General features: G+C 37.6%; 2 protein-coding genes across 4 annotated transcripts; both read right to left on the reverse strand.

The window, feature by feature from the left end:
* Nucleotides 1-11276: 11276 nt before the first annotated feature.
* On the reverse strand, nucleotides 11277-24184 carry gad2 (glutamate decarboxylase 2). Its single transcript, XM_059524343.1, has 16 exons — nucleotides 23542-24184; nucleotides 23206-23268; nucleotides 22801-22944; nucleotides 22004-22237; nucleotides 21280-21370; nucleotides 20554-20666; nucleotides 20137-20252; nucleotides 19450-19529; nucleotides 19283-19337; nucleotides 19043-19159; nucleotides 17411-17475; nucleotides 16716-16794; nucleotides 16379-16528; nucleotides 15801-15908; nucleotides 14175-14264; nucleotides 11277-12180 (listed from the first exon to the last, which is right to left on the reverse strand). The coding sequence occupies exons 1-16, from the start codon at nucleotides 23612-23614 to the stop codon at nucleotides 12007-12009; spliced, it is 1752 nt and encodes a 583-aa protein (XP_059380326.1). The 5' UTR covers nucleotides 23615-24184; the 3' UTR covers nucleotides 11277-12006.
* Nucleotides 24185-25226: 1042 nt separating this feature from the next.
* myo3a (myosin IIIA) lies at nucleotides 25227-110010 on the reverse strand. Of its 3 annotated transcripts, XM_059524342.1 has the most exons (38): nucleotides 107139-107344; nucleotides 103493-103676; nucleotides 92961-93095; nucleotides 71750-71854; nucleotides 71547-71646; nucleotides 64108-64184; nucleotides 61170-61315; nucleotides 56469-56534; nucleotides 55965-56120; nucleotides 55183-55221; nucleotides 54041-54140; nucleotides 53230-53346; nucleotides 52808-52912; nucleotides 52018-52101; nucleotides 51669-51871; nucleotides 50218-50316; nucleotides 50003-50117; nucleotides 47221-47347; nucleotides 45207-45423; nucleotides 44828-44975; nucleotides 42227-42380; nucleotides 41502-41590; nucleotides 40977-41106; nucleotides 39660-39745; nucleotides 37676-37717; nucleotides 36548-36619; nucleotides 36289-36369; nucleotides 35994-36199; nucleotides 35459-35570; nucleotides 35221-35383; nucleotides 35048-35134; nucleotides 34828-34951; nucleotides 32221-33373; nucleotides 31850-31994; nucleotides 28555-28646; nucleotides 28441-28481; nucleotides 26175-26360; nucleotides 25227-25964 (listed from the first exon to the last, which is right to left on the reverse strand). In XM_059524342.1, exons 1-38 carry the CDS (start codon nucleotides 107153-107155, stop codon nucleotides 25850-25852), a joined length of 5418 nt encoding a protein of 1805 aa, XP_059380325.1. In that variant the 5' UTR covers nucleotides 107156-107344; the 3' UTR covers nucleotides 25227-25849. The 3 variants fall into 3 exon arrangements, with proteins under 3 accessions (XP_059380325.1, XP_059380323.1, XP_059380324.1); XM_059524340.1 differs by lacking the exons at nucleotides 36548-36619; nucleotides 107139-107344 and adding an exon at nucleotides 109884-110010; XM_059524341.1 differs by lacking the exons at nucleotides 36548-36619; nucleotides 37676-37717; nucleotides 55183-55221.
* Nucleotides 110011-121896: the final 11886 nt, after the last annotated feature.

The raw sequence follows: 121896 nt of genomic DNA on the forward strand, positions 1-121896 counted from the left end.
TTGGATAAAAGCGTCTGCTAAATGACTAAATGTAAATTTAATGTAGCACAGCAAAGGTTTTCTTCAGAAAAAGCTAAATTCAATTTGGATTCCAAAGCTGTTTTGGTCACAGGAACTGAGTGGCATTGACTGATTTTGTTCAATTAGAACTGAGAATGAGCCAAGAATATAGAACAACAAAATCAAGTGAAAGAACAGGAATGTGTTAGAACTGTTCCAAAACATGTCAGAAAGAATTCCCTTTTTACTGAAACAATCGAGAGCTCAGGCTCTGACAGGACGTAAGATGTACTTGGTGTAGTTTTTAAGAGCTGAGATCAAATCCATTCCCCTGTGAGTGCTGAGGTTAATTGCCTTCTGGAGCAGCCACTGAGAGATTAAATGTTTTGTAAACAAATTACCTTCAATATACAGTCACAAGCTGAGTACTCTGAGCACAGTTTGCACTGCGGTGTCAGCACAGCTTATGTCACTGTGAGTCTGTAGCCTATAGATAATATATAGGATTGTGGTCTGCAAGATTTTTTAACACTTTTGAAAGAAGTGTCTTGTGCTCACTAAGGCTGCATTATGTGAAAAACAGCAATATTGCAGCAATATTGTGCAATTTAATATATTTTGAAAGTATTTAAATTAAAAATTAGGGCTGCCCACTGCGGGTGTGTGTTCAAGGTGTGTGTGTTCACAACTGCGTGGACTTGTATGGGTTAAATGCAAAGCACAAATTCCGAGTATGGGTCGCCACACTTCACTTCATAAAACCTTACACCAACATTTAAAATGGTAGTTCAGTATATAGCTAATATTTCAAAGAAATTTTTTAACTTTACACACTGCTCATAATTAACACAGGGTAAAAATGAATCCTGGTTATCTATAAACTGACAATTTGAAAAAGTATACGTTCCTAGACCCTGGGTTAACATTTTTATTTGCATATTAAATCCTTGCAATGATAAAACAGGCTTACAGGACTGCCTTTTGGAAATTTCTAAGATCTTACTGCTGAAGATTCCTCTGAAATCTGACCTCTCGAACCCATGGCTGGAATTTTTGCATGTCAGGGGATACCCTAGGATGTTCAGGGGTGACCCCGCATCAGATATACTGCTGCCACACTGGGCTGTTGGGCTGAATATTGTCCTGTGAAGGCCCTGCAGCACACATCTGGTTTGGATTAATTGTCCAGTAAAGCAATACAGGCAAAACAATGTATGACAGTACTGCCTAAAAAACATCTGAAGCCTAGTATTGTCAGCAGAGGGGACAGTCTGTTTAGAGGTTTTTTTGTACATCTTTATTTATCTGAAATAAATGTATTAATGTAAATTAATCTATCAAAGCCAACAGTTTGTAATGCCGCACTTTTTGTGCTTTAGCACCCCAATATAGATGCGTCTATGTTTCCTTAGGAAATAGTTTCCATCTGCTTTTCTTGTTACAGGTTATTGTAAAAAGGAAAATATACTTAAGGCAACCATTTATGTTTCCTCAGACTGTCACAGTGGCACCATTTCAAAAAGGTGGAATCCATAAGTTCCTTCAAGAACACAAAACATCAGTGTGAATATTTTGAACAAATGTATTAAAAAACTGTTGATCCACGACATTACAGGGGTCATGACATGAGAAATCAAATTTTGCCCAGATCATGTCGGAGAATTATGTTTTGTTATTTTTTATTTTGCGGCATTCAGATTTGTAAGTGAGGCAACGTGTAATGGAGAGTTTGCAAAGAAACATTTGTTGAAGGATAAAGCTGTACTAGATCTGACTGCAGTTGCATCACAAACTGTAAGTAAATAATTTCATGATTTGGCTGATTTGGCTGATTACTGACAAGTTTTAAAAGTCCTGCTCCTAAAACCAGAACATTTTTAGACATAGGAACAGAATGAGGGTTGAAAATAAGAATTTTTCCACATATATATTAAAAAAAAACAATTGTGCAAAAAAAAAAAAAAAAAAAAAAAGTTCTTATAAGTGAACCTCATTACATATTAAAGGGTTGACTGCGATTTCACTTTTTTATCATTAGTGTGTGATTTGCTGTTTGAGCATAAACAATATCTGCAAAATTATGATACTGAAAGTAAAATGCAAATAAAGATTCTGGCAGTTTAATGCCTTCAAAAATGACTCGTTTAGACGCGCGTATAAGGCATTTTAGCCAACCACAACACACTGGACCGGCTAACCAATCTGAGCCCATTGCGTATTTCTGTGGGAGGAGCTTCATAAAAGCAGGTAATGATCAGCGCTTTTATAGGAGAAGGGACAGAGTGGTGGGGAATAAAATAAATTATGTGAAAAATCATGTTTTTTTTTTATGAAGCATTAACACATGTTAGACTGCTCCACATAAACACAATCAAACCTTAAGGAAAAAAAACTAAACAAACAAAAAAAACAAAAACAAAACAATCCATGTCACGGCTCCTTTAAAACTACCCGCCTAATATAGTGTTGGTCCCCCTCGTGCTGCAGCTCTGATGTGTTCAGGCATGGACTCCTCGGAATGTGTCCTGTAGTATCTAGCACTGTCTGAAATATTAACAGAAGGTCCTCAAGTTGTGAAGTGGGGCCTCCATGTATTGTATGTTGGTCCAGCAAACCCCATAGATGTTCAACTGGATTGAGACCTGGCGAGTTTGGAAGCCAAGGCAACACCTTGAAATCTTTGTCATATTCCCCAAACCATTCTTTAACAATTTTTGCAGTCTGGCAGTGTGCATTATCCTGCTGTTAAAGAGTCTACTGCAACAATCTTTAGGTATATGGTACAGTAACATTTACATGAAGGCCAGGATCCACGGTTTCCCAGGGGAACATTACCCAGAGCATAAAACTGCCTCTGCTGGTCTGCCTTCTTCCCATCATGCTGCCATCTTCCCCTTGCACCAATTTTGGCAGGTACTAACCACTGCATACTGGAGCACCCCACAAGACTTGCCGTTTTAGAGATGCTCTGACCCAGTCATCCAACCGTCAGTATTTGGCCCTTGTCAAATTAATCTATTAATTTGCCATTTTTCCCCCTGCTTCCAACACATAAAATACAAAAACTGACGGCTTAATATATTCTACCCATCCACTGGTGCCATTATAATATAATCAGTGTTATTCACTTCAACTGTCATTGTTTTTAATGTTGTGGCTGATCAGTGTATATCAGGCATTGGAGGGTTGAAATGTAATTAAAATATACCATACAAACTTTCAGAACACAGGGCATGCATTTAATCATTCTACATACATTGAAGGCCATAAGCAGAAAGTAAACTATAGATTTAAAGCCCTTTTGGCCTTAAATTAGGATTCCCAAAGTAAGTAAATGTGAGACTCTAAAGTCAAGACCTCAGCAGAATTGCTCTTGGTGGTGATGTTTCTGATCACATCACAGAAATAGCTGATGCGGTTTATCTGCAGTGAAGTGAGAAGAAACAGGGCTAAAATGATAACAGCGAAACTGATGGGTTTCTATGTATAGCTGAGACAGATCTCATGACTATATAGGGAGAAAAATAGTCTTTTTAAGCAGCAACAGAAGAAAGCAACTAAAAAAATTGAGAAAACCAAAGAGGAAAACTGAGAACACTGGATGATTGCATGTAAACACTGTGACTGACTGTCAAGAACAATTCAGAACAAAAAATAAAAGAACAAAGGGCAGCTTGGAAAATGTATGTCATGTATGCAGAGAGAAAGAAAACAGGCAGAAATATTTGGCTTTTTCATCTCTGAAAAGTGACAACAGAGTTTGCTCTCTGGTGTTGCCATGCATGAGCAAACCTCAGTAAAGCTGAGTCTGCAGCCGCACATCTCTGTGCAATGAGTGCCAGAAGTGTCTCAGATAGTGGGTTTGGTATTTATAAGGCTATCTGTGAATAGCACACGTGCTTTTCTTCTTTCATAGCATGATTGCATAAGATGAGGGTAAGACACCCTCCTTTAAGAACAATGTGTATTTACTTTAAAACTGTAAAATATTTAAATACAGTTTGGCATGTGCAGGATGATAATGCATCAGCCAGTGTGTTATTAAGGAAGATAAATATTAGCTAATTTAGTTACAGCATAAAAAGTAAAATTACTCAAAGAGACACTACTGGGACAAGAACCCTCCCTTTTACCAATTTCGTAAATGGCCTTTGATAACATTTTTATTAATAGCTATTTATATGTTTTTAACATTTCATTAATGTAAAATATTAAATCAACTTTTCTATTTAAAATAATATTTTGACAATTCAGTTGAATAACTGAATTATGCATGGACAAACAGAGCAGTATCGGAGTAAAATGTGTTATTTTACACAGGTATTGTGAATATTTATATATTTAATTGCCCATATTTTAATTCAAGATACTGTATGTCATAATAGCAACACTATGCATAAAAATGAATATGGTATAATAATAACAACATTGTTGTATCTTTTTACCTAAAAATAAAAATTATAATTTGTACTCCACAAATTTAAAAGCAATGATGTGTCCACAAAGCTTTGATATTTAACATAATACCATTGCCAACTAATGTCATGGATCACTGTTTGCTCAGTATTATATATTATGTTTAAATATATTTTAAAGAACCTACACAAATACAAACATATTCATATAAACATATACAAATATTCACTGTGCTGGGATATGACTTTTGGATGTAAAAAACAAACAAACAAAAAAAAAACCACTTATTTTAAACTATTATTCTGGTGATGTGTTATTTACAAAAGATAAGGAAAGGAACATTTTATGCTGAACTTTTTTGTAAACTTCACAGTGGCACAGCAGTGCCCCCTGTAGGCTGATATCAGTTAATGATTCAACACTCAAAGCAATTCATTATTCCTGTCACATCCTCTGGGAGCCCTACTACTTCACAACACATCTTAAGCACCCTGATGAAATGTGAAATTACATCCCCATTGACTCAAATAATCATAGCAATCTAGTTTTCACTTTCTAGTTTATTAATAATCTACCACTACAAATCACTATCAGTCACAACAGAATTAAGTAGAATAGGGACAGAGAGACAGACCAACTGATAGATAGATATATAGATAGATAGATAGAGAGAGAGAGAGAGAGAGAGAGAGAGAGTTGCAGTTTGTGCTAGTTTATTACTACCATTTGACTCAGAATCAAGTAAAAATACACTGAAGATGACAGCACACTGAGCACTACAAATGCTGAATATATACCCCTCAACAGCACAAAAGCGTTTCTGTGGAGGCATTTATGAAATGCTGTTAATACTGACAGTACTGAAGGTCAAGTGCTCTGCCATTTGTAATGTGGTACAGATCCAGGCGATGTGTGAGTGTTTAATATTCATGAGAGGCATGACTGTAGGCCTGTAAAACACCAGATCTCCCTGTGCTCTGAAATATTTACTGAACACCCTCTTCACATGCTACTTCACTTTATATGGCTTTATGTAACTTTTGTGTAAAAATGCCTTATAATTTTCAGCAGGCTGTAATCCAGAAAAAATATCGGAAAATATCATGTACACTTCTGAAAAAAGTGCACTGGCAAAAAGTCTACTTAATGTAAACATATTGAATTTAAAGATTTCAATTATGTTTCTAACCTTCTGCCTTTTTCTGCCTTCTTTATGTTTATTATTTTTTGTCATGCTTTAAATAAGTAGGCTACACTTATTTTAATGTGCTGACTAACATACTAAAGCACATGTAACATACTTGATCATAATATTAACTGTAGTGTGTTATTTGATATTAGCCTACATTAGAATTATTTAGAAGGGGTGTCACGATTCCAATTCAATTAGAGTACTCAATTAAATTTTTTAAATAATTAAAACCCTTGATTGCATTTTGCCCATGTCAAGTAACCAGCAAAATACTGGATGTGGTGCATTCCATGGACAAGTATCCATGAAACGCAATATTAGACAATTTTCCAAGGCTACATGATATATTAAACCCATTTAAAAATCATAATAAAGCATAATGCTATTATGAATTGACAAACGCTACGATTCAATTAAATTCATATATTTGATGCAGGTTTAGTATATGTGCTCTAATTATCTTTTATTTTTTAGTGTGTCTCAGCGCGACTCCGTTCACAGTAAATGCTGCTCCACACAAACTCTTATCATTTAACCATTACAAACTCCATACATATTTTAATGAGTTTGGGTTTATTATAACATTCATCTGGAACCGCAACATACACCATTTCATCAGATTTGTAAGGTAAATCATTTATAAACCTATGCAAATACAGAAGAATACATCAATAACTTTCTCAATATGCTATCTGTTCATCTCAAATTCAAAATAAAAAATAAAACTTACTCTGAGTTTATACGTTTTGATGTCCACATATTCAAGAAATTAGTGTCTGTAGTATTTCTATCAAATAAATAAATATAACATAATAATTAATTGAATTCCTGTGGCTCAGTGGTAGAGTATTGTGTTAGCAGTGCAAAAGGTTGTGGGTTTGATTCCGAGGGAAACACAGGGTCCTGAATGCACTGTAAGTTGCTTTGGATAAAAGCGTCTGCTAAATGCATTAATTTATTTTAAATGTAATAAATTGCAACTTCATTACAAATGTGTAATTATAAATTAAAAAACATTTTGCCTGTGTCAAGTAACCAGCAAAATATCAGAAGTGGTGCATTCCAAAGGCAAGAATCCATGAAACGGACTATTAGCCCGTTTTTCCTAGGCTGCATGATATATTAAACCCATTTAAAAATCGTAATAAAGCATAATAATGCTATTGCAAATTGACAAACACTAAGATTCAATTAACAAATGTTATGCAGGTTTAATATATGCATTCTAATTATTTACTTGCATGTAGTTTACGTACTTGTGTCTTAGAGCGACGCTGTTCACAGTAAATGCTGCTCCACACAAACGGTTATCATTTAAGCATCTCAAACTCCATCTGTGCATATTGTTGTCAGTTTGGGTTAATTATAATGTTCATCTGGAACCGCAATGTGCACCATTTCATTAGATTTGTAAGGTCAAAAAAAAATTTTTTTTATAAACCTACACAAGTATACAGTAGAAGAATACATCAATAACTTTCTCAATATGCTATCTGTTCAAAATAGTTTCAAAATAAAAAATAAAACTTGCTCTGAGTTTACATTTGATTGTCCACTTTAATCTAGCTTGCTCTCACTGTTATAAATGAAGCAGTTCCGGGGGAATGGCGTATAGGGTCACCTTTGTGCACACGCCGCTCAGAAGTGACGTACGCGGAAATGCAGCAAAGAGATCAAAACAAAACAACGTCACTATTTAGAAGTACAAAATGAGTATTTGTGAAGAAGAATGTCGGAGGATTTCGATATAAGCCAAGAGGAGACCGGTTTCTCTTTGCTAAAGTAAGTAAACTTTGCTTCCTTTCCTCCTGTTAACAAATGTTAGTTTTTGCGAGACTCACCGGCGTATGCGCAATGCTGACCTCATACGTTATTCCCCAGGATCTGCTTCCATTTTAGCGCAAGCTAGATTAAAGTGATTATTACGTTTTGAATCTGGATATTTTTCTTACAAAAACACATAGATTCGCTAAAGAAGGCCTTTGTTCACCCCCCAGAGCAGTGTGAGACAATTCTTTTGTATTTTTATGGATGTGCTATTTATTAAACTTCTCATGGACCGATGCACTCCAACACCCACTGAGTGGCATCAAACAGCCTGAAAGATCTAAGACAATTTTAAAATAACTCTGACTGAATCCGTAGAAAGAAAGTCATATACACCTAGGATTACTTCGGGGTAATTTATGGGCTAATTTTCATTTTTGGGTGAACTAACCCTTTACATGTTGTTTAGTCCAATAATAAACAAGGATTTGATTGCACAGTTAAGTATCAAAAACAATTGTCACACCATTGGCATCATTCTTAAGGCTATTGTTTGCTTAGGTCTATTTCTATTACTAAAAAAAGAATTAATTATAATAATCGTATTATCGACCGATTACTCAATTACCAAAATAATCATTAGTGACAGCTCTAATATTTAGTAGACTATATTTTAAAGTTAGTATATTTTAAATGTACAAAACTGCAACTTTATTACAAATGTGTAATTATAAATATATTCAAATACATGACATACAAGTTTCAATAGAAATGGCATTAAAGTATATTTCAGTTTAGCATAAATACTTCTGGGAGGGTACTTAGTCATAAGAGCCCATTGTCTTTCAAATCAAGTGATGAGGATAACTAAAAATCCAGACAGACTTGTTCGGCAGTAACATTTATTGGCGTTTCCCATGAAAGTAAAACACATTTCAAGAGGGTCTATTATCTGCCTCGCTCTATATAATTCCAACACACTAGTTGTTTGTTATTTTCTTCTGAACATCAGATCCTCAGACAATCACTTTACTTTCAAGCAATGTTGAGTGAGAAAAAAAAAATGAATTCACTCAGTCACATGGTGTTACCCTGTTCGGTCAGGTTCATGACAGCACATGAGTTCCTCATATGACAAACTGATGGACATGATGGGTAGCCGTGAAACAGCAGGGAATACACTGCTCTTAAAGGTCTGAGAGCTGCTACAGGGCAAAGCAAGAGAAAGAGAGACACAGGAAGAAGAGAGTGCGATAGAGACACATCGAGACTTTGAATAAGCTTATATAGAGGCATGCCAAGGAACTACACACGCTAATATTAAAGCTGCAGAAAACATCCAAGCGAAAGACAGAGAGAAAGATAGAGATACAGTATACGGTCGCGAAAGCATACAACTTCTAGCCACGCAGAACATGCTTGCTTAGCAGATAAATACATCGGATAATGCTAACACAGAGTGAGCAAGCTAGCAACAGTGTACTATATATTTGAAGCTAAGCTATCCATATTGCCACTAAAACTAACACCAGGTTGCACTAAATATACATATATATGTGGATATCTGGGATTGTATTTCACAAGCTCGGAAGGCAAGGCATTCATGCACGTGCAAAGAGAGCAGGTTTGTAGCAGCAGCGGGGAAAGACAGCACAGTGGGTGTTCCAAGACTACCACGGTGAGGATGTCGATGCATTTGTCATGAATACGAGAGCTTAAAATACATAAACTATGTGACACAGCTTGTTGATCCTGAAAAGTGACAGAAAGAACACTCATATCTCGAAAATTAGCAACTTAGCATTCCTTTCATGCTGAAAAGCAGCTTTACCCTTATGAAAATTAACTATGGTTTTGCTACAAATAAAAACAAAAAACACAGTTAATACAGTAAAACGTTGGTAACCACAAATTAACCATGGGTTTGCAACACTAACCATGGTTTAACCACGGTATTTGATACGCAGTTCAGTCTCCCAAAAAACATGGTTACTACACTTTTACTATAATAAAACCATGGTTAATTTTTGAAACTAGCCGGATTAGCTGGTTTAAGTTGGTCTTCCTTCCTGAGCAGGAGTGCGTTTCCTTTACAATGACATTACTCACTGCTTAACCACCTTAGTATGATGCATCTTTCTAGAAAGTAGCAAGCGATTAGTTTTCCAAAACAGAAAGGAACTTTGTTGCGCATTCGTTTTTTGAATCACATTGGTTAGAACTGTTGTAAATGACGTCAAACAGGTAACAAATTAAAGTCATTATTGCCTGTAAATAAATGCACATGGCATCTGAGGACTGCTTAAGTACTTGTGTTCTTCATTCTTTCCTTCGTGATACTAGAGAAAGTATGCAAAAAAAAAGTCATAGAATGAAATTTATAAATGTATAGAATGATAGCTACAGATTGTACTATGTGTTAGCATACTTATTTTGCTCCATAAGTCTTTATGTCATAATAACAAGAAACTATGCTTCTAACCACATGTTAAGAGCTGTAGCTTTGATCACAAAATTTTGCGTTGCCGTTTGCGAATGTTTGTTGGAACTATGGATTCAGGAAATGCCAAACTGTTGGTACCAACGAATTATATTCAAGCTAAGATACTTTTAGGAAATGCCCTGTAATACCAATATTAAACCAGATTCGGCTGGGTTCAGCTGTGTTTTTCAGCAGGGCTGAATATTACAGGATACAGGCAGTAATGTAGCATTAGCAAATGTACAAAGGATTTCAGCTATAAGCAACTTTCATCTCGAATGGACGTCCAAGCTGGGGCACATTCAGACAACGCTCAGTTTCATAAAACATCAAACTAAGAACATCCATTGGACAGATCATCATACATATAAGCTAAAGTGCACAAGCTCCTCTTTAGGAGAACTAGACAATACTGGCAATTAATACTAAGGCAATACAGTTACAAACACACAAAAATACAAATTGGCACAGGATGTCAAGTTTATCACTTGGGCACAAATACAACCAGCACTGGTTCAGAAATGGCTCTCATAACCACCGAAACGTGCTATAATAATCATTTCGAGTTAACATGTTAAAATGCAGAGGCTTCAAGTGGATTTAAAGCCAGATCCTTCATCTTTGCAGTTACACAAGTCATCATATTCAACACATCTGACACACACACACACACACACACACAAGCAGAATGTATCTACCATTTATGATTAAATATCTGTTGAATAGAGAAAATATTATTTACCACACAAATAGACTCTGCCTTATATACAATACAGTGATGTATTCACATAGATATGTACTTGATCAAGAACATCTTAAAAGATTATTTACATACTATCATAGGGGTGAACCCTTATTATGCTTCTGTGTTATTTTCTTTTTGGAGGTTATATATAACATTAAATTTAGCTCTGTTAATATACCCTGAAATATTTATAATTTTGTATAAGAAAGCTAAATAAGTACATGAATGGGTCGGTAAATTAAGAAATCTATTGCTATTATGTAGGAAAGTCTTTTACTCCATATATAGACTCAATTTGTCATTTAATTCCATGTTTTAATACAGTACTTGATATGCATGTGCTATTGTTGCATTCCAGGGGACATTGTCGAAAAAATTAATATGCCTATTTGATTTCTTTTTTTCATTTCGTTTGCTTAAAAAGTGAACATCTACCTAGAAGTTTCCAAGACCGACTGCCTTCCAAATGCCACTCTATTGCACTTTTCCAAGTATTACGTTGGAAATTCTTAATTTCCGAGTTAAGAAATAAAGAATATTATTAGATAATTGCACATTATTAGGGGGAGGGAAGCATTTTAAAGAATTTATCCTGCAAACAGGATTATATTGTTTTTATAGTAAGATAATAATAATAATAATAATAAAATAATAATAAATTCTCTTTTATTATTATCATTTTAATTTGGTCAAATTTTAGAATTTTAAATTTTTACAGTAGCATGTAATATGCGACTGTATAGACAAGTTTATATAACATTGCTGTTCACTAAAGACACTGGCAGCCTCCTGTAAATATAATTTTAGAGCGCAACATTATATTTTGGCTCGTTTTTTGAGAATACGTTAATTAATTTAAACTATATATGAACTTCATGTCCACACTCAATACAGTTGGTCGAAACTCTTTCAAAACTCTTCCTATGGTTATGTATCTTGAGAAATTGATCAAACATAAGTCAAACATTGTCTCAGAATACAAAAACTTTAGGTACGATGAAGTGATTTAGATAATACGTCTCTATTATAATATAGTCTGTAATCTGGCACTTTGAAGAACTGTTCAAATAGAAACTTAGGACCTGCACTGAATAAGAAGCAAGTAACTCTTCATATTCTCAATAAACACATGTAAACAAACATAGTCATGTCAGAGACACTAAGACAGACAGTAAAAGCAGACGGTAACACTTTTACAGGGCTTTGGACCACGAAGCCCACAACAACGCTACAATACTAAAGTCTAGATATTTTCATATTGTCTTTTTTTATTATTATTTTCTTAAATCATACTATCTTTATATGACTTTGGAGAAGAGGAATCAAAGATTTACCGTTACATTCACAACAAATATTCGATCCATCCAGGGACACTAGAATAACAGGTTTTGGCGCCTTAGGTTTTTAAAGATCCTGTCCCAGTCGCTCAATCTCTTCAATGAGGAAGTCAATGTCTTCAAAGGTGGCGGCTGGGTTGGAGATGACCATACGGAAGAAGTTGACCTTGTCTCCCTGCGGTTGATAGCTCACCATGGTCGTTCCGTACTCCATCATTCTGGCTTTGATTACAGGGGCAACCTGTGAGAGAATACTTTATTAGCTTTGCGAAATGTTTTTACAATTTTCTCGAAACGTAATTGTTGCATTTATTTGGATGTGCATTTAATAATACAGGTTACATCAATGGACGAGACTCAAAATATCTTAAAAACATGAACCCTTCCTAGCTAAATTCATTGCAGAATTGTAATACTTTAGACTAAAGCCTGACCAGAATCTCGACCAGTAATATCAATCCAGTGTTTCCTAATGAGCATGGTGTACTGTCCTTGATTTAACCTGAGCAGAACTCACTTGATTAGAGCAGTAGCTTTGGACAGTATGTGGAACTGTAATCTGAATAAAAGACACACAGCCGCTCATCACCACATAATTACACTCACTTCCCCTCAAATCTTTTGCAGGTGTCCAGCTATTATCAGCAGCGGCCTGTATCCAGCTCTTAAAACCATGTCCATCTCTATGAACTGAGCCTTGATATACTGGAACCTGTCCAGTTTCTTTTCATATACGTCTTAAAGATTGCATTGTCCCTGCACCATAAATACTCAAACCTATGTGGCTATCCTGCTACTCAAGAGTCTCCAGAAACCAAGTTTATCCTTTGAAAAGGACAAAGAATAAGTGTTCTAATTTCAGGTAGATGAGGAGGGGTTTGTGGGCAGGGTTAGATAGCGATAGCACCATCTGTTCAGACTAATAGCCGATTAGAGCTTTTTGCTGGCATGGGAGTGACTGTAGAGCAGCCAGCCAATAAAAGGACACCTGATGAGCGGCCCCTCCCCCTACAATGACATCACTGCAGGGATGTCATGTTCGATATTTTTCTGGTTTGAAGCGTCTAGATGTAACAAACAGACATATTAACCATTATGTGGTGTTCTTTTTGTGTCCCTGAGACCCCAATGCAATAATAAAATCTTACAAAATCACTGTTATTCACTGTGCTTATTATGGAACACACTTAAGTTTTAACTGAATGTGGTGTTTTAAGGCACTTAACTGCATGTTAACTGAAATTAAATGACAATGTTTTATAGTTTAAATTTATAGTAAATGCAATTATCTAAACTTTAGAGTGTTTTTGTCCAATTTAAACAGGACTGGGTACTATACCTATATAATTTCATAACTTAAGCTAAAATAAGCTTAACTTAAACTAAAACTTGTATGTTAAATATTTCTAATTACATATTTATAATGATGTTGCAATTGAGTACATTTATAAAATATTAACTTCTTATATCAAATAATGCACTACAGCTTAACATTAAAAAAATTTTGATGTAGGATTTAATTTGGATTGCTAGTGCATTTCAAAAATAATTACAAAATAAGAGCAGCACATAGAATTCAAAGTGAAATTTTGAAGTAGAAAGAATGAAATTTGAATTAAAGAATTTAAAGTTGATATTATCACAAAGTGCATTAAAGTAAGCTTAAAACACAGAAATGAACGTACAATTATTGGCTTTATATTTAATATTACATACAGTTAATATTTAAGTAGTACACTATAAGAGCACCTTTAATACAATTAAGCAAACCTTTTTTTCATTATGGATGTTTGTCTGGCCTAAACCAAATCAAAATAGATAATAGGTAAATAAAATAGATACATATTATTCAAACTGTAACCTTTTTGTATCACAGCACTCATATATAACCGTTAAGAGTTTCGTAGCATATGGAAATTCTGCATAAGTGAATAAATAAACGTATTTAGTTTTATGTCTGGTATCTTATGAATAGGCTAATAGAGGACTGTTTGCTTTTTTGCTTATAATTAATTCTCATAAGACAGTATCATGAAATATACAAAAAATTTGTTATTTCAATGTTAAATATGCTTTTGGCTTATTAAAATGCCCCTAGGGTCTTTCCAGCCCACAAAACAGAGCAATAAGATTAATTTACATTTTTTGTTACTCTTTCATTGTACCTCTCCTGCAAAAGCAATATGTCATCTTCTGAAACGTCAAAGCTCAGTTCACATCACCAATTGTTCTCACCTTGTGCAGACGCTTCATTTTCTCCACTTTGTCCTCCAGGTAGCGGACGCCGGGTGGAAGGTACCAGAAACACACATTGGTATGCTGAGGCTGCAAGGACACACGGCCAGGAGATAGCATCAGGGTACGTTCACCCAATACACACACCTATCACTCAATTTAACGTACAACACACGCTTTGCATAAATAGAGCACTCTGGAGAGTCCATTAAAGATCCGTGACGGAATATGTGATTAGGGGCCGTCTGGGGCCATAATGGGAATTTTTGTCGCTGTCAGTTTGGAAGCAGCCATGTAATCTATTCAATCAAAAGGCTTTGCTATGAGGGCTTTGAGCGCTTGAGCAGGTAGCTCATAGACAGACATTACAGTCCATTAGAGGCCCTCGTCCTCATTGTGAGGCTCCAGGGGCCACACTACAGAAGAATGCCTCCATGCACCAGTGAAAGGGATTCATTAGCCATTCAAATGGTGGGACATACAGACAAAACACAGATTTGAGTCATACCTCGGCATGCTAAAACCAAAAAAGAGCTTGCGAAACATGAAATTGAGAGCTGAAATGTTTTGTTAAATGGGTTTCTATCATACTGCAACACGGCAACCCTCCACGCCCCGCACTACACTGACTTCAGCAAGGAGCCTCCAGCCAAATCATTTTATCAAATTGGCACCAGACACAATTTACATTTAAATGAGCCTCGAACGACTGCTCAGTCATTTCAAGGGTGAAACATTTCATGTTAGATGAATTAGCACACACAATCAGCTTTGCATTTGACAAAATTACTTAGAAATGCAGGCCCTACGTTTAAATTCAGAGAGGATTTTTAATTTTTAAAACACATCAGATAGGATTTAGAAAAACTGTGCATTTTGTATTTTTTATGCAGATGAACGATTTCCTGGGAAATTATTTAGGAATACATTTCATAAATGAAACAAACTGATTTAATTTGAATATATGTATATATTTTTACATTCAGAATATATTTCAATAATTCTGAAAAAAAAAAACTTTTACGTTAAAAATAAATAAATACAATATATGAAATAGTATTTAAGCAGGTTCTCTTAATTAATTATTATTATACATACTGTTCAAATTTGGGGGTTAGTAAGATTTGATCGATTTATTAATTTTCATGTTCACTTCAACATATTCAGACTTTTGACTATTAACAAAAAGCGTAATCAACACTGAAGCTTATTTATACAGGAAAAGCTCACACATTAACTCAAGCCATATAGGGGTGGGTTATTTAATATTATGATTATATCACAATAGTAGACTGCCACAGAAAATCAATTCAATTTGTGGTAAGGTAACCTCACTCTAAAAAAGAGAAAATGTCAGAACTACTGTGGCTATATTTTGACATTATTATTGGCACTATTGAGGATAATATGCTGAGGGCGGTCAATGCACAGACTGTCTGTGGTCCGTTTATGTGCCGTCTGATATAAGAAGTTCTGTTTGCTCAGAAAAGACCATGTATTTACTCCTTTGAACATTCTTCCTAATTCCTTTCCTTTCTAATTCCTCAATTCTCTTCCAAATAAAAAGCACTGGTGATAAGATGCAGCAGTTGGCCAAAAGAAATAGATGCATTTAATCAGACTTACCTTTCCATCAAACACCATGTCATATCCTTCCCTGTCTTTGATCTTGTTGTAGAGATACTCTGAAAGCTCCAGACATTTGTCAATCTGAGCCTCAAAACCAACAGTGCCCTTCAGAGGAGAAATGAGAGGACAAACAATGTAATAACACAATAAACCTCAATAAACCTCACTACACAACCGACCAATTTGAATGAATGACCGTCCCAAATGTCTTTACAGCAGTCATTGAAGGCAGGTCAGCTGCCCAGTAAACGTGCTAGTGTCCACTTTTCATGGGAATACAGTACTACTAGATTAAATGTTTTAAGATTTGAAAATCAGCCGCTCATTCATTACACATGAAACTGTCAAGTTGGGATCATAGTGTTGTATACTACATATCTGGAAATTCCATTCATAGAAAAAAATCATATACTGTGCACAGTGCACATCCTTTCATAATAATAAAAAAAATGTTCATAATAGCATACTACTAAATAAAGCAGTACAATATCATATTGCACACTCTTGGAAATGCAAAATAACTTAACATTTTGAAAGGTTATTTTTAAGAATACAAAACATAAAGCTCTTAATACCTTAGCTCTCCACATTAGCCATAGTTTGAAGATGTCCACATGGCGGCCGCACTGCAGGGCCTTGTCCCCTGTGTCATAGGACAGGTCATAGTGCTTGTCCTGCTGGAACAGATAACAGGCCTGCATCTGATTGCAGCTCTGCATCAGACCCTGGAACAGATAACATGAAGAGAAGGGCAAAAAATGTCAAATAAATAATTACTTTTAGTTGTATTGACTGGCAGATGTCGCCTGATCACAATTTTGTAGGCATGACTTAGTGGTTTAATACTGGTCTCTGTAATAATATGATGTGATAATATGTTTTGGGGTTGATGAAGACAGCAGACAGCCTCACCTCCTCTCGAACCAGCAGAGCCGAGCACTGCAAGGGCACAGCCATCATTTTATGAGGGTTCCAGGTCATAGAATTAGCCCTAAAATTGTCAGTTTATACAGAAAAGAATTATAATACCAAGTCATTGTCCTTGAAATGAATGAATAGCTATATAATCATTTATTTTGATTCAGACAAGATTTCCATCTCCCTGAGGCTCTGTGCTATGCAGTGAAACATCGACTCAAAAGAAAAATGATCAAACCCATTTAATTTCACAAGGATAAACTTTTCAGACTTTTCAAAGTGTGTGGACGTCTCAATCATATTTCAGTCATGCCGACTCTCTAAAAGAATTTAACAAGCATTTATTGATAATAATAAGGTGTATGGTAAGTTTCTTCTTGGCTGACTAGATGCGCGACACAGCGGAGCGAGTATGAAGACTTGATAAACCTGCTCAGACATAAAGATTTTAGGAAATATGCTGCTGCAAAAGATAAAGAAGAACCCCTCATAGCAGATCTAGACAGGTGGTGCTGGGGAGGAGGAGGGCTAAACATCAGAATTCTCATAGCTTTTGCTGAGATTGTGAACTGGCTAGCTTAGTCAGGATATAGAAGAGATGAAGAAGTGCAGCTGATAGAAGCAGATGGATAGATTTCCTTGACTGAACAAGACATTTAATCTAAAAAGAACCTGCAGATTATACTGACCTCTCGACTCCATTCAGCTTCCACCGGTGTTTCCGGGACATTAGCAAACTTCCGCCCCATGCTCCCTGTGTGAATACAGAAACAAAAGTAGTTTTAAAAGTAAACTAAAATTTACCATGTGTTAACAGAAACATGCTTTGTCTTTCACGTTTTAAAAAAGGATGTTTCATCTTGGCATATACAGATGTTTGAGCTCTGACAAAAAAACGTAATACTGATTTTTATTATCTAAAATATGTAAGCAGATATTGTATTTCTTCTGCAGAACATTCATCAAATTATATGTATATTATATTGACAGCCCATTTGAGACTATATAGCTGCTGCCTTTAGGTCAGATGAATGAAGTTGAGAGGATTCAAACGCAGTGCACGTGTATGAGCTTCAACATGCTGCCACAATGAAATGCCAGAGGTGACAGCAACACCAGAGAAAAATGAATAATAATGAAAATAAAATACCACTATTAATCTTATCAGCCCCGTGAGAGTGAATACACACATGTACACACTCACACAGACTGACTGAAGGTAATTCCTCTAATAGGAAACAGTCTACAGTTCTAAAAGATGACATTTATTACATGCTTGCTAAATTATCCCTATGCAACACTTCAAACGCAGCTGGTTCAACAGCAACAAATCATTTGTACATGTTCTGGAGATTACTTTTGTGCAAAATATGCTGCAACCAAAAATTCTGGGTGGTGGCAGGGTGTTACTAGGTGCTTCCTTGATAGGTGAGGTGTTCTGAGTGTTTTTTAATGAATCACTTGGTGGTCATTTGGAGCATTTCTATTGGTTGCAAGGCTGTTGCAATGCAGTTTCTAAGGTGTTTGGATAGTTTTTTTTTGCTGTGCAGTGCTATGGTGTGCTATGTTGCAGTTGTTCTGGGTGCTAGGGTGTTCTTTGTGGTTGGTGGTTGTTAGCATTTTTAGATTTCTTGATAGGGAATTGCAATACAGGTTTTAAGATGTTCTAGTTGTTTTTTTTTTTTTTTGCACTTTTCCGACTCAATCTCACTTAGTCTTATTGTGTAATCTTGCTGTTTAAGCATGAAATGATCTGCAATGTTACAAAGCTCAAAGTCCACTCTAAAAGGAGATATTCTCTTTAACAGAAAACACTCTTCAAGAACTACAAAAAATGTATTATTAGGGGTATCCTAAAAACCTATTCTAGTACACCCCAAAAAACAAATCAAGACTTTGTCAACGTGCATGATAGCACACTTTTAAAGTGATAGTTCACCCAAAAATGAAAATCCTGTCATTATGTACTCATTCTCAAGTAGTTTTTTTTCCCATTATACTCCATAATATTCCAATATCGTCTTTTGAGTTCACCAGAAAAAAAAGAAAAAAAAACTCCCTCAGGTTTTGAATAAACTCAGGATTTGAATAGCTTGAGGGTGAGAGTGACATAATTTTCTTTTTTAAGTGAACTATCCCTTTGAGATCTGTAATGCAGTGCAATTGAAAAAGTCCTCAGTTCTGCATCCAGAGAACAATTCTTCAGATGTGCCAACACTGAGATCACTCTTGGATCCCAGTCCACTGTCGGTATTGCACAGGTGAAACTTTCAGAAAGTTCACGTGAGTTCATGCAAGTTCAGGAAAGCAGATCTACTCACATCCACATGCATCCAGACATCATGCTTCTTACAGATGTCCGCTATAGCCATGAGAGGATCAAAGGCACCATAAACCGTGGTGCCGGCCGTGGCGCTGACAAAGAACGGCACGTATCCCTGTGAGAAAGAAATCAATGTGTTATTCAAGGGCCCAATTTTGCCCAAGAACCACACAAATTATTTGAACAGACCCAACAGAGACACACGAGATGGTCATGGAGACACGGTCATTGAAATTACCTTCTGCTTGGCTTCAATAATCCTCCTTTCAAGGTCGGAAGGAATCATCTTACCCCTGGAAGAAATGAGAGCAGTAAAGAAGTCATATGGTTTAGTGATTATAAGACGTGCATTTCTCAAGTGTGCGGTCATGAAGTAATGCATCAGTAGTGATAATCCAGACTAACCTTTCATCTGCTTTAATACAGATGACACTTTCTGTACCGATTCCAAGTGCAGCTGCTCCTTTCTTGATTGAAAAATGGCTCTGAAAATCATAATCAGTCATTGATGCACTAAATTGCATATACAATTTGAAATGTCCTTAGAAAAAAACAAATATAATAGTGATTAATGTCTTTATTTGCTATAATAATAATGTTATTATTTAATAACAGTTACTGTTACAAGCATATATGAAAATGTTCTATATTCAAGCTATTTTTTTTTAAATCATATATAAATTGACAAGACATGCAATTTTGCTGTCTTGAAAGAAAAACGTTCCTTCTTTTCTTTTTTTTTCCTCCATATCTTTTTACTCTTAAAAATTAATTTCACTGGGCAACACAGAAAACACATTTTTAAGTAAAATGTGGGAATTATACTCTGACTGCTTTCTCTCTCTCTCTCTCTCTCTCTCTCTCTCTCTCTCACACGCACACTTTTTTAATAACTTAAATACAACATTTTCAAAATGTGGACATAAATACAGTTTGGTGTAATGTATGTATTAGCGTTATGTATCTGGGGAGCGTTTTCAACAAATGACTTTCACGATTAACATTCTGACTTAAAATAAAATGACTATTTATATGTTTACAGTATATTATTATTTCTCTCTTTTGATACTGAAAGTAAATGAACAGACATACATGTTCAGATGTGAAGGCCACCAGTCTCGGTGCGGATGACATTCCTTTCTCCTTCACCTCGGGGAACATTTTATAGCGAGCCAGTAGCATGGCATACATGTTGGAAATGGCGCCACCTAGAGGACAATAAAGCAAGCCTTTCATTCCATAACTCAGTTTTTACTCTGAATGTCATGAATGTCAACGTTACTTTTTTGCTGAAAGTAATACACACACACACACACACATACACACACACACACACACACATATATATATATATATATATATATATATATAGATATATATATACTTCAAAGAATAATGGAGGCATCCTCTTCTGACAACTTTACACTTTTGGCCAATTCCCGTACTTGCTCATTTCGCACTCATTTCACAACATCTTAAGGCAGGTCACGCAGACTGACAGCTGCTTACCCGGAGAGAATATTCCATCACCGCGGCCATCCTGCCAGCCAATGATCTCCCTCATCTTCTTCAGCGTGACGTATTCCAACAGCACGAAGACTGGAGCCACCTCATAGGTGAACCTGTTTGCACAGAGATCACATGACCCAGTTACACAAGCCAGAAAAAAGAGTCACGACAAGCAAACATCCCGACAACCTGTTTCGCAACTGATGCTTGAGAGGATTTTGCAACAGTCTACAGGTTCTCCAGCAGTGTGTCACTGCAGTAAGCTTAAGACAATGATGAAAATACTTTTTTTTTTTAAGAATAAATTCTCAAATGTTTAACATTTAACAACCAAATAAACAAAAATGTATTTTGCCTACACAAAAAAAATTACATTGTTATTACATTGTAATTGCATCGCTATTACAGTGTTATTACATAGTTATTTTTATTAAGCATCTGTTAAATTAAAACTTTAATTTCCAACATAAAATGATTGTTCTTATTAGCCTGAATGTCATTTTAATTTCCATCTCATTTTCTCTCTGAGAAAAGCACAATATGAGAGAGTGGAGGTTATTTTTGCTTTTCTGAATTCAGCAGCTTTTCACTTTATTCCTTTCAACAGATATCTGTAGGGTTAAGCCAGCCACCACAAAGACCAGTCCAAAATAATGTTTATGAAGGCAGAGAAAATGGAAATGATCTCAACCTGCTTTGTATTTTACTGGAAGGAGACCCACTCACATATTGGTGTTGGCAGTGGACGTAAGCCAATCGGCAGCCAAGCCAACCATGTCTAACCCAGTGGAGAGCTGATTGAAATATCTGGGGTGTGCTGAAGATAGAGATAACATAGAGGGAGAATACAAAATTAATCATTTAAATGTACAAAATCATTCAGGTTCCACTAATCTATAATCTATTTATGGCCCTCTATTAATAGTCGCTCTCTTCAGATGGAGCTCAAACGAATCTCTGACCGGCGCAGACAGCAAGGAATTCAATCAATCTTTATGATCATTCATAATTATTCCCAAAACGACAATCACTTTTCGATATAATACCAGTCAGTTCAAATGCCACCAGAGAAAATAAAATCGTCTCTAGACGCATTCATTTAATTTCACGTCATGTTCTGATCTGATTCGTTTCGCCTTCAGGCACAAGCACACACTGATGCTTGCGGTTCTGTCAGCTAAACAAAGGTTTTACAAGCGAGACAATCAATAGCAGAATGTATGTTAGATTATATATAGATATAATGATTATTAATACTAGAAAACCCAATAAAATATATCCTATAAGTATATATAAAAAATTTATAGGCTACATTGAAAAAAAAATTAAAGTAAAGAATGCCTGTTTATACCAACAAAACGAATTTTATTGGGTTAGATCAAATAGAAGTAACCCTTTTAAGGCACCAATTGCAGGCTATAATTTACAGTTTACAAATGAAAACGCTTACCCGTTTTTATGGCGTATTTCAGCGTGGCGCGACAGCTGATCAGAATATCATCTAGAGTCTCGGGTTCGTCCGAGAGCTCCCAATTATTCCTTTGGAGCAATTCGTTTGGATAGTGAAAATCGATCACTTTCGTTGACCTGTCAAAAGATTCCACTATATAAGCCAGCATTATATCCACAACCTCCTGCAGGAAATTCATAGTCTTCGCGTCCCCATCCAGTGCAGGTAAAAGATCTGTAAAAAATAATAATAATAAAATAATAATAATACAAATGAATAAATAACACGAGTGCGTTGAAATAAAAAAAATGACTGCATGTAGTGCATGAATCAAGAGTAAAATAGCTTCATTTAACCTTGAAAAAGAAACAAAGGACAAGATCTCCGACATGCATTTTTTTCATTTAATACAATAATTTACACAACAATGTTATTTTTATTAATGTTATTTTAGTTATTTTTACACACATAATATATATATATATATATATATATATATATATATATATATATATATATATATATATATATATATATATATATATATATATATATATATATAAATGTTTCAGAAATGACATTTAATTAAATTAGTCTTATACAGACGACGTGAAAACTCAAGATATATATATAACGCAGTCTGGGTGAACATACAACATACAAAAATAAATGTAAATAAAATATATTTAAATCGAATAAAACCACGTCATGTAATCAATATAACCCATCATGAAAACAGATTATCCGAGTAATTTGGACTGTTTTTCAGTTGCGATAGCGATGTGATTGTGGTTTACCTGTTGAATAGAGATCAGAGAAGCACAAGGCGGCTTTGGGGCAGTTACAGGGTTTATTACAGCCGCAGCTCTCGGCTGTAGACTCATCTTCTGCTTTAACTGGAGCTTGAGCTGCTTTCTCAGCCTCCCCGACATTTAACAGAGCTACAGAAGACACGATTACTCTGTTAATTGAATAACACAACAGCATCTCACACTGTAGGAAAGAGTAACTTTTTTTAAGAGCACCCAATTCGTTTCAGTGTTTAGAATCTGAAGAAGAAAATAAATGTTCTCAATAACATTGAACAGTTCGGTAGGAAAACATGAAATCGATAATGTAATCTCGCGCTTTTCGTAACCATATCACATTTTACGTAAGTATATGAGATACAAATTTAAACCTCATGTTAAAAAGAAACGTACCACATAATTTGGAGCCGATTCCTCCGGAGAATTTCTGGGCCGCTGCCTGACACCATGCTCTGGCTGAAACGATCAAGCGCGTGGGATTTGAACACCATATCCGTCATAAAACTTCCATTAACAACATCAATAATCCATGGCGTGGAACTGGGCTTAAAATAACAAACTAAAATCTGCTGTTTATTATCATACGACACAGCTGACATAACATTTCAATGTTTTAAATTAACCTTGACACAACAAATGTCGCATTTCTTTGTCTCACAGCCTCACTAATACATATACACAATCATGCAGCATTTTTTCAATCTTTTTTTTGAACGCCATGCCACTTACGAGTGTTCGGGCTTTGACTGCCGTTTCCAGGCGCGTTTTCAGCACCCAGAAACCAAAACCCGTGAGATGCCATCGCAAACGGAGCGGATCAGAGCAGCGACAGAGAAACGCGAGCAGCAGCCATCCAGACGCGCGTCACGGGGAAACAGGAGCTGTCCGCGGCCGTGGTGCTGAATCGAAACTCAGCTGCGTGCGCGATGTATTTACAATCACACCTGTCCAAACGAGTCAAATCAAGTGCTTTAATTACTATGGTGCTCATAAAATATGTTCAAAGCCCTCAGATGGAGAACAGCCGAGACTGAGCGTCTAGATTCAGTTGGTGCGCCGTGCGCAATGATTTGGAGCAGCTGGAGACCGTCACTGAACTCATGGAGAAACGCTGGCACTGATGGAGACGCAGGCATCCAATAGCTCTCATTCTCTTTCACATGCCTCAGTTGCAAATGCAAGTTAAGAGTGCATAGCAGATTTTTAAAAAGCACTTCTTGCAGTCCGTTTCCCCGGCTCTCCAACGTGCAAACTTGCAAGTTTAGTGGTAATAAAAGCTTCTTGTGGCGTAAAGATAATCTGCTTCACGTCACCAGAGAAATTCCGACGCGAATCGGGTCATGACGAACTATTTTGCATCGTTAATCGTGACCACACACACACTAGTTTATGCCCCTCCTGGAGCACCACCCGCATCTGTGCTGAAGGCACAAGGTTTTTTTTTTTTTAGGTTCTGTAATTGCTTTACTCTAGGAGTGAGCAGACTTCATCAGAAGGAGGAGGAGCAGCCCGGCTGCTACATGGACAACGACATATCTATATCTATGCCCCCTTTTTATCATTAAAACATTTCTTATTAATAAGGAAACTTGGAGATCATGTTTCAAACATGAACAGGAAAAACTAGAAGTAATAAAAACATTACTGTGAATTTAATTATTTTCAGTACCATTCTCAATTGTGTGCAGCGATCGTACGCAATGGCACACAGCAGGCCATTTATTCCGCATAAAATGAAACACTAAATAAAACGGAAATCAATTATAATTATAATATAGGATGTAGAAAATAACAGGTTAAGCAAAAATAACAACAACGACGAAATTAAGCGTTTGCATGATTCTGGAAAAGCCAAGAGAGTTACATTGGGGGAAAAAAAGGTATTGTTTAACTGCAATCCACGTTACTCAAAAAATAAAAAAATAAAAAGCATCGCACTAAAATAGATTGATTTATTTCATCGGTTATGAAATTAAATTTGGAGTTTGTGTTAGAAGAATGGTAGTAACCTGCGTTTAATATTTTTATATAATCTGTATCCCTAAACCATATCTTTATTTCTTCACTGTTATGTTAACATGAAATCCAGAATGTTTTAATAGCATATCATGTATTTTACATAAAAAAGGACGCATAAACGAATTGAGCTGATTTAGTATTTATTATATTTATAGTATCTTTAGTCTGCTCAGGGTTTAACATCAGCCATTATGTACATTATTTATCATTTAATTAGGCTAATAACAAATTTAATTAAATATTTAGAAAAAAAAAAATATATATACAAAAAAATTACATTCCAGGAGTACACATATCCAGATGTATGTTTTATTCAAACAAGTATATATTTGGACAACAGTGCATCTGGGGAATTATTATAATGCATATTTTTATGTTTATGAATAGACAGTAATTCAAATATAACCTAACTTGTGCAAATATAAAGGTCAATTTTAAGAGAACAAATCTTTATTCACAGAGAGGCTTACCCCCTGCTAAACCGGGGTTTAAAATCAAGCAAGAGCAACACAAATGCTCAGTCCATAAAAAAAATAAACATAAAAATAAAAAAAAGTCTCTGATTAGTCAAGTAGCATTACATTCTGTACAGCAAAACGCATTAAGTAGTCATTATTTGTGTAACTACTTAAACTAAAGCCAGTGTTTTCATGGAAAACCATACCATGTTACAATAAATGGACTGAAAATATAGCGTTTTACTTAAAGAAACAGGTCACCCAAAAAAAGACAGTCTTCCCCTCCAGTGAGCAGTGAGTCCTACAGGGTCAGTCGGATTTGTGAATGAATCCTCTCAAATGATTCAGACCTGACTCATGGAAACTGGAAAAGAGCAGGTGGTACATTATTCAAAAATTCTCCTTTTGTGTTTCACACAAGAAAGAAAATAATATGGGTTTGGAATGACATAACAGTGAGTAAATGATGCCAGAAATTTCATCCCTTTTAGGACAACCAGCATTTTCTGTTGACTTCATCAGTCACTGACAGTATTTACAGAAGTTCTGAAGCTTGATGGTCAGAGCTGTGTTATTAGCTTTCGTCTCTGGGAGGTCTTCCTCAGTATCTTTCTGTAGTCATAAGGGTTGTCCTCTCTTTGACTCTCTGTAGAGGGCATTCTAGAGAACGAGTGCCTGTGGACAGAGATGGTTCAGATAAAGCGTGACTTCACACGGAAATGAAGACGCAAACGAGAAAGGGGAAAGAAAGCGGAGAGGTTTTTACATTTTCATACCTGCATCTTCTGCTCAAACACATTTATCATGTGCAGTGCTGTGTGCTGCACGGAGGTCAACGTATTTGTTAAATCGACAGAAGAAAGCAAATGTTTAATGTTCTTTCACCTTTTCTCCGTCGGGTCCTCAGGGAGATCAGATTTGGGCACATCAGACAGAGTTCTCTCAGAAGAGCGTCTTCTTTCAGTGGAAGATCTCCGCTTGCTCGAGCGCCGTCTGTCACTGGGCAGGCTTGTGGACTTTGTGCTGGACAAACCCTGGTAGTACTGGTCATCATTGTCCAGCCTTTTGGGGCTGGTGAAAATAGATGGATTTGGAACTATTAGCTTCGTGTGAGGAACAGGCCAAAGTCTTTGATCTGTTCCTTCAGAAGACTCAGAATAATCATGAACTACTTTTATTTCAGTAGAACTCACATTCATCCACTGACATTATTTTTAGTGAATTCTTTATTACGGAACACCCCCCCCCCCCCCCCCCCTTGCATTCAGACAAAGTTTATTGCTCCAGATCATAAATAACATCTATTTTGTCATAGCAGGCTGCTATAAATGGGTAGCCATTATGCCGTATTGAGAGTATGTCATGCCTTCAGGACAGGCTCTGATTTATGGCTGGCTTTTCGGCGGTGATGGACTCAAATGGAAATATTCTTTCAGTGGACTTTACTCATTGTCTCAGGGTTTATCAGCAGCGTTATGTAATGAAAATAGAGATCTATGAAACCATTGAAGCCAAGAGCCGACGGCCTGCCAGCCAGACCACTGATGCAATTATATCAGTGAGCCCCAATAGCCTAGTGATGCACTTCCTGTCTGTCAAAAACAATTATTGTTTTAATATCATTTATTATTATTATTTATAATATTATACTTGAAATAGTAAAACATTAATAAAAAATATATGAAATATATGAAAATGATTATATATTGCATAGTTATAGAACGTTTATTGTAATAAATAATAATAATACAGAGTTTTTTATTTTAGTAATAGTTGGAGTTTTGCTGAATGAATTGTATTAATTATATAATTAATATATTATATTGCAAATTTGTTTGAAAAACCTCATCAAATGAATGTCAAAATGCCAAAAATAAAACATTAATATAAAACATTAATATAAAAATGTAATACTTTATATTTAGCATTTTTTTTTTGTATTACCATGAAAGCGTTTTAAAGATAATTAAAGTGATCATATGCAATAGTTTTATGAAAATACTTAAAATAATAAAGTTTCTTAACTTATATATGGGTTTCCACATGTTCTCCATATAATTAATGTTAGTTATATAATAAATAGAATTAATTCAGCATAAAGTCAGATCACCAAATATTACTACAATTAAAAAACAAGCAAATAATTTTTAATGATGATGTTGTTGATGATGATGATGATGATGATGACGACATTCATTTCATGAGATTTCCTAAGTTTAGAGCAACATATACATGTCATGAAATGAATGTCAAAAAGAAAATAGAAAATATCCATATAAAGATTATTTATGACCATAAAAATAAAATAATCATCACCGTCATCATCATCATTAAAACAAAGTATTTGCTTGTTTGGTGTTTTGACTTTATGCTGAATTAATTATATTATATAACTAACATATGAATTATATGGAGAAGGTGTGGAAACTGATCAAATTAATCAAAATGCGACAAAGACAAAACATTAATACAAAACATGTTCATATAAAAATGACAAAATGTTTGTGTTAACATAAAACGATCGTGCATGATGAACATCATGAAACGAATGCCAAGAATAGCAAAAATGCAAAAATCCCAATGGTCAAAAATATGCTTCTTTTCTTCAAGCAGAATAGGATTTCCTTATCTTTAGATTTTGAGGTAATATGGGACTTGGGTGCGGTTTTTAAGGCTTTATTCGAGTGGCAGCTACACACTGCAGGAAAACAGAGTGTTCTGTTACATCTGTTTGCTCTGTCTCTCTAGTTCTGCACATTTGTACTGCAGTACACCTTCATTACCTGCATGTCCTCAGCTTGTCCTTTTTCTCCCCAGATACCTTATTGGTCCCCTGTCTCTCTCGCTCTGCTTTCTTTCTTTCCACTGCCAATCTCTTCTTCTATTTCTCTCTGACAGAACATGGGCCGGTTATCAGAGCCCCAGAGATTTGTCTGTCCTACTGACCTTCTCACTCTTAAAGTCAACATGAAATGCTCAAGCCTCAACTGATATATAGCATTTACAAGTAAAACAGGATATTCAGCGAGTATGCGGTACACTAGTATGTACAGTACACCATTCCATAGCATTTGTCACTGTCTGCAAAGAAGCAGCTTCTAAGGAGAGAGCACGTTATTGTTTCGTATAACACTTCTTCTAATTGATTTACCTTTGTTTTCTTGGCCTCCTTTTATCATCCTGGACAGACCTCTGGAAAAGAGCAGAAAAAGTGTGGGAAAGATCATTAAAGCTGAAGCTGAGGCATTGTGGGAAGCTGACTCACATGAATGAGTGTGTAGTATGTGGAGTCCTCTGGTGTGTTCAGGGTCTTTGGTTGCTGTGTGCGCCGAGACGTTCGTGACTGCTTTGTGTCAGCTGTAGATGAGAAAAATAAAGGCTGAAAACCAATAGGAAATGCAATATTTGACCTTGAAGTTAATACTTTTAAACCGGTTCAAGATTTGATCTTATGTGTAGTGTTCTAGGTCTCCTGTGTGAATAAGGAGCAAAGAGAACAACTAATTCCCTGGTGGTGAGCCCCACTGCAACACAGAAGAACAGGATCAGCACACAACATCCAGCTGACCTTTGACCCCTTTGTTCTTATCGAACAAACCGTACGGCATTGTTTAACCCCTGAGCCTTGCTATCAATCAGAAATGCAGTCCAGGCACAACATGTTCCAACACTGACACAGACAAGTAAAAGAAAGAATGAGAATAAGAATTAAGCTTTCTTCTAAACCCTAGTCAGCTTTCTTGCTGTCTACTGTCTACATAGGCTCTCTTCTACGGAATGCAGAATCCTAGCTGATACTGAACCTCATAAATTCCTGATATGAAATGCTCAGCATGGTCTTCACTTGAACTGTGCAGGAGGCTCAAACTGACTTTGATGTTAGCAAGTTGCTAAGCTAACAATGCAACTTGTACTGAGCATAAAAATACATATTGCAAAAGCTTTATGGCTTAAATAGTGAACCTTTAGTTACACTGATTATTATTATTATTATTATTTATTACAATGATTAATTTTATTATTAGCTTTCATTACTGAAGGAAGTGCATTTATACATTCTCTTCCTTCGTCAATCATCAACTCAAAAAATATTTAGTATGAATATATATTTGAATTGCATATAAAAATCCCATTCATTTGATTACACAGTTTTAACATAAACTGAGTAATAAACTTAATGATATGCATCTTTTTACATAAATGAAATGGGTAAAATTTCTATACATAAAAAATGCCACAGTTTATGAACTATTAGCATCTTTTTGATTTTATTTAAAATACAAATGATATTTTCAGAATGCATTTCTTCAAATTACTTCAAATCAGCACAGATACTTTCAATTACATCTGTTCAGTTAATAAGTATGATTTAAACTATGGATAAGCTCCTTCATAAAATATTACATTTGGTTCCACTTTATAAGTACATTATAAAGTGCCCTTGACTACTGTGTACTTAAATCAAATTGTACTCACTGTATTCATATTTTATTGCAAAACACGGTTATACTTTATTTTAAGGTTTCCTTGTTACAGTGTAATTATATATTTCAGTACTCAGTAATATTAATTAACTACATGTACTTACTATATGGGTTGGTTAAGGATTAGGGTTTGTCTTAGGGTTCATTCATAAGTCTAAGGCCACTTAATATAAAGCAGCCTTACATTTAAATATAAATAAAACATTTTTTAATGTAGTTTAATATATTATAGTACTTACAATAACTAGGTAATAATAATTAAGTTGGTACTAACCCTGAACCTGCCACTGAAAATAACATTAATACATGTAGCTACCCTATGTTACCATAACATAACATAAGTAGACTGTAAGTACAAGTACTGTCAAAAATTGCAATGTCAAAGAAGTGTGTTTTGATACAGAATGCTTTCTTATCAAATATGATTTTTCTTTGCAATCAACACCAAAATTTACAAAAATGACCTTTGGTGTATTTGAATAGCGTCTGCTAACTCAGGCTCTGTTTATCATGTAGAAAGGTCCGGCATAAAGAAAATTAATCAATGCCCACCAGGACCAGCGGGCACAGGCTGGAGAGTTTGTCATATTTATTAAATGTGTCACTTGAAAGGTCATCAGCAATTCTTGATTGCTCAGAGGTATAAAGCCAATTTGCGGCTCTTATATTAATGCTTGCTGTAATTGCTGGGGCACTTTTGCATGCAATGCGATTAGCATTTAAAGACCTTTCATGTACATGGAAATGTGACTGCCATTCAAAAGGGCACTTCTATGTGGAAACAATAATATTTGTACAATAATAATTGTTTCCACACAGAAAGACTCTCGTTAAGATTATTTAATTAGACTGTGGAGCTTCCAAAGACATTTTTACAGTCACAATAAATCATTAATAATAAACATGGGCCAGAGGACCACAGTATTTATAAAGCAAATGCAATCCCTTAAACGAGATTTTTGTAGAAGTTCAGCTTTCACAGATGAGATTAAGAGGAAAACAGTTCAGGAGGTCATATCTGTCAACACAGAAACCATAATCACTGTTGACAGAATAATCTTATTTCATTTAGAGACAAGGTGCATATCAGAAATAATAGAATCTGCAAGAATTATCCTCCCAAAAGTAATTAGACATATCGCAGCAGAAATCAAATGAACAGTAGATTTGCTCAGCTGGGGGAAAATTTCTGATGACATATCTTGTTGAGCCCAATTTGCATGTTGCGGCACTAGACATCCAATTTCTGATAAGATCAGTCTCCGTTAGAGAAAAGGAAACTTCATGTTCTTATAAAAAAAAAGACAGCAACAAGTATACTGCAGGAGTTTAATTAATGTAGAGTTTTTGGTAACACTTTATTTTAAGGTGTCCTTGTTACACATTACATGTACTTACTATTATAATAATAATTAATTATGCATAATTACATGCAAGTAACCTTAAGACAAACCCTAACCGTATAGTAAGCACATGTAGTTAATTTATATCACTCAGTACTTAAATGTATAAACGTAACACCTTAAAATAAAGTGTAACCAAATTTTCTTTCTTTAAGCTATTTTAATTAAAAAAAATCACCACATTTGTTTTCTGTTAAAATAATCAAAGCTACTCTTGAAGTACAATATATATATATATATATATAAGTACATCATTATTTTCCATATTTTATTCTATTGTCTTTTTTAATTTGAGTGTACTTCCCCATGTACTGACAAGCATACATTTATGCCGTTTCTATTGAATCATGTATTTCATGTATTTAAATATATTGTAAACACACATTTGTTGATTAGAACATTTAAAAAAAATTGAATGTTAAACTAAATAACACACAGTTATAATGGAAATCAAGTACTTATCATGTGCTTCAAAATAAGTGTACTTCTTAAAAACATGACATAAGATCATTAAAACAATGATTTAAAATTTACCCTAAAGTAAAACTTTTAATTTGACATTATTACAAAGTGTACTTTTTAAAAGTATACGTAACAGTCAACAAACATGAGAATGATTACAATTACTAAGATGTCAGACATGACTGGACCAAAATTTATGAAGGACATTTACCTGGTGGTTGGTAGCAGCTCAAGTAGCCATTGATGGGTTGTCCTTTCACAAACATCCCATTTTCGCTGGGGTTGAGCTGATGGGCAAGTATGATTTCATTTAACTTCTTCTGCAGTGATAAGAAATCTTCAGAGACCTTGGTTACCTGAGCAGGTTACAAAGAATGTTATCAACTGAATCTTGAGCAAAGCCTGAAAATTCATGAGGCAAAGAATGTATATTTTAGATCAAGTCTCATATTTAGGATGCTACTCTTTGAAAGATTAGTCCAGGTTTGGATTGATAATCAGGGTGATTAAATGATGACACATTTGTCCTTTGTGGGTAAAATAACTAAAAACTAAACAAAAACAACAACAACAAAAAATCACCTGTTTGAAGAGTGACTCCACTTCCTCATCCTGTTTATGTGACGTGGCTTTCAGTTTCTTTCTGTCTTTGTAACCTCTAAAATTGCTCTGGATTTTAATGGCTGCCTGCTCCTCATCATACTGGGCTTCCTCAGCCTGAGAATCCTCCTCTTCTTCAACCCCCTTCCGTTCCAGCTGAACATCTGTGATGTACAGAGCTTCCCCATCCTCCTGTTCCTCCATCTCTTCAACCTCTTTTCCACAGGCTCCTTCTCTCTCTGCTCTCAATCGCTTTCTCTCCTGGTGGCCTCTGAAATTGCTCTGTAAAACAGTTGCAGCATGTTCTTCATCTGCCCCTGGAGAGTGACTGGAATCTAGCTCTTGCTCGAATTCTAATGGAGGTGGTGGGAGTTCCTCAAGAGAAATGTCTGGTTCAGAAGTGTCTGGATTAGCCATATCTTCTTTTGGCTTTTTCTTGGGGATTTTGCCTTCCTCCTGGAGCCTTTTACGCTCTTTTTGGCCACGGAAATTGCTCTGAAGAACCACAGCAGCTTTGGCCTCTTCATCTTCTGCTGGTGGTTCAGCTGAAGCCTCATTCTCCTGTTCCATGTCCTCAGTGAATTCCATCAGTTCTTCTGGAGGTGGTGGATCTGGAATAGGAAGCTCATCTTCAACTGGAGGACTCCTTGTCTCCTTCTTCCCTCTAATTGGCATCTTCCCCTCCTCTTGGAGTCTTTTACAATCTTTATGACCTCTGAAGTTGCTCTGGATAACAGTGGCTGCCTTGGTTTCCTCTTTATTGTTCTCATCTCCTCCACTTGCAGCTTCTTCCTCTTCCTCAGCCTCCTTCCCTTCTCCCTCCATATTCTCCTGTACTTCCTCTTGTATAGCATCCAAATCTTCTCCAGGAGTGACTTCTTCAGGTGTGGATGAGGAAATGGCCAGCTCATCCCCTGTTAAAGTCTTGTTAAGTCCCCGATGCTCCTTGTATTTCTTCCTTTCCCTGTAACCTCGGTAGTTGCTCTGGAGGACCACAGCAGCCTTTTCATCAGCTTCATCTGTTTCCACTTCACCTCCTTCCTGTGGAGATTCCTCTGTAACTGGACCTTCTGATTCTGATGGGGCCTCCTTCACTTCCTCTGTCTTCTCAGCTTTTTCCTTCTGCATGGCTTCCCTGTGTAAAATAAATCAGTTTATATTACCATAGCACTGTAGAATTCTTGATTCTATTGTATAAGTCTGTTTCCACCGCGGGGACTTCCCCAGGATCTAGGGACATTTGGCCAGTACTCAGTGTGTTTCCACAGCAGGAACCAGGATCTAAAAGTTCCGGGTAAAAATTTGCCCCTCAGAGGTAGTACTTTTTCAATGGTCCTGAACTTTCGGCAGCGGGACTTTGACGCTGAACATGCTGATTGGCTGAGTTCATGCAACATTATTTCAACCAACATTTATTCGCATAATTTTCAAAATATTACTGTTATGTGTCATGAAATGTAGTTTTAAGAGTACTACAGGCGAGAATATAGTTGTTTAAATCAAAAATTTGCGGTTTATTTGAAAAGACAGTGACTATTTGAAAATGTGCTTCCCTGATTTTGGAGACGTTAGGTCAACGTGATCATTGGGCGCTCAGTGCTCATGTATAATGGCGAGAGCAACATCAAATCGGCTAATCCTTCCGACATTTGCCACTGGCTCTGATGTCTCTGTAGTGGTTAAACATGAGATCTAATTTGCTTTGGGTTAATCTAACAGGTCATCTTTGGTCTTTATTCTATTAATATATTAATATGATATGTATGTATGTTCCCTGAACTACATCTATGCGCCTATTAATAGCTTATGTTTAAATGAAAATGAAAAGAGGAACTGGTGTTTGATATCATATTTCGTTTTATTGTAAAAACAGTGACGGAAATTGCAGGAGCCAAGGTTAGCTGACTGACGTTAACAAGCACACTGTTGTTCCATTTGCAGAATTATCAGACTTGTGTTGTCCGATTCTTTGGGAATTCAAACTCCTGAGTCCAAACTGCTGAGGATGCAAGTCCAAAATTTGTGTACTGAAAGACGGCCCTAGACTGGGAGGAGCAGTTGCGCGCAGTCCTACATCACAAGACTATTTGCCTAATTTTCAGGGTACTTTAGACCACAATGGAAACACAGACACCAACAGGTGTGGGAAGAAACATTTCCCGGGACAAATTGTTCAAGGTAATTTTGATGGAAAAGCGGCTCATGTGTACCAATGACCTTCATGACTCTTCAAGGTTGTCAATATCCCGGTATTACTGGGCGTCTCTATTTTCACTTCACACCTTCTCTCTTTTCATTCCAAAAAAGTTGGTATAGCGGTTGCAATTGATACAATATTGCAAATTTGGTAAAATGGACTTTCTAGGACTTCTGCATTAATTTTATGGTTAGCACATACCTTTTGTTAAACAGCTAGAGACTGAAAATGAAAATGGAACCAAAACAAGGAACCAGTAACAAAGTAGACAAACAGTAGACAAAGAGCTTGATGAGATGGAATTTAAACTGAATTGATGAACCTTTGATTGAAAATTTTGCATAATCTACAAGTAGGAGGATAAAACCATCTGGAATAAGAACAGGACTTACTTTTTCCTCTTAAAGCTTTTCCTCTCTTTGTGCCCCCTGTAATGGGCCTGGATCTTTGCAGCTGCTTTGTTCTTCTCATCTAGCAACTCCTTGTATTTCTGCCTTGCCAGATATCCTCTGCAAACTGTATGAACATGCCATGATTTAGTTCAAGTCTTTTCTTTCTAAATTCATTTGATTGAGTTTCTTCAATACATTTTTAATATTTATTTTGTCGTACCTGCTTGGAATTGTGTAATAACAGCTTCTGACTTTGCTTTGCTTTTGTCATCAGCCACACTCTTCCTAACTTTGTGTCCTCTGTATGCTAGAAGAAAGGGAAATTTAGAGCTTGTTCTGCAGAGGATTCTGCATTTTAACATCTAGTCAACAACAACAACATCAGCAGCACACCTGACTGCAACACCACGGCACTTTGTTCTCGTTTTTCCTGCATCAAACGGTATCGTTTAAATGCCAGCCAGCCCCGTATATATGCTTGGACCAGAATAATTCGGTCTGTGGTCTGCCTCACCATCAGATTCAGTTGCTCCACATGATAGTACTTAAGAAATACCTAAACACATAACCATCAGACTTATGAGCTTGGTCGAACAACAATGATAGTTATTAATGCCATTGACTCACAAACCTTTGTTTTTCCCAGAACCCAGTTCTCTAGTTTGGCCTTCTCCAAAATAACAGCACATGTCTCAGGATTCATTGCTGGCTCCTCATTGGCTCTAAATGCTAATATAGAGTATCTGAAAAGACCAATGGTTAGTAAAAGGCAACTCTCAACATAACAATTTGAGAAATTATGGTCTAAAGAGGCAATCCTTTTCCACCAGCAATGTGCTAGTGTTGGTATCGGAAGTAGTGGTCCATTATTGGTTGTTAAATAGTGGTTCTCGCCAGTTTTTATGGCTGTTACTTTGGATGTTAAAATAAGTTTTAAAACTAAGACCAAAGATCATGATGAGCTATAATGGGTTCCATAATGGTTTTGTTTGAAGTGGGGTTATGTATTCACACTGTCATGTTTCATTTCTCAAGTTATTTGAAACACAGACCAGCTATGGGATGAGTATTGGCAGAGTATTGTCTCAAGCACCAACATAAACACCATTTAGGTGGAAAAGGGGTTTATGCACTTGACACACAGTAATATGTAGTATCAGTCCAACCTTTCAATGAAGTTGTTGAAGAGGATGCGATGAGAGTAGCCCTGTCTGCGTATCTTGGCCGTCTCTAGAATACCAGTGTAGCGTAATTGGATTAGAACCTTCTCCCTGTCAAACTTAAGGGCTTGGCGAGCATTGTTGGGTTTTATGCAACGCACAAAGTGAGGCTGGCCTGCCACCATCTTTGATAACAGGTCCATTAGAGAATACTGCAAAGTACAGTGAACAAAGCAATACGGTGGTCAAGAGTGACGATTTTTATCGGTTCTTATCATTATTAGGTCTTCAAAAGTCTTACTCTGAAGTAAGAGGCCACAGTTTGAGTCTTCATGTTGGTGGTCTCTCTGGGGTGATGTGTGGTCTCTCCTGTGCTCTCCGCCTTTGCAAACACAAAATATTCAGCATGCTGAAAACATGTGGTCATGAAAATCTACAATAGGGATATTGGGGTTCTTTAATATAAACATAAAGTTATAGCTTTAAAGTAAATTTATGCATCTCTCCTCTTGGAAAATCCTATTCAACAAAGCCAAAGGACAGGGTAAACACACAATCACCGTTGGTACAGTGTCAACAGGCACGGCAAGCATTGTTTTGTCATGGGTGGGAGTTAATTTCCGAGAGGAAGACTGAAAAAGAAATGCATAAAAATCGTGATAAGACGGTCTGATATGATATAGTAAAGAAATAACATGAAATTAATTGCAGGATTTATTTGCAGAGCAATCTAACACGCATTAATTACTTATTACAATCATCAATAAGGCCAAATTTCTTGTTTGAAAGGGCCATGAATATTTCACCAGGCTATATTATCAAGGTGTTTCAGTGTTGAACACAAAGCAGAATCATACACTGACACAGGTGCTTTTATTTTACGTGGGTTAAAATGGATGGAATCTTTCATGTGAAATTTTCTAAAGACAACATGCTTAAATATGCAAATAAATGGTAATGTATGCAGGTCTTCATCAAAGACATAATTTCAATGTGTTTCAAACCCTCATTCATTTCAGAGTGCAACCTGAATGTGAGCTCTAAGTAGCTCATGTGTTCTCCTAATTATTCTCTTGGGAATAATAAACTAAATGCCAAAAAAAAAAAAAAAAGATATTTAAAAGAAGGAATTGACTGCACATAAACACATGAAGGAAATTCTCCTAAATTCCACAGGGACACTCAATTCTAATGTGTATTATAAGAACTAATCAAGCTGTAAATCAGTCAATCTACAAATGCATTAGCTATTAGACAGGTAGGGTCACATGAGAAGAAACTTTTTCATTCTCACAGACATGGGTCATTTTCAGGAAACAACTTTTTATTCCTCCTCCAATATTGGGATTAACAGCATGGTAACTAGAAGGGGGATATATATATATATATTTGTACACCACAAATCGGAAAATTGTAAGGATGCATCAACCTTAGGTGATCAGCTAATGTCTCAGGTAGTACTGCCCTGGTAATTTGTGCCTGAGGTGAGGACAATGATTTCCTGAAAGTTCAGAAGTAACTTTTTCAAATAAAATTATAAAAAAAAAAAAATCACAGTTTTCTGAGAAAGACCCACATATATACAAACAGACACCCAAAACTGGTGAACACAGTGCTGGCTGGCTAAAGACGCATATCTTTTATGGGCACATCTCTAATGTACAGCACAAATACTACACGATCATTACCTCACTGAATGATACAGTACTGAAAAACATAAGACCCTCCAGCTTTAGAAAGAAGACATTATAGGAAGGAGGAATGGAAATTTCATTGATGTGTATGTAGTGTGGAAAGCCAGTGAGACAAAACAGAGGTGGAAAGAAAATTAGTACATTCCAAAAAGTGAAACCTCTCAAGCTCCTAGCCAAAAACATAAACCCACTGCCTTATGAATGCCCACATTAAAACATCAACACCAAGCAACTTTGGTAATATCTTGAAGTTATCCAATCATAACACAGATAATTTACATATAGAAGTCTTAAAGGTAGAATAGAAATAACAGAATAATATGGAGCCCCTAAGAGCACATGGTCATGGGAAAAAAAAAATGTGTTGAGAGGAAACATTATATTTCAATGTTTCGAAAGTATTGTGTTTCCCTGAGAAACTGTGTTCAACCCAAAACATTTGCATCCTCATTTATCATCTTTCACAAAACTATTGCATTTCCGAGAGAAACTTTGCATTTGCTTGCAAAACACTTGAAACCTCTTGCAAAACTAATGTTTTCCTCCATGAAGCTTTGCATTCACTCACAAAACATTTGCAATATCTAGACAAACAACTGTGTTCCCCCGAGAAACTTTGCACTTGCTACAAAACATTTCAATTCTCTTGAAAAGCTATTGCATTCCCCCTTAAAATGTTGTGTTCATTCACAAAACATTTTCAATCTCTCACAAAAATTTGCAACCTCTTGCAAAACTACTGCGTTCCCCTGAGAAACTTTCTGTTCACTTGCAAAATATTTGCAATCTACCGCACAGCTATTGCATTCCCCCAAAAAATACTGTGTTCGCGTCAAATCATTTGCCATCCCTTACAAAACTATTGAATTTTCTAGAGAAACGTTGCATTCACTCCAAAACATTTGCAATCTCTTGCAAAACTATTGTTCCTCCAAGAAACTTTGCGTTCACTCACAAAACATTTGCAATCTCTAGCAAAACGACTGCGTTTCCCCTGAGAAACATTGCATTTCCAATCTCTCTCAAAACTACTGTGTTCCCCTGATAAACTTTCTGTTCACTCGCAAAACATTTGCAATCTATCGCACAGCTATCGCATTCCCAAAAAAACTTTGAATTCACTCACAAAACATTTACATTTGCTTGCAACCGTTTGCAGTCTATCGAAAAAATATTGTGTTTCCCTGAAAAACACTGTGTTTACTCCAAAACATTTGCCATCTCTTACAAAACGATTGCGTTCCCCAGAGAAATGTTGCATTCACTTCAAAATATTTGCAATCTCTTGCAAAACTATTTTTCCTCCAAGAAACATTGCGTTCACTCAGAAAACATTTGCTATCGCTTGCAAAACTATTGTGTTTTCCCAAGAAATGTTGCGTTCACTCACAAAACATGAACATTCACTCGCAACCGTTTGAAATCTTTCGCAAAACTACTGCGCTCCCCTGAAAAACACAGCGTTTGCTCCAAAACATTTGCAATCTCTTACAAAACTATTGTTTCCCCAAGAAATGTTGTGTTCACTCACAAAACATTAACATTCCCTCATAACCATTTGCAATCTTTAACAAAACGACTGTGTTCTCCTGAAAAACACAGCGTTCACTCCAAAAAAAAATACATTGCATTCTCTCCAGAACATTTGCAATCTCTTGCAAAACAATTGCCTTCCCTGAGAAACTTTGCATTTGCTTACTAAACATTTAGATTCTTTAGCAAAGCAGTGTCCCCTTAGAAACAATGTTTTCACTTACAAAAACACAGAATTTTGTGAAATTTTTTGTTTTTTCTAACACCTCATATAGCTAAGCTTGGCAGGTGAATGCAAAGTTTTATGGGAGAATGCAATGGTTTTGTGAGTGAATGGAAATACACTGAAACGTATTTTCCTTCGATCTAATTTTTTTTTTTACCATCACCATATCCCTTTAGGAGCTCTATAGTACAGAGAGGAGAAGAGGTCAAAATGAGGTACCTTGGCAAAGTTAATGGTGCGTTGTGATTGTTGTGTGCCCATATGAGCAGATCCCGCAGCCTTGCCTTTAGTGTGAGCCAGGTTACCTGCACAAAGAGAGAGGTCAGGGCAAATATCTGCTTTTACTATGATAACCAAACACGTTAGAAATCTGCTGTTTACACTTCACTAGATTAGATCACATGTTCTTCAAAGATGATCTACAATTTATAGCAAAGTTAACCATTTCAAAGGCACTGGGATATATGGTCTTTAGAGGTCAATGCTGACAGATAAATAAGCTTCACAATGGTCAAGTAGCTAACAAAAGCCTTATGAATGAGGCTTAGGTTTGAAATCCCAGCAGACTTCCTGGAAACAATCCCCATTGAATCTCACAGGACGTAATCGACTGTGTCAGTCAGACGACCTCCATTCATCACGTCAGATCACATGGGAGTGAGCACATTTTCTTTTCTAGAGAGAGTGCTACATTCATTCGTTCAGACCAATAGATCAAACTCCCTGCTTAACGTTTCAGACAGGATGGTGTTTGCACTGTCATTTCCATTCTGTGAGATATTGGTGTGGCCTATAATGCAGTGTAATCTAATAGAATGTGACTATACTTACCATTTGGCTGCTCATGCCATGATAAAATACACTACAGTAGTATAGCTTTCTCTAGTGGGTCACATAAAGAAGCACCAGTTAGACGAATATTTTGGTTTAAAAACAACCTAGAATCTACCAACAGCATCTGTGTCATACTGTTAGCAACCCTTGTCACTCGTGTCCCTTGTTAACTTTTATGGTGTATAAATAAAAATGATTAAATAACTGTTATATATGATAATCCTTATAATAATAATAATAATTACCCACTTAATGTTTTCATACTTTGTGTTACATTAGATTAGTATTATAATTTGGTGAGCCAAAACATTTGGTGTGCAATAAATTTGTGATTAGTGATTTGTAAGAAGTATTCACACTGCAGGACTAAAGTAGTGGAAACTGGTGGATGTACTCAAAGCAACAAAAATTTCCCTTTTTTTCTTTATTCTGGCAGCACAAAAAAAAAAAAAAAAAACTTAATAACTTAATAATTAAACATTGTTAGAGGTCACTGTTAAGAAAATCTGTCTCATACAGAGAGGACAAATGAAACACACACACCAGAAGTTATACAAGCGCATGTTTAAATAAATGTGTATCAATTTGTTAGTGCTTTAGCAACAAAAATAATTATATCTGTATTAAAAAGGACAGAAAATTAAGCATCTAAACAGTAGACAGGCTTTCAATGTTTCTGATGAGTGCAAAGTCAGAGCAAACCTGTTTTAGTGAGCGGGTGAGTGACCAGTTTACAGATCAGTTCATTCTCCGAGGACCTCAGCAGAAGAACAATATCAGCAGGCAGAGCATCTCTGTTTTTAGCCAGAAAACCGCCGGCATTATAGATCACCTAACCACAAGAGAAACAAGATGTATTTACATCTACTATACTATTATTCTCACAGATTCATTTGGTTTAGAAAGATGCAAAATCTGTCATCAATTACTCACCCTTACATACACAAAAGAAGATACTTTAACAAATGTGTTTTCATTTTCTGTACAGAAGTTCTTCACACTATAATAAAAACTGTTCGGATAAAAAACGCTTTGTTTGGGGAATCCAAAATGGTTCTTTTTAAGCTGACACTCCTGTGAAAAATCTATTTTGGATCCTTTATTTATAGAAATGTGAATGCTGTCAGAATTGTCCTTTTTCGTGTAAACAAAACGTTTAATTCTCCTTCATTTCATTGTTTCAGTTCTATTTAAAAAAATAAATAGTGATAAATATAATATTTATACCTTGCCTGCATAGTGATGGATTCCAAAGCCCAGATCAACCCTCTTTGGCCTCCAAAAATTTTTGGACTTTAAGTTGTCCTCAAATTTCTCTGGATGAACAAAAGACAACCGCTTATTAATTACGAGTTCATAAACCCACTCATCCATTCACAGGTTCATTCATACAAAAAAATTGATTTCATCATTTACGTAGTTTGTCGATTTAACCATTCATCATTTAAGACAGTTCACGCATTCAATTGCTCATTTGTTCATGTATTTGTTCGCTACCGACCCGGCCCTCATTAATTCATTCAACAATCTGTGATACCATGAGACACACATGCATAAATTCATCCATCCATTTAATTCAGTATAAAGCAATAAAGTTAAGTCTTGGAAAAACAGCTAGGTGTCTAGTCTTGGCATGTTGAATTATTCAGCTGTCAGTCAAAGACTTCATTGAGAGTGTCCTCTGGAGAAAGCAGATAAAAATTTAGCATGCAGTAAATGTTTGATGACAGTCTCTCTCTTGATCTTGTGGTTGTGTGTGTGTGTGTGTGTGTGTGTGTGTGTGTGTGTGTGTGTGTGTGTGTGTGTGTGTGTGTGTGTGTGTGTGTGTGTGTGTGTGTGTGTGTTTGAGTGTGAGAGTGTAAGTGTCCCTGGTCATAAGACACTAGGTGAACACAACTAAAGCTAAAAGCTCTATGTTTCAGGGAGAAGGTCAGATGCTTTGAGGAACTTGCCGACGAGGGTCTGGTCAGTAGCCTGAGGAAAGCGACTCTCCTCATCTAGTAATGCTAACATGCCCATGGGCTTCTGAAGGAACAGGTCCAGCAGCGGCCGGTTATCTTCATATTCAATCACTCGAGCGTCCACGTCTTCATTCAGATACTCATCCTGCAGAGCAACCAAATTATTTAATGAGGTTATTGGAATCAAATCTCTGAATGTTTAATAGAATACCATTCCAAAGTTTGGGATTTTATTTATTTATTTATTTATTTTTTACCAAAAGTGACAGTAAAGAGTTTTTAAAACTATAATTCATATTTTAAATAAATGCTATTTCCTTGAATATATATATAATATAATAATATATATAATACATTTTGAGCACTAAATCAGCATATTTGATTTTTGAAGGATCATGTGACACTTCATGTTAAAATTCAGCTTTGTATCACAGGAACAAATTATATTCAAATAGAAAATAGTTATTTTAAATTGTAATAATATTTCACAATATTACTGTTTTTACTGCAAATAAATGCAGCCTGGGTGAGTGTAAGGGACTTTTTTTAAATACCTGAAAAAATCTTACCAAATCTTATCGGTGCAGATGCAAAACTCAGTATTTATTTAGTTTGAGGAAGAAAAAATAGATAAAAAAATTATACAATATGGAGAACATTTCTTAATTTGGTCCAGACAGACACTGCTGTTTCTTTAAATTCTCGCCACCAAAACAGCATGAAAAAAAAATAAACCATGGTCACTATCCATGTCAACCAGTTATTCCTTTCCTTTCTAACCGGGTGCCAGAATATATGGCAAGTTCACAAGACAAATTCTACATAAAATGTTAAAAGAAAACTCTTTTATTATGAGACAATGCATTCATATTTTGAAATGTCTTGTTTTATGCACTCTGAATGTGATGTTTTCTGTGACCTTTATGCTTGATGCTGCTGTTGTTTTGCAACTGAATTCTCCTAGAGGAACAGAAATGCGTTCCCGATCGACTAATATTTGTAAGCTTGCAACAACGCTGCAGACTTCTAGCTGATGCCTGAGCTCTGAAACCTCCTAAATCTGAGCTACACTGTGTGTCAGGCTGCTACACGATGACTTCCTGTGAGCAGAGCACTCAACCCAAAGCACAAATGTCATGGAAGTCTAGAGTCAAGACGGACATGTTGATAAATTACAATTCACACATGGACCTTATTATTCACTGGCAAAATGCATCAACACACATACAGAAGCTTGTCTAAGAAATCCAATCTCTGGTGTGGATTAGAGCTTTTAGTCATCCTTTGAACAGGGATCAAAATCTTTTTTTGGGACAGTAAGGGGCAGTTTACACAACAACATTTTCAGGGAAAAACGGGAAACGTTTTATGCATTTTGCATGTTTGTTTACAAGACAATGTCGTTTTGGGGACTGAAAACGCATATTTTTTAAAACATGTTTCTAAGAGCACGTTTTTCAAAACGCCACAATAATAATATCTCTGTGGAAACCCAATACAGGAATCTTTGAAAATGGTGACATCATGCGCATGCGTAGTACGTGTTAGGTATGTAGACATTCGCAGTATTTTTAAGGCAAGTGCGAACAAACATACACAACAATGGCGGAGTATATGGTAGTTGCTGCTCAAGAGTTTGCGAACGCTTCTTCAGCAAAGTGTGGATTTACTTCACTAATATTACAACCAACAGCAGAGACATATCATATACAGCATATAATGGTCATTTTCCTACAGGTACTGTTCACTAACAAGGGGACAGTGCCAACTACTGGCCTGGCATACTGTACGTAATACAGCATTTTTGGTCATTTCCGCGGATGTGTCTAAACGCAAAGCATTTTGAAAATTTTGTAGGGTATATGTGAAACTTTCTTTAAAACACAGGGGGTAAATTTCTTTCTTTCTTTCTTTCTTTCTTTCTTTCTTCATACATACATACAAACACACATAAATATAATAAAATAAAAAAGTAGACATATTTGTATACACAGAATATGAGTGGTGCTTGCCATTGCAAAGCACTATATTTATAATAATAATAATAATTATTATTATTATTATTGATGCCCTAGCACCCTCACAGCAACTGCCTAGCAAATACATATATTTGTCTCTGAGATTTACCCATATAAATACTAATGAATTATGCATCAACCACAGAAATGTGGCCAGCACATCCACACGTTTACCTTAAGCAGCATTTTCTGTCTGCTTATAGAAGCACAAGCAAAGTCAGCGGCTCCTGACGTAACCCTTGTTTCAGATGATTTATGAAGGCACTAATGTGGGTTAGTTGCAAAGCTTTAGAGGCACCAAATCACTTTCCCCCTCAAGGCTACAGTCAGTCTGGGGAATTGTCACGCTTGTCTGTGTCAAAAGAAAACGGAATATTCCACTCCCCTTCCTTCCATTTCTCACAACACTGTGATATGATAAATGATGAGGTGTTACCACCATTTAGATGGAAATAAGGTTAAGCTGAGAAAAAAAAAAAGAGGAAAAAAAACTACAAATGCTCCCAAAAGGCTTAGAACAGCTTCCAAACAATCCAAGACTGGATGAAATGACTTTATCAGAGACAGGATGTACCTGTTCCCAGGCGAAGATGTGCTGGTTGAAGTAGAACTGGATCTGCTCATTGGCAATGTTGATGCAGAGCTGCTCAAAAGAGTTCCTCTTAAAGTTTTCAAAGCCAAAGATATCCAGAATACCAATGTTTAGACCTTTGTCTTCCTCCCTGGAGAGAAATTCAAGGATAGAATTAAGAAAAAAAACTGATATGGAATTTAAAAAATAAAATCTGTCATTCACACATCGATACAAAGGATGGAAAAATATCTTTCTAGTTTCTGGTCAGTAAGGGGATGTTCTAAAGTTTCTCTTGCATGGTGGCATTGAAAGAATTTGATTGCAACTGTTGAAACTGTGGCAAAACTGAGCACAGATTGGGAACACTCTTTCCTCTCACCCTGACTGGCTGTCGTTGTCTGGTTTCAGGAGAGAGTTGATGCGGTTGACGATCCAGCTGAACAGGCGTCCGTAGAGGGCTTTGCCCATGGCGTCCCGTACCTCAGTGGCCTTCTCCACTGTGTTTGATCTGACAATGGTTTCACCCCGTGTGACCACACAGTGAGAGGTCAGTGCTTCCTGGAGCTCATCCGCACGGATACACAACAGTGATGCAGCTGAACGTACAAACACATGGAAACATGACAACAATATGCCGATTTTGCAAACTGCATTGGGTACAAACTTACAAGTACATGTAACATGAAAATACACCAGTTTTGAGACATGCATCATGAAAAATGATGGTTAAATTATGGTATACAATAAAATTGCAAACCACAAGGGTTATACAGTTAACTAAAACTAAATCCATAGAAAGAAAACATCAACATCAACAGCAAAAAAAATAAAATAAAAATAAATAAATTACAAAGTTCTTAAGTGATAAGTTGAAAAATGTCATAAGTTTAATATAAGCAAGTTGCCAAGACAACATTTCTCATTTTAATTTAGTTTAACCTGATGGACTATTATGAATAGAACTTAAACTCAAATAAAAATGAATAAAAACTACAGTATATAGATATAAAAACAAAAAACAGAAAATGTAAACAGAAAATCTAAAAATAAAAACGAATGAAATGTTAATATAAACCAAGGTAATACTGCAAGAAATTCACGAAATTCAAGAAATTGGTTTCCTATTTTAGTATACTTTAAAATAGAATTTATTTATGTGACGCAGCGCAGAATTTTCATCAGCCATCACTCCAGTTTTCAATGTCACATGAATCTTCAGAAATCAATCTTATATGCTGATTTATTATCAATGTTGAAACTGTTGTGAACAGCATTTATTCAAAATAGAATTTTACTTTCACTGTTTTTTCCATTTAAAGCATTCTTGCTGAATAAAAGCATTGATTACTTCATTTATTTATTTTTTTAAGTAGAAAAAATGTACGGATCCCAAACTTTTGAATAGTAGTGTATATTGTAACACAAAATTTATATTTTTAATAAACACTGTTCTTTTTAACAATTTATTCATCAAAGAATCCTGACAAATAGTATAACAGGTCCCAAAAAAATATTAAGCAGCACAACTGTTTCCAACATTGATTATAAATCAGCATTTAAAATAATTTCTGAAGGATCATATGACACTGAAACCTGGAGTAATGGTGCTGAAAATACAAATCTGATCACAGTAATACATTATATTTTGAAGCAAAAAACTATAAAACGGTTATTTTAAATTGCAATAATATTTCACAAAATCACAGGTTTTTTTTCTGTATTTTTGATCAAATAGATACAGCCTTGATGAAACATAAAAACCCTTACTGAACACAAACTTTTTAATGGTAGTGCATATCCCAACTTTTATATTTTTACAAATTTGCACTAATCAGTAAATGTGTGTTTTTCTAATTATGGTACACTTTTAGCTTTTAACAGCTGTCTCCTGCCTTAATGTTATTATTATGATTTTTTTTTTCTTCTGCAGTATAAACATCAACTGTGAACCATGTGAACACATGCAAGGGTTTGTGGGCAATATTAGCCTAGAAACTTTATGAAATCACCACAGTATAATTACAGATGCACTAAAACCCCTACAATGGCTTACTATTTAATACTGAAAAGTACCCATTACTATTAACTTAAACTTTAAATAGTCAAACTTGGAATGCTAGTTTTAGTTTGATAAGCTGGTCTGGAAAAGCTGGTGAAAATGACCATAAACCTCTCTAAATCTATTAAGTCAGCTAAGAGCAACAAGCCACCTTAGGCTTGTTTGTGGAGATTTGTTCTAAAGGGATGCAAATAGGGGTTGACTTAGGATTTCTAGTAGCTCTTCAGAATTACATAAACGCACAACGCCCATGACTGATTATATAACTGTGCTCAGGCTCAGATCAAAAGATTGTGCTGTACAGAGTGGAAGGTGAATATGAGACAGTTCTTACCACTCTCTAGTACGGCCATGTTGGAAATGTTGCTTTTGTCCGTCTGATGTTCGGAAGCGACTGACGTGAACTCGACATCTCCTGCATTTAGGATCCCAGCTAAGATACTGTAAACAGTCCTGAGCTCCTAATACGATTATGACAAAAAAAGTCAACAAAATGCTTTCAATTTAACATCCCACAAAAGCAACGCCAGGCATGAATAACATGATTTATTAAATGACATCACATCTATGTTTAAACATCCCAGCCCAGAGGAATGAATCTGCTACATATTTCTGTAAATGTAGCATAGCAGCTAATATCTAGTGGCACACTGACACGTCTGTCTATTCGATTATATGGACTCCCTAAAGAATACAGTGCTTCGTAATGTCAAATCCATGTCACTCACAGGCCTGTGATTATTTGTGTCTCCCTCGAGAAATAGAAAAACTAAACTGACATTACAGAGACAGAGTTAGTTCTCTACGAAGATTTAGATGTTGGCTTGGTGGTTTTTCAGTGGTATAAAGCACAACAGTGACTGTCTGCTTCTTTAGTGATTCCAGAACTAAGGTTCTAAGCACACCTTGGCATTCAATTAAAAGGAATATTTATTAGGAAAATAAGTTACCTCTTTAAATGTAATTTAATACTGAAAATTAATGATGAAAGTGTACTCACTTTAAGAACACCTATGGGGCATTTCATTTCATTAATATGATATTATCAGGCTTTTATTAAAATTAGAAATACACTACATCTTCAATTCTAATTTGAACACCATAGTAATACTGTGTTTGACCCCCTTTCACCTTCAGAACTGCCTTAATTCTACATGGCATTGATTCAACAAGGTGCTGAAAGCATTCTTTAGAAATGTTGGCCCATATTGATAGGATAGCATCTTGCAGTTGATGGAGATTTGTGGGATGCACATCCAGGGCACGAAGCTCCCATTCCACCACATCCCAAAGATGCTCTATTGGGTTGAGATCTGGTGACTGTGGGGGCCATTTTAGTACAGTGAACTCATTGTCATGTTCAAGAAACCAATTTGAAATGATTCCAGCTTTGTGACATGGTGCATTATCCTGCTGGAAGTAGCCATCAGAGGATGGGTACATGGTGGTCATTAAGGGATGGACATGGTCAGAAACAATGCTCAGGTAGGCCGTGGCATTTAAATGATGCCCAATTGGCACTCAGGGGCCTAAAGTGTGCCAAGAAAACATCCCCACACCATTACACCACCACCACCAGCCTGCACAGTGGTAACAAGGCATGATAGATCCATGTTCTCATTCTGTTTACGCCAAATTCTGACTCTACCATCTGAATGTCTCAACAGAAATCCAGACTCATCAGACCAGGCAACATTTTTCCAGTCTTCAACTGTCCAATTTTGGTGAGCTCGTGCAAACTGTAGCCTCTTTTTCCTATTTGTAGTGGAGATGAGTGGTACCCGGTGGGGTCTTCTGCTGTTGTAGCCCATCCACTGCATTAATGATAAATTGAACAGGTGTTCCTAATAATCCTTTAGGTGAGTGTATGTATATATATACACACAGTGGTCAAAATGTTCAGAACACTAGAATTTTCACCAACTAAAAGACTGATATCTATCTTTTGCTGTAGTGTTTCAGTAGTAAATATCAGATTACATTTCCAAACATTCATTTTGCCATTAATTGTATTAATCCAGTGAGATTTGAGATTTTGGGTTTGACAGCAGCCAGTGCACCACACAGAGATCTGATCTCATCATCAGTCTGTCTGGAATAAAATGAAGAAACAGAACAAACTGAGACAGACTCAATCCAGGAGAACTGTGGGAAAGCCTTCAAGAAACCTACCTGAAAAACTATGCATGAGTGTACCTAGGACAAAAGCTGCTTTAAACGCAAATGATGCTCACACCAAATGTTGATTTAATTTAGTTAATAGAAGTTAACTTATAAAGAAGATTTATGACATTATTTTTTACATTATTCTCATTTTACAGCATTTTTACACAAGTGTCTAAAACTTCTAACAGTACTGCAGCTTTGCAGGTAGGTTTCTTGAAGCATCTTGGAGACTTTGCCACGGTTCTTCTGGATTTAGTCTGTCTCAGTTTGTTCCGTTTCTTCATATATTTCCTACAAATGTTTGACATGCTTGGTACATTTACAAAAAAAAAGGGCTATTAAACATGATTTCTTATTTGTTCCTTCTACAGAATATTATTTGTGGTGCATCTACATTGAAATGATTTGGGTTACACTCTACTACGTTGCGCTCTATTTTGACGGTTTCATGATCTTGGGATATCTGATATCTTATTTAACTGATAAGCTCGGATGTGGCCTTCCAGACAAAATGGGCACTGGTAATGTTTTCCAGCATGCATCACTGATTCGCCTGATGGTAATTGTGGAGACTGATGGCATTAGAGCACTGGGTCACAACTTCTACATAACCCTCCATGCAGGCCATCGCCAGTGTTCAGAGCACTAGCAGGCTGTTCTCACGGTCACTGCACATCAGCATTCCGCTTGTCTATTACACCTCATTATTTAGTAATCAAATAACATTTTAGCCCCTTCTCCAAAAGAAACATTTGCATTTTAGTATAATGAAAATCAGGGCTATCAACTCCAATATAAGAACTCGAATTATGTAAAAAGTAAATAAATGTTCTAAGTGACAATTATTATTGAAAATGTGATTCTAAAAATAAAGGTTCTAAAAAAAATTCACCATAGTATTGAACCTTTTTTTAAAATTGTAAACACTTTATTGCGATAGGTTTGTGTACCTCTAGGGTGAAGCCGATGACTTTGAAGCACTGCTCCACTGTCTCAAACTGCTCCTTATAGAAGGCATTGCCCACAATGTCAGGCACTAATTGAACATTCTCATTGTGGAGATACCTGAAATAGAGAAAAACAAAGAGTACAAAACAGAAATGAGGACATCAGATGAGGATCCGGATAAAAAAGGCAGGCTATTATCAGGTGCTAAAGAACTTACTTTGGTGTTTTGCTGTCTGACAGTCTGTAGTGGCTGAGTTTCTTCCTCTCAGCTAGACCGGCATAGATATAATAGAAGATGTGGAAGTTACGTTCCCCTCTGAAAAAAATAAAATAAAAAGTAGAATCTTTGGTTATAGAATGGTTATAGAATGTCTATGCAGTTGAGAGAAAATGTTGGCGGTAAATGATGGCAAGTAAACTGATTAAAAAAGAAAAGTATATTCTTTATTTCCAATATGTGAGTGCTTACACTAACATTCATAAACATATATGTCTGCATTAAAAGACATTTTACAAAAGCAATTTTATGTACATAATAAGCACGCTGATTAAAAGTCTAAAAGTAAAGTCTACTTTTAAGTTTACAAATGCGTTTTGGGAAAATAAAATTCCTGAAGTCAAAATGTGGGTGAAATAATGTCATTCAGTGCAACAATTATATTTATGAAAGAACATTAAACAACATACTTATTCTGACCTGTGCATATTAAAATATATAAAAGAAAAAGTGAGCATACTAAATTTTATGAACTTGTTGAACAAAATCTATTGAATGCACTGTATAAAATATAACAAGTCATAAATAAAACAGAATATTGGTGTGTTTTAAAATTATTATTATTTTACATTGTGCTTAATTTATTTATTTACTTTTTTTTTTCAACAATTTTTTTCTTTTTACCCTATTCACTGAATGTACTTTGATAAAACAGGATAACTATTAAACATAAGTCTATATACTATATAAAAGTCTATACCGGTCATCTATAGGTCAATTCAGTCAGTCTTTATCATTCGATATTTAAAGTGCCCCTATTATGGATTTTAGAAAATTAGGTTTCATGCAGTGTGTAACACAGCTCTAAGTGAATGAAAACATCCTGAAAAGTTTTAAATCTGAAAGTGCACCGTGTATAAAGTTATTGTCTCTCAAAATAAATGGTCAACTCTGAATCATTGAAATGAGTCGTTTTTAAAACGAATCCCAATATTGCCCGCCCACATGTTGGTCTTTTCCCGTTGGTCTGAATAAAAATGCTAATTCATTCTGTGCCACTAGGTGGTGCTTTTTGAGCGATAAAAATAACGGTTTCCCTGGTAATGGCTGTACACAAAGCAGCACTGCTCACAAACACTGCTTTATCAGGCATTAGAGGCTTATGATGAAATTAAAATGAGACCAATCAGACCAATCACCTTCAGGTTAGCATCACGCAAAGGATGGGTTTGGAAAAATTAATTGCTGAGTGAAATCTTTTGGGAATTGTTGAGCAAGTAAGGTAAAAATAAATGCACATTATAAGACAATGAAAATGGTTTTTATTGTTTACTATTATTGGGGAATCCCAAAACCAAAATATTAACCTTTCATTACTCCATAATAATAGGGGCACTGTAATTCTGTATTACTGCTGAACTTCAGGCAATATGAGAAAGATGGTCTCCTACACGGCCTGGTGTACGACCCGAGACTTCTCCAGCAGGTAATCGGAGATCTGAGCTCCCACCACGGTCCCCCCACAGGTGAACTTCATCTCCAGATACTTCCCAAAACGACTGGAATTATCATTAATCACAGTACAGGCATTTCCAAAGGCCTCCACCAGACTATTGACCAGCAAAATCTTCTCTTGAAGGGTCTGATTGTTAGCCTGAAGAAACAAAAAGATAGAAAAATAATTCAGCTGGAATTATGTCATTGTGTGAGAAGAATAAAGCATTAAATGAAATATGAGACATTCTATGACAAAAACATGTCATAACACAACAGTGAAAAACGTAAAGCCACTTTCCGAACCTTTCCAAGGACGGTCAGCTGTTGGACTAATAAGTGGGCACTTTCTGTTTTCCCAGCACCACTCTCTCCGCTAATGACAATGCACTGCACACGGAAACAAACAGTTCAGAAGTGCGTATAAATATACGCCAAATTAAAACAAAAACTCGTTGTATTGATACGCAAATATGGAATTTTGATATGCATACGCTACGTAATGGATAGGTTTGGGGTTGTGGGGTAGATGCATATTGCCTACATGAAATCTGCCTATCATATGCACTCCAACAAATTTTGTATCACATGCACACGAAAACTGCATATTATATGCATGCCAAAGTCCATTTTTGTGTGTCAGTACCATGAGTTTTCATTTTTATTTGGCGTACTATTTCTACACATTTTCATGAGACTGGGCATACTGATGCATACAACAAATAAATCTTAAAATAATAAGTTACACTTTTTTTTAAGGTCCAATTCTCGATATTAACTATGACTTTTGCCTCAGTTATCTCCTAATTTAGGGATTAGGGCAGTAGAATATGGTCATGAACAACATGCTTTATAAGTACCAATAAACAGGCTACATGTTATCAATAGGCATGCTAATAAGCAACTAGTTAACAGTGAGAATCGGTCCCTATACTAAAGTGTTACCAAATATTATTTACTATCATTGTCTCAACCTAATATAATACTTGAAAACTACTTCACATGGGTAAAATCAGGTAGAAATATCTCTTTGAAGGAACAATTGCAGGTTACAATATTTTAAAGGAACATATTCTAGGACCACAGAGGAATATACCTGATCAGCATTATAGGACACCATGGACTGATATGCGATGTCTGCAACTGCATATATATGAGGAGGGTTGGACGTTCTTTTGGCTCCAATATAAACCTTAGAATGCTGTCAGAGAATCACAAAATATTAGACAACTGTATTTCCTGAAACAAACGTGTAACATGCAATTAAGTGTTCAGTATATTCTTAAAGTATATTATTTCCATAATTTTTTTTTAAAGTATACTAAAGTGTACTTCTTTTTCACATGGAAATCTAGAGAGAGGAGAGCATGTGAATGCAAGAAAAGGGGGAATTAAATATACACTCTTTCACAGTATCACAAAACAGATACAGATTGATAGGTGAGGAAGAAAGCCAACGAAATGGAATGTAGTAGACTATGAAATGCTGATGGCACTCAATAATGAAATATCTCACACCTCTGGTGTGTACAGCTCCGTTTTGTGGAATGGATTAACCGCTATGAGGATGTCTCCAACGTAGGTATAGATCTGCTCCTTTGCGTAACGTCTCTGTAGCTGTTCAGTGATTGTGTTCTAACAGAGAGACAATTAAACATCACAGATGGCCATCCCATCAAACCACTGCACACCGATACACAACAACATAACCATCTAATATCACATTTTCATGCATGGCCAACCCTAGACACAGTGAGATGATTCATTATGTAGACTGCTGCATTAATGGCTCTTTACATTGTGATTATGGCACACTATGTACATTTTGCTGCCATATGCGGCCAGTATGGCAATACAAGACAGTTACACACATCACAGGTCTCCATCTGGTGATATCAGTCCAAGGACAAAAGCATAATACAAGTGCTTCCTGTCAGCACTGCTACCATAATGGATGAGAAAATATATCTAGTGTCAATGAGAGCCCTCTGCATTGATAAATCACCTTAAATGTGTTTCTATACAAACTCTGTTATTGTTCACTAATCTGTCTATTTATTCACTTGACAGTTAAAATATGAGACTGCTTGGATGAGTTATGGTCACTTGACAGTCCCTCTGGAAAACGCTACTGGAAAATGTAAGAAGTACAAAATATTCCAGCTGGAATGAATGGGCTGTCTGACAGAAGGAAAGAAAATTTCCTGAATTCTTTCCTGAGTCTTTGTACTGATGATCAAAACCTTTGTGTGTGTGTGTCTGTGTGTGTGTGTGTGTGTGTGTGTGTGCGCTTTGGCCTTTCTCTTGTGGGGTCTGTATTCATTCTTACTTCATCTAAAACCTCTAGGGTTGCCAGATCATCCACGTCGCCACAAGACTGACTTTGAGACTTCATGTAGCTGCCTTTTTTGGTGTGGATCCGCTCATGCCTGCAACCATGAAATTTGAAATCACAGAAATTACTCACACAAATTACCTTGTTGAAATTATTGATAAAGGCATTAAAAGGTAATGATGAAATAAAAATCAATAGTTATATAAGAAAATTGCAAAGTCATTTGAAGATGCCCATATCTAATTTCAAAATCTTTATTTCAAGGTTATTTTATTCAATAGCTTTATTTTTTCAAAAGCTGTGCAGTAAAATTATCACAATAAATTGAGTTAGCATCTTATAAAACTAACAATAGGTGCTGTAACAGGCATGGAAAATACATTATTATTATAAGTTATATATATATATATATATATATATATATATCAATGCTAAAAATTAAAATAAAGCGTCACTCTTAGTTTATATCAAAATATTAAGCTGCACAGCTGTTTTCATCATCGAATGATTCGTTCGTGAACCGGACGTCGCTACACTGCTTTGTTTTGAACTCTCTCACAACAGACCCGGAAGAGAAGACAATGCTGAATAAAGTCATAGTTTTTGTTATTTTTGGACCAAAATGTATTTTCGATGCTTCACAAAACTCTAACTGACCCTCTGATGTCACATGGACTACTTGATGATGTTTTTCTTACCTTTCTGGACATGGACAGTATACCGTACACACAGCTTCAATGAAGGGACTGAGAGCTCTCGGACTAAATCTAAAATATCTTAAACCGTGTTCCGAAGATGAACGGAGGTCTTACGGTTTTAAACGACGAGTCATTAATGACAAAATTTTCATTTTTGGGTGAACTAAACCTTTAAGTGTCAGGTGAAGATCACAAGTGTGACTCCCAAATGAGGAGCATCAGAGGGTTAAAAGAGTATAATACACTAAAGCTGCAAAAATGAGCTGCCTAAAAACATTCTATGAATCACAAAAACACACCATTGGGTACACAGTCAACACTTTGGGGTAAGCTGCAAGGGAAGTCACCACAACATATGATCGGGACAGGAAGCTGCTACTGCTACATCCACAGGAAGTAGATTTGATCCAACCCATGTGACTAGTCAATATCTCATACCTGGAATCACTGTCTCTCCTTTCAGATATTCCAAGATGGCTTAAATGATAAAAATAAAGTTAATATCTTAGTAGCATAGCAGGGTTTGTGATGGTGCCGCTATAATGGCTAGCACTGCAGTTAGCAGAGATTCTTATATTTTTATGAACACGTTTATGTAAGTTTAAAAATATAAGTAATTCTGATGCATCTCTGGCTTTCAAGACTGATTACAGAGGACTTATTCTTGAGTTTTGACTTATAAATTGTTTAAAACATGTTTAAACATGCTCTAGATGGACACGGCATGTCAAGTCAATAATAGTTTAATTTTTAAGTATAATTTGTCAACATTATGTTTCAATAAATAGAAATCAAATCTGACAACAAGGGTATCATAAACCTTGCTTATTAAGCACAGATGGCACAGAAAATGGGAAATATATACAGTGCCCTCCACTAATATTGGCACCGTTATTAATTTAATTAATATATCTACAATACATTTTGAAATCCAGTTTTAAAATATATTTTTACTACACTTCAATAAATTTAAGCGTACTTCTTTTTTCTTCACTGGAATAGGTAGAATGTTACTTGTTCTAGGTCACTAATATGGCTGGAAGTTTCATCTAATGTGAGTGTAAATGGCTTTAATCCGTAGATCTCTCAACATTTTTGATGAAATAAAAGGAACCTTTAAATAGTAAAAGTTAGAAACACATTTCAAATTAAAACTTGTGACACGTTAAACTGATTGTTTGACTCACAGAAAGCACTAGAGCTGATTTGTGTAGAAGTACCTTGTTTTCTCGATAACACCTATTTGTTGGTTGAGGTCGATAAGCTCCATCAGCTGCTTCTGCAGCATCTTCTCTCGGCCCACAATCTGTTTGATGAAGACATGCTGAAGAAGGTCAAACACACTGGGCCTGAGCTCAAAATCCTTTATCAGACACCTGGAGGGGACACAATCGAAAAATGAGCGAATTTGTGTTGAAATGTCCAAGATATCACATCAAACGGCAACCGATAAGGACCAGAATGAGGAAAAACACAAACAAGCTAAAGGTTGTTGAGATGAATTCAGTTACAAACAATGTTCTGGTAAAACAGCAGGAAGATAATTCGAGTATTACAAGGCATTATGAGACGCTGATGCTGAGGCATGGCTCTTTATGAGAGTAATTAACCTACAAAATCAGTGTCAAAAAGAAAAACGAACAAAACTTTAATAACCAGCAAACTTTGTATTTGCCAATGCTGAAGATGTAATACCAAAAAAAAATTTAACCTGCTTTACTCACTTGCATAGAAAATCGTTAAAATCGTTTGACCAGAGCTCTGGTTGGTGTAGGGTGGGTGGAGGATTTCTGTATGGAGAAAAACATTTAAACAGACAAAGAGAAGTATGTGAGAGCAATGAGAAGACAACCACTCACAGCAAATTAATCCCATGAATTTCAAAGGAAAAAGGCACTCCTCACTTGATAAAATTATTAGACTACTGTCCAAAACCATCTGTTGTTTAGATGAATCGCTTCAAGCACAGACCATAAAAAGTATGCAGAAAGAAAAATGTCAATATACCAAAATGCATACCTGCATATGCTATAAAAGAGACTGCGGAAAGTTGTCACTTATGGAAGAACTGTAAATCATAATTATATAGCTCCAGCAGTTTTTAGCACTGCGCTCATTGTCTTCTGTCTTCCGTCTGTATTTCCATGATGTAAAGGTAAGGTTGTATTAATTGAATGAATCGCTTTTCATAATAATAAATTATAATTATTATTATAATAATGCTGTTTTTATTACATTATAAACACTGAATTTAATCAACAAAGAATATATTACAATAACACTACTCTATTGTGAAGTAATTTTATTTTACTTTATTATTTAAACAACTGCAATATATCAATATTTCTCATTTATAGCTGCCTAATGTTAATTTATTTTTATTTTCAGAAGTAAAAATTTTTTACTTTTTTTTTTATTTTTTTTTTTAGGTTTTATTTTGGCGGAAAACATTCTCCTGATTTGAAAATTGTATTGGGTCTATATGAATCACACAAATGTAATATTTTGGTTTTCTCTAGTGGTTATCAATGTTGGTTTCAGACAGCTAGCACACAAAAGAGTAGTTAATCTTTCGTACGATCAACAAATATTTTCCATAAATTTCAAATTGAGGAATGTTGTCACAATATTATTTGAAAAAAAAAAAAAAAAAAAAAAAAAATATATATATATATATATATATATATATATATATATTCTCTTTTTTTTTTTTTAGTTTTTTTTTTTTTTTTTTTATCAGTAATTACACTGGATTAGGCAAATATATTCCATTTTGTATGTAATTTTTTTTCTTTTTTGATAATTTTAGTTTGCACTTTTTTAAATTTAGTTGGAAAGCTATAGCCCATAAAGCACTTTAAATAGATGTGTTATGAAGCATGGCCTGTTTGTTACTTTAGGTACTATTTAATTTCATTATATTTTATTATTCATATTTCATATTCATATTGTTGTTGATATTATTATTATTAGTATTTTATGAGTATTTTTCTTCAATCCATGCCAATAAACAGCCATTTATGTTTTTACAATTTCTCTCAAATGGAGTGACAACACGCCCCACTGCAGGCTAAATGAACTGTCTCTTCGTAATAACAGTGGAAATATTTCATATGGTTTTGTAGTGTAGATATTAAAGTTTGTGACTATAAAGAGAGAGAGAGAAAAGGCTAAGAAATATTCAACGAGGTCAAAATAGTGACAGCTATCCCTGATCTCCTCTGTTTCTGTTTGAGGTTGCAGGAGTAAAAGTGACATTTTCAGTGAATTTATGCTCATGTGAGAAAGCTTTGTCTGTGAAGGCTGCCAAAAAGCTTTTCCCTGTAAATGTAGATAAGTAAGTAGATAGACACTTAACGGTGTCCCAGAGGACCTGACAAGCTTTCCCTGCTGTGGAACAATAGAGCTAATTAGCCATCATTTGGTGTCCTGGTGAAGGGGGCTATTAGCAGAGGGAGAGCAGGGTTGAGGAGGTGTACTCCAGTCCAACGGCTAGCGAGCCAGGAGCACGCTCTCTGCTTCTGACAGCGATTAATTACCCTAATGGGGGGGCATACATCTCTGCTTATCACACGCTGCACCCCACACAAACAGCGGGTGTCAGACGCTTACATGGAAACGGCTGGAGAAATGCTTAGACTATTAAAGTGAATCCTTATCGGAAAATGCAGCAGCAAAAAAATAAAAGATTACAGATGAAAACAACAAGCCTTCTGCAATTGAAAGGACATTGTTAAGAGCACAGTATTCAAAATCCACAAGACAACAACAATAACATATGTCACTAATAAAAGCACCAAATAATCAACAAAGTACATAACCGTTCAAAAGACTGGGGTTGGTAAGATTTTTAAATGTTTTTGAAGGGAGTCTCTTATGCTCACCAAGACTGCATTTATTTAATCAGTATACCCTTGTGAAATATTATAAGCAGCAATGCTGTTTTCAACACCGATGATTATTTCTCTTGAGCAGAAAATCAGCATATTAGAATGAACTGAAGGTTCGTGTGACACTGAAGACTGCAGTAACGATGCTAAAAACTCATGATTTTCATGATTCTGTGATAAAAATATAGAAAGAGCAGCATTTATTTTAAATAAAATATCTCTTGTAATATTATTATTATTTTTGCTTAATTTTGATCATGATTAATGCATCCTTGCTCAATTATATGTAAGCCTTTTTCCACCACAGAAACAAACAAACAAATAAATAAATACATTATTATTATTATTATTATACTCTCAAAATTTGCTATGCAAGATAAAACAGAATTGTGACTGACTTTCTGACCTTTTGAGTTCATATCTCACAATTCTGACTTTTTTTATTTTTTTTACATCTAGCAGTTGTTTTTATTTGTTTCCACTATGAAAAAAAAGGTAACTGAGACTTTTTAATTTCACAACTCTTTTTCATTCAAGTTTATAACTCTCAGAATTGCAAGAAAAAAATGGATTCTGTGGCAGACACAGGCATCCACCATATAAAGTATTTATATTTTAATGGAAGAATTGACATGCTTTTAATGTTGTTATATGTTAAAGTACTGGGAGAGATTTATTAAACAGTTACTGAGACCCTTAGTTGAAACTTTTTTGGCCAAATTTCAGCCATTTACACGTCTACAGCATATTCAGGTTATGTATCATCACTCTCATTGGAAGTGTTTATTTCTAGTTTATTGTGGCTCTCAGCTCCTGTCTGCTGGCTAAATGTGTGTATTCCTGTCTGTTGGTGGCAGGGGGGCTGAACGTGGACATGTTGTGCCCAGGGCTCGAGGCTTAGTCTGGCCTAATCTGGGTCACACAAATCTAACACTTGATATGTCATCAGCATGTGCCACTGGCCTAGTACTGTTCACTGAGCACATACCAGCTCGAGAACCCTACAGCGTCAGAGTCAATCCAGATCTCCTCTGGTTCTACACAAGGCATAAGTATTCAGCATGAGAGAGACAAGTTCAAATCAGGCGATTGTGAGAGTGAGACAGATTTTGGAATAAAAAGTTGTCTCAAATATCTCATTTTACAGCCTACATTTATAGTAATTTTTAAAAGAGGTCTCTCTGAGAGCAGCTTAAAAGAGAGGGGTGGGGTTAGCAGAGCTCATTTGCATTTAAAGGAAAAAGCTGCCAAACGACTTGCTCTCAAAAGAGCTGTTTTTGACAGGGTAAAAAGTTTTTTTTTTAAACTACCATTGAGAAATTTGAACAAAACTATGTTACAGACTTTTCATTAAGACCCTGAAGAATCATATCAACTTGATATGAAAAAATGGCATCCATTGACCCCTTTAAATAAATAAATAAAAATATATATACATTTTAATATTACTATGTAACCTAAAATATAAAATAATGCTCAAATGTTCAGGGTTAGATTTGACCCTGAAATACTTTTATTAAGCAAGAATGCATTAAAATGAGCAAAAGTGACAATAAAAAGATATTTATAATGTTAGAAAATATTTTTGTTCTGTTTATCAAAGAATCAAATGTTAAAATGTATATTAAAATACAAAATATTATTTTAAATTGTAATCATATTTTACAATATGACTATTTAAAAAAATATAATGTTGATGATGTATTTATATATATATATATACATATATATATATATAATTTATTTTTTGTTAAATAAATGGTGAGACTTTGAAAAACATTTTTAATAATAGTGTAGATCTAAATATAAAAATACATTCAAAATAAATCTTCAGTGAAATATTTTGAGAACATTCAGATTTGGGATTCTAATGGCTATGTTCCAGTTTTGTCACAATGCATTGCTTATTCTCAGTCTGGATGGGTGTGGGGGGTGTAAGGTGTGTTTTTTCTAATAAGAAGGAAAGAGAACATGAGAGAGACCCAACAAAGACAGCCTGCGGCGTGTACATGAGCAGTCAGAAACATTACCACACCGCTCTGTGATTATACCCCCCACCCCCACCACTGACCTCAGTCAGAACACCAGTGCTCTGACAGCACAGCGCTCAATGTGTGTGATGTGTATTATAACACAAAAGTGCTGCACCATCAAGATGACACTAGTGATAACAGTTTCTGTTCTGAGTCTGAAAAGAGTAAACAATCACATTTCACCTTCGGACAGGTGGATGGAGAGAATGGAGAGAAAAATTGCTTGCTCTGTTTCTTGTGTCCACAAAGATACATGCATTTCAAGAAACCGATGTACCTGCACTAAAAAGACCTAAGAATGAAAACCAGCCTGGCTTCTGACAGCTCCAAGGCCCAAGCAAGCAGCAGTGCTTTCCACCTGCATGCTTAAATCACAAATTATTCCAAATACTGACACAAACCTGACCTTGTGGACTGTGAGGTCTTTTTGAATATTTTGTACAGTAGTCATGCAAATAAATGTTTGTGTACAACAACTGTCAAACCTAAATAAGGGCGTCACCTTGGAATTTTGAAAAGAGCTCTCATTGGATGAAGATCAGCAAGGGGCGGGTCTCCATCACCCAGCTCTATGGCTGTGATACCCAGAGACCACACGTCACAGCGCTCATCATATGTGGAGTCGAGCTGCTGCTCACACGCGATGACCTGCTCAAATACACAAACACAGTCATTACTGAACTGTAAATGTTTATGACGGACACTGACTGTTGAACAGTGTCACCAGAGCACAGAAATTCCACTGTTGAACAATATGTTTCACATATTGTATTGCCATGTCTACTGATCATAATCTGACTGACAATGACTAATGACACCAAAATATATTTAAACAGATCCATACTGTGGTGGAAAAGAAATTATCAGCATAATTGCAATGTGACACTGATTTTATACAATGGCAGTACAATAAACAAGTTAAAAAGTGACTAACACTTTTGACACAAAACTATTGACTGTTTTTGCATAATTTTGCAAACGAAAATAGTTCCAAAGCCACGGCAGAACTGTTTTGTGTCTCTGATTCGCTACTAAATGAATCCCTATTTTTGAATGAATCAAGTGAGTCAATGATTCAGTAAAGGCGGGCGTATACGGTTCACGCACACGTCCCGAGTGAGTTATCTGAAAATCGAACGAACGAGTTGATATACGGCACGATTTTACTACCTGCCAATTTCCAAAGCAATCGCACGCAGTTCATAGGCGCATTCGACTTGAAGCAGCGCTGCACAGAATGATTGCTGTACATGACATTAAAGTACCGTGAGAGCGATAAGAGAGCACACGGATCCAATGCATTCGAATCGCTCTCATGGTACTTTATGTCATACAAGTGATCATTCTGTGCAGCGCTGCTTCAAGTCAAACGCGCCTAATAAAACTGCTCTCCCTCTCTCATAACTGCATATAAAATATTGATACGACCCGTTTCCTACACATACAGGTTCTTTTTCAGCAACAGGAAACCGGGACGTTCTGGTCACCTTAGTGTGTGTGTGTTCTTGTATATGGTTTATGGGGACACAAATATGTATAAATGACATATTACAATGTAAACATGGTTTAGGAGGACACTTCCTGTGCCCTCGTAAACCAAATGGCTTAAAAAAAAAACACTAAACCGTGTTTAATTGAAATTTTAAACATGCATTTTTCCGTGATCGATAGAGGTAGTGTATGGGGATAGAATATACAGTTTGTACAGTATAGAAAACCTTTACGTCTATGGAGAGTCCCCGGAAACTACATAATGCGGGTGTGTGAGAAAAAGAGAGAGAGAGAGAGAGAGAGAGAGAGAGAGGGAGCGAGAGAGAGAATTAAAAAGCATGGTACATGCTGCTAGAAACCTCATACTGCGCTCAGTGTTCCTGTCAGAGTTTATAGAGTTTATAGAGTTATTATAGAGTTACTATAGTTATTATAGAGTTACAGCGAGTTTATCCTCCTGGTCAATAGTCCACATTCACGTGGTGCTGCCGTCTTCTACTTTCTTCTTCTGTGGTTTTCCTAGTTCGTGATTGGTCAACTTCAGATAGATCAAGAAATCGGCTCGTTCAACCGCACACGTCACAAATTCAAACCGATAGCTCCCAATCTTTTTAGAAATGTTTAAAAATTGATACGGAGGTCGGGAAGTGCTCGTAAGGCGCTCTGCTCGGCTCGTAATTCCTCTCACATGATACAAGCCGCAACCATTGAATTAATTATCCATTTGAATGAATCAGTTGAATGAATTACTAAATGACTAACAACCATTTGCCGCCACCTACTGGTGGTTTCATATTTAACGCATTTTTTTTTTTTTTTTTCATTTCTTATTTGTATGTTCAAAAAATATTTAAAACATTAATCTTATAATATTATTTATACCACCTCAGGTTCATCAAACAGTCTTTATAAATACATCTAATGCTTCTGTTTCCTCTCCAGCACATTTGATGGGTAACAAATCTACAGTGTCTTATTATTCTAACTAACTGAAAACATGTAAGAAGTTGATGTGAAAGATGACACATACATTTAATAAGGTCAGGGGAAATGCCCATGAATTATCTTTCTTTCTTTCTTTCTTTCTTTCTTTCTTTCTTTCTTTCTTTCTTTCTTTCTTTCTTTCTTTCTTTCTTTGCTGTGATTTTTAGTTCTTAGAATGAGAAACAGAATTTAAAAAAAATCGGAATTGGCCAGAAACTGCAATCGGAGCATCTCTAGTTGTAATACTACAAAAGCAACTGGGACCTTATAGAGCAGAATAATAATAGTTTAATACTACAGAAAATGCACAAGAATATTACACAAACTAAAAGCATGTTGAATTTATATTATTTAAAAATATAGAAGATAGAAATATAATTTAAAAGAGAGAGAGAGAGAGAGACTAAGCAGTGATGCGAGAGAAATATATACATACTATAGTCTAAGCAAAAGAGCTGCTAACAACAACATGCCTTTTTGTGAAGAAAAAATCAACAACTTATTTCTCAATTAAAAATAAATAAGTTTAGACCTCTACATTAAACTTTATTATTGTACCATAAACCTTATGTGGACAGAAAACCGGAGAATGGAATATAGGTGGTCTTACCTCAGAATAAGAAGCACAAATAAACTGTCCAGCGTCTTTAGTGTTTAATCCATGCAATAAGTCCAGAAATGAACCTACAATGTTGCCCACTGATGTTTCAAAGTCTAAAAATGCACTAATAATAAATCTCTGTATGTGTTTTGATTGTATTGACACCTAGGACAAATTGAGGCACGTAAGCCTCTACCCTTGAGTCATATGAAAATGTTGGCTACAACTCTCAAAACAGCTTCAGAGCTGCAGTCCTTCTCTCCTGTCTCATATGGAAATCTTATGGAAAAACTAAGTCAACGAAAACATTTGCAGCCCACAAAGTCACCTCCATGCTTTGCAAACTACTTGCCAACGGTCCTACCTCAGGGGCCATCCAGAAGGGTGTTCCGACCGAAGTGTTCCTCCGTAGCCGGGTGTTTGTAAGCTGGGCCGATACCCCTGATCAGAAGAAGAAACACCAACAAAGCATCATGCAAGGTAGTTATCCGTACAGATTCAATGGACGGCTTCTAGATTCAAGGAATGTCTTTGGATTGTCTGTGCTAGCCGAGTGGCAATGGAAACACAATTTGAATAGAGATCCAACAAGGTCACAAAGAAAAAAGAATGTGTTGTCTTGGATGCATTGATCATAGTAACCCAGCGCTGACCCATGAGCCTTACATAAAATCTTGACTTGAAAATCACCCTTCACTGTCACTGTAAAAGCAGAACGGACATTATGTTATAAGTCATATGGGTTTTACAAGACATGATGGAGAGAAAAGGAAGAAGTTTCAGATTTTTGGGAGGTCAACTATTCCTTTAAGCGTGTACAATTTACATAAGAAGCTAAATTATGTAAGAATCTTACTTGACTGAAGGAAAGAATGGTGCTTGCAAGGATATAAAAAAGATAGTGGTTAGTGTTAAACATCACTGAAAAAATATTACACTAAAATAAGTAACAGTAAATTAACTGGATTTATGTCAAAAATATGTTTTACTTTTACTGGTTAACAATTTGCAACCTTAATTTGTATAACCAAAATGACATAATAAGAGTTAAATCAAGTAGAAGTAAAATTTAAAATAACAATGACAGTTTACCACTTTTCACAGTGCAAGTTTAGCTTTTATGGTGATGTCAAATGTGCAGGAAAAAAGGTCACACAGATCACACAAACCAAGCAGCTTGGGAAATCTATGTAGTTTACTATTGAAATAACTAGATTTGGTTTGCCAAAATTCGCAGAACAACAGTAAACATGACCAAATCTTTAGGGATTGGAGCATACAATCTACTAACTATTGATGTGAATATGATAGATTTGACATTTGACTGAGATCAGTTTTACAATTTTTTTTTTACTATTCTTATCCGTATTCGTATTATTAAATGAGTGATATTAGTTGTAAATGCTTTTATTTTTAAGTAATTCAAGACAACATTTTTAAAGTCTAATACTTGCTTACTTTAAAAGAAATACTCCAATATCTAATATCCACCAATATCAGTGATATCATCATAACACTTCTGATTGATCTTTCTTGTACCTGTTTGCATAGTGAGTTGCGACTGGTCTTTTCTAGTTTGCTTCTATGTAAATATCTATAGTCAGCAACGGCTAAATAGCTAAACCAAAGCCTAAAACCTAAACGTACCTAAAACGAACACTATTCTTTTACTTTTAGAAAATGCAAATCCAGTGTCATTTGTTCTAATCACAAACGTCAGTATATGTAAATATTTTTCCTGGGAAACAAGATGTTAGAAAACTGGATTTCTGCTGTAAAGAAACACAAATCTGTAGATCACACGGATTCTGAAATGTTTCGATTAGAGCAGATTATGCTGGACTGCTAAATTTAACTACGAACACGTGATTCATATTTAGAATGTTTCTAAAGGAATCTTCCATCAGTTTCTGATCGGATTAGAGCTGTTGAATCACCAGCAAACAACCCATTCCTGGCAGTGTCAAAAAGGATTCGTTGCATTCACAAGACTCACAAACACATTAAATCCCCACTACACCAGAGACAAATACAGAAACATGGATTCACATATGCTGTGGGCTGTAAATGGACAACAGACAATAGACGTATTGAAGAATAACAGTTAAACACACACACAGCACTAAACAGTCTCCTGCGGCTGTTCCCTTTCTGCTACATTAGATCTGCACGGGGCCCCGGGGCCAGTCTTAATAATCATCAGAGATAACACTGGCAATTAGAATATTCATGACAAAGCCACTAAAGCACCCCCTCCACACACCCCCCCCCTCCCTCTTGCTCTTTTTGTCTAACAAATGCCTTTTTTTCTTCGTTCAGATGAGTCAGTGTGGGGGCTTTATCTGCTCAGCATAGCGTGAGCCCCTTCACACGGATAACGCATTAGCCCTGCATGACTCGGAGCGCTCTGAGACGTGGGCACGTGGAACCTCCGCATACAGCCACGGTCCGACAGCCACCCACTCGCCGTGGCTCCATTCCTGACAGTGGGAGACAGATATCCCCCTCAGCACGTCTCCGACCAAGCACTCAACAAATGCACTCTTTTTGGAAAAATTAGGTTGATAGTAAACGGAGCGACATTCAAGTGAGGTTTGCATGGTTTGACGCAGACTGAGAATAGAAAATATTGAATTCCTTGCATTCACTATGTTTGGGTTAAGGCATTAAGCAATACCTTCTGAAATAAATAAATATATACACAGACTAGACAGCCAATTATAAAAATGGATAGTTGTGATCCTGAATGGTGATTGTTTGAATGAACGAATGAATGAATGAATGAATGAATGAATGAATGAACGAATGAATGAATGAATGAATGAATGAATGAATGAATGAATGAACAAGTAAGCAAGCAAGCGGGTAAATAAATAAATCTAAAATGTGAGTTGTAGGCACTTACAATGGAAAAAATGGGGAAAATCTGTAAAATGTAAAAAAAAAAAAAAAAAAAAAAAAAATTTAATAAAAATTCAATAGTGTAGCCACAAGACTCAAAAGAATTGTGATTTTAGCGTGAAAAAAAAAATCACTAGTATTTTCGGTCTAATGTTGTATATTATCATCATAACTATTAGACCCTCAAGGATTTGCTGTATTGTGAATATATTCATAGCTGAAGTGGTTTACATGCCAAGCCTAACTGACTAACTCTTAACTATATACAAATCATAACACTGCCTCTCTTTACCTTCTTGCTGAATTGGCCTTATTGATAACTGGCTTTTCACACTTTGATAACAACAACTAACACACTAGTTGTTGATAACATAATAATCTGCCAAATAAAAAATAAAAAAACATGCTAAAAACACAATACACGAACGAAAGATGATGAGAAATATGTTGTATTTGTAAGAACCAATAGGTATGACATTCATTTTTTTAGGTTCATGACTCTTGTCATCATATTAGAATAAAATATGATTGTTCTACTCCATATGAATGCAGTGCCCTTCAAGCCCTGTCTGAAATGAAGACGGGGTACATGATTTGGTTATTAAGGTTATATAAATGATTTGTTTGGATCAGGAGAGAAACCACTCCAAGGCCTTGTTTTTAGACTTTAATTCCTCAGATTATGTCAGAGCTCAGGATAGTGACTAGTGAAGGACTTGGGATAGATAACCTTCGAGAGGTAGAATGTGTCATCAATAGTTTTGGTCCAAGAGAAAGACAGCACATTTTATATAAGTATATCTGTTAAAAGTTTGTCAATCTTTAGAGATACCTTAACATATGGCCTCAGCTAAAAGCTACACATGTAAGATTTTTCATGAGACCTTTAAAGCCTTAAAGACCTTTCAGAAACTTGTCTTTGTGTCATGCTCTAATGCCACATTACAATTTTGCATTCATGCGGCTGCATTAACACTAATCAGCCACTCTGCATGCGCTGCTTATGTAAATGCTTCATGTTAAATTATGCAGATTTGAAAGCCATATATTTTGAGCACTGGGGTGTTCATGAGAATGTTTAGTCTATGTTGAAACAATGACAAGTCCAATTTGTATACTCAAACACTACAGAGAGAGAGAAATCGAGAGAGAGGAGAGAGAGGGGGGGGGGACTTGTACTTGTACATTGTATGACAGCTGTATGACATCACTGCCCCCCAGGCCCCAGGCCCCAGGCCCCGGCCCCCTCTCCCTCACCGGGCACTTGGAATTGTTGTAACCCTTCCCCCTGTTTTAAGTGTTAGTCATGCTTTAAAGTACACTAAAGTAACTGTAATCTGTTTGATATTAGATTTTTATATACATTAATCGAGCCCCGCTGATATGGGTTTTGGGGCCGATGCTGATACCGATATTAGGGAATAATTTTTTTGTTTGTTTTGACTGGTACTTTATATGGATAACAGAATTTACATATACAGAAAATATACACATAAACACATTTTTTGCAATGATCACTCAAATGTGGTGATCGAACACTTGACATGTGACAAAGATATATAATGGAGTCAGGGTATTTAACAATAAACTTTATTTTCCAAAATGAGTCTGACATCAATAAGTACTAAACAGTAAACTTCACTTATTATAAATAACTATAAACACAAATAGAGCAAAATGTATATAAATTTAACTAAGAACATGAGGATTCATATTTAAATAGTCATTTTGCAGTTTAATATTCACAGACACTAGTCTATATCGTGATTTGATTTAAGTGTATTGACCTGTTTTCATTTATTTATCAAAAATATGACAAATTCCGTGAAATTCTGTGAAAAAAAAAATTTCTGGATTGTGCCCTAATTTGGTACTAATGTAGCAAAAGAGTAAGATTAGTTCATTGTGAGAGTAAAAGATGAGGACATTGTTTATTTACTATAGCATTGCGTCTCACCAACTTGGCAACAATGTTGCGTTAAATCACCATTCAACAGACCACCGCAATGTCATGTATTGGACTGCAGAGAGATACTAATTTTTTAATCTGCTAAGTTACTGGCTGTACTGACAAACTGTGCTGACTTAGGATATGTGATGTGACCGATGTGATAAGCATGAGTGACATGGCAATTTTAAGGGACTGGGTTAAGGCCCAGATGCAAACACTCGGTCAAGCCAGCCGCAACCTAAATTTAAATGCTTGTCTACTTTTGGAATTACTGTACAAATGCGTGGCACAGTCAAAAAGCTCAAAAAGAAGATTTTTTTTGAAAGCTTCATGTACCACAACACCTTAATTCCACAAACAGACGTGAAACAAAATGATGGCTCACTTGACAGGGCAAAGGGTTGACTGGTGACACTAGTGACCTGGGTCGCCAGTTACAAACAACTGAGTAATTAAGTAAAGTAATTACACCATTTAAAAGCATTTCATGTGCGTTATATGTTCTGTAAAAAAAAAAAAAAAAAATCATATCTGTGGCATATTTGCTAGTGCCGATATATCTAGGACAGACTCATATCGGCCGATAAAATCGGCAAAACAGAATATGGGTCAGCCTCTATAAATCAATATACTTTAAATGTACTAAACTGCACCACATCATTAAAAGTTTTTAATTTCACATTTATTTGAAAGATAATTTATTTACAATGTAATAAATCACAACTTCATCTTAACAAAAAATTACAAATATATTTAAATACATGACATGCCTGTAAAAAGTTTCAGTTGAACCCCACATTCTCATGTACACAAATACGACAGTTAGCAGAAGCTATGGTTTATAAAGCTTTACATATGGATATTTTTACAAAAATGCATCAGTTCACTTCAGAAGGCCTTTATTAACCAGCCGGAGCCATGGGGAGCACTTTTTATGATGGATGGATGCACTTTATTGGACTACTGAATCTCAACATCCATTCATTGCCATCATAAAGCTTGGAAGAGCCAGGATATTATTTTAATATAACACTTATATTTGTCTAAAAGAAGAAAGTCATACACATCTACGATGACTCGAGAGTGAGTAAATCATATGGTAATTATCATTTTTGGGTTAAATATCCCTTAAAGTTTATTTTAGTTTAGCATAAATTTTTGTCATGACATTTGACAGTCATATTTCAAAGACAATATAATGAATTATTATTCCTTTAAAAAAATACATTTTCATTGGTTTGCAATTAACATGCAATAACATGTCTGAAAACATTATATTTTACTTGCAAGTATATACTTTGAATTTATATTTTAAAATAATAGGAGCTCTTTTTAAGAGCACGCCCAAGTGTACTTCTTTTTTCACAAAAGCTTATACCTGGAAGACTCTTTTAACAACCTCAAACATTATTTTGTTGCTATTACGTTATCAAGAGCAAGAGCATGTTAACAAAGCAATTTAGAGCATAAAGTACACCAACTGGGCATACCCTGAACCCTTCAAAGCAGGCCATAATGATGCTCTGCAATTCTATTGGTCACATTTCTGTGATGTCACAGAAGAGCTCAGTCAATGTCCTTGACAAACTCTGACAGAAAGCTGTTTCTGCTGACAGCAACTTTGCTACAGCAGTTTTGAGTTTCTGGCATGACTCATCACTCTATCACACTCTTTCTTGTCTCTCTTTCTCTCTCCACAGCGCTCAGTCCACTTCTCCTGTCTCTCCATATGCCCATCCCCCTTCCCCTCCCTAAAACGAGGAGACTGTCCCATTATCTTCCGCGTCCCTCGGATGCAGTCAACTAATTACTGGCTTTATGTGCCTCTGTTCTGGGGCTGATACCCCTCTGAGGGGGGGTTTGTGGGGTGGGGGGGGGGGCAACTATCTTCTCTCAGGGGCTAAATGCAGTCTAGAGAATAACATAAGAGGAGATTACATTTAGAGTGGATTTTAGGCTGGAAATTAATAGTGAAGGGGGTGAAGGGAACGTGTGGAGCATAGCAAACATTAGTCTGTGCCACATCACAAAAGCCTACGATTGGCTGTTTATTCCCAAGAAAAGCATTTACTAGCTTTCTAAAGGTTTATAAGCTCTCGTATATGCTGTTCTGGAAGAAGCTCTTAAAATACTCCACTTACTGCCATCATGAAAAGGCCACACGTTTTTCATAAGTAATAGAAAGAAGCATTCAGGAATGGTCTGCTTCACTGTTGTATTTGTGCTTGGGAAACAAGAGCTGGTTATATTTTGAACTAGTATCACTTTTGAGAAAATACAGATTAACTTTTGATTTTTTTATGACATTTGTTTCAATGAATGGTTCTGGGACATCTGCAGTTTTTCAGATGAGGACAGATTTATGAAGTAATGATTAAGTAATAGTCGTACAGCAATATTGCTACCACTACACATTTCTTCTACCTTCACTCATATATATAGACAGGCAGCTTAAAGTGGTGAATATAAACATCATCCATTTTTCTTTCAATTGCTCAAATATCTGCTGATGCAACTGATAAGGAAACAGAATCATTAAGGTGAACTGGAATCAATAAATCCTTTATGACTGCATCTCATCATGCAGCTCTGTTTTAACACACTCTATATAAGAGAGCTTCATTTGGTTAAAAAAAGCTAGAAGCAAATCATTAGTAACTGAATGCAGACAATATCCTCTGTCCCAATGACATGATGACAGACAGGGGTTTTAATGGAAGTGTGTAAGACATCCATCATCACCGTACATATAAATGCACTGCTCTTGATGAAAATAAATAAGTGCTATTTAATTAGCACTGAAACGCTCACGTGTAATGGCATTGACCCGTGTATAAAACACTGTTTACAAGCTGCGGGTCTCTCACTCGCACACAAGCACACACTCAGTCATTCAGGTTTTCTCTTTCATACCCAGCAGTCCCTTCCCAATAAAAGAACAACTTCCTCACCGAAGTCAACCAGCTTGACTCCTCCTTCAGTGGTGAGCAGGATGTTGTTGCCCTTGACATCTCGATGGATGGTTTTATTGATGTGTAAATGCTGGAGACCCTTCAGAGACAAGAGCACATGTTACAGACCTAAACTCACTGAAAGGATGCATGGGTGTTCTTATTTTAAAATGTAGATGATCAGGTTTGATTTTGGATTTTACCATGAGAGCTTCATGTAGGATGTAGGCTATGATGGGTTCCTCCATGCGGTCTCCTCTTTTCAGCATACCCTTAGCAAGATCGGTGACAGACCCTCCATTACACAACTGCAAACAAATTTCATGAAATGCATTCAAATACATAATTCACAAAATTAAAAAAAAAAAAAAAAAAAAAATATATAGAGTGCAACTTGTTACATATGGTAATACAACTGTTTTCTGTGACATATAAAATTATAATACGTTAAAAACACTTTTTTTTGTTATCCAAACACATAAATATATGTTGTATTATACAAACGGTTTCTGAAAAATAATAATATATATATATATATATATATATATATACAAACATAAGATAAAAATATATAAATAAATACATTAATTAATTAAAAACAATCAACCAGTTATATATGGCAATAAACCCGGATTCCGCTAAAATAAAATAAAATAAAATAAAGACATATTTATGCAAACAGAGAGTCACCTATTTTATATGGTAATATGTGCGAAAAATAATTTCTGGTAAAAGAAAGAAAAAATATCAAGTTATTATATATAATAATACAATCTGTTTCTAAAAGAGTAATAATAATAACAATAATAATAATCATCATCATCATCATTAATTAAAAACCGTCAAGCTGTTTCTAGTAAAAATAAATAATAAATAATACCAAAAGAAAGCAAGCAAGATATATATATATACATACATACACACACACACACACATACAAAACCATATACTGTAAGGAAAAAACTGCTATATGAAATTTACAGAGGGATATTTACAAAGATTGCAACTGTTTGAAATGTACAGAGAAATATTAAATAGTGCAGGTAAGCATGTTTAAAAAGCAATTTTAGTCTAACACGCAGTTTTCATGGCAACAGAATCCTATAAAACCTACTAAGGGTTGATGATGTGGTTATGATCAATGCTAAATGCTTGTCTTCAGTCAGAGGACACAGAGGTGAAAATGGTTCTTTTTTCTAAGGCAAACCCTCTGGAAATTACATAAAATTGTCTAACATGTTGCCAAGGCAACAACAATAACCTCTTATTTAGAGCCATTTAAATCGACCAAAGGCAACCACGGCTGTCTTCGGCCCGCTGCTATTGTAATGGGACAAAAATGTTTGTATGAATGCTTTGACAGTCTCTTATTCACAATAAAGCAAAATCTATTCTCTTCTATTTCGCTGAAAGAAATTGAAATAAAGAGACAGAGATGTGCACCTTGTAGTTTAGAAAAAGAAAAAAAAAAACATATCTAACCAATGAAGAAAAAAAAGCAAATTGCCTCTAACATTAGTAATGCACCCAATTACGAATCCTTTGAAAACAATCTGCTTGATCCGGCCTTTCAGCAGAACACTGAACACTTCAAAGGGAACATCAATGACTCACATCACTTTATGTCCCGAGAGTCCATTTACATTTTCAAATACATTTACTTCTATTTCCAAGACTCATCCCAAGGGGTTCGGATGGGTGGGTGGATAGACTTGATTTCCCTGATTATGCATAAAGCTCAAACATCTGCAGAACTGAAAACATGTAAAGTTAAATTGTGTCATGTCTGTATCACTATAGTGGCACGAAACTGAACTGCAGTAATAACTGAATTTCTGCATTGTGAGAAGATGTTGGCAAGGAGTTGCTATGGTGTTTTGAGCTGTTTTAGCACATTGCTATGTGAATGCTAGGGTGTTATGCGTTGCTTGCAGGTGGGAAGTCAGATATGATATATATATATATGATATTCAATTTCTGTTTTATATTGTCTGCCAGGGGAAAACCATATTCGATTCAGTTTTTGTAACAACACTCCACTGAGCCAATTTGAGGTATCATTTATGTCTGTAGCACAAACCTTTTGGGATTTAAATCTCAAAATGTAGCACTTGGTGGCCATTCACACAAAATACATTTTTGTGTTTTAAAACACAAAGTGCAGAGAAGTGGAACAGAAAAAAAAAAAATATATATATATATATATATATATATATATATATATATATATATATATTTTTTTTTTTTTTTTTTTAACTTGAGCACCTTTACTTGAGCGTGTTTTAGAATGCTGTGTCAAGCACAAGAAGATGTGAGATACAAGTGCAGTGGTCAAACACTTCTGTCGAGTGCATATTTGCATAAAAAAATTTCTTAAAATCAGTGCATTGAAACACAAAAATGTGGTATCTTTTGTTTGTTAAAAACAAAGACTAACAGCACAATTGCAACTGTGATTGTTCAATAAATAATTTTGTATTACTTACATTTTAAACACATCTCTTTTTACTTAAATGAAAATATTTCAAAAACACACTCACTGCAGACCGGTTTTTGTGTGTCGGAGGCTCAAAGCAAATCTCAGTAGTGAAGTTACATCCCATCAGTGTTTTTAAACAAGTTGGCTGAATGATTCAGTGACTCATTCTGTCATCACCTACTGGTGTAGTGATGAAACCATCAGAATGAGTCATTAAAAACCACTAAATGCACTTACTGACAGCACTGCGTAACCAACTTGAGACTATCGTGAAATCTGCATGGGGAAATATTTTGCGCACAATTCTAGAATGCCCATATTTCTACTGAAATGACTGGATCATAAAATAAAAGAGCGATGGTAAATGCTTTGCATATTTGCTTAAAATTAACTCACTCTCAGGCCATGCAAGATGTAGTGGAGTTTATTTCTTAATCAAAACAATATTTTTTTAGATGATTTTGAGAAAGCAAGTCACTTGCTCAATAGTGGATACTCAGCATTGAATGGGTGCCATCAAAATGAGGTACAGCCAGCATGTTTGTAAGAAATAAATCTATCATCAAGGCAATTAAACTCCAAAATGTAGCTTCTGGTCAAAATATGAACCCAAAATTTATATTAATGCTTCCTCCAGTGAAAAGTCCCCCACTGCTGTCCTGTAATTCACATATTTGTTTAGACAGTTTTTGCTTGCAAACGGTGTTTGATCTGTGCATTTTTCTATCCTCATTCAGACAACTTTTTGAAAGCAATATTATGTATAGAGGACTTGTATTTTTGCTGGAAGCATCCGTTTAAAGTAAAAAATGTTTGGATGATTATTATTACACACATTCACTGCAGAAGATCCATTACTGAGCAATTTCTTCAAATCTGTTCTGAAGAAGAAACAAACTCCTCAACATCTTGGATGGCCTAATTTTCGGGTTAGCTATACCTTTAACAAAGTTTCGTCTCACTCTCTACAATTCATTTAAAAAAAAAAAAACACTAAATGTTCTTTACCTCTTTCCATGGTACCGTTTCCATACCGTATATATATATATATATAAAACCCCTCTCAAAAAGGGCAACACAGCATTCAGTTTAACTTGTTCTGGACATCCAAGATTGGTAAGTGGTGGGCTGAAAGGGTCATTTGTCACTGGGTTGAACAAGAAAGGTGAGAGGTAGACACTTGAACAAAAAAAGTATGTTGATGGGTGTGAAATGGAGTATTCCCACAGCTCCGGGCCCATTTTGAAATCTCATTATTACTGTACCAGAGGGGCCATTGGCATTGTAGCACACCTTCCTGTTTCAGTACGGTTTACCAAAGTTAATTGAGTTAACTGCAGGGAGCTGCCCATTTCATTCATAGCTACAGTCCATACTTCAGAGTCAAGCACAGAGGTAGCAGCAAACATGTTCTTCATTTGAGTTGCTGATGCAGTGACTGAAGGTAATTGGTAATCAGGTTGTTCAAACAAACCTTAGTTAATATGGATTCAAAAATGGACCCTACACTCCTAAACTAAAGGTGCCAATAGAATGTTTTTACAGTTATACAGAATTAAGAACATTTTAATAATCTAATAAGCCTTTTTTCAGCTACAAATAGCCTTTAGTGCAATGGAAAAGTTCAACGAACGTTAAAGATGCTAATAAAGAACCTATATTTTTTAATAGTGATAATGCACTCCTGGTCTTATGTGTACTGCTTTTACCTCACAATAAATGCCATTGTATCACACATATAAAACAATCAAGGCTGGGAAGGTTACTTTTAAAATGTATTTCACTACAGATTGCAAAATACAAGTTTTAAAAAGTAATCAGTAATGTATTTTGTTAGATTACTCAGGTTTAGTAAATTAATCTAAATACTTTAGAATACTTTGAAATACTAAAACACAAAGGAACATATTAACTTGATGTCTTGTTTTTATGCTTTCCAACTCTAAATAAAAGTGACATCTAACAGTCAAAAGATTTGTTTCCTTTGCATTTAATTTTAACAACATCAGTTTTCCACAGAATTTCTATGAACAACAACAACAACAATGTTATGTCATTTAAATCTTCCAATCAATATAAATTTGATTTGAATACAATGAATGGGATTCCGTGCTGTTTCATGCTGCATTTTGCTTCAAAACGAATCCAGACACACCAAACACAAAGTAGCCAAAACAACTGGCACAGTTGTCCAACTTATACAATAGATTTGTTTAATGAATGGACCAAATTTTAAGTTATGATAATCCTCTCTATGGAGAAGCGATCGGCACAAAAGAATCGCCGAGTCAAAATTGACAGGGCTCGTTTCCCACGGTCGAAAGCAATATTGTTATTAAAGATGCTTTTGGGAAACACACCTTAGGGCTCACAAAATTTTAAAATTCTTCAGGTTTTGGTAGCCAAAAATTAATTTAACTACCCCGAAAAATAAAGACATCGGCTGAACTTTACTGTAGACAAATCAGCATGATCAGCAAAAACTAGCATATAGGAATGTAACGATTCAATAAACTTACGATGCAATACAATTCGGAATACAGATTACATCATACAATTTTCTTACAATTTATTTATATATATATATATGAATATGTTAAATAATAAATCTAACTTGGAATTTTAAAACAAATCCTAAATAAACTAAAAAAAAAAAATATATATACAACTAAAATAAATCTCTTCATATAAACAAAGACTTAGTTATTTGGATTGTATAATTAAAAAAATTGAAGTAAAAACAGAATGGTCCGATTTTATCTTTGTTAATGAGACGCAAATGCCACTCTCTGACAGCAGGTGTTTATAGGCTGCTGCCCCTTTAAGGCCGAATGCACGGATCCAATATAGTAATACACAGGAGATTTCTTTCCCTACAGTATATCTTCATTTAAGACATAACCGACTGTGTTTATGAGAATATTTGCAGAGAATTAAAATAAAATAATTATCTGCTCATGAATCGGATCATGAACTTGCATTACCGAGCCAAAGATGATCTATTATTGAACATTTCTAATGTATAAAGATTTCAAGCTCATCTGTAAAGCACATAAAGCTATCGTTTGACTTTATAAACTTTTATTTCATGCATGATTCGTATGGATCTGTTAACTGAATGCAAAGTGTGAATTCTAGGAGAATTTTTGTGTGGTGATGATGAGCATGTATGCACGCTCATTAGAATTTGCTAAATGAACAGGCTGCTGCATGCAGTTCCCTTTCAAGGGAACTTCGAACTGCGTCCTTTAGGGGTCGCTATGGGGAACGCCTCGTCTGTGTCTGAAGCATACATTGAAAATACATTGAAAAAACACCAATGAGTTGGCTGGCGACAGCCCCTGAAGTCACTAACGGTGTGAATATGGATAAATAGGCGTCGGGAGAACACGTCAAGCGTGTATCTGAACGTGGTAAGAGCGATCTTTCTCATGGCGACTACTAGCAAAGCATTTAGACAGTATGTCTGTGTTATTTGACACCCGATGACACACACAGTCTTTGTGTCATTTGTTTGGGTGAAGAGCACGCACGCGATGTCCTTGAGGGGGCAATCTGTGTGCATGGTGAGCATTTTTCAATGAAAAAGCTGTGCTCTTGTTTGTCTCTCTTTTCGAGGAAAGAGGGGCAGCCATCTGCTTCCCACGGTTCAGAACCCGCCTCTGCTGAGGCACGGATTAGAGTGAGCTTGTGGGGATCACAGGTGGATTTGGCTGAGGAGTTTAGAGAGGGACTTTCCCTTTCACGCTCATCGGCGATGAACGAGAGTGAGCCTTGGGAGAATGATGTTATATCTTTAACACTTTCCAATACTGAGGTTAGTGCTCTGCTGGGTTCTACCCAGGAAGAGCAGGAGATGTCTGACGATGGCAAAAAAGCTGAAGCTGAGCCTTCTCAATCCTTCTGCCCTGCGTATGTAGAGCTGTTGGAGGTTATGGATCGAGCCACGGCAAAGTTGGACTTGCCATGGAAGCGCGCTAGCAAGGTGATGCGGCGAGGTCGGCTCGACGAGCGTTATCTTTCTGACCATAGCCCTCCAGCTCCAGGTGAGCCTTCCATTTCTTCCTGATCTCCATGCAGAAATCGAAAAGGAATGGAAGAGGCCATTTTCTTCTTGAATCTATCGGTTTCAGCATACGAGTTACACCAACATCAAGGCGATGCGCGAAAGCAGCTATGAGAGGATGCCCCCTGTAGAAGAGACGCTTGCTAGCTATCTTTCTGTGGGAGACGCCCTCTCTTAAATCTCCCTCCTTGCCATCTAAGCCCCTTCAGGATACATCTTGCTTAAATGGCAAGGCATAAGCAGCAGCAGGTCAGGCTGTGGCTTCATTGCACATGATGGCGGTGCTTTAAGCATATCAGTCTGATCTGCTAAAAGACCTGGATAAAGGTGAGGGCCTTTCTCCTGATCAGGTAGCCGAGCTGCGCCGCACCACAGATCTCTCTCTCCGTGCTACCAAGCAGGCCGTCTCTGCATGGGAGGGTTTATGGCGGCCATGGTGGTAAAGGAGAGACATCTGTGGGTGAACCTGGCAGACATCGGGAAGAAAGAAAGGGGCTTCTTTTCGATGCTCTGGTTTAGCCTTCCAAACTTTTCAGTACTTTTCAGTTTCAGTAGACGGTAGTCTAGAAGTTCAGGGAGGTGAAGGCGCGCTCAGCTGCCTTCAAATCCTTCATTCCATGAAGGTTCAGGTCTGAGCCCGGACAACATAGGGGTCCTGGTTCATCTGGATCTGAGGATCAGAGATGGGCACAGAAGGCTAGTGTCACGACTCGCGCTTCTCCCCCACCTGCGGGTAGGTTAAGAGGAATCGTGGGTCACAAGGAGGTAGGCAAGACCTAAGGGATGGGGATCCAGATGAGGCATCAGCGTTCTCGTCCGAATCAGAGTGATACTTAGGTATCTACTCGTTCCCTTTGGGGGTTTATACATCTGCCCTTATCCTCCCCTTCCTAATTCCCCTGTAACCACCAGCTCTCCACCTGACTGAGTTTAGGTGGGAACTTACTGCATAACAGTCTCCTATGCTGGACCTATGATGTTTTGGTTGGTTCTATGTTCATAGTAACCACCTTACTGATGGTCCAGACTAAAAGGAGTCAGCCCTTGAGCAGAGCATCAGAGCAGGAACGAGGGTGGGTGAGTATGATCCATGCTATATACCCTTATATATGTATCAAATTGCTGGTGGTTATGTGTGTACTAATCCTCTGTGAGTTTTCTTTGCAGTGCTCAATTACAGTGTTTACTAAACACTCGCCGGGATAGCCCTGATTCCGGCTTCATGTTTTCAGTATCAGGTGGCCAAGATCACAAGTTTCTGTGGGAACCTCCTTGATCATCAGGCCCGGCACTGCAAGGAATTTCATGGACGTCCGGCCAGGTCACCCTGAGGGGCTTCCTGGTCTCTTGGATATCCCTTATTGCTGATGCATCGAGCGGGAAGTGGAGGTGGCCGTTGCGGAAATCTTCTTGTGTATGCTGCCTCAGGTGATGCTCCCCTCGCCAGAGGTTTGTAAATGTGAGTTTGTACTTTTTGTAAATTTACATTCGTAACCTGAGACGTTTTTTTTTTTTTTGGTTAAAATCCACAAACTGTTTACTAACATATTAAATTAAGAAATTACATTAAAATAACCAAATTGGGTAATCTAAAATACTTTTCAGATGTAACTAATCTGATTACCCCTTATTTAAAATGTATTTATAACAAAATACAGTTACTCATATTTTGTATTTTAATTACGTAACTCTTTAACATGTATTTTGTTCCTCCCCAGCCCTGAAAACAATCATTCACAATATTCACAATTACAGAAGAAAACAAATATGCCAGCACTAAAATCACAGACATAAATCATCCAAAGTTAGTTTGAATCTCAGTTTCTGCTGTTAAATGTGTACAGTGTTTCAGACTGTCAGACTGCCATGAAGACTAAAGAGCAAAGCTGACCTCATTACGTCATGACAACATCAGCCTGAGATCACCTGCCATCATTCAATTTCACACTGACACCGACAGATAGAGAGAGTAAAACATTTATCTGACAGTGACCAACTTGAATGTTTTACTAAACACTTCCTTCAGGTACTGCAACATTAACGTCCAGGTTCAGGTCCATTCAGTAAAGTCATCAAAAGTGCCACACTTTTTTTCTTGCTTTACCAACAGAGACAAAAAGAAAATCAGTAGCTCTATGAATATAGAAGCAAAAAAGTTATGAAGAAATAGATGAGAAAACAGCAGTTAAGAAAGCATCGGATCATAGCAATTCGGGAGTCAAGTCAATTCACGTTTAATTATATAACACTTTATACAATACGTTTTTTTACAATAATAAACATGAAAACGTGTCAGTGTTACTTTCAATTAAATTTACAACAGGTGACCTGCAGAGTTTAGATCCATCCCCAATTAGACACACCTGAACCAGCTAATCAAGCTCTTACTAGGCATACTAGAAGCTTCCAGGCAGGTGTGTTGAGGCAGGTTGGAGCTAAACTCTGCAAGACATCAGCCTTCCAGGACTGAGTTTAGGCACCCCTGAGTAAAATTGACTATTTTTAGGGCCATTTTGGAGCTAAATATCCCCCATTCACTTCAGTTGTATGGACAAATGAGGATGAACATTCTGTTAAACAATCTCATGCTGTGCTACATAGAAGAAAGAAATTAATGTTGGTCTGAAAAGATGTGATAAAATCATTAATTCTGTACAAGAATTAAAAGCAGAGCCTTTTCATTTAATTTCTTCCTGATATTGTTTTATATTTAGATCATATCACTCTGGATTACCTCAGGCTGCAAAGGACATGTTATTAATGTCATCTACTGACATGTCATCAACATAATTCCTCACGTACGGATGAAAAGACTCAAGACTAATTCTGCCATCTTTCCTCAGCTCCCACCGCCAGCATTGCTGATGCCTTTTTAAAGTCTTAACATGCAGGCTTAAAAAAAAAAGAGAAAAAAGACCGAGACGAAGAAGTAGAAGAAGCTTTGACTTGAAGGTATATACTCTTCAGGCCAGATTTACTAAACAGGGCAAATTAACTCCAAAACAGCGCCGATGGGTGTGGAATTTTCTGCGGGTGATTTACTGACAACACACAAATTAAAGAACAGAGTCGTAACATCTCATTTCCATAATGACCAATGCAATCTACCAAGCTCAGCACAAATTAGCGTAAGGATATGCTCGGATTCGGATAATGTGTTCTGGCATTCCAAATAAATTAATATGTGTGGAAAAAATTCTCTGCCTTCTACCAAGTGCTCTCTGTTCTCTGCGGTGCCACCTCCTAGCAACAACAAATGCTTTTTTGGGGAGTTAAATAGTGCAAATACCAGTAATCTGAAGAGAGCAAATGTTAGTAAATTGTGTTGCATGATTTATTTTAATACTCCTCTCCCATAAAGTTTTCTTCTGAAAGGAAAACTCCAACAAATGCATATTCATTGAGGTCAACTGTGTCAATGCCTTTTAAGCGCTAATTCTTCATTTTCTTTAATAAATCCTGACTGTACTATTTTAATGCAAAAGATGGTTTGCACTGGTGCAAGGTAAATCTGGCCCATAAAGGGATGGTTCACCCAAAAATGAAAATTCTGTTATTATTTACTCACCTTCATCTAATTTTCATAATAACATTCATCAAACCAAAACTCAAGCACACTTGCTTGACGTGTGAGAACCAACGAGGTTCATTGTTGTGTGTAACGTACAGTAGCACGTTTGAGATTCTGTAAAAACCAATGAGATTTATTTTAGCTCATCAAGCCAATACGCTTGAGCTTGACAAATGCAAATATGTGAATAAAAGCCTAAATTAAATTTGTTCATCATATAAAGCGAGCGTAAAAACTTTTTTGCGAATTAAGGCATTTCAATTCGAAATTCTGCGTTTCCATCACTCGATTCTGATGTGATACTTCAAAATGCGCATAAAAGCAGGGTGATGGAAGCCCAGCTTCAGATTTCATGAAAAGTACTTTGAATATTTAATTTGAGCTGAATGTTTTGTTAAGTGCAGCAGATGATCAAATCACTAGCTTTCTTTGAGCCAGGCATGTACTGGCCATCGGGACTACCGGGAGATTCCCGGTGGGCCGTGGTCTGGTTGGGCCGGTGCGTTATATATTTTGTTTTTAAATCATTATTTATCGCAAATATATTCGTAAGTATATTGTTGTATAGTCCAATTCCAGCCTTATGTGTCTCTCTCATGGAGCCGCATGATGCTGATGCGAGCTGCGAGACTGACAGGTCTAACCTGTGATGAGCACACGTGACGTGTTCACTGCTCATTGGCCAATCAGAATCAAGTTCTAGCCTTGAAAAGCGGCCGCATTACAACTGCAACGAAATTCAATATGTTAAATAATAAAATATCTAAGCGTAAAGGAGGGGCCGAAAGTTGAGAGAGAGAAAACGACAAGCACTTGTGGCAGATGCCACCAAATGTGTCAAGATAAATAAATTATTTGCTGGAAGGCAAAAGACTTAAGTGAAGAGGACTTGACGCTGAGGTGAGACAGAAATGTAATGATACATGTAGGCTACTGCATTGTTTTGTTTCAAAAAGTTAGGATATTCCAGCTTTAATATGCCACCACTCACTGATCTATATAAATGACATTTAAAATTCTCAGCTTTCAGGTTCTGTCCATTTTATTACAAAATTCAGACAATACCGTTTTGGCGTTAGAAAATGTGACGTGACAGATCGCTTTAGCGCTTCAGTTCAAGACAAGTAAACCGATCATCTGTTACTTTCTGTTTAAAGATACAGTACAACTTACCGAAATGTATATATGCCTCATAAATAATATCGATCAATCAGTCATCAGTCAAAACAGCAGGAGAACAATTATGTCACAGAACGTTACATTTACCTCAAGAAAGCCATTTAAAGATCATAGCAGGTTAGTTGAGAAAAATAGCCATAAGAAAGGAGTATTTTGCTAAATATGTGCACTATAGTACATATTTATTATATTTTCACCTGTCATTAAATAATTGTTATTTTAATGAAAACTGCATTATTATTAATTTTAACTAATAATCTTTAATAATACCAGCTGATGCTCTATGTTTCTGTATGTTTACAGCATTTATGTGAGATATATTATTTCAATTTGTAATCAGTTGAGAAAAAATTCCCTTAAAGTGCCAGGCAGAAGCCTTATACCTACTGTCGGTGTCATTAATGTGAACAAAAGACAGAGAGAAATAACTCACTGCTCTTGACTAACAGCTTTAACAAGGATATATATGTATGTATGTACTTCATCTACAGTGATATCGTTGACTTGATGGCAATAAATGCACAGACACTATTTAACTGAACAGAGATGACATCACTGAATTCAATGATGAACTGCCTTTAACTGTCATTTTGCATTATTGACACACTGTTTTCCTAATGAATGTTGTTCAGTTGCTTTGACGCAATGTATTTTGTTTTAAAGCGCTATATAAATAAAGGTGACTTGACTTGACTTGTATGTATGTATGTATATATGTGTGTGTGTTAAGTGAAGAATTTTACATTTGATTATGCAATATCTGTACCTCAAAACGGTGCTATTTATGATAATTCTTTCTTATTTTATTGCTGACTGTTCACTTGTCTTCATTAATGTTTGAACTTAATAGTTAGTGTTTATTGTGTGGTATTGAAATTGGAATTGTGAAATGAGATTACTGCTTATTTACAAAAAAAAAAAAACAATAGCAATTTTATTTTTATTTATGTATTTATTTTTGGCAGGGCAAGTACAGTTTTGAACCCTAGCATTGAGCTCTGCATTTGAATATATAAGCCAGTCTACTTCAAAGATTTTTAAAGGCCTTTGATTATGTTAAGAAAAATTAATTATAAATCACTACACAACGTTATTTGTCTTAATTACTCTTTTATTTTATTGTAGATCAGTGGTCTTTATACTAGCCTACTATAAGCAGCCAACATGCCAGATGTAATTTGTGTAAATTAATATTTAAAAAAAAAATTATGTTGCAGCACATGAAATAGTTACAGCAGAAATTGTGTACCCTCTAAGCATTAATATTTCTATTAGAATAATAAAAAGCACATAAATTAAGACCTTTAGATATTTAAAATAAAGCCTGATAAAATAATTTGCATTTCCTTTGTTTATTATTTTAATAGTTTTTTCTTGATTTTGATAGTAATACATTCTAATCAGTAATTTTTCATGCAGGTTAATGTATGTATAGACATGTAGTGTGTGTGTGTGTGTGTGTGTGTGTGTGTGTGTGTGTGCGCGTGCGCACATGTTCATATGCATAGTGGGTCGGTCTCGATGAAGTCCAGGGCTGATTTTTTGTCCCAGTCCAGCCCTGCTTTGAGCTGTGTGTGTGTGTGTGTGTGTGTGTGTGTGTGTGTGGCCCTCTCACCTTTATAGAAACACACCTCGTTTGTTCAAGCGACCTTATCATTTGCACTCCAATAATGAGCAAGGTGTCCGCTTTCCCACAACGTTTAATGAAAAAGCCTTGACAAACAATGGCATTTTAAACCTCATAGTGAATTAATGATGGGCACAAGCTAGACACATCAGACATGGTTTGGAAAGGGCTTTGTTTCAAAGGGTGCGTCAAAGAACCTGCCATTCAGTACAGGAAACAAGGCCAAAAGCCACAGCAACCACTTTGAACATATTAAAGGGATAGAGTGAAATAAAACAGCAGGGCAATGTGTTATTTGATGTGTTGTTTTAACCACAATGTGTTAAGTTGTATATAATTACATATAAAGACATTGACTATTGGCAACAGTTTGAAACAATGTGTTGCTATAAAACTGATCTAGTAACTACATTGTTCATTTTACATCGAGTTGTTCCAAGAGTCAATGTTGCTTGAACTTCACAGAAATCTCCTTGTTTGTCAAGTACTTTATTAAATATATGGGAGGATACTAGAATATCTAAGTAATTTTAAGCAATCCCAATTTCAACACTCAGAACATTGCATAACACATAGCAGCCACCCACAACACCTTATCATTGTGGCAGAGAGTAAAGAACATGTATGAATGTTTGTATCTGGATGAGGCATACTAATAGATGTGCTGTCCTATCGAGCATAAAATCAGGTATAATAGAGTTGTTAAAGTGAGTTGCTTTAACTTACAACTATTGATATGGCGAAACACAAATATACATTTTATGGCCAGTATTTTTTTATTATATATATATATATATATATATATATATATATATATATATATATATATATATATATATATATATATATATATATATATATATATATTTGTGTGTGTGTGTGTGTGTGTGTGTGTGTGTGTGTGTGTGTGTGTGTGTGCGTGCGTGCATGTGTGTGTGTGTGTGTGTATGTATGTTTGTATATATATAATTTATTATTATTATTATTTATATTATGTTTAATTCATTCATGTGATGGCAAAACATTACTCCAGTTTTCAGTGTACCATGATCCTTCAGATATCATTTTAAAATGCTGATTTGGTGTTTTTCTATTTTATATATATATATATATATATATATATATATATATATATATATATTTAAAGTACAGACCAAAAGTTTGGAAACATTACTATTTTTAATGTTTTTGAAAGAAGTTTCTTCTGCTCATCAAGCCTGCATTTATTTGATCAAAAATACAGAAAGAACTGTAATATTGTGAAATATTATTACAACTTAAAATAATAGTTTTCTATTTGAATATACTTTAAAAAAAATAATTTATTCCTGTGATGCAAAGCTGAATTTTCAGCATCATGAGTCCAGCCTTCAGTGTCACATGTAACATCCAGTCAATGATCACATGATCATTTAGAAATCATTCTAATATTCTGATTTATTATGAGTGTTGGAAACAGTTCTGCTGTCTAATATATTTTAATATATACAAACTGCATTTATACAAAATAAAAAAAAATCTAATAATATATATTCTATTAATATATTTTCTTTACTGTCACTTTTTATCAATTTAACACATCCTTGCTGAATAAAAGTATTGATTTTATTAAAAAAAAAAGAAAGAAAAAAAATTACTGACCCCAAATTACTGACCAGTAGTGTATATTGTTATTACAAAATATTTATAAAATTATTATATTTATAAAAACATAGCTTCTTTTTTTTTTTTTACTTTTTTTACTTTTTATTCATCAAAGTATCCTAAAAAAGTATCACGGTCCGAAAAAATATTAAGCAGCAGAACTGTTTCAAACTTTGATAATGAATCATTATATTAGAATGATTTCTAAAGGATCATGTGATAATGATCCTAAAAATTCAGCTTTGCATCACAGAAATAAATGATAATTTAAAGTATAATACATTTAAAAACAATTATTTTAAATTGTAATAATATATCACAATATTACATTTTTTTTTCTGTATTTCGATCAAATAAATGCAGGCTTGATGAGCAGAAGAAACTTCTTTCAAAAACATTAAAACTAGTAATGTTTCCAAACTTTTGGTCTGTACTGTATATATATATATATATATATATATATATATATATATATATATATATATATATATATATATATATATATATATATATATATATATATATATATATATATTAGTGCTGTCAAATGATTAATCAAGATTAATCACATCCAAAATAAAAAGCTTTTCTTTACATAATATATGTGTGTGTGCCGTGTATATTTTTATGTATATATAAGTACACACACATGCATGCATATATTTAAGAAAAATATAGACATAACATATTTTTCTTAAATATATGCATATATGCAAATATATGCAACTCATTTTGAAAATATTTCCATGTATATACATAAATATATAATTGGAAATTTTTTATTGTATATGTACTGTATATGTGTGTATATTTATATTCTTAATAAAAATACACAGTATTCACACATATTATGTAAACAAAAACTTTTACTTTGGATGTGATTAATCATGATTAATCATTTGACACCATATATAGTATATAGTAACAATGAAGAACATTTGTGTTCAACAAAAAAAACAACAACAACAATCATTTTTAGGGTTAATATTGATGTATTAACATCATTAACAACAATGAACATTCGTAAATATACTGCTGCCCATTGCTAATGTAATTAATGTGTTCTTTTACATTATTGTTCATTAAAATTTGTAAAATTAATATGTAAAAAACACAATAAAAAAGATTAATAAATAATAAAAATGTTAGCCATTGCATTAACTAATTTTACCTAAAGAGCCATATTATAGGTTTTTGCAACTAACTTGAGCAATGATGCAAGCACCGTGTTATACTGATTGCTTCCAGGTTTTAAGAATCCAGTCAATAAATCCACTTCATCAAGTAGGCTTTTACAAGCTACATATCTGCAAAAAGCCAGGCATTTTAAAATGAACTGAAAGGATAACAGTGGTATAGAGACATACTGTTTCATTTTGAAAGTACAACAATGAACCGCTGTCGTCAGTCCTATCAGCCATTAACCACAAACTAGAGCCTACAAGCCAACTTGAACAAAACCGAATAGAGATCATTTCCGATATCTTTGAAGTTTTAATATGACGGAGCAGAGTTGGCCCCTTATATGACGAGGAACCGGTGAGTACAGATGAAAGCGGTTCCCTTTATATCCATAATTAGAACCTACAACACAAAAGAGACGCAGAACAGGCACCGAGTCTGATGAGCAGCTAGCAAAGCGGAGGACGCAATTTGTGTGAGTCCTCTCTGTAATCAGAGGTCACTCAACGTGGAGGAGCCTTCTTCCTGGATCCTACTGAAATACGGAAAATTACAGTTCAGGGGGAAGATTGTAACCATGGCAATGTAACCCCCCGCGTTCCCCCATCTCCTCAGTTGCTAACTTGCTGCTGACAGCTTGAATGCTCGGCTGAGACTCCAGCCAGAGGATTAACTTCCACATTTGGATTGCTGACTGTGGATTTTGCATGCAGGAGTTTGCATACAGAAATGCAAAGCTCTTTAGGGAAACTCGAACAAGAAAAAAAAGATCATTCCCTCTACTGCAGCTGGAGAAACTTGCTTAAAGCTTTGCAAAGGAAGAAAATTGCTTTTGTAATTTGTGGTAATTGTGTTTGAAAAATAGGTTCCAGCTGAAATATGCAGAAATCCTTATAAACATGATTTTTATTATTTATTTATTTATTGGACAGTGGCGGTATTTGAACAAGTGAGACATTCAAAAGATCATCGCTTTATGTTATCAAATTCAACCAAGTGGCATCTGTAAACAAATAATTCTAGAGATATTCTCTGAGATTTAACCTTTTTTTTTTTTTAAAGAGTATACTTATTGTTTTTTCATTTGAAACTTTTTTTATTTGCTTACAACACTTTTTTTAACAACTTTGTTTAATATTTTGTTATCCGATGCAGTGACTTTCAGACATTTTTGAGCGAGTCTCTGATTCTGAAACATATTTAACACAAATAAAACAGTTATGAATAGTCTCATGCACATTTGCCAGAGGCCAGATTTTTTTCAACTTAATACCAGACTTTGCATGCTTTCAGACGTGTGGAAGACATCTGACATCAGTAAAACAACTTTATACTCTGTACCTTTTCTTTCAATTTTTATTATTATTATTAATTTTATTTTATTTACAAATACTGGCTCAACAAGTCATGATACGGTCTTCCTGAAATTATGTGGGACATGTTAACTAACCCTCTTCAGCCCCACAGCTTGAGACTTAGGTAAAGTTTCACACCAGGTAAACATGAGATAATCGCTCCAGAAAGGTCTAATATGTTGAACACAATCCAAGATCCAACTCAGTTAGGGTTAGGGTTGGGGTTAGCAGAAAAAAAGCCCTTTTTATGATTTGTTTCCCCAGGGTAACAGTATTGATACTGTGCTTAACAAAGATAATATACAAAACTAACTGACATCTGATCATGTGATTCCCTCTATGAAGGCTTCTAGTCAACAAAAAATCTCAGGAATGTCTGTTTGCACTGTAATCATCAGAGAACAAAGATAAGCAGTGGGGATGTTCAGGGGCACAGCGTCTTGTAAATATTCTGCTGAGCAAATGTTAAACTCCATGGCTTCCAGGAACTGCAAAAGTTTATAAATGTCTGAGGTCAGAAGTACATTTAAAGTACACAAGGACTGAGAAGATTACTTCTTAACCTATACATCTGAAGCTTTCATACAACAAATTTTGAAAACCAACTGCATATAATTTGCGCCCTACAAGCAGTGTTGGTCATCTTACTTGAAAAAAGTAATTAGTTACAGTTACAAATTACTTATCCCAAAATGTAATTGAGTTAGTAACTCAGTTACCACATTGTGAAAGTAATTAGTTACTCAGCAAAGTAGTTACAACAGTAACTGTGACGTATAACATCTTTAATATATAAGATGTTTATATTAACTGATTGAAGAATAAAAACAATATAAGTATTTTAGAAAATGTTGTATTTATTTGAACTCAATAGATTGCAGCCTGCCATATGATATGCATAGAAATAAAAACATACACAAAATAAATATTGAAAATAAAATTCAAATACAAAATTAAGACACACAAATTTAAACTTGGGTAAAAAGAAACAAAGGGAAACCTGGCCATTAGTGCAAATATCTGTAAGTCGCGTCTGGTTTGAACACAGCATTAAATATTCAGTACAGTAACATGTTAGCATGTGTTGATGAGAGGTGGTTCATAAGATTTGAGTTGCTGGAGGCAGACGTGAATAACGTCTTTTTTCCTGGACATAGCATGAATGTTACAGAAACATTCTCGCCTTTAATTTCCGGTACTTCCCATAGACAGTAAAAGTTCCATAGACAGTAAAAGAAATGGACACAGCGACCCCATTGGATTCAAAGGAGACAAGTGAAGTCAGTTAGAAGCACGCACTTCTTGGGGGTCGAGCGTACAGACTCAAACTGAACTTGATGACGTAGATGTCACGAAAATTAAATCTGGCGGAGCCTTTATCTTAATTTCGTTATTGCCAAATACCCATCTTAATTTAAAATTTATCTTAATTTATTTTGTTAAAAATGACTCGTTTTTATTGGTGCATTGGTCTATTTATAGGTTAAATGAGCCTATGTCTAGAATGCTGAGATGTTACGATGTCACAGAGGACTTATTTTATTTCTTTATTCCAACTTCCAAGTGGTCTAGTCTACGTTAGTTATGAATAAATTATGTTAAAACATGTATAAATGACTCATTATTGACAAAAGGCAAAAGAGTTGTGTGCGTGCGCACATTTAAATAATGTCGGGCTATAAACGGGTTCGGGCTTTAAAAAAGCTGTCAATCAAAATGTACTTGTCGGGCTCGGGCCGAAGCCTGTCGGGCTTGGGTCCTGTCGGGCCTAACTTTTAAGGCCCGATTACAACTCTTAATGACACCTCGCGCTTTATTCAACCAAATTATAGTAACGCGACACTTTACAATCTCAGTAAAGATAACGGCGTTGCAACGATGGGAAAAGTAATTAATTAGATTACTCAGTTACTGAAAATTAAACTCCGTCAGTAACGCCGTTATACTTAAACGCCGTTACTCCCAACACTGCCTACAAGTTGTAGTGGTTTATGACTGATATTAGTGGACTAGGACTTGTATATAGAAAGCAAATAGGCAGATATAATGCTGGTTTATGTGGTTTAATGACCTTAAAGAGTTAGTTCACCCAATAATCAAAATTATGTCATTAATAACTCACCCTCATGTCGTTCCAAACCAGTAATACCTTCGTCCATCTTCGGAACACAGTTTAAGATATTTTAGATTTAGTCCGAGAGCTCTCAGTCCCTCCATTGAAACTGTGTGTACGGTCTACTGTCCATGTCCAGAAAGGTAAGAAAAACATCTTCAAAGTAGTCCATGTGACATCAGAGGGTCAGTTAGAGTTTTTTGAAGCATCGAAAATACATTTTGGTCCCAAAATAGCTACGACTAACTACAACTTTATTCAGCATTGTCTTCTCTTTTGTGTCTGTTGTGGGAGAGTTCAAAACAAAGCAGTTTGTGATATCCGGTTCACGAACGAATAATTTGATGTAACCAGATCTTTTTGAACCAGTTCACCAAATCGAACTGAATTGTTTTAAACAGTCCGCGTCTCCAATACGCATTAATCCACAAATGACTTAAGCTGTTAACTTGTTTAATGTGGCTGACACTCCCTCTGAGTTAAAACAAACCAATATCCCGGAGTAATTCATTTACTCAAACAGTACACTGACTGAACTGCTGTGAAGAGAGAACTGAAGATAAACACAGAGCCAAGCCAGATTACAAACAAATCATCGCCAATGATGTCATTACACCGAGCGCAAAAGAACCGGTGAACTGTTTTCTTCAACTGGTTTATTGAATCGAACTGTCCGAAAGAACTACTGGTGATCTGAAAACCAATGCAACCGGTTCTTGACTCGTGAACGAGTCAATGTTTCGCTCATTATCTGGCTTGGTTGATTTTATATTTCATGGCATCAACACATCTCAAAAAAGTTGGGACAAGGCCATGTTTACCATTGTGTGGCATCCCCTCTTCTTTTTATAACAGTCTGCAAACGTCTGGGGACTGAAGAGACAAGTTGCTCAAGCTCTAGGAATAGGAATGTTGTCCCATTCTTGTCTAATACAGGCTTCTAGTTGCTCATCTGTCTTAGGTCTTCTTTGTCGCATCTTCCTCTTTATGATGCGTCAAATGTTTTCTATGGGTGAAAGGTCTGGACTGCAGGCTGGCCATTTCAGTACCCGGATCCTTCTTCTACGCAGCCGTGATGTTGTAACTGATGCAGTATGTGGTCTGGCATTGTCATGTTGGAAAATGCAAGGTCTTCCCTGAAAGAGACGACGCCTGGATGGGAGCATATGTTGTTCTAGAACTTGGATATACCTTTCAATATTTGGCATGACATTTCAAAATGCCTCACTTTCAACATTTGATATGTTATCTATATTCTATTGTGAATAAAATATAAGTTAATTAGATTTGTAAATTATTCCATTCCTTTTTTAATCACAATTTGTACAGTGTCCCAACTTTTTTAGAATTGGGTTTGTAATAACACAACCTCTTTAGGAAATCTGATACAACATTTGTTTTAGATATTTACTGCTGAAAGACATAACTAATGAGCATTATTCATCACTATATAGTTACAGAATGTTGCAATATAAAGCATCCTCACTGTCAGAATACTGTAATCCATTACAGTGATAGACCATCTATTTTTCTGCTAACGCCTGAGTGTCTGAATGCTCAATTGGTATCATACCTGTCCTGCCACAAAAACTCTGTCCAGACCTACTTCTGAAACTAAAGTCTCTTATGTAACACTCATCTAATCCCATTTCCACAACACACACCTTTATACATGTCTGTTCTCAAGCAGTCAAACAACAGAAAAGGTCACTATGATTACTGTAGGCCTAATGTGTTTTTAAAAATAATACACACATTTATGCAAAATATCCTGATTGGTCTAAAAATACAGAGATTCATCCTGATGATCCTTAAGATTTTGTTCTCTATGTTCCAGTTTAAACATGTTCCCAAAAATACAGAGGTGTTGATACTAATAGCCTTTTATTAGCAGCACATTTTGCTAATCCTCTTTAAACAGATTTCCACTGCTTTCATACATACCCCATCAGCCCACCCTGCTATGACAGCAATACATCCATAATGTGATAATGATATAGCATGCAGTACACTTTGCCCTAATTTACAAACATATTAGCATATGCATGTTTTTCGGCTGCAAATATAATAACGATAATTGATTATGGTATTTAAAAGTGTTTTGCTTATAATTTCACTAGCCCAATTTAACATGTGTGTGATATACAACAAGCTTAAATAAATGAGGCCCACATGCATGACATAGAATTGAACTTTACCTCTAGCACTAGCCATAGCTGGTCCCCGTTTTTGACGTCCTTCTTGTAGAATATTCCAAAGAACTTGACGACATTGGGATGGTCTGAGAGAGCTTTCAGGATGTTATACTCCGCTTCGATTTCCTCATCAATATCCTTAAAGAAAAAGATGATTTGAATTGACTTTTAAGAGATGTCACAAGGTGACGATCTTTAGGGGCGGAACCAAAATTCGGGAAGTTTGGTTCCGCCCGGAAGTGTTTCCGCCCGGACCGGAAAAACAGAACACCGGAACTTCCGGTAGCGCCGTAAGAAGGAAAATCAGGGAATTCGATGCACCTGTGCCTAGTTAGGGACAGCGGTTGGTGATTGGAGGATACGCTGGACAAGGCAGTACTTAAGGCCAAGTTATTTCACAGTCTGGGAAGCTCTTTTTGGTGTGTGTGAAGCACTGGGTTGTGCCCGTCTTGGTACGCTGCTGGTAGCTGTCTAACTCTCTCTCTCCCTCAGGCTGGAATTGTATGATTGTGGAGACATCGCGAACCTTAAAGGTTGAGAAGTGAACAGATTATACGGCGAACTGAGACGACGTGAAAAAGGGGATTGGAAGTGGCATTGATGTGAGTACTAAGAGCCAGTCGAAAGTGCCCTGTATATTGACCTGGCGTTGTGTAGAACTCTCCAGGAGGAGGAGGGTGGCCCTACCCCTAATATAGTGTGGTGGGAGAGCCGAAGGAATACTTATTGAAGTAGTCACAACGACGACATCACTAGCTAGGCCGCATATTCCATCGCCAGATCCGAACCAAGCGAAGTGAAGGAAGACGGGTGTCCTTTCCGTACACTGAGTGTGGTGGGTGAGTCTTCGTGCTGTGAAAACCTATAATTTTGACGTGGTGTTGTATATTGCTGTGGGCTGCTGTGTATTGCCGTGTGTCCTGTCAGATAAACCCCCGCCTTCACGCACTTCGGCGTGGGAGGACAAGGAGATTGCTGGCCCTAGCCTAGTTCAGTACAGTATATGTTGTGAGCGTGCTTCAGATCTCCGGAGATAGCACGGTACGCTGTGTCCAGCCCAGAGGTGAAAGCCATCCAAAGCAGAGTAACTGTGTTTTGTGTCCAAGTTGATACCTGTGGAGAGGAAAGGAAAGAGAGTGAGTAACACAAGGAGAAACAGAGGAAACCTGTACTTACAGTACGCTGTGTCCAGCCCAGAGGTGAGAGCCATTCAAAGCAAACTAACTGTGCTATTGTGCCCAAGTTGATACCTGTGGAGAGAAAAGGAGAGAGAGAGTGAATAACACGAGGAGGAATAGAGCGAACCCTGTACTTACAGTACGCTGTGTCCAGCCCAGAGGTGAGAGCCATTCAAAGCAAACTAACTGTGCTATTGTGCCCAAGTTGATACCTGTGGAGAGAAAAGGAGAGAGAGAGTGAATAACACGAGGAGGAATAGAGCGAACCCTGTACTTACAGTACGCTGTGTCCAGCCCAGAGGTGAGAGCCATTCGAAGCAAACTAACTGTGCTATTGTGCCCAAGTTGATACCTGTGGAGAGAAAAGGAGAGAGAGTGGGTAACACGAGGAGAGACTGAGGAAACCTGTACTTACGCCGCTGCCTGTGGAGAAAGAGAAAGCGACCGCTGCCTGTGGAGAAAGAGAAAGCGAGTGAGCACCCAAGGAACGAACTGTGTGAACCAGTACTTACTGTGAGCTGTAATCAGCGAAGAGGTGAGAGCAAAACCAAGCTGAACTAACTGTGCCTGTGTGTCCCAGCCGTTGCCTGTGGAGAAAGAGAAAGAGCGTGAGCACCCAAGGAACGAACTGGGTGAATCAGTACTTACTGTGAGCTGTAATCAGCGAAGAGCCGTTGCCTGTGGAGGAAGAGAAAGAGAGTGGGCACCTCGAGAACGAACTGTGTGAACCAGTACTTACCGTGAGCTGTATTCAGCGAAGAGGAGGAAGAAGGAGGGCGCTACGGATACCTAAGACTCAGGCCGGGGCCCGAGCCCCACGCCCCGGATCCCCGTGGCCCCCTTGCTCCCTGACCTCTTCCCGGCCATAGCCCATCTGGAGGGCCGAGTCAGAGTTTAGTTTTAATTGCCCTTTTCCCTATTCCCTAAGCTATTTTTAAATATTTAAATAAAGATTGTTTTATCACTTACTTGTTCTCGTGTTGTTTGGCCATTGGGTCGGGTTTGGGGACCTCCTCGAGGTGGAAGTTGAGAAGGGGTGTGGCTTAGTTAAAGCATAGCCAGCCCCTGGGTGTGACAGATTTGGCGTAGTCGGCAGGGTTTCCACCTCGAGTTGAGTAACCAAGGTCGTCCAATGACCGACAACGCGGGGCTTTCAGCCCAACCCCGTGCCATGCCCGTTTTTATGGGGAGCCCCTGGATTCAAAAATATGGGGGGACAGAATCCGAGGTACGATTGTCTGAATGGAAGGCTCAACTAGAGTACTTGGCCGACCTACAGGGCCTTAGTGCAGCCCAGCGGCTTCAGTTTGTGTTAAACTCCCTGGATGGAGAAGCGCGGCGAGAGGTGCATGCCGCCCCCGAAGCCGTTAGAGCCAACGCCCAAACCGTGTTCCAGTTCCTCACTGAACAGTATGGTGACCACACCCCCGTAGCTGCCCTTCGCTCCCAGTTCTTCAATTGTAAGCAGGGCCCCCGCCAACCGATTAGAGCTTTCGCCCTGAGGTTGCGAGAGCAATTCGCCCGACTACAGACCCGTCGGGACCACGGGTTGGGAGATGGAGAGACTCTATTGCGGGACCAGTTTCTTCTGGGGTTGAAGGAGGGTCCGGTGAGACAGAGCCTACGTATCCAGTTTCGAAGGGACCCGGGTCTTACGTTTGAAGATCTGAAGAAAGAGGCACTGGCCCTGGAAGGTGATGAGACTGAGGTGAGTGGTTCCCCAGTGTGTGCGGTTGTCAGTGAAGTAGCACCAGCACAACCCGGAGGCCCTGACTGGAAGCAAGCACTGAAGGCTGAACTTTTGGAAGATGTCCGCGATCAGATGTCTGAACTGTCTAAAGCCCTCGTAGGAGAATTGCGCCAAGGACGGGCGCGGGAGGAACCACGGCCGGCGCCCCGAGACCGAGTGTACTCAGAGGGAGGCCGAGAGCCGTTCAGGCGCCCGAACCACTTTAACCGGCCCCGTTTCGAATGGGACGAGCAAGGGCGACCCATCTGCAACCGCTGTGGCAAACCAGGTCGCTATAGCCGCCAGTGTGGGCCCCGCAGGGCGTCAGAAGGGGGTTTTTAGGTCGGCCGGCCACTGTGGGTCGTGTGGCCGGGACCCCTCGAGAAGACCCTGGAAGAGGATATGGCTCTAGGAGCCAGATGATTGGGCGTAGCCCCGTGGCGAAGGTGAGAGTGTGCGGCAAGGAGATTCAATGCCTGGTAGACACAGGCTCCCAAGTGACGTTGTTTGCTGAGAGTTTATCCGAAGAAGTGTTTGGGAAACAAGGGGCACCAGGGGCGGAGGCCCCCTGGCTTACTCTGAAGGGCGCAAACGGCCTCGACATCCCATATATTGGCTACCGATTGACGGACCTAGAGGTTCACGGAGTGATGGTCCCCCAGAAAGGTGTGATTATCGTGCAAGACCATTGTCTGGGTGCACATCGAGCCCTGTTGGGCATGAATGTCCTCGCTGATTGCTGGGAAGAGCTATTTCGGGCTAGGCCCGTATCGAAGATACCACCTGCAGAGAGGCCCAAGTGGGAGTGTGTGGTAGCTGACTGTCGAAGGGTGCAAATGAGCCAAGTCCGCAGGGAACAGGAAGAGGTAGGAAGAGTGATGTGTCGTTTTGCTTTGTCTGTCCCCGCAAAAAGTGAGGCTGTTGTGTGGGCGCGAGTACCGCCCCGAAGAGCGGGCCCAGAAGAGTGGGTGCTGGTGGAGCCCCATGTGGATTGTCCACAAGTGGAAGTGGCACGAGGACTATCGACGGTCCGGCGGGGGAGAGTCCCCGTGAGGATACGGAATGTACATCCATACGCGGTGCAACTACATCGGCACCAACGATTAGCCCGTCTGACAACGGTTACATCCCACCAAGTAAGGGAAGAGAGGGATATTAGTTTTCGTCAGGTGTGCCCCACTGTCATCGAGGTGGCCCTGACACAAGTAGACACCCCATGGGGTGGTATGGAGAGGAGTGTGCCGAGCCACCTGGCGGGTGAGTCGTTACAAGGGGAGGATTTAGAGCAGGCACAGACACAGAAGTTACAGGCCCTCCTTCGGAGATGGCAGCATGTGTTCGCCACCCACGATGAAGACTACGGATGCACCCAGGTGGTACAACATCATATACCTACCGGGGATGCAGGGCCCAGCCGGGAGAGGTATCGCCCAATTCCGCCCACTTTGTATACCGAGGTACGTACACTCCTGCAAGGCATGCTGAAGCAAGGAGTTGTTAGGGAAAGCAGCAGCCCGTGGGCGGCCCCCATAGTGCTGGTGCAAAAGAAGACGGGGGCTTGGAGATTCTGCGTGGACTACCGTAAGCTGAACCTCGTGACTAAGAAAGACGCTTTCCCCTTGCCACGGATCGAAGATTCGCTTGCCAGCCTCACGCAGTCGGCATGGTACTCTACCCTAGATTTGGCCAGTGGCTACTGGCAGGTGCAGGTGGCCGAAGCAGACCGGGAGAAGACTGCCTTTACAACCCCGTTTGGACTATTTGAATGGGACCGGATGCCTTTCGGGCTCTGTAACGCTCCGGCCACCTTCCAGCGGCTGATGCAGCGGTGCTTGGGAGGTCAGTTAATGGAGTCAGTATTAGTTTACCTGGATGATGTGATTGTCTACTCCCCAGATTTTGATTCACACCTGAGGCACCTCGAGGAAGTCTTTCGGGCCATGGAGAAGTACGGATTGAAACTACAGCCCAATAAGTGTCACTTACTACGGAGAGAAGTCAACTTTCTGGGCCACGTGGTCAGTGCGGCTGGAGTGTCCGTAGATCCTGGAAAGGTATCGGCCGTGAAGGACTGGAAGGCCCCGAGGACAGTGAGGCAAGTGCGATCCTTTTTAGGATTTGTGGGATACTATAGGCGTTTCATAAAGGACTTTTCAAAAATTGCTAAACCCCTTAATCAGTTGCTGGTTGGCACAGGTCGTAACCGGGGCCGGGGGTCGCCCAACGTAGACTGGGATGCAAATTGTGAGTCGGCGTTCCAGACATTGAAGCAGGAGCTGCTACAGGCCCCTATCTTGGCATACGCAGATTTCACAAAACCATTCCTTTTGTATACAGATGCCAGCAATCTCGGGCTGGGAGCGGTGTTGGCTCAACGGCAGGACGGAGTTGAGAGGGTCATCGCGTACGCCAGCCGGAGCCTCCACCCAGCCGAGAGGAACGATGCGAACTATAGTTCTTTCAAATTGGAGCTGCTGGCGTTGAAGTGGGCCCTAAGTGAGAAATTTAAAGACTACCTCTGGGGTGCCAAGGTGACGATCATTACAGACAATAACCCCTTAGTACACTTGCAGACGGCGAAGCTGGGAGCCGTGGAGCAGCGGTGGGTGGCCCAACTGGCCAACTTTGACTATCAACTACAGTACCGACCAGGGCGTGAACACACGAACGCGGACGCCCTCTCAAGGCTGCCCGAAGCGGAAAGCCCCGGAGGGGCCAGCCCGGAGGAGGGCTATATGGTAGGAGCAGTAGAGGCACCAGGCAGCAGACAAGAGGCCGTGCCTGAGAACTGGGGATGGGATCCCCGTCGGTGGAGGGAGAGACAGGCCAGGGATCAAGATGTGCGGCTGGTAAGAGAATGGCTGGAACAGGGCCGACGGCTGACGCCAGCGGAGAGGTTAGCCCAGACGGATACTGGGAGGAGGCTGCTGGGGCAATGGGACAGGCTGGAGCTGAGAGATGGCGTTTTGTGCAGAAGGGTCAGTGACCCGAAGTTGGGCGAAGAAGTACGCCAGATCGTGGTACCCGCAGATGAGGTAACGGCTTTAGTTTCGGCGTACCACAACCAGTTGGGGCATCAGGGACAGGAGAGGACCGTGTCCCTGCTTAGGAGATTCTTCTTTTGGCCCGGGCTAGAGGCATCGGTGCACGCCCTAATTCAAGCTTGCCCGAGATGCATATTGTTTAAGTCCAGACGGGAGGTCCGAGCGCCAATGGTACCCATCCATGCGAAGGCCCCCCTTCATATCATGGCTATGGACTTCTTGACACTGGGCCGACCACGAGATCGCTACCAGAACATCTTGGTAATAACGGATTTGTTCACAAAGTACGCTTGGGCTATCCCCACCCTCGACCAGACTGCAACCACCACCGCTACAGTTTTATGGCGGGCCGTCTTCCAGACGTTCGGATGCCCGGAGTTTCTGCACTCCGATCAAGGAGCCAACTTTGAGTCCAGGGTAATTAGAGAACTATGCCAGTTGTACGGTTGCACGAAAACTCACACCACTTCGTATCATCCTCAGGGGAACGGCGGCTGTGAGAGATTCAATCAGACCCTATTGGGGCTGCTGGGGACCTTGGACCAACAACGGCAGGACGATTGGGTGAGTGCCTTGCCAAACCTCCTACAGGCCTATAACAACAGTATACATAGTACTACGGGTTACGCTCCCACTTACCTGATGTTTGGCAGACACATACGAATGCCTACTGACCTGGTCCTAGGAGTGATAGCCGACCAAGAGGAAGCAAGTGTAACGGAGTGGGTGGGGCGCCATCACCAGCGCTTGCATTTCGCCTACGAGCAGGTGTCGAAAAGGATACAGACGGCAGGAGAGAAAAGTAAGCGGTTGTATGATCGGACTGCTAGAGAAGCCCCTCTACTGCCAGGAGAGAGGGTGTTGGTGAGAGATAATCGGCGGCAGGGGAAGGGGAAACTGAGTGACCGTTGGGAGGCCACCCCTTATGTAGTCTGCCGGCAGCAGAGGCCGGGGCAGCCGGTCTATACCATCCGGCCAGAAGGGAAGTCAGGCCCCGACCGTGTGGTGCACCGGAACATGATTCGCCCATGCCCTAACTACCCTGAAGCCGTGGAAGAAGTCCCCACGGAACCTGTACCAGCGGCCCCCTGGATTGAAGGTTGGGCTGTGGTACCAGGGAGACCCGTGGTGGCACCACCCCCGATCGCCCCGAGAGAACCAGAAGCAGCCCCTGAACAAGCTGAGCCCGATTCACCAGTGAGACGATCCCAGCGAGAGAACCGAGGCCGACCCCCTGCCCGCTATGGGGAGTGGACAGCCCGAGGACGTTCTAGGGACTAGAACGGATGGGCGGGGGAGGATGTCACAAGGTGACGATCTTTAGGGGCGGAACCAAAATTCGGGAAGTTTGGTTCCGCCCGGAAGTGTTTCCGCCCGGACCGGAAAAACAGAACACCGGAACTTCCGGTAGCGCCGTAAGAAGGAAAATCAGGGAATTCGATGCACCTGTGCCTAGTTAGGGACAGCGGTTGGTGATTGGAGGATACGCTGGACAAGGCAGTACTTAAGGCCAAGTTATTTCACAGTCTGGGAAGCTCTTTTTGGTGTGTGTGAAGCACTGGGTTGTGCCCGTCTTGGTACGCTGCTGGTAGCTGTCTAACTCTCTCTCTCCCTCAGGCTGGAATTGTATGATTGTGGAGACATCGCGAACCTTAAAGGTTGAGAAGTGAACAGATTATACGGCGAACTGAGACGACGTGAAAAAGGGGATTGGAAGTGGCATTGATGTGAGTACTAAGAGCCAGTCGAAAGTGCCCTGTATATTGACCTGGCGTTGTGTAGAACTCTCCAGGAGGAGGAGGGTGGCCCTACCCCTAATATAGTGTGGTGGGAGAGCCGAAGGAATACTTATTGAAGTAGTCACAACGACGACATCACTAGCTAGGCCGCATATTCCATCGCCAGATCCGAACCAAGCGAAGTGAAGGAAGACGGGTGTCCTTTCCGTACACTGAGTGTGGTGGGTGAGTCTTCGTGCTGTGAAAACCTATAATTTTGACGTGGTGTTGTATATTGCTGTGGGCTGCTGTGTATTGCCGTGTGTCCTGTCAGATAAACCCCCGCCTTCACGCACTTCGGCGTGGGAGGACAAGGAGATTGCTGGCCCTAGCCTAGTTCAGTACAGTATATGTTGTGAGCGTGCTTCAGATCTCCGGAGATAGCACGGTACGCTGTGTCCAGCCCAGAGGTGAAAGCCATCCAAAGCAGAGTAACTGTGTTTTGTGTCCAAGTTGATACCTGTGGAGAGGAAAGGAAAGAGAGTGAGTAACACAAGGAGAAACAGAGGAAACCTGTACTTACAGTACGCTGTGTCCAGCCCAGAGGTGAGAGCCATTCAAAGCAAACTAACTGTGCTATTGTGCCCAAGTTGATACCTGTGGAGAGAAAAGGAGAGAGAGAGTGAATAACACGAGGAGGAATAGAGCGAACCCTGTACTTACAGTACGCTGTGTCCAGCCCAGAGGTGAGAGCCATTCAAAGCAAACTAACTGTGCTATTGTGCCCAAGTTGATACCTGTGGAGAGAAAAGGAGAGAGAGAGTGAATAACACGAGGAGGAATAGAGCGAACCCTGTACTTACAGTACGCTGTGTCCAGCCCAGAGGTGAGAGCCATTCGAAGCAAACTAACTGTGCTATTGTGCCCAAGTTGATACCTGTGGAGAGAAAAGGAGAGAGAGTGGGTAACACGAGGAGAGACTGAGGAAACCTGTACTTACGCCGCTGCCTGTGGAGAAAGAGAAAGCGACCGCTGCCTGTGGAGAAAGAGAAAGCGAGTGAGCACCCAAGGAACGAACTGTGTGAACCAGTACTTACTGTGAGCTGTAATCAGCGAAGAGGTGAGAGCAAAACCAAGCTGAACTAACTGTGCCTGTGTGTCCCAGCCGTTGCCTGTGGAGAAAGAGAAAGAGCGTGAGCACCCAAGGAACGAACTGGGTGAATCAGTACTTACTGTGAGCTGTAATCAGCGAAGAGCCGTTGCCTGTGGAGGAAGAGAAAGAGAGTGGGCACCTCGAGAACGAACTGTGTGAACCAGTACTTACCGTGAGCTGTATTCAGCGAAGAGGAGGAAGAAGGAGGGCGCTACGGATACCTAAGACTCAGGCCGGGGCCCGAGCCCCACGCCCCGGATCCCCGTGGCCCCCTTGCTCCCTGACCTCTTCCCGGCCATAGCCCATCTGGAGGGCCGAGTCAGAGTTTAGTTTTAATTGCCCTTTTCCCTATTCCCTAAGCTATTTTTAAATATTTAAATAAAGATTGTTTTATCACTTACTTGTTCTCGTGTTGTTTGGCCATTGGGTCGGGTTTGGGGACCTCCTCGAGGTGGAAGTTGAGAAGGGGTGTGGCTTAGTTAAAGCATAGCCAGCCCCTGGGTGTGACAGAGACACAGGGCAATGGTCCAAACATCTACTTTCATTTTTGAGTAAAAAGAAAAATTTCTTAAACTATTCAGTGTTTAATGTTTCAAAGAGAGTCACTGATGCAAAAAACAAACAAACAAAAAATAATAATAATAACACACACACACACACACACATACATATATATATATATATATATATATATATATATATATATATATATATATATATATATGCAGGTCACTTTATCTATTGAATTTAGCAAAACTGCAATGGCCATGAAATGTCAGCATTAATAAAGCCCCACAGGCCACAGTGCTACACTGCACATGAGGGATATATTGAAATAATGTTTGTTGGCTTCCACGCCTCCAGTGTTGGAAAATTACTGTTTACTGATTGAACCTGGAGGAAAAACAACCCCTGAATTTCGAATTTTAATGGATACGGTGCATTGGTCTTTTCTGTGATGCCTTTTGGCTTCAAAAGTGCTCCATATTTCTATTGCTACACATGATTACTGCATTTCCTGTGCTTGGAAAGTGGCGAGAATAAATATTTGTGAATATCTGAGGTACAATGACCACGGCAGCTGCAGTCTATTAAATTAAGCGTAGATTTATTTGATTTAGAGGAGTAATTTTAAATATACTGGCAGCCAAAAGCCTTTGAAATACTTCCAAGCCTCCTTTCAGGACCTTGAAAGGGTGAACTGGAGAAACTCTTGTGAAGTAAATGAACACAAATTGCACATTTTCTGAAAAGCCGTCTCATCATGATTAGTCTGGGTATGTGCTGTTAGGGGCCCTTTTATTTGCCCAGTCACTAAAAGATAGAGTGTGTGGCTAGAGAAATAATAAGAGAGAGAGAGAGCCTTTTGGCATTATCTGCAGGATATAGATGTTCTCTTCTTAATATGACAGTGGCGAGTAGATGTTCTCAGTGGTCAGTAATTGACTGTAGGCCTGTCTTAAGGCGTAAACACTCTGATAGGTAGACACAAATGTGCAAATACACGCATATGTGCACAAATGTGAACTAATTGAACCTGAAGGGCCTACAAGATCTCTCTGCTTTTAACCTCAGTTCTGTGCAAATCTGACCTTGAGTTTGCTCTTTGTTTAAAAATTACAACTCAGGGTTCAATGTGCATGTTTGTTGTTTTTCTTTGTGACCTAAAAACACACACCACATACAGGTTTGATCTAGCAGGGTTTTACTCACATGGATCGGATCCAGTATTTTGACGGCGGCTTTGCTGCCATCGAATCTGTTAAGCACTTTATAAACTTTTCCATAAGTCCCTTTACCAATAGTCTCAATGATCTCCCAGGTGTCAGATGGATCTGGAAAGCTGTCAAAGATGATGGATTTTCCCGAGTGAGGAAACATCTTCCCGAGCGATCTCCTATTAAAAAAGAGCAAACATTGAGACTTGAGTTTCAGATGGCTGCCCGTTCTTTTTCCATGTGACTTATAGTTGTTAACTTGGAAGTTGTTTTTCACTTGTGATGCCTGTACAAATGAGATAACACCTTTTAACAACAAAGTGATGAGTAAAAGAAGTTCTGCATGAAAATACGCACTAATATGTAAGGCATGGGCTTTAAAATTAGTCTTGGTACAGCTAGGACTATTTTTGTATGACAGCAATGTTGGTTCAGGATTAACAAAAATCCATATTTACAGTAGAAAGGTTCTACCTGATAAACTCACCCATTATTATGTCTGACTTAGCGAATCCCTCAGACTTTTTGCAAAAGTTGTTGGCTTTTACCTGTCATTGTGGATGGGATAGAAAACTTTATACTAAAACTTTTTGGTTCAATTTACGAGAAAAGCAGGAAGATATTATCAAGGTCTGAAAGATCAAAGGATGCCGTGAACCAATTTACAAAGGGTTCAGAAGTTTTTTCTTCAAAGCCAACATTATGTGGATATTGCTTGACAAAACCTATAGCAATAACTATAACATAGAGAAAGAAAACATATTTCGATTTACACAATGCAAAAAGTTTGACAGAAACTTACCCCATAGAATTATCAGAGTTTTACAAGTTCTGAAAAAACATGAATTATGCTTGCCTGTGCAAACAAGTATGCTAGAGTATTATGGGTGGCTTGCAGGGCATTGCTTTGTAGTGGTTGATGTGCTCTAGGTGTTTGCTAGTTGGCTGTTCACTGTCCTAAATTAAAAGAGCCAAGTGTTTATGGAATTCTGATTTCTAGATATGTATTTTGTTAAATCCAAATTTTGCCATTTTCCTCTCCTCCAAGAAAAGGGGTGTCCAGTCCTGCTCCTGGAAGGCCACCTTCCAGCAATTTTTAGCTCTCGCCCTGATTAAACACACATCAGGGCCTAATCAAGGTCATCAGGATCACTTGGATCTTCCAAGCTGGTGTGTTACTGTTTCCCAATTACCGATATGCCGGTATCAAATTTTCATGTTGTGGTTAATTGCTAATGTTTTTATCATGGTATAAAGTATTATCACGATATTGAAATTTAGTTTCAAGAAAGTGGCCATAATACAGTATAACAGAATCAATAACTTTTTTTCTTATAACAAAAATAACTGAATATTTAAATACAATAAACCAAAACAGAAAAATGTATAAAGTTAAACATTTTACATAGATTAAAGTGCAACAGAACTATATGACCAATAGTAATCACTTAAAAAAAAACCCTCATTAGGTAGCCTTAGTTAATGCGTTAACATTCACATGAGCAATAGCTACATTTGCTACAGAAGTTGTTAATCTTTGTTAAAAATACAAGTATTAGTTCATGTTAGCTCATTAAATAACACAGTTGCAACTTTTGATTTTACTGACGTGTTGTTAAACATTAGAATGCCTAAGATTGATGAATGTTCAGAAGAATTTTTAATTGGCAGTTTATGTTAACTAATGAATTAACTGATGATAAGTGTGAACAAACAATAAACAATCAAAACACCTTCAAACAATATCTAGGGTATGTTGTAGTCAAGATTAAAATGTAAAAAATAATTTGAAAATGAATAGCCTATTAAGTCTACATATTTAAGTATTTGGCACTGTGATGAACACCATAGCAAATCCACAAATCTGAATGGCTATTTAAATCTATTAAAACACGTTTTAGAAAGTAGAGCAGCTGCTTTATTTATGGGGTTCCCAGGGTAACGGCTGCATTTTCTGCAGTTCAGCGTCATCTGCTGTCAGAGAGGGAATGTGCTTTCATTCAGCATCTCTCACGTGTTCTCCCATGTGCTTCTCATTCGTGCTTGTTTACATCAGAGTGTACAGCTCTTTCAAGCAGTATACAGTGGTGTTGTGCATTTTGACCAGTTGCATAATGCATCCCAAATTCTGAATGATTTGTAATGCATCATTATTCACGGCATTTAGAAGTGCCCATGATAACAATATCGTGCATATTTATTACCGTGATATATTGCATTACCTAATACCGGCACATGCCTAGTCCCAATACAGAGGCCACATTTGAAGACTGAATGCATTACAACAGTGAGACAAAAACCGTTCCTTCTCTAAATCTCATTAAAATGGATCCTTGAAACATACTTTCCCAGGACATGAAAGATACAGCAGATGGATCCTTCACGACCCAGACTTTCCCAAGATTAATTGTGTAAATGATAACAGGATGCTATTGAGTGGAAATGTAAGTACTTCGTTTCAAATCAATCAAATATCTAAAATTACAAAAATGTACAAACGCTGCAAAGGATGCATTGGAGGATGCAGCCTTTGAAATTGAGACAATGCTAGGAACCCTACAGGTGAAGGTTTGGACACACCTGATCAAAAGCAAATCTTATGTCTGATCACTTAAACAAATAGTAGAATACATTCAAACAAAGTTGTTTTCCCTTGAACTGAGAGGAACTGTTTGTGTTATAACATTCAGTAATAAAACTGAAGTAGATAAGAGGATTGTTGCCAATGTTGCATCCCTTCCTTTCATTTAAATAGTTCCCACAAAGCTCTTGCTCCCTGTGGCTTAAGCGCCTCATAATAGTCTCATTATTGTTGTGATAGAGAATGCAGGCATGTCTCTTTAATGTGAGTAAATAACGGATACCCTGATTCAAGCAGCTTTCCTGAATTCGTTTTTGTTCTCTGCATGTGTCAAACAGTACGAACCACTCTGGCTACCATAACCTGCTGTGCCAGCTATAAAACCACAGAGAAGAATGGGATTCCTAATGAACTCCAGCATTAGCCTGGACAGTGAAAAAGCTGCATTGTGTATTTTAGCATGTAAGCTAATTTCACAAAGAGACCATTCAATTATCACACCAGACAGAATGGATTTCAAAGGGAATATTTCTATTGTCTCAAAATGAATATTGACTTTCTAGAGCTCTGCTAAGAAATGCTTTAAAGGGCTTGTATAACGTTGCTAAAAAAGATCGTTATTTTGTGTATTTGGTGTAATGAAATGTGTTTATGTGGTTTAAGGTTCAAAAAACATTATTTTCCACATACTGTAAATTATTGGTTCTCCTCTATGCCCTGTCTTTCTGAGACGTGTAGATTTTTACAAAGCTTATTTGATAGCTGATTGGCCAGCTATCCAGCGCTTTGTTATGTGTGTGTCCCGGCTCGACGAGACAAAACCAATAAAACCCATTACAAACGAGGCATTGGAAGCATCCAGTGGGGACATAAATACTGATTATAATGACATATACTGTTTTTTACAGGTTGCATCGTGCCACGTAAACATAAAACCATGTCTGCATTTGTGATCTGAGAATCGACAAACAACGTCGACAAACAATCGTCTACTCTAAACTGCTCAAAACTCACTTTGAATCATCAGTGGCAAATCCTCTAAATATGGAAACATACTTACAGGCTGTGAGTCAGCATTATTTGTCAGAAGACCAGCATTGTAGGCTTGTCTCCCAGGGAACAGTCCTCGTCCTCCATAAAATGTTGCACACATCTGGATATTTGGGTTGAACTATTCTGGAACAGTGTTGTGAATGCATCTTAACCACTGATTTCTAGTTGTGTCCTCTTTTTGAAGACCAAACAAAGTAGCTTTGCTTTCACAATGAAACAGCATCTCCACAACGGCGTCGCTACTACAGCAAGAACAAAAGTTACTCCTTTCTTTGCTTGAACATTTGGGCGGTGTTATGCAAATCTTCCCACACAGGGACATGGATGTGTGGGGGCAAGTTTAAATGAGGTGTGGAGGAGTTTTAACTTTTTAGAGACTTTATTCTTTGCAAATTTAGGGATCTTATCTACAACCCGAATTCCGGAAAAGTTGGGACGTTTTTTAAATTTTAATAAAATGAAAACTAAAAGACTTTCAAATCACATGAGCCAATATTTTATTCACAATAGAACATAGATAACATAGCAAATGTTTAAACTGAGAAAGTTTACAATTTTATGCACAAAATGAGCTAATTTCAATTTTGATTTCTGCTACAGGTCTCAAAATAGTTGGGACGGGGCATGTTTACCATGGTGTAGCATCTCCTTTTCTTTTCAAAACAGTTTGAAGACGTCTGGGCATTGAGGCTATGAGTTGCTGGAGTTTTGCTGTTGGAATTTGGTCCCATTCTTGCCTTATATAGATTTCCAGCTGCTGAAGAGTTCGTGGTCGTCTTTGACGTATTTTTCATTTAATGATGCGCCAAATGTTCTCTATAGGTGAAAGATCTGGACTGCAGGCAGGCCAGGTTAGCACCCGGACTCTTCTACGACGAAGCCATGCTGTTGTTATAGCTGCAGTATGTGGTTTTGCATTGTCCTGCTGAAAAAAACAAGGCCTTCCCTGAAATAGACGTTGTTTGGAGGGAAGCATATGTTGCTCTAAAACCTTTATATACCTTTCAGCATTCACAGAGCCTTCCAAAACATGCAAGCTGCCCATACCGTATGCACTTATGCACCCCCATACCATCAGAGATGCTGGCTTTTGAACTGAACGCTGATAACATGCTGGAAGGTCTCCCTCCTCTTTAGCCCGGAGGACACGGCGTCCGTGATTTCCAACAAGAATGTCAAATTTGGACTCGTCTGACCATAAAACCCTATTCCACTTTGAAATAGTCCATTTTAAATGAGCCTTGGCCCACAGGACACGACGGCGCTTCTGGACCATGTTCACATATGGCTTCCTTTTTGCATGATAGAGCTTTAGTTGGCATCTGCTGATGGCACGGCGGATTGTGTTTACCGACAGTGGTTTCTGAAAGTATTCCTGGGCCCATTTAGTAATGTCATTGACACAATCATGCCGATGAGTGATGCAGTGTCGTCTGAGAGCCCGAAGACCACGGGCATCCAATAAAGGTCTCCGGCCTTGTCCCTTACGCACAGAGATTTCTCCAGTTTCTCTGAATCTTTTGATGATGTTATGCACTGTAGATGATGAGATTTGCAAAGCCTTTGCAATTTGACGTTGAGGAACATTGTTTTTAAAGTTTTCCACAATTTTTTTACGTAGTCTTTCACAGATTGGAGAGCCTCTGCCCATCTTTACTTCTGAGAGACTCTGCTTCTCTAAGACAAAGCTTTTATAGCTAATCATGTTACAGACCTGATATCAATTAACTTAATTAATCACTTGATGTTCTCCCAGCTGAATCTTTTCAAAACTGCTTGCTTTTTTAGCCATTTGTTGCCCCCGTGCCAACTTTTTTGAGACCTGTAGCAGGCATTAAATTTTAAATGAGCTAATTAAGTGGATAAAAGTGTAACATTTCCCAGTTTAAACATTTGCTACGTTATCTATGTTCTATTGTGAATAAAATATTGGCTCATGTGATTTGAAATTCCTTTAGTTTTCATTTTATTAAAATTTAAAAAACGTTCCAACTTTTCCGGAATTCGGGTTGTATTCACAACAGCTTGTAACACTCCAAAGAGAAAGGACAACTTGATATCACATCATGCAGTATGACCCCTTTAATGCTTATCTGAGTTTGGCTTACAAGCATACAGGAATTTGTCTGTTTTCTTCCACAATATCAGGTATCCGATCACTCACCTTAATAATTATACCTCGTTTTCTTTTTCTTTTTTCCCTTTTTTAAATTATTGTTGTAGAGCATTGTAGGGTCCACTTTTAGAATAGTTGGCCTTTAATGGCCGTTAAACATTACTAAGGCAGTTAAATTGTGCAGAATTGTGTGAAAACTGATTATGTAAACATTCTTTAAACATTGTCCTATTGTTTTTCTAAAAAAAAAAAATAAATTAGAATATGGGTTTGAAATTTCATTTTAAAAAAAAGGTTTGATTAAACTATCCTGTTAGTTCAAAGTAATAATATGTCTAAACATTGTTTTATATATATATATATATAAAAAACACTATTTTTTAGAGCAACCATGCCACTTCTGTTTAAAAAAAAAAAAGAAAAAAGAAAAAAAAAACACATAAATTCCAAACAATAGTTAATCAAGCTTGAAATTATTTAACTACTGTTAGTAATCACCAAATTATTATACAGTCTCTCTACCAGACTTATCATTTGTAACCCTACCGGTTGAAAGTTCAACCAGCACTTTTTCTACTCTAACTGCAATTAAACCCACTTTTAAGATAAAACTGCATAGTTCAACATGTCACTTACATTCCTTTCTTAAATGGTCGATGAACATTTTGTTGAATAATTCCATATTGACCCTGCTGAAGCAGTCGAAGTGTGTGAACACTTGTGGAGGAGTTGACCACAGCTAAAGCTAATCCCAGCGAGCCATGCCTGGCACCAGAAACAAAACTAAGCAGCAGAAGATATGTTAGGATTAAGTGGAATTAGTCGCCTACGCCATGAGCCTTTCCTCATTTAGATACTCATTGATACAGGCGCCAAAGCTAGTTAGAACAACTAAGAATATAACTCCAGGAAAACTACCTCTCTAGCCCAAAGAAAGTAACCAGACGGATTAGCTTAAGAAGCATATTTACACGTTGTTAGGGGTTTTACACCAGAGAAAGCTCTTTCATGCAGTGTTTAGTATTTAATCTATTGAAATTGCAATTTTGTCTATGGTACAAATTGTTATGCTATTACTTGTTTATTAGAGAAGGTTTTTTCCATTAATTTTTCACATGGTGGAAGGAGAAGTACTATACATAATCTGGTTCCACTTTCTCAATTTTTATACAAATTGTCATGCTGCCTGAATACATCTAGCTCAATCATTCAACCCTGTTATGACAGATACTGTGTTAATAAAATGATCAAACAGAAATATAAGTTTATCAGCAACTACAACCAACATTTGGTCGCAAACCAACTAGACCCCACTGAGAGATGTTGTAATTTACGCTAAATCTTCTATCCTTTTACCTACTCCTGTAAAATCTTTCTTTTGGCAGTGGCTCCTTTCACCCTTTGTTGTACAAAGAACAAAACTCTGATTCCATTTACAAAACAAATGTTGTACTCATTTGTAGAAAGTGGCAATTAAGTTATTCTGTTTCAGGATGCAGTCAAAAGAAAGAAGCATGTTGGCCTACCTTCTTTTTGGTAAAAACATGCAAAAGTTAAGAAAACAACCAAATCATCTAAACATGACAGGACATTATCGGTCATTACTTATGCCGAGTGATTAGCCTTCTAAACATTGAGACCACGTAGCATGTAACTGAACACATGTAGGACTCAATGGAAAGTGTGTGAGGATCTTTCAGGCATGTTCAATAATGAATGGATATTATATATGTTACAAAACTCATTGACACAGAGACACAGGAGAAAACGAAAGATAAGACTAGCCCACCTCAGCACTCAGAAATCACAAGACATTGGGTGTGAGTGTGTAACATGACCTCCCCTACCTATAGTACAGTACTCAGAAGTTATGAGGTGCATTAGCATATGCATTTTTAAGTGGCCCTTGCTAAGTAAGCATCACTATTGCTGCTCACACTTAATGTCTGAGGTACTGAAGTTAATGGACTCTTCATTTGGGCCAGTAAGCAACCACCTTAAGCACCCTAACAACCTTGCAACATTCTGGCAACCTCCTAGATCAATTTAACATTTAATAAATGTTAATAAAAATAAAAATACCTTGGTTGCATGATATTCCTTAAAAAATTTTTATGAGGGTGGTGGAGGATGAACCCAAATGCAGACAGTAGTCACAGCAACACAGTTTACTGTACAAAAATAGGAAAACAAAACCCAAGAGGGGGCAAAACAAGACAAAAAGGCAAAAGCCTTGACTAGGACTTGACTAAGACTTGACGATGACTCAAACAACAAAACAATTAACATTAAACGCAGAACAGAACTCTAGACAAAAATACTCACAGCAATATCTAATTAACGAAGGACAGTGACAAAGCTTGACAGTACTCGACAATATTAGACAATGTTTGACAATATTAAACAACGTTTGGCAATGAACTGACAAAGGACAGAGAAACACAAGGGGGTTAATAAAGGGAGGCTAATAATGAACACAACAGGTGGAACAGGTAAATCAATGATGACAAAACTAGGGTAACAAGGGGGGCGGGGCAAGGAAACGAGACAACACAAGCACATGGCCCAAAGACAAGTTCTTAGGGGGCAGTCCAGGGTGGATGGGAGGACTGGGGTTCTTGGGTCTCCGGGACGAGGACTGGGACTCCGGGGGAATTTGGCTGGAGACACATGAGGGTATGACTTGGGGGAAACAGTAGGCACCTTGACAGGGGAGATAGGAGGGGACACAACAGGAGACAAGACGACAGGAGTTACTGCGGGTGACCTTGGAGCAGAAAAAGGTATAGAGCTCCCCATCTCTGACTCGGGGAGATCATCGTCTGCAGCAGACTGGGGTACTGCGCTCACGGCAGCTGACTGGAGTATGGCGCTCACAGCAGCTGACTAGGGTTCGGCGCTCACGGCAGCTGACTGGGGTTCGGCGCTCACGGCAGCTGACTGGGGTTCGGCGCTCACGGCAGCTGACTGGGGTTCGGCGCTCACGGCAGCTGACTGGGGTTCGGCGCTCACGGCAGCTGACTGGGGTTCGGCGCTCACAGCAGCTGACTCGGCCGCTGCTCTCTCTGCAGCACTCACTACAGCGGGCTCGGGAACAGCGCTTGCAGTAGCGGGCTCTGGAACAGCGCTTGCCATAGCGGGCTCTGGAACAGCGCTTAGGACAGCGCTTGCAGTAGTGGGCTCTGGGACCGGCTGAGATGAAGGGCGAGAGGCTCCCTTTCTCCTCCTCTTCCTCTTTGGTCGCGGTGTGGAAGACAGAGCCGGACATGTGGCCGGTGGGTGAGGCTCAGCGGGATCTGTGACTGGAGTTGGGAGGGCAGTCTCAGGCAGTCTCAGGCAGTCTCAGGCACCGGTGACTCAGTCGAGGATGACTCTGACAAAGAATCCCACGAAATCCGTCTCCCTCATTTGCCACGGAGACTTTTGGGGACGACTGAAGCCTCAGGGGTGGAAGTGGAGCCAGCCTGATTCCCCTGGGTAACCACAGCCGGGACATGACCCTCCGGGATCACTGACAGCTTGGGTGAAGGTGGGGATATCGAGGGGGAAACCTGCGACTCCTCCTGGGAGAAACTCTCCCATAGCCGGGCATAATTCTGCAGGATCCACTCACCCTCGGACGAATATGGGAGGGTGACCCCCTTCCTGTCAGTAGGGGATGACAACCAGGAGTGCCTCAGAGGATCCGCTTGTCGCTGACGATTGGAGAGCATCCTGTCTGCTGAGTTCTTGCGTGGTCGGTTCATTCTGTTATGAGGGTGGTGGAGGATGAACCCAAATGCAGACAGTAGTCACAGCAACACAGTTTATTGTACAAAAATAGGAAAACAAAACCCACGAGGGGGCAAAACAAGACAAAAAGGCAAAAGCCTTGACTAGGACTTGACTAAGACTTGACGATGACTAAAACAACAAAACAATTAACATTAAACGCAGAACAGAACTCTAGACAAAAATACTCACAGCAATATCTAATTAACGAAGGACAGTGACAAAGCTTGACAGTACTCGACAATATTAGACAATGTTTGACAATATTAAACAACGTTTGGCAATGAACCGACAAAGGACAGAGAAACACAAGGGGTTAATAAAGGGAGGCTAATAATGAACACAACAGGTGGAACAGGGAAATCAATGATGACAAAACTAGGGTAACAAGGGGGGCGGGGCAAGGAAACGAGACAACACAAGCACATGGCCCAAAGACAAGGCCATGTGCTTGTACACAAAATACGGGCCTGTCATGATCCTGCCACAAGACTAGAGAAAAACCAGGACATGAAGGCAGAACCATGACAAAAAATTTGATATTTCAGTATGATATATTAGAATACAATAGTATATATCACTTTCATAATTTCTTTTTGACAGGTTGTTGTGAAGGTCTTTTATAGGTATTTTATTTATTTATTTCTTACGGACATGCTTTCTGCAGTCCTCAAACATTATATGTGCATTTGCATTATGTTCTCTTATTGCACACCATGATTGGTCAGCTATATACAAAGCTTGCACACTATGGGCCCTATCATACACCCGGCGCAATACGACGCAAGGCGCAGCGCAAGTGTGTTTGCTAGTTTCAGTCCGGCGCCGTTCGCATTCTCCCATCCAGCGCCACATCGTTTAATTTGCGCCCATTTGTGCGCCCATGGGCGTGCTGGTCTAAAACAGAGGTATGTTCAGGCGCATTGCTGGCGCAGTGCTATTTTAAGGAGCTGAAAAAAACTGCACCATAGACCAACTCAAACATGGTCAAAAGTCTAAAGTCAATGGTGCAATATTGTTTTGTTAATACAAGAGCGCGTTGGTAGAAAATGTGCCTCTGGGCTGGTCCACAGCACGGTTGACTTTGCTTATTACACACAGGTATGCGCATCACAGAAGCATCCCAAATATTAAAAACAAAAGGATTACAATGTAAAAGAATATTATTGTGCAGGCTACATAAATATAAAAATGTAATGTTGGATGGTCATTGCCTGTATTAGAATTAGGCTATCTATTTGCAATTCAGCCTATTACTACTACTACAGTGTTCCTGTAGCTCAATTGGTAGAGCAATGCACATCAAGCGCAAGGTTGGGGGTTTGATTCCCTGGGAACCCATGATAGGCAAAAATTGATTGAATTCACTGTAAGTCACTTTGGATAAAAGCGTCTGCTAAATGCATAGATTTAATTTAATTGAATTTTACTACTTATCATGATGAATGAAATTGGCTAATTCATTGAACAATCGTGCCAATACACACAAATATATATTAAGTGACTCATCGCGCAGAGCTATTTGAAAGCCTGCATCTAACGCATCATCTCACGCCTTCTTGACCTCGGAAAGCTTTGATGGATTCCTGCTTGTCCCGTAGATGATCTGCTCGCGCGCTTTAACTTCGCGCATGAGCAGATCTGTTTCTTCGCTTGAGAAGCATTCAGCTTTTCCGCCAACAAATTCGGCCATGTAAATAGTGATCAGCCATGCCACGAGCACATCTCGCTTTTAAAGTGAATGGTAGATGACACTCTGATTGGTGTATTGAACGTACGCCCATTAGCCCTACTTATTAAGAGAATAGGGACAACCCATTCCAAAAATGCGCCCCGGCACACGGACCGTTTTTCCGTCGTTAAAATAGCAAAAGTGGATTTGGACACGCCCTGAGTGCACTTGCGCCGTGTGCTTTACACTTTGGTTTAGATTGTTAAAAAAGGGCCCTATGGGTCAAACTAGTCTTCAGTCATTACCACACATCAGAAATATTCATCAGATATACCCGGTTAAAGCGTTCTTCAATTTGCTGAATTATTGCAGCCACAATCACAACAGAATATACACAAACATTTAATTAATAAAATTCTGCAATGAAAGTAAAAGGCAAATAGCAATACTTTGTGGGAAAATGGTACAATCTAATAAGAAGGCTAAATTACATATAAAGGAGGTGTGTTTGCCTGCTTAATTTAAATATGGTGCAGCACTTCGCACTTGTATTGTAGGGTGTAAGGTCTTGCACTGAAATAATGTGTACAAAAATGGCACAATTATAAATGTAATGCAATAATGAATTCATTGTATATTTGTTTACCTGTTTTGCCCAGATGTCATCTCTGCCTGCTTTGTATCCAGAGAGCAACTTTATGAAAGTGCTCAGCACTCTGAAACATTTCAAGATACATTTTGTACTATGGTAAGTCACCTTATTTCACCTTTTTAAAGAACAAAAGTCAAAGCAACTTGAGGAGAGTAAGGAAACAGGAGCCAGGACTTCCAAGGGAAGAAAGGAGACCTGAGCTAATTTACAAGGCTGTGAGTGGGTTGAAGTTTCAATTTAACCTTTGCAGGGCAAAGCATGCAGAGGAAAAAAAGCAGAAGAAAGACTCATTTTAAGACAGCATTACAGTGACAACAAATGATCTTTAAGCTATCAAAATAAGAAAAATCAATCCAAACATATATATATATATATATATATATATATATATATATATATATATATATATGCACATTAAGAAGTTAACAATGGCACTTGACACAAAACGTTTTGCAAGTTTTTCATTTTACTCCAAGTATACTATATTTAACCGGTTGTACTACAGTATTATTATTAATAATAATATATTAATTCGCCATGCTACTGCAGAAATGATCAATGGTTTCCCAAAGTCACTCATCATCATTGAATCAAAAAAAATGTAACTAATGTTTACCTGAAACTTTAGATGCAAATCAAAGCACATCCCTATGAAGTCTCATTGTGACAAAGCCATGTATTAAAACAAGGTACATGTACAAGCACACATTCAAAGCACTGAATTACAGCCAATCCCACACCTGAAGGTATAAGCAAATCACTCAAATTTGGTTATCTAGCCCTGCCCTTACTAAGTTCATCGAAGACATTAAAAAGAAATGCATTTAACATAACTAATACAACTCAAATCCAATAAAGCCAGTTTCACAGTTAGCTCTACTGTTTGTCTTTTGTAAAAACAGATTATTATCATTTTTTTCCTCTATTAGCAAAGAACTGCAATGTGTTTAACTAATACTGTGGTGTCCCTAATTCTGCAAAAAACCTAGAAACACCTGCTTTTAGATCCAAACATTAAGCAAAAGGTAAAAGCCAACACTATGCAAGTAAATTAACTTCAACTTACAGTTCACTGTTGCTTTTACATGCTCAGGTATCAATCAGTCATAGCCTCCCATTGCAGCTAGAGGAAGGAGACTGTGCTAGTTCCTGCCTACAGTTGGGTTATCTCTTTGTATTATGTATTATTCATCAACAAAAAGTAACACAATATTGTAATAACATGCTTGGCTTCTGACGGTTGCTCTAATATCAGCTCCATGTTGCTGCTAGGCAGAGGTGACCTATGGAAGAAGGCATGCAATATCACTTGCAGATGACAGATTAAAACAGGCAGATGTTTGGACACTCATACTGTAATGGGGCATGACACCAGACATCAGGCTATATAACAGTGTGATAGAGTTTCTACCTACAGTGCAGGCACTAGATAAGAGACCGTTTGATTTCTTTGAGGTTATGCTGTTGTTCTGGTCTGACTCAACCTACAATGACTCTAAGAGTGCAACAGATTGACTGTGATTGCTACTACATCCAAGCCTGCACTGCTGAAAATATTTAATGATTTCTCTATCTTAGAGAGACATCTAGTGTCTTCACTTCTGGCAATGACAGCACCATTACCAAGCAGACAGGGTTATTTCAGTATCAGTATGGTAAGTACCGATATATTTAGTTGCTGCATTTGTAGCGTTTTATTTGTACCATGTCACAGAACTTTTTTGCCAAAAGGATGTTTTTGAAAGCTAAAGTAATAAAAAGTATCCAGACTACTTGTCCTTTGTAGGGTTGCCTGACCCAGAGTCTCGGGCTGAAAGAAGCGAAACAATCTGTATGGGTGGATGGCCAGCCCATCACATGGTTAACACACACGAATGTACACAGTTATCTCTTCTGCATGTTTTTGGATTATTGGGTAAACGAGAGCAGAAACATGCAATCTTCACACAGCAAGGATCCTAACATGATCAAGGTCCTGAAAAGTAGTAAGGACATCGTTAAAACAATCCATGTGACATAAGTGGTTCAAACGTAATTTTACGAAGCTACAAGAATACTTTTTTTTTTGTGCAAAGAAAACAAAAATAATGATACGTTACACGGATACGTTAAGTTACGCTTTAATCTGAACATAAACAATGTATAGATTCAAGATGTTTTATTCTTCACATAAACATACATCACATACGCAATTATATATAGAGCATATATAACCAGCAGTGAAATGTGAGTCACGTTTATACATTGCATACGTTCACATTGCATGTTTATACATTATACACATTTATACATTGCATACGTTCTGGTCACATAGCAGGCCATTTAGTTACAGTATAGTTACAACTATTATGAATCAAATAGTTTAAATGCTGCCTTTGCTGATACTGCTTTTACTTAACTTTATTTACATACTATGTGATCTTGAAAGAATCCAAAAGTAATCAGAATACATTGAGGTACTTGGATTACATTATTGAATACTTTTTTTTTCATTAAGTAATATGTAATTGCAATGGAATATGTTTTTAAAATATTCCTCCCAAATCTGGTGTTTAGTTATTGGCAAAAGTCACAAAGTCCCACCAGCAATTCTTTAACATTCAAGCCACTATTATAAGCTGCAGTGTAAACAGCAAATTTCGAGACTAACACATTCAAGTAAATGCAGTTGTCAGTCCCAAACTCTGACAGTGTGAATGTTTTATGATCTACTTATTTTAGGTTTTACAGCCTAATGTCATTGGAGAACACTGAACTTTTTATAATATAGTGTTTAAGAAAACCGTGTATATGTTGGAGCCTATATATGATTTAACAAACCCAGAAATAAAAACACTGATGTAGCATGCACTTTTTAATTTTAAAAGAATCACCTCAAGAACTCTAGACTGCTAAAACTACTTCTTTACAGTATATGATGATGGTTCTTTGCTGAACCAAAGGTGTTGCAAAGGCCCAATTTAGACCTATAATAATTTACCGGTTCATAGACTAGTTACGTGCCACATACAAATCCAAGCCATCAATCCATTCTACCCTTCTCTGCATCAATCAACACTGACTTCCTTCCTCTCTTTGCTTGAGTGGATGTCCAGTAAGTTACAGCATTCAACTCCCATTATAATTCCCAATTATTGGCAAGCATAGACAAGCATCTTTTTCTCTGTCAATCAATTTCAGCAGCCTTTCACACTTCACTGGTGACAACACTCCCCAACAGGGGCTGCTGCCCAACCTCTATGCGCCTGTTTATCTGTGTGTCCTGCAGAGACAGAGCATTATACTTGAAGAGCTGCAGAAAGCTGAAATATTCATGGCTGCTTCCCTGTTTCTCTTGTTTGTTATGAAGCTCCTGTGGTGTTCATTAGGTCCCTCCCTTGCCCGAGGTTCAGTTTTCAAGCCGGAGGAGACGGCAGATGCCATGTTGCTCACTTGCTGCGTGCACCCTACAAAGAATCTGTCAGAAGATGCCGCTACCTCTTCCTGTGTACCTTCATCATCTCTTTTTACCCTCCCTGTCACTTTCCTTCCTTCGCTTTCTGTGTTTAGCACTTTCCCTCATGTGACTAGCCCAGGAAAACATCATAATTCGAAGCAGTGAGAAAAAGCCAGCACTGATGTTTCAACCTCTAGAAAGAGGACTATCAATCACAGGCTGATGGGAGGACCAGAGGCAATCAATAACTCTGTATGAAGTCATTCAAGTCTCGGCCCATGAGGAGGCCCCTCGTCATGCATCACACTGACACATCCCCGCCCCCCCTTCAGGTCTCCCTGGCCTCTGACCGCCTTCATTTCCAAAGGGGTCCAATTTGATCAGGCTCCTTAAGTGGTGCTACCTCAACTGGATCTCCCGGGCTTGAGTTACCACAGCTAAAGTGCCTCATTTCCTGCTCTGTTGGGTTACAAATGGTGCGGTCCAACCCACAGGCGGAGACCCAGCAGTGGCCGTAATGACCTCATGATTAGTGTGGGCACTGGGCCCACAACCTACTTGGACTGAATCTCTGTACAAAGGCCGGCCCCCCATTTCAGACAATGAGCCAGACAGACACATTACCTGTTCTGGCCTCTTATTCAAAGTGAAAAAGCACAGTCTCTATGATTCACCAACCCCCCAAAAAATACTAATGCATTATGGTGGTGGTAGTGTGCTGCTGTACAGTTGCTAAAGTGTTCTGAATGTTTTGAGAGTGCAGCTATGCAGATGTTTGAGTGTTATGGGTGATTGCAAGGGCGTTTCTGAAGTTGTGGCAAAAAGCTGTCACTGGGGGCGGTACCTTTTCAAAAGTACACTTTTGTACCTTATTTAGCCATGAAGGGTGCATAATAAAACCTTAAAGGTATATATTCTTTGGTTTATTACCTTTTGAAAGGGTACCACTTTTGAACCTTTTTTGAGAGTGTAGGTAAAAAAAAAGTCTCTCTATCTGAATATGCTTATGTAAAAAGCAACATGTTCAGTATGTCCAAATGCACAGTATTCATTTAATAGTAAGATCCTGAAATGTGCATCTGTATCCAGTAAATACTCTCAATTTGGATCACTCTTGCGAATATTCTGGTTTATATGGCAGTTAAATACTTGGGGGTTTGTTCCAATCAATAATCCTAATTTTAAGATTGTAAACACTACACATATTAATACTTATTGAGACCTTGAAAAAAGTGGAATAACTGCACTTAGTCTGATGAACTGCCCCATTAATAAGCTACTCAATGCAATGCTTGGCTGTGACCAGCTGTTAGTAACAATAAAAGCAAAGGTACTGAGTGAATACCAAAAATCAACCAGCCCAGCATTGAGCAACATTCTGCATTGTATCAATGATTATAATCTATTGGTGATCCTTTGCCTTTTGTAATTAAACAGATTTTGCAGGTTGCATTGCCAAACGTGTGAAATTATCAGCAAGACCCTGTCAAAGCAGGTTATAAAGATATGAAGATGAATTAAAGACTTTAATTAATCAATCCAGAGAAACAGAAGTCATACGTTCTCCATTGGACTGTGGGGCTGATGCCTTAGGCATATGTTCGACTTACATTTGCGGTTCATCATCTCTCTCTGAACATTATTCACTCACTGTTTGACATTTTATGCTTGCCATTTCCTTACAATGACAATAAAGATCATAATGAGGAAAAAAGGCCATGCCGACAGATGCCTAATGCAAGATGCTCATGGTTATTAAGATATGAAATAGGGCTCATTAATGCTCAGACTCATGCAGTACATTATGTCCCCTTCATGTATGACTTGATAAATGTACCAGATAAAACATTAAATTATATAACACTAATATAATAATATAATATAATAATATAATAAATATAGTTTGTAAAGATGGAAATCAAATTTATCTATTTAGTGCAACAAATAAAGGATATTTACTTATTAATAGCAATACATTTTTGTTAAAAGGAAACAACAGTACATTCATTAGTATCTACAGATAAGTTGCAAAGGTCCAGAGGAACAAAACAGGATCGACCAGTATAATCATACTTCATTTTCATTAAACAATTTATGGACTGCATTTTTGATTATGAAAAATCAGTGTCTATTTATGCATAAGGGAAAAAGCTGACCTTTGTCTCCTCATGCATCGTTTGTGTAAACTATTAGCTTCAACAGCAGAAGACACACAGCTGTCTCTTCATATTCGTCTCATCATTTTATTGTTTTTTCTTAGCTTCTTTCCACAATCAGTGCATCACAGCTGGAGATCTAGTGTATTTACACAGTCATCGTGATTGTTTCCATACACACTTGAGTCTGGGCTGTTGTGAGGCAGGTGTTGATTCAAATGGCTTTGCCTCAGGGTGACAATCATGTCAAATTCATCAAATCCCCCAAAACTGAAGGGCCAGCCAAGGTTAATTTACTCATCAAAATCCAGATTTGACTTTTTGTGGTTTTCTAATAACTGAACAGTTTTTTTTTTAAATAAATTGAATGTATTGTAAAAATAAAAAAATAAATATGAATAGCAAGCCTTAGCAATCTAACAATTTGTCTTTACTTTAGAAAAACAGCTCTACACAAGCATTTGAGTTATGCACTAAATAATTGCTTGTCATTTCAGAGTAGCGATACTAATTGAGATGTGTCGGGTACAATGCAAAAGGAATGACATGTAATTCAGTATATACGACAGCAGAAATGCATGAGGAACAGTTTGTCTAACACACATTTCCTGTAGCATGATGACTTCAATTGCTTATCACTGTATGTACAGCTGTATCAGAGATTGGCTTCATGTCTTTCCAAAAACAAAAACAAAACAAAAAAAAAACACAAAAAACACTATAATTAGTATTTCATTCCTCCTACCCATTTCACTCACTTCCAATTTCAATTAACCTCACAAGGTTGTGAAATCCTACAAAAACAAATTTACTATTCATAACAAGAACAGTGGACAATGCAGTGAAAAAAGAGAGAGAGGGGGCAATGAAATAATGTAAATTTAACCTGATTAAAGAGAAAACATAATAAATGAGATATTAATAAGATATGAGGTCTCAAAATGTGTTTAAAAGTGCCAAAT

The sequence above is a fragment of the Carassius carassius genome, chromosome 35, assembly GCF_963082965.1.
Source record: "Carassius carassius chromosome 35, fCarCar2.1, whole genome shotgun sequence".
Lineage (NCBI taxonomy): Eukaryota > Metazoa > Chordata > Actinopteri > Cypriniformes > Cyprinidae > Carassius > Carassius carassius.

Coding starts and splice junctions, on each gene's coding strand:
- myo3a (XM_059524342.1), bottom strand. Junction 50,317..51,668: donor CGGGTCGTACACCAGGCCGT/GTAGGAGACCAT, acceptor TATTTTTTTCAG/AGGGGAACGTAACTTCCACA. Junction 35,571..35,993: donor TTCAACAACTTCATTGAAAG/GTTGGACTGATA, acceptor TGGTCTTTTCAG/ATACTCTATATTAGCATTTA.
- gad2 (XM_059524343.1), bottom strand. CDS start 23,614: ATGGCATCTCACGGGTTTTGGTTTCTGGGTGCTGAAAACGCGCCTGGA. Junction 23,269..23,541: donor CAGTCAAAGCCCGAACACTC/GTAAGTGGCATG, acceptor TGATCGTTTCAG/CCAGAGCATGGTGTCAGGCA. Junction 16,795..17,410: donor AAGCTGAATGGAGTCGAGAG/GTCAGTATAATC, acceptor TGACAATTTTAG/GGCTAATTCTATGACCTGGA.